Here is a 132,807-nt window from a genome sequence, read left to right on the forward strand (position 1 = left end):
GAGAAGGAGAGAGAGAGACTGTAGCCAATTCCTACATAAAGGAATTGGCAGTCTCTCTCCCTCTCTCTCTGTTTTCTCCTATGGAATTCAATTTACAACCTTTCGTGTTTGTCAAAGAACAATGCCGGGACTAGTTCATGTGGATGCAGATAGATTTCCAGCGTTGTGTTTCATTTGACAGTGTGATAGGCGGGACTTTCCAGCCTCCAGAGTCACTTCTTACAACAGCTCATAACCAAAACTCACTGGGTTGAAGAGACTGAGATTCAGAAGCGAATACAGATTGATAAAACAATTCAAATAAGAACAATTCTTATTTACAATGACGGCCTACCCCTGCCAAACCTTAACCCGGACCACGCTGGACCAATTGTGAGCCGCCCTATGGGACCCTCAGTCACGTCCGTTTGTGATACAGCCCAGGATCTGTAGTGACAGATGCAGTGCCTTAGACCGCTGCGCCACTCGGGAGCCCCGAGTGACAAGAGTGTGCAACACGATAAGAGTGTGTAAAGCTGTCATCAAGGCAAAGGGTGGCTACTTTGAAGAATCTCAAATATAAATATATTTTGATTTGTTTAACACTTTTTTACTACATGATTCCATAAGTGTTATTTCATAGTTTTGATGTCTTCACTACTATTCTACAATGTAGAAAATAGTAAAAATAAAGAAAAACCCCGAACGAGTAGGTGTTCAAACTTTTGACTGGTACTGTATATATTTAATTCAATTTCGTTTTTAATTTTTACTTAATCTTTACAATCATTTTTATGATCTTTTGATTGAAACTCTTCAGTTTTTGTTGGAAATAGAATGGTTAATACTTAAGAGAAAAAAATATCCAATCAGGATTTTCTTTGGAGGTCTCTGGGTAGAAAAATCGAGCTAGCTCAGTCAAAAGTGGGACAGAAGGCCCAGATAGCCTAGTTAGGTCATGTTCAGTTTGTACTGCCTCAGGGACTTTGATGAGAAGACCTATTCAGTTGATATACTGTTGAGAGATTTAGATGAACACATTTGTTCATCGGGGAGGAGGATGTTGTAACTTTAATGGGTTACAGAGTTAATGTTTACAGTTAACTCATTGAGCTACAGTTATTTACATATATAAGAGTAATTGTATTAGAATTCATGTGACGGAGATTGAGAGAACTATGTACATATTTCTGTTGTATTGGTTACTATTGGATTACGCTAAAGCTAAAGTTGTAGGATTTCTCCGACTATGTTCTCATCCTGGGAGATGATTTGAACTTTTTGACCACTCTATTGATTCTACCCTGACATCTCTGCAGGAAGGGCTTCATTAAACATTTTTTATGTCTGGTGTCGAAGAAACCCAACTACCAAGGACTACACCTTCTATTCCTCTCGCCACCATTAATTTTCTCAAATTGATTATATGTATATTTTTTAAATGTGTTACCCATGCAACTATTAGATACTCTTGTCAGATCATGTGCCTGCCTTGATTTATTTTGAACACCCCTGGACCTTCTGGGTTTAAGAGGTGGCATTTCAATGTTTCTCTCTCATAGAATAACGACTTCCTTAACCAAATTAAGAAAGGCGGTCAAGATTTTTTCGAGGTTCATTCTCAATCAGATGTCAATTCACACTCCTTATGGAAAGTAACAAAGTGTTTCATAAAGGGAGCTTGTACATATTTTTCCTCACATCGAAATAGAGAACCTAACTGTAAGTCATCTTCCCTTGAGAATAAAATATCTCGCCTTGAATCTTTACAAAGATCCAACTATACAGATGACAGACAGAACTTTCTACTGTCAAATCTGAATGCAAGTCTCTAATGTCCTCCAAGACAGAATTTCTCCATCTGAGAACCTGTCAAAACAACTATGAAATGCAGAATGCAAAATGCAGGCTGAGCAGACTTTTGGCATTGAGACTGAGGCAATCGGAACAATTAGCATCCATTGATATAATAAAAAATTTAAATGGTGACTTATGTACCTCTAATCAATCAAGCCTTCACTTCCTCCTACTCAAATCTGTATTCATTGGAGGCTTCGAAGGATAACAGCAATTCTTTGGAGCTCCCTACACTCAGAGAATCATGCAATCAAATGTCATGCTTCCATCACCTTGGGTGAATTGAAAGATTATTTAGACTCAAAGCCAAAATCAAAATTGCCAGGGCAGGATGTCATACCACCCAAATTATTCTGGCCACTCTTGCGTAAAGCCCAGCTCTGTGGAGTATGCGGCTTAAAGTGGTCCTATGGACAGATACTCCAATCTCCGCTGTGGAGCTTTGCAGCTCCTTCAGGGTTATCTTTGGTCTCTTTGTTACCTCTGATTAATGCTTTCCTTGCCTGGTCCGTGAGTTTTGGTGGGCGGCCCTCTCTTGGCAGGTTTGTTGTGGTGCCATATTCTTTCCATTTTTTAATAATGGATATAATGGTGCTCTGTGGGATGTTCAAAGTTTCTGATATTTTTTTTATAACCCAACCCTGATCTGTACTTCTCCACAACTTTGTCCCTGACCTGTTTGGAGAGCTCCTTGGTCTTCATAGTGTTGCTTGCTTGGTGGTGCCCCTTGCTTAGTGGTGTTGCAGACTCTGGGGCCTTATACTGAGATCATGTGACAGATCATGTGACACTTAGATTGCACACAGGTGGACTTTATTTAACTAATTATGTGACTTCTGAAGGTAATTGGTTGCGCCAGATCTTTTTTAGGGGCGTCATAGCAAAGTGGGTGAATACACATGCACGCACCACTTATTTTGTTTTATTTGTTTTATTTTTTGAAAGAAGTTATTTTTAAATTTCACTTCACTAATTTGGACTATTTTGTGTATGTCCATTACATGAAATCCAAATAAAAATCTATTTAAATTACAGGTTGTAATGAAACAAAATAGGAAAAACGCCAAGGGGGGTGAATACTTTTGCAAGGCATTGTACATGTGAATTGTGTCTATTTGTATTGTCTATGTATTTGTATGTATTCAATGAAAAATAAAATGATTTTTGGACTACAGTATGTTTATTGCCATGGTGCTTTTTTCCATGCAATCTCCCAAAATTTGCTGACTGACTGAAGTAAAGGTCAAACCCAAAAATGTGCCTTTCATTCTGCTATGTCCCCCTAGTCTCTTCCCACAGCCGCTATATCTCCGACACAACTCTATGGGTGGAATGTCATTAAAACTATTTCCCCCCCTACTAGGTGTGAGCTTCTAAAGACACACAGTTGCACACTGTGGTTTCCTTCGTTCTCAGGGTGTTTTCACACATGTAGTGGAAGACTGAGAGAACGTGATACTCGCGACTTGCGACTGGCTGGTGTGGCAGCACAGCGTGATGACAATCACGATTTATGACATTGTTTGAGTGAAAGACCATCTGTGGGTTATCACAGGGGTCAAACACACTTGATCTGTGGCAATCTCGATGAAGAGACATTCTCGCTGAAGTCCTGGGGTCACTGATGTCAGTGACGTCCTGGGGTCACTGACTAAATGAATGATATTCTGTGAGTTCATTTGTCATGTTTGGATTGTTTTAAGAGTTCATGAAGAAGTGTAACCACTGTCAAGTTCATAGGGAGAGCTATGGATGCAAGGGACTGACCATTCATACAGTGTCTGTCTGTGTGTGTGTGTGCTTATACATATGAATTGTGTCTATTTGTATTGTGTCTATGTATTCAATGAAAAATACAATTATTTTTGGACTATGTTTATTGCCATGGTGCTTTTTTTTCCATGCAACCTCCCAAAATTAGCAGACTGACTGAGTAAAGGTCAAACCAAAAAATGTGCCTTTCATTCTGTTATGCCCCTCCAGTCTCTTCCCACAGCCGCTCTATCTCCGACACAACTCTATGGGTGGAATGTCATGAGTCTTGCAATATAACTATTTCCCCCCCCTACTAGGTGTGAGCTTCTAAAGACACACAGTTGCACACTGTGGTTTCCTTCGTTCTCAGGGTGTTTTCACACATGTAGTGGAAGACTGAGAGAAGGTGATACTCACGACTTGCCGACTGGCTGGTGTGGCAGCACAGCGTGATGACCATCTGTGGGTTATCACAGGGGTCAAACACACTTGATCTGTGGCAATCTCGATGAAGAGACATTCTCACTGAAGTCCTGGGGTCACTGATGTCAGTGACGTCCTGGGGTCACTGACTAAATTAATGATATTCTGTGAGTTCAATTGTCATGTTTGGATTGTTTTAAGAGTTCATGAAGAGCTATGAATGTTGATATGTTTCATTGTACTGTAAGTGCTATGGATGTATTGTTACAGAGAAACTGTGTTATTCTGTACGGCAGAGAGTTCAAAGAGGAGCGACACTTATCATGCGGTGTTGAGGTGTGATGATTAGATCTGAGAATGCGTGTGAAGTTTCATGCCTTTGTTTTAATGTTTAGGTCCATGCAAAGTGATGTTTATTAGATGATGCGAGATATTGGGAGTTGGTGCTCTTGGAAGAATAAAAGCTGGGTTTAAACTTAGATCATGAAGTCATTGGTAAACCGATCTCCTGATGTACGTTTGTATATCATAGTAGTACATTTTCTATGCTGTTAAGACTTAGGATATTTTGTATTTGAGAGTTTAAAGTTCCTTGGTGTTCACATCGCCAACGAACTATCATGGTCCAAACACACCAAGACAGTTGTGAAGAGGGCACGACAAGATCCTCAAAAAGTTGTACAGCTGCACCATCGAGAACATCCTGACCGGTTGCATCACCGCCTGGTATGGCAACTACTCGGCATCTGACCGTAAGGCGCTACAGAGGGTAGTGTGTACGGCCCAGGACATGACTGTGGCCAAGCTTCCTGCCATCCAGGACCTATATACAAGGCGGTGTCAGAGGAAGGCCCAAAAAATTGTCAATGACTCCAGTCACCAAATGTAGTTTATTATTATTCAGCCTAATCTTTCCACATCTACATAATGGAGACCCCTCATCCTCAGTTGATGGGGATTTCCACCAACCTACATAATGGTTGGATAATTTCCACCAAACTATAAATGGTGACTCATCCAGTTGATGGGGATTTTCTATATTACACTGCATACATAGTTCTGAGCTATCGTTCAAATTAGAGTTTGATTATTTGTTACATTGTATTTTTTTCATTTGGTGCAGGGAGATTTCCTACTTTGACATATGAAAACACTTCATTTTTTCCCGATCTCGAGTATCATCCTATCCTATCATCAACTGTCAATTTATAGATATGTTTATGAATACGAGTATGGCCTTAACGGCGCACCTCTACTGTTAACACCGAACTAGGGCGTTTTTCAATGAGTTGAATTATTTGTCACATTTGTATATTTTTTAATTTGGTCTGGTTGGTTTCACATTGCCAAATGTCAAACAAACAAAAATTCCTAAACAAAACCACGTGTCCATGCTCAAGTTAAATCCATCTATGATTATCATGAAGCATTACCTGTCTGCATTACATTATTTGCATCGGATGTGCTCATAAATGCGCTGCTACTCACAGAATGTTTCAGACATATCAAGTTATGATGCTGCATGCATTTCATCAAATGTTCACAGTCAAACAACCAATAATACTGTGCGACTCTGGTTATTTTCCTGCGTTTAGTCTGGACTGTGTTGTCATCTGAAGCGTGTTCACACCAGAAAATGATTCACACCAGTCCAAACGAACTGAACTAACAGGGTAAATGCACCAGAGTAAAAAAAGCTCCAAACCAATTTGGTGTGAAAGCCCCCTTAGGGAACCGAATTTTAACCAGAATTCTCCTGCTGGAGTGGTTGCCTGAGGCCTGTCTGCATTCTCATTGTAATGCATGGCTGACAGGAGAAGTCTGTAAGAGAACATGACAGACATGTAGGTGAACATCCCAAGTATGTTTAACATTCAATTGATCAAATCAAATTTCATTGGTCACATACACATGGTTAGCAGATGTTATTGCGAGTGTAGCGAAATGCTTGTGCTTCTAGTTCCGACAGTGCAGCAATATCTAACATGTAATCTAACAATTCCACAACAACTACCTAATCCACACAAATCTAAGTAAAGGAATGGAATAAGAATATATACACTACCGTTCAAAAGTTTGGGGTCACTTAGAAATGTCCTTGTTTTTGAAAAGAAAAGTGAATTATTTGTCCATTGAAAATAATATCAAATTGATCAGAAACACAGTGTAGACATTGTTAATGTTGTAAATGACTATTGTAGCTGGAAATGGCTGATTTTTTATGGAATACCTACATACTGTAGGCGTACAGAGGCCCATTATCAGCAACCATCACTCCTGTGTTCCAATGGCACGTTGTGTTAGCTAATCCAAGTTTATCATTTTAAAAGGCTAATTGATCATTAGAAAACCCTTTTGCAATTATGTTATCACAGCTGAAAACTGTTGTCCTGATTAAAGAAGCAACACAACTGGCCTTCTTTAGACTAGTTGAGTATCTGGAGCATTAGCATTTGTGGGTTCGATTACAGGCTCAAAATGGCCAGAAACAAAGAACTTTCTTCTGAAACTCATTAGTCTATTTTTGTTCTGAGAAATAAAGGCTAGTCCATGCGAGGAATTGCCAAGAAACTGAAGATTACGTACAACGCTGTGTACTACTCCCTTCACAGAACAGCGCAAACTGGCTCTAACCAGAATAGAAAGAGGAGTGGGAGGCCCTGGTGCACAACTGAGCAAGAGGATATTGTACATTAGAGTGTCTAGTTTGAGAAACAGACACCTCACAAGTCCTCAACTGGCAGCTTCATTAAATAGTACCCGCAAAACACCAGTCTCAATGTCAACAGTGAAGAGGCGACTCCAGGATGCTGGCCTTCTAGGCAGTATATAGTATATATATATATATATATATATATATATATATATATATATATATATATATAGTATACTAATACAGTATATACATATGAAATGAGTAATGGAGATATGTAAACATTATTAAAGTGGCATTATTAAAGTGACTAGTGATCCATTTATTAAAGTGGCCAGAGATTTGTGTCTGTATGTAGGCAGCAGACTCTCTGTGTTAGTGATGGCTGTTTAACAGTCTGATGGCCTTGAGATAGAAGCTGTTTTTCAGTCTCTCGGTCCCAGCTTTGATGCACCTGTACTGACCTCGCCTTCTGGATGGTAGCGGGGTGAACAGGCAGTGGCTCAGGTGGTTGTTGTCCTTGATGATCTTTTTGGCCTTCCAAAAAATGTATTGCTGTGTCAAAGTACTATATCTAGGGGTCTAGATATAGTACTTTGGCACAGCAATACATTTCACGTATAAAATGTATCAGTAAAACACATTTGGTCATAAATGACCATTACACTGTAGTGACCTTGTATCTTACAGTTCGCCATTGCAGATTGTGGCATCATCTGGGTGATAACTTGAGTCATCGCTGGAATAGTCCGCCTTTTCACTGGAATGCGAGTATGCACTGAGGCTTCAGGCATGCATACCAGTTTTGCTGTATCGCAAGACACACGCACACATTTTCGCATATACTGGGTGGTTGTAAATGCAGAAAGACAACACAGATTGCGTAGTGTCTCAGTGGTACTACGACCACAGCCTGCGATCCACATGCAACTCTTTGGGATGATAAACAGGCAAATGACAGGTTTGATCATCTGGTGAACTGTAGGCTACAGAAATTAGGCAAGCCCATTCAAACTGTCTGCCCCCAAAGAGCTTCCCTACCCCGAGTGCAGCCCTTTCCCTAGGCTTTCACAATATCCTGACCCAGCTACAGCTCCACTGAACCCTACCTCAGAAAGAAGAGCACATAATGTGTGTTGATATTGTTCCTCTGTCTTTCAATTGAGCTGCACATTTTCACAGTATAGGCCTGTATTCTATTCGAGATAATCAGCATGTCAGTGGCAACAGTAACATGAGGTAAACATTACATTGGAGTAGGTGGGGCAACGCAAAAGGAATAGCCAAGTCAACTAGTTAGTTAGCTAATTATTCTGGTTGTCGATCTGTTGTTATGAGCACCATTGTAGTTTCTGGCTATTTAGGCATCATAAACTCACCCTTGCTCCTCCATTGCATTACACTGGGGATGCTTGTGCTGAGAAATCGCAAACCTGCAGTGGGCCGATCTCTCATGCTAGAAACCTGTAAATAGATGTAACTATGACCTCTCACTGTATTCCGAAGTTCTGATACCATAACATTACACATTTAGTACAGCTAACGTTAGCTAGATAGCTACTTGCATAAGCATTTCAGGAAACACATTCCCTACTTTGGCAGCTTAGAATTGACATTTGATCAGTTAACTAGGTAGCTAGCCGAGAGGCTCTTTTTACTTACAGTCTCGCAGTCCGGATAGATGGTCGGAACAGCGTCTTCATTGAGCCTCGTCTGAAAGCCCATCTCCATTGGCAAATAGACTCCCGGGTGAAATGCTCATTACAGACTGACGTGCTTACAGTTTCATCAGACTCCTTCAATCCGAGGAAACTCATCCACTGTCGGTAAACCTGAGGACGGAGACATCAGCAGGGCCACTCATGCAATTCCCAGGCTTTGGTGTTGCAACTATACATGCACCATAGCGGGGCATTGCACAAATGGAGGCAGACAAATGTATAAAACTACAAACAAGTAGGCTACAGACAAAGTGTGAGACAGATAAATGGACAAAGCACAAACAATAACATTAGACAAATGGATGGATAGATAGTGCAAAATACAGTTGAACTCGGAAGTTTACTTACAGTGAGGGAAGAAAGTGTTTGATCCCCTGCTGATTTTGTACGTTTGCACACTGACAAAGAAATGATCAGTCTATAATTTTAATGGTAGGTTTATTTGAACAGTGAGAGACAGAATAACAACAAAAAAATCCAGAAAAACCCATGTCAAAAACGTTATAAATTGATTTACATTTTAATGAGGGACAAAAGTATTTGACCCCTCTGCAAAACATGACTTAGTACTTGGTGACAAAACCCTTGTTGGCAATCACAGAGGTCAGACGTTTCTTGTAGTTGGCCACCAGGTTTGCACACATCTCAGGAGGGATTTTGTCCCACTCCTCTTTGCAGATCTTCTCCAAGTCAGGTTTCGAGGCTGACGTTTGGCAACTCGAACCTTCAGCTCCCTCCACAGATTTTCAATGGGAAATGTGGCTAGGCCACTCCAGAACCTTAATGTGCTTCTTCTTGAGCCACTCCTTTGTTGCCATGGCCATGTGTTTTGGGTCATTGTCATGCTGGAATACCCCCAAAGCAGAAAAACACCCCCAAAGCATAATGTTTCCACCTCCATGTTTGACGGTGGGGATGGTGTTCTTGGGGTCATAGGCAGCATTCCTCCTCCTCCAAACACAGCGAGTTGAGTTGATGCCAAAGAGCTCCATTTTGGTCTCATCTGACCACAACACTTTCACCCAGTTGTCCTCTGAATCATTCAGATATTCATTGGCAAACTTCAGACGGACATGTATATGTGCTTTCTTGAGGAGGGGGACCTTGCGGGCGCTGCAGGATATCAGTCCTTCACGGCGTAGTGTGTTACCAATTGTTTTCTTGGTGACTATGGTCCCAGCTGCCTTGAGATCATTGACAAGATCCTCTCGTGTAGTTCTGGGCTGATTCCTCACCGTTCTCATGATCATTGCAACTCCACGAGGTGAGATCTTGCATGGAGCCCCAGGCCGAGTGAGATTGACAGTTCTTTTGTGTTTCTTCCATTTGCGAATAATCGCACCAACTGTTGTCACCTTCTCACCAAGCTGCTTGGCGATGGTCTTGTAGCCCATTCCAGCCTTGTGTAGGTCTACAATCTTGTCCCTGACATCCTTAGAGAGCTCTTTGGTCTTGGCCATGGTGGAAAGTTTGGAATCTGATTAATTGATTGCTTCTGTGGACAGGTGTCTTTTATATAGGTAACAAACTGAGATTAGGAGCACTCCCTTTAAGAGTGTGCTCCTAATCTCAGCTCGTTACCTGTATAAAAGACACCTGGGAGCCAGAAATATTTCTGATTGAGAGAGGGTCAAATACTTACTTCCCTTATTAAAACGCAAATCAATTTATAACATTTTGACATGCGTTTTTCTGGATTTTTTTGTTGTTATTCTTTTTCTCACTGTTCAAATAAACCTACCATTAAAATCATAGGCTGATCATTTCTTTGTCAGTGGGCAAACGTACAAAATCAGGGGATCAAATACTTTTTTCCCTCACTGTACACTTAGGTTGGAGTCATTAAAACTCGTTTTTCAACCACTCCAGAAATTTCTTGTTAACAAACTATAGTTTTGGCAAGGACATCTACTTTGTGCATGACACAAGTAATTTTCCAACAATTGTTTACAGACAGATTATTTCACTTATAATTCACTGATTTAGAAGCTTCTGATAGGCTAATTGACATAATTTGAGTCAATTGGAGGTGTACCTGTGGATGTATTTCACGGCCTACCTTCCAACTCAGTGCCTCTTTGCTTGAAATCATGGGAAAATAAAAAGAAATCAGCAAAGACCTCAGAAAAGAAATTGTAGACCTCCACAAGTCTGGTCCAACATCTGAAGGTACCATGTTCATCTGTACAAACAATAGTACGCAAGTATAAACACCATGGGACCACACAGCCGTCATACCGCTCAGGAAGGAGATGCGTTCTGATGAATGTACTTTGGTGCGAAAAGTGCAAATCAATCCCAGAACAACAGCAAAGGACCTTGTGAAGATGCTGGAGGAAACAGGTACAAAAGTATCTATATCCACAGTAAAACGAGTCCTATATCGACATAACCTGAAAGGCCGCTCAGCAAGGAAGAAGCCACTGCTCCATAAAAAAGCCAGACTACGGTTTGCAACTGCACATGGGGACAAAGATCGTACTTTTTGGAGAAATGTCCTCTGGTCTGATGAAACAAAAATAGAACTGTTTGGCCATAATGTTATGTTTGGAGGAAAAAGGGGGAGGCTTGCAAGCCGAAGAACACCATCCCAAACGTGAAGCACGGGGGTGGCAGCATCATGTTGTGGGGGTGCTTTGCTGCAGGAGGGACTGGTGCACGTCACAAAATAGATGGCATCATGAAGAAAGGAAAATTATGTGGATATATTGAAGCAACTTCTCAAGACATCAGTCAGGAAGTTAAAGCTTGGTTGCAAATGGATCTTCCAAATGGACAATGACCCCAAGCCTCCTTCAAAGTTGTGGCAAAATTGCTTAATTAAGGACAACAAAGTCATGGTATTGGAGTGGCCATCACAAAGCCCTGACCTCAATCCTGTAGAACATTTGTGGGCAGAACTGAAAAAGCGTGTGCAAGCAAGGAGGCCTACAAAGCTGACTCCGTTACACCAGCTCTGTCAGGAGGAATGAGCCAAAATTCACCCAACTTATTGTGGGAAGCTTGTGGAAGGCTACCCGAAATGTTTGACCCAAGTTAAACATTTTAAAGGCAGTGCTACCAAATACTAATTGAGTGTATGTAAACTTCTGACCCACTGAATGTGATGAAAGAAATAAAAGCTGAAATAAATAATTCTCTCTGCTATTATTCTGACATTTCACCTTCTTAAAATAAAGTGGTGATCCTAACTGACCTAAGACAGGGAATTTTTATTAGGATTAAATGTCAGGAATTGTGAAAAACTGAGTTTAAATGCATTTGGCTAAGGTGTATGTAAACTTCCGACTTCAACTGTAGCTATATATAGCAATAGGAAGTGGACATCAAAAGACTGTTTGTCTCAGTAGGCTGCTTTGCAGGTGTTGCTGATATATTGTACAGACAGTGCCTTTCAAAAGTATTCATGCCCCTTGGATGATTTCTTCACATTTTATTGTGCTACAAAGTGTCAATCTACACAAAATGCTCTAATGTCAAAGTGGAAGAAAGATGATTCTTATTATTTTTTGATTAAGCTAGAGAGATCTTGTTTTTTTTGCATGGGCTGCGTCTCATTCTACCGCATCCGCCAATGGCGACCTTACTCATTGACTGTTTTTCCATGTATGAACCTGTTATTCAATGTGTTTCTATGGGCTAATAGCAGTAAGGCCAAATTCAATGTTTCATCAAAAAAATGTTTAATACTTAATGGGGTCCTAAAATTCAAAATGAAATAACTAAATGATCCTTGGTATGACCATCTTAAAACAATTGAATATGTTAGCTTAGTGGAATAGAATAGATTTTAGAGCCGATTTAAGTCAAAACTGTAACTTGGCCATTCAGGAACATTCAATGTCTTCTTGGTAAGCAACGCAAGTTTAGATTTGACCCTGTGTTGTAGGTTATTGCCCTACTGAAAGGGGAATTTCTCTCCCAGTGTCTGGTTTAAAGCAGACTGAACCAGGTTTTCCTCTAGGATTTTGCCTGTGCTTAGCTTCATCGCATTTATTTACTTTGAAAAACTCCCCCAGTTATTACTCATGTCAAGTCTACCCATACCATGATGCAGCCACCACCATGCTTCTCAGTGATGTGTTGTGTTGGATTTGCCCCAAACATAAGGCTTTGCATTTAGGCCAAAAAGTGCATTTCTTTTCCAAGTTTTTTTCTTCAGTATTACTTTAGTGCCTTGTTGCATGTTTTGGAATATTTTTATTCTGTATATTTGTATTCTTCTTTTCCCTCTATCATTTAAGTCATTATTATGGAGTCACTACTATGTTGTTGACCCATCCTGTAACGGCTGTCGTGAAAGAGAGTAGACCAAGGTGCCGCGGAGTTAGTGTTCATCTTGACATTTAATTCAAACAAAGAGAACACTATACAAAAAAACAGGAAAACCGACAGCCAAACAGTACTGACAGGAAACACACTGAACAGAAACAATTACCCACAAAACCCAAAGGAAAAACATGCTCCTTATGTGTGACTCCCAATCAGCAACAACGAGCTTAAGCTGTGCCTGATTGGGAGCCATACACGGCCCAAAACAAAGAAATACAAAAACATAGAAAAAGGAACATAGAACGCACACCCAATGTAACCCCTCTCTATGGCCAGGGCGTTACACATCCCCAGTTTCCTCCCATCACAGCCATTTTAAAATCACCCCTGAGCAGTTTTATTCCTGTCCTGCAGCTTAGTTCAGAAGGACGACTATATCTTTAATGTGTCTGGGTGGTTTAATACATAATCCACAGCATAATTATTAACTATTAACAGTGAATGTCTGATTTGTTATTGTTACCTATCTACCAATCACTACCCTTCTTTGTGAGGCTTTTGAAAAGCTCCCTGGTCTTTTTTAGTTGTGTCTGTGCTTGAAATTCAATACTTGTCTGAGGGACCTTACAGATGTTGAATGTAAGTGGGACAGAGGAAGGGTTAGTCATTCAAAAATCATGTCAACCGCTACTTTTTCACACAGAGTGAGTCAATGTAACTTATGTGATTTGTTAAGCCATTTTATTTATCCTGAACTAATTTAGGCTTGCCTGAACAAAGGGGCTAAACACTTATGTAACAACTATATTTTAGTTATCACATTTTGAGTAGATTGTTGAAAAACGTAATAACAATGTAATCCCATTTTGTAACACAATAAAATATGAAGAAATCCAAGGGGTATCTGTAATTGACAAATAAAATAAAATTAAAATGAAGATAACACAGTGGAGATGAAAAAGAGATTAAAGATTGTCGTGGGTGGGGGTTGTACAGGGGGATGTGGGTAGACAGACCTCGGTGTATAAAGGGGCTTGTCTGAATCATAAGTCACTTTACCAAACCACACCACAACTTTACTCTTCACATCTCTACCACCACAAATCATGAAGACATCTCTGGTCCTCCTTACTCTCAGTCTACTGGCTTGTTCAGGTGAGCTTTAATTTGTTAACTCAAGTAGTAACTGCTGTAAATGTAGCAGATACATTTGATTGGGTCAGGGTGTATGACAATCTGCAAAGGGGGACCTAAATCCACTCCAAGTTCACCTTTCGTTTCAGTACAATATAATGGAATGTTGTACCATTTTTACTTCACAGTTTGGGAAGTCTGTGGACAATGCCAAGAGGTTAACCTTGATGACCAGGAAGACCCGAAAGTAGTGGAAGCAAAGCCAGAAAAGCACATGGTAACAGTATACTATATGGTCAAAATTGTATCAACTAGCAGTAGACATTTATGCAACTTTCTATTGGAATACTCAACTAACCTGCTACTGTGTAACAGCACTTAACCAAAGACATGAATGCAACCAAAATATTGATGAAACTCTTGTCCAACCTGACTTTCACTCTTACATTACGTATTCAAATGTACTTAAACCATAATACTGAATACATCACACCATGTACATTCTTGTCTGTTTATGCTTTCCAAAGGTGCAACAGTTAAAGGGAACATGCTGGGCGTGTATGTGGGCACTGAAGAAAGTCAAGGAACACATCTCCTCTTCCTCCAGCGAGGTAACTACCCAATTGCATTACAATTCATGAGTGTCCCTTCAAGAAATTTCACTATTTACTGAAATATTTCTCCGAAAATTTCAACTGGTGTTGATGATTTCTCTTCAATAGGTGGAGATAAAGCAGAAGCTATTGTCTGTTTGCGATAAAATGGGCCTCCTTAAATCTCTGTGTAAAGGCATGGTGAAAAGGCACTTGTGGGTGTTGGTTGAGGAGCTTAGCACCAGCGATGACGTGAGGACCATCTGCATTAACATTAAGGCCTGCAAGTGAGTAGAAGAAACTGCTCTGGATACTCTTTAGTGACTGTTCAGACGACTAAATAGTATAGAGATTATCACCTGAGCTTGTTAATTGAAACACTATTGAATAGAATGTATTCATTAATACATAATATGGGGTTATGTCTTTTGATCTTCCACTCATGTCATCTTTTTGTGTATCTTTTAGACCAAAATACATTTTGGATCTGAGCTACTGATCAAGCAGCCAGTATCCAGATTCCAAAGTGAGAAGATGGATGTTCAGGTGTCAAGACAATGCTATGCTGCCAGCCTCTTGCCTTTTCTCAAATTAGTCACGACACAAGAATGATATGTTATTGGAATGATTATATGTTCTGAAATAATGTTTTTGGAACATTATTATAATAGTGTATAGTCATTCTTAAATTGCAGTACATTTTTTATCATGTAATTTTTGTTCACTTTTTGCTATTTTAGTATAAAATAGTCTATTATTCTCCGAATGTTTTATGTTTGTGTGAATTTTTTGGCCAGCAAAAAATAAACTTAATTTAATATAGAGTACAACTGCAACCCTTCTTTGACACCAACTTCTTTATACACTTATCCAAAAGAAAAACTTTAGCATCTGAACCCATTTTTACTCATCCGAAGTTGAAAATGCAATGATAACGCAATGATAAAGCATTTAATTACAATGTCTATACTCATGTTGACATTTCTATTTAGAATCTCAACTTTCTGTAAATAATCTTGATTGCTTGGTAGGAAATGACATCCAGCAAGGGCTGTCATCTGAAAAATGTATAGAAATATGAATTATTAAGATTATGTGATTAAAAGCTATTTTCACACCTTTCAACTTTTTCACAAAGATTTGAGGAAGCAATTGAGGGAATTGACCGCCAGCTTCTGTTTGATCGCTTCATGTAGAGTAGAAACACATGACACACAGTGCATTTGGAAAGTATTCAGACCCCTTCACTTTTTCCACATTTTGTTACGTTACATCCTTACTCTAAAATGGATTCAATAGTTTTTTCCCCTCGTGAATCTACACACAATACCCGATATTGACAAAGCAAAAACAGTTTATTTACATTTTTTGCAAATGCATTGAAAATAAAAAATGGAAATATTACATTTCCATAAGTATTCAGACCCTTTACTCAGTACCTTGTTGAAGCACCTTTGGCAGCAATTGCAGCCTAGAGTCTTCTGGGATATGATGCTACAAGCTTGGCACACCTGTCTTTGAGGAGTTTCTCCCTTTCTTCTCTGCAGATCTTCTCAAGCTCTGTCAGGTTGGATGGGGAGCGTCGCTGCACAGCAATTTTCGGTCCCTCCAGAGACTTGTCCCGAAGCCACGTTGTCTTGTCTGTGTGCTTAGGGTCGTTGTCCTGTTGGAAGGTGAACCTTTGCCCCAGTCTGAGGTCCTGAGCGATCTGGAGCAGGTTTTCATCAACGATCTCTCTGTACTTTGCTCAGTTGATCTTTCCATCAATCCTGACTAGTCTTCCAGTCCCTGCCGCTGAAAGACATCCCCACAGCATGCTGCTGCCACCACAATGGTTCACCGTAGGGATGGTGCCAGGTTTCCTCCAGACATGACGCTTATGGCATTCAGGCCAAGGAGTTCAATCTTGGTTTCATCAGACCAGAAAATCTTGTTTCTCATGGTCTGAGAGTCCTTTAGGTGCCTTTTGTCAAACTCCAAGTGGCCTGTCATGTGCCTTTTACTGAGGAGTGGCTTCCGTCTGGCCACTCTACCGTAGAGGCCTGATTGGTGGAGTACTGTAGAGATGGTTGTCCTTCTGGAAGGTTCTCCCATCTCCACAGAGGAACTCTGGAGCTCTGTCAGAGTGACCATCGGGCTCTTGGTTACCTCCCTGACCTTCCCTCCCTTCTTCCCCGATTGCTCAGTTTGGCCGGGTGGCCAGCTCAAGGAAGAGTCTTGGTGGTTCCAAACTTCAATGCTGTAGAATTTTTTTTGTACCCTTCCCCATATCTGTGCCTCGACACAATCCTATTTCGGCGCTCTACGGACAATTCCTTAGACCTCATGGCTTGGTTTTTGCTCTGACATGCACTATCAACTGTGGGACCTTATATAGACAGGTGTGTGCCTTTCCAAATCATGTCCAATCAATTGAATTTACCACAGGTGGACTCCAATCAAGTTGTAGAAACATCTCAAGGATGATCAATGGAAACAGGATGCACCTGAGCTCAATTTCGAGTCTCATAGCAAAGGGTCTGAATACTTACGTAAATAAGGTATTTCTGTTTTTTATTTGCAAAAATGTCTAAAACCCTGTTTTCGCTTTGGCATTATGGGGCATTGTGTGTAGATTGATTATGAACATTTAAATCATTTTAGAATAAGGCTGTAACGTAACAAAATGTGGAAAATGTGAAGGGGTCTGAATACTTTCAGAATGCACAGTATTATAAGCCAAAAAATACATTATGAAGGCTCACACATTCTTATAACAAGCGTTAAAGGGAAACTGCACTTCCAGATTTAGCCTTGTTTTTCATCAATGCTCATTAAGAAATGCTAGCCGCCATCGCTGAAGACAAATGAGAGTCATTTTGGGTGTGTGGTTTGATGTAGGTGTTTCTTGGGTGTGTCTTTGCCATTCAATCACAAACAAGGCCAGTAGCGAGTACAGTGAGGTAAGCTAAGCTAGCTTTGCTATGGAGAGAACAACGTTTTAAAGTTGAGGACTTCTCCCCTCCAGGCTGACTGGCCTTCTCAAAATGGTGAGCTAAATCAAATCAAATTTTATTGGTCACATACACGTGATTAGCAGATGTTATTGCGGGTGTAGCGAAATGCAGTGCAGTAATATCTAACAAGTAATATCTAACAAATTACACAACATATACCCAATACACACAAATCTAAGTAGGAATGAATTAAGACCAGATACATATGGACGAGCGACGTCAGAGAGGAGCGGACTAAGATACAGTAGAATAGTATAGAAAAAAACGTTCATCATAATAATGATCGGACCAAGGCACAGCGTGAGTAGCGTTCCACATAATTTATTACAAAGTGAAACTTTAGAAAAATACAAAACAAATAAAGAATAAACGAACCGTGACCAACAATGCAACTACACATAAACAATATCCCATAACCCCCAAGTGAAAAACAAGCTACTTAAGTATGATCCCCAATTAGAGACAACGATTACCAGCTGCCTCTAATTGGGAATCATACAAATCACCAACATAGAAAATAAAACCTAGAACTCCACATAGAAATAAATAAACTAGATCAACCCCCCAGTCACGCCCTGACCTACTCTATCATAGAAAATAAGAGCTTTCTATGGTCAGGACGTGACAACATGTGAGATGAGTAATGCAAGATATGTAAACATTATTAAGTGACTAAGATTCCGTAGAATTGTAATGAATACAGTATATAGATATGAGATGAGTAATGCCAGATATGTAAACATTATTAAAGTGACTAGTGTTCCATTCCTTAAAGTGGCCAGTGATTCCTAGTCTATGCCTATAGACAGCAGCCTCTAATGGCTATTTAACAGCAGCTAGTGATGTCTGTTTAACAGTCTGATGGCCTTGGAGATAGAAGCTATTTTTTAGTCTCTCGGTCCCAGCTTTGATGCACCTGTACTGACCTCGCCTGGATAATAGCGGGGTGAACAGGTGGTTGATGTCCTTGATGATATTTTGGGCTTCCTGTGACGTCGGGTGCTGTAGGTGTCCTGGAGGGTGGGTAGCCTCTGGAGAGCCTTGCGGTTGCGGGTGATACAGTTGCCGTACCAGGTCGGTGATACAGCCCGACAGGATGCTATCAATTGTGCATCTGTAAAAGTTTGAGAGGGTTTTAGGTGACAAGCCAAATTTCTTTAGCCTCCTGAGGTTGAAGAGGCTCTGTTGCACCTTTTTCACCACACTGTCTTTGTGGGTGGTCCATTTCAGTTTGTCAGTGATGTGTATGCCAAGGAACTTGAAGCTTTCCACCTTCTCCACTGCGGTCCCATCGATGTAGATAGGGGGGTGCACCCTCTGCTGTTTCCTGAAGTCCATGATCATCTCCTTTGTTTTGTTGACGTTGAGTGTTTTCCAGGCACCACACTCCCAGAGCCCTCACCTCCTCCCTGTAGGCCGTCTCGTCATTGTTGGTAATCAAGCCAACTACTGTTGTGTTGTCTGCAAACTTGATGATTGAGTTGGAGGCATACTTGGCCACGCTGTCATGGGTGAACAGGGAGTACAGTAGGGGCTGAGCACGCACCCTTGTGGGGCCCCAGTGTTGAGGATCAGCAGAGTGAAGGTGATGTTTCCTACCTTCACCACCTGGGGGCGGCCCGTCAGGAAGTCCAGGACCCATTTGCACAGGGCAGGGTTCAGATCCAGGGCCTCGAGCTTAATGATGAGCTTGGAGGGTACGATGGTGTTGAATGCTGAGCTATAGCCAATAAACAGCATTCTTACATAGGTTTTCCACTTGTCCAGATGGGATAGCGTGCAGAGTGATGGCGATTTCATCGTCTGTGAATCTATTGGGGCGGTAAGCAAATTGAAGTGGGTCTAGGGTGGTCGGTAAGGTGGAGGTGATATGATCCTTGACTAGTCTCTCAATGCACTTCATGATGACAGAGGTGAGTGTTACGAGGCGATATTCATTAAGTTCAGTTACTTTTGCCTTCTTGGATACAGGAACAATGGTGGCCATCTTGAAGCATGTGGGGACAGCAGACTGGGATAGGGAGAAATTGAATATGCCCGTAAGCACACCAGCCAGCTGGTCTGCGCATGCTCTGAGGACGTGGCTAGGTATGCCATCTGGACCGGCAACCTTGCGAGGGTTAAATGTTTTACACACTTCGGAGAAGGAGAGCCCACAGTCCTTGTTAGCGGGCTGCGTCGATGGCACTGTGTTATCCTCAAAGCGTGCCAAGAATGTGTTTAGCCTGTCTGGAAGCAAGACGTTGGTCTCGACGTGGCTGGTTTTCCTATTGTAGCCCGTGATGGTCTGTAGTCCCTGCCACGTATGTCACGTGCCTGAGCCGTTGAATTGCGACTCCACTTTATCTCTATACTGACGTTTAGCTTATTTGATTGCCTTGTGGAGTGAATAACTACACTGTTTATATTCTGCCATATTACCAGTCGCCTTGCCATTGTTAAATGTGGTGGTTCGTGCTTTCAGTTTTACGGGACCATACCATTCTGTAGACTACTGACCAATGCAAAGTTTCCTCCGGGAGGAAGCTTTGCATCGGTCAGTAGCCTACAGATTAATATGAGAAGAGTGCAATTGCTGATCTTGTGTAAATATTCTGAACAAAGTGTTGAAAACCATCGTAGTACAATAAAAAAATACCATATTTCTTTGGTCACTACCAAGGCAGGAAAATACCATGGTACTGGTGCAAATACCATGGTATTTTCTTGCCGTGGTAGTGACCAAAAAAACATGGTGTTTTTTTCATTGTACTACCATGGTACATTTTTGTTAGGGGAACTGCTACATGTCAGGGAATATCCCTGCTACGGGATAAAAAAAAATTTAATCCGTTTCAAAATGCTCATTTCTAGTGACTTTTACGCTGGATCCCTTCTTGAAATGCAGGTTTTAACTGTGTACTAATTAAACAACAAATAATATGATCTACATGATCAGTCTCTGTATGTAAAATAAAAGTGGTTAATGTGAACCTAACTCATAGCTAAACATTTTAAGGAAAACAATCCAATGTTATTTGTTGCCTAGACTTTACTGCAAATGTCACTGAAGTCCACAGAATAAACAATACATTAATATTGCAGTTAGCCATGACAGCATTTATAATAAAACGCTTGTGACCACACACATCTAAATCAAATCAAATCAAATTGTATTTGTCACATGCACCGAATACAACAATACCGTGAAATGTTTGTTTATAAGCCCTTAACCAACAATGCAGTTTAAGAAATAGAGTTAAGAAAATATTTACTAAATAAACTAAAGTAAAAAAGAAATAAAAATGTTATTATATAACAATAACAAGGCCGTATACAGGGGGTACCGGTACCGAGTCAATGAGCTGAGTCAGGTTAGTAGAGGTATTTTGTAAAGTAAGTAGCAGCAGTGTAAACACAAAGGGGGGAGGGGGCGTTAATGTATATAAACCGGGTGCCCATTTGATTAATTGTTCAGCATGGCTTGGGGGTAGAAGCTGTTAAGGAAACATTTTTTCCTAGACTTGGTGCTCCAGTACCGCTTGCCAGTCTTGGGTGACTGGAGTCTTTGACAATTTTTTGGGCCTTCCTCTGACGTGCCTAGTATATACTGTAGGTCCTGGATGTCAGGAAGCTTGGCCCCAGTGATGTACTAGGCTGTACACACTACCCTCTGTAGCGCCTTGCGGTCAGATGCCGAGCAGTTGCCATACCAGGCAGTGATGCAACCAGTCAGGATGCCCTTGATGGTGCACCTGTATAACTCTTTGAGGATCAGGGGACCCATGCCAAATCGTTTCAGTCTCCTGAGGGGGAAATGGTGTTGTCGTGCCCCCTTCACAACTGTCCACGATCATCTCCTTTGTCTTAATCACATTGAGGGAGAGGTTATTGTCCTGGCATCACACTGCCAGGTCTCTGACCTCCTCCCTATAGGCTGTCTCATCGTTGTCGGTGATCCGGCCTACCACTGTTGTGTCGTCAGCAAATGTAATGATGGTGTTGGAGTCGTGCTTGGCCACGCAGTCGTGGGTGAACAGGGAGTACAGGAGGGGACTAAGCACTCACCATTGAGGGGCCCCAGTGTTGAGGATCAGCGTGGCAGATGTGTTGTTGCCTACCCTTACCACCTGGGGGCAGCCCGTCAGGAAGTCCAGGATCCAGTTGCAGAGGGAGGTGGTTAGTCCCAGGGTCCTTATCTTAGGGATGAGCTTTGTGGTCACTATGGTGTTGAACGCTGAGCTGTAGTCAATGAACAGCATTCTCACATAGTTGTTCCTTTTGTCCAGGTGGGAAAGGGCAGTGTGGAGTGCGATTAAGATTGTGTTATCTGTGGATCTGTTGGGGCGGTATGCGAATTGGAGTGGGTCTAGGGTTTACCGGCATGATGTTGTTGATGTGAGCCATGACCAGCCTTTCGAAGCACTTCATGGCTACCGACGTGAGTGCTGTTTGAAACATGTAGGTGTCACGTTCGTCGTAGGAAGGAGACCAAGGCGCAGCGTGGGTATCGTTCCACATCTTTATTTATAATGTGAAACTTTGCAAGACACACAAACAAACTAATAAACAAAGCAACAAACCGTGACAACAGAGGTGCAACATGCACTAACTCAAAATAATCTCCCACAAAGACAGGTGGGAAAAACAACTACTTAAATATGATTAGAGACAACGATGACCAGCTGCCTCTAATTGGGAATCATACCAAAACCCCAACATAGAAAAAAGAAACTAGAACACAACATAGAAAAATAAACTAGTTAGAGACAACGATGACCAGCTGCCTCTAATTGGGAATCATACCAAAACCCGAACATAGAAAAAAGAAACTAGAACACAACATAGAAAAATAAACTAGATAAACCCTAGTCACGTTCTGACCTACTCAATCATAGAAAATAAGAGCACTCATTGGTCAGGACGTGACAGTAGGTATTACAGACTCGGTCAGGGAGAGATTGAAAATGTCAGATAATCCGCCTGGCCCCGCGGCTTTGTGAATGTTGACCTGTTTAAAGGTCTTGCTCACATCGGCTATGGAGAGTGTGATCACACAGTCATTCGGAACAGCTGGTGCTCTCATGCATGCTTCAGTGTTACTTGCCTCGAAGCGAGCATAAAAGGCATTTAGCTCATCTGGTAGGCTCGCGTCACTGGGGAGCTCGTGGCTGAGTTTCCCTTTGTAGTCCGTAATATTTTTCAAGCCCTGCCATATCCGACGAGCGTCAGAGCCGGTGTAGCAGAATTCAATCTTAGTCCTGTATTGACACGTTGCCTGTTTGATGGTTCGTCTGAGGGCATAGCGGGATTTCTTTTAAGCGTCCGGATTAGTGTCCCGCTCCTTGAAAGCGGCAGCTCTAGCGTTTAGAGTATTAGGCAAGACTGCCTTCTCTTCTTGTGCACCAGAGTCATGGAATGGTGTGCCAGTGAGTTAATTTAAAATGTTACAGAGGAGTGTAGATGCTTTTTTTAGGCTGGACCATGTTGTTATTTTTGTATGTTTTAATTCTGTAATGTATTGATTGTTGCTGTCTTCTTGGCCAGGTCTCCATTGAAAAAGAGACTCTGGGTCACAATGGGCTTTTCCTGGTTAAATAAAGGTGAAATCTAAAAAAACATTATCCACCTTACTGAAAAAGTGAGAAAGTGTGGTGTTCCTCATTTTCACCTAATTCTCTGATTCAGAAAATGAACCACATAGAGGGAAAACATTAGTTCATAGATAGTAGTTACTTCGTTAGCTAACTAATTAGTTAATATTTCAGCCAGTTAATATACCAGTTGATACCAGTGGTGACCCGTCATTCAGGGCACTGTTTTGAGCCCCACCTGTTAAGATGCCTGTTTTGCATGTTATTTTGGCATAAATACGTGTCACATATCAGTTTGCAAACAATGTAAAATAAATTAATAAAGAATTGAGTTAATAAAGCCGCATACAAACATGGTCTCTTTTCTGCTTTCTTGACAGATCCATAATGCAGGTGTTTCAGTCTAGCTCAGTGCTTTCTGGAAAATATTGACCGTAGGGGTTGGTAATATTCTCTAGTTGCACTGTGACTGGCTCAGTGTTCTGTCACTCATGGGGACATTACATCACGGCAAAGTCTATGGAGAGAGCTCGAAAATCCAAGCCCCTTGGGTGCTGCCATAGAGTTATGTTAGAAATGCCCATCCAATAAGGCTCAAGGCCACAGATAAAATGACGTCAAATTATGTTATATCTACAGTAGCTTTGAGTGGACTGATCATGTCAACATCATAGTTTGAAAATATTAGCTAGAAAGCTAGCAGTCATTATCATGAATCAAGTCAACAATCTACTGGCAAATCCTTTTCAATCCTTGTCATATGAAGAGAAATTATAGATAAAATGTATCGGAGCTCATCGGCCGTTGGACATAAACATTACACAACAAGTTGGAAATCGCAAATTCAACAATGAGGGGTTTGAAAGGAATAAGTGGCTAACTGCATGCATTGCAAAGCAATCCCTAGCCTGTTATTCGGTGGAGTGGATGTGTGGTCCCAAGTCTGTGTTTAAGGGTCTCTTTTCCAAGCTTAAAAGGATAAACATTCAACATTGGCCATGCTGTCAATGCAATGCTCCGACTGGGAAAATGTGTTTTGATCGGTCATCCAACTCAGAATTCCAAGTCGGGAACTCGGGCCTCTTTCTAGAGCTCCGACCTGAATATCACTAATGTCATGATTCAACCTTGCTTTTTTCAGAGTTCCCAGTTGTCTTGAAAGACAATATTCCAGAGAATGACACACTTTGACGACAAAGTTAGAAGATTTGCCCACGAAGGACCGCTGCGCCACCTTCCTGTTCAAGTGAACACGGCACAACAACGTGAGTTCAAAAATGTATTGCATGCTGCTGCATGAATGATGTAATATGCCACAGAAATATGTATACTGTAGCTAAGAAAGTAATACTAAGTGTATGTTGTGTAGTAAGCTGTTAGTAGCCCATGTGCCTCATCCCAATAATTTGGTCCCTTTTCCCCTCATAATTTAGCCTACTGTTCTGACTTGGTGGTGCACATGTAGCCTATTGTAGTAGAGTTAAAATGGTTATTCCAGCAAACTTCAAATTATTAGAATAGTACACAACGCAGAACAGAACAATCAGGTTGAGGGTCAGTGGTCAAAGCCCGCGAACAGGAATATTCCAAGTTCAGACAGAAGGTGGGAGTCAGATCGCTATGATCGCCAGGAACTTTACTTTTGGTTTCTAATTTTAATTGTTGCGCTACTGGTGATGCCTGTTGATGTTAGGTAGGCAGCTACAGTAGCTGAATGATGTTAACATCTTCGGGTTTTGTTTCATTAAATGTATTTTATTTTATGTGGGTGCTTACGTCCCCTACTAACACCCTGGTACTACCCATAGCTCCCGCTCTCCTCAGTCTGAGAAAACACTGAGAGAGAAAGGTATGGGTTGCAGATTACTCCTTTGTAGAAGTCCGTAACGTGAAATAAATAAAACGTCCCAAGGTTAATGCTGTAGATATTGTTATAAGGGGGTGTGAGACTATCGAAACACGTAACTTTCAGTTTTATTGTTGTTATTAATATAGTTACAGAGTGCTAAAAGTGTTGCTAGCTAGCATGCCTTTCTTTCTGTGATGCAGACGGCTAGCTGAGCTGCCAACTAGTGATGGTGTTGCATTATGGGGGATGTAGTTCTTGCCCTCTAAGGCGATTTTACGTTGTAACTTGTTTGTGTTGCAGTGGTTTTGTACATGAGTTGTTGTATTTTGCTACTATCAACACTGAAAGTACCTAGCAATGTATTGGGGATGTGAGACAGGATATGTGTTTTACCTTTCTTCATGCTCCTGTGTAGAACAACTTGTCAGGTGGTGCATTGGAGACTGATGTGTTCCTGTCCTGTCTTTTCACAATACTATTGCAGGTATGGTTCTATTGTCTAAGAATTAAGATTATACATTCTTTGTATTAAGGACTGGTTATTGTTTTATACTATACATTATGGCTTTATGTATGAGTGTGATTGTGAGAGTCTGAGAAAACTGAGAGAGAAAGAACAACTTGTCAGGTGGTGCATTGGAGACTGATGTGTTCCTGTCCTGTCTTTTCACAATACTATTGCAGATCAACATAAAAGCCTAAAAGACAGCCGTGGTGTCGCTCTTCATTTCTTGGTTCTCCTGTGGTGCGTAAGAAACCCGCTACACTATAGCCTGTTTTAGTGAAATGTCATCATCGAATATTGTAAGAGCTTTCATTGTCTGCTGATAAGCTCCCTAAATGTATCCTACGGTTCTGACTCGGTGTACAGGGAGAATAATGTAAGAATGGCCTTAGTTCTGATTTCATTAAATACAAAGAATGAGCACTATCCATGCTGCGCCTTGGTCTCCATTCAACGACCCCTATGACAATATCTGTATTCTCAGTCATGTGAAATCCATAGACTTGGGCCTAATTCATTTATTTCAATTGACGGATTTCCTCATATGAACTAACTCAGTAAAATCAATGAAATTGTTGCATGTTGCGTTTATATTTTTGTTCAGTATAGTTAGCTGGAACCAGCAATTTCTGGTGGATATACTTTGCCAAGGGAGAAGGAGAGCGATGAGCTGCAGCAGTATCAAACCACCGAGGCCGCCGCCAAGCCCTCAGCGTTGATTCTGCCGAGCTCTAGGTACAGCAGCTTTGTGTGCCGAGCTTACCCGGCAGGATAATGGCTCCATAGCCGCCTCCAACTGTTCCATGAATTCAACTTTGACCTACCAGCACCATCACCCACTGTCACAGTACACCATTACCCACTTACCCCAAGGCGGCTCAACTTACCCCATGTCAAGAGACCACTTTTTTTGGACAATATATGTTTTCAAAACTTATGTTTACATGAATTCTGATTATTACCAGAGATACACAACATCCAGAAATATATGTAGGTATCTTTGTTAGAAATAATACTATATTTCCCTTGACGTAGTGATGCTGAATGTAAAAAAATTGCTGAACATACCCCACTCACCCCTACCCGGTTTGTTCTGGGGATTTCCCCAAGGACGTTTATAGGACGCACTCTGTCATGGTCACCTGGAGGTTTTTGTCTCGTTCCCCGGCTTGTTCCGGAGATGTCACTTGAACAAAACAAAAACTCTACCCACGGCACATGAACCCTAGTTTTATTACACATGTGGTTAAATGATCTGCCCAGATACTAGAAGGTTGAGTCATACCATAGACTCTTATAATATTGGACAACTGAGGGAAATGGACCAAGTGGATCGAATGGAAGAGGGCATTGTAAGAGAAACAGGCATCATGTTGAGCTACAGGAGAGTTATGATTGTTTGAGGGCCCAGCTGTTGAAGCTACCAGCCAGGAGGCCAATGCCAGTTTTCACAACGGGCACTGTCACACAGCTCATTGGCATGACAACTGGGAGAGTGTGAGTCATTAACGTCAGCCTCATGTTCATTCAACCACTTAAATGACTCTATGGGGAACCTCAATTAAGCTACAACCTGCAACTCTTAATATAATCCTCAACACACTTTTGAGGCAACTTCTTCTACTTATTTCATAGGTGTAACGGGTCCTATGTGTGGCTGGTGTAGAGAGTCAGGCGCAGGACAGCAGATATGAGTAATCAACGTACTTTTACTCAAAATGTCAAATATACAAAGTAACAAATACACGGACACCATGACAGACCGAAAATACAATAAACAATCACTCACAAAAACCCATGGGGGAACAGAGGGTTAAATAATGAAACAGTAATTGTGGGATTGAAATCAGGTGTGTAAAACAAAGAAAAAACAAAATGGAAAATTAAAAGTGGATCGGCGATGGCTAGAAGGCCGGTGACGTCGACCTCCGAACGCCGCCCGAACGAGAGGGACCGACTTCGGCGGAAGTCGTGACAATAGGTCAGTGATTTATTAATAGTTGCTATAAATCCTGGGGAAGAATCAAATTATTGTTTTGACAAATTATGGCACCTGGCATGCTATATACCTGTGAGGAGTCTTTTGTTTATTAAAGTATTTCTGTAACTTCGGTAGAAGGTTGTGTTGAGGTGGGATACCTCAAGCATACCTGAAGCAGCCTCTTTTCTTCTTACTTTCCCAGGCAATCTCACTGAGTATCTGGAGATAGTCCAGGCATTCCTAGCTGAGGCGAAGCAATGAAGCGGCCAAGTGGGTTTTGCTGTGTCATCAGTCACAGCTCATTTTTGCTAGTTTCCCTTTTGTTTTTCTGTCAATGGCTTCCTTTTTTCGTTTTAATTTTGCCTTCCAAAATGAGCCAAGTGACAAACTACTACCATAGCCTATCTATTATGGCTTAGAGCTAGACAATTCTTTTAGCACCTTTCTTTCCCACGACACGCACGCACTTGCGCAAGCACACACACACCCACCGACTCACACACACCCACACCATAGCACGACAAAGTGTACATTGTGTGATATATGTCAAATAAACACCAGTTGGATTCACCAAGCTGGGTAGCACTTTTGTTCATGCTGCAACACTCTAAATGCTAAATGTTGCCAGTACAATACAGGCTAATGTCAGGCCAACACCAATGTAGGATGTCATGACAAAGACAGAGAACAGGGGAGCAAGACAAGGGCACGTCTTTAGAACGGTCTCTGCCTCCTGCCAAAAGAATAATCCAGCAGCCACCACACTTCTGAACAGCTGCCTCATGGGGCTACTGAACCTGAGAGTTGCAGTGAAACCATCTCCTAATAATGGACCTCAAGGTCGAGGGGACTGAACATAAACAGAGCGGTTTCCAAACATGTGCACCGGATTGGAAAGTGGACTGATCACGATGAGGTTCAGTCAGAAAAGAGTTAATACCACTTCACCCTGAAGTAACATTCTTCAGATTGACTGTCACAGTTATTTTTTTGAACTACTGGCACACAGCTCAGACACCTATGCATACCCCACAAGACATGCCATCAGAGGTCTCGTCACAGTCCCCAAGTCCAGAACAGACTATGTGAGGCGCACAGTGCTACATAGAGCCATGACTACAGTACATGGAACTCTATTTCACATCAAGTAAATAATACCAGGAGTAAAATTAGATTTAAAAAACAGATATAAATACACCTTATGGAACAGCGGGAACTGTGAAGCAACATAAACGTAAACATATGCATTCAAATACACGGTAACATACGCACTATACACACATGTACACATGGATTTTATGTTATAGATATGTGGTAGTAGAGTAGAGTCCTGAGGGCACACACTTAATATGTTTTGACATTTGTTATGAATGTATTGTAATGTTTTTAAAACGTATAACTGCCTTAATTTTGCTGTACCCCAGAAAGTGTCACGGATTCCCCTGCTGCTCATTCTGTTCACCAGCTCCGGAGGTCTACCTCACCCGCCTTCTAGGCGTCACTGAACTGGATTCATTACCACCAACCCCGGACTGCCTTGTCTCATTACGCACACCTGGTTCCCATTCCCCTGATTATTATGTCTATATATGTGCCCTCTGTTCCCCATTGTCCTTGTTGATTATTGTTCCATGTCCGTTGGTCTTGTGAGGACCTGTGCGCTGTTGTATCGGCTTGCGTGTTACCGTGTACTTGTTATTACGGGCCTCGTCCCTTGTATTTATTAGCGGTACACCTTGCTCTTTTTTTGGGTTTACAGCCCTGTGTTATATATATATATAGACGTGTTTGGTTTGGGCTTCGTCCCCGTCATGTTCATGACGTACGCTATTTTGGGTAGAGAGAAAAAAAAAACTGTTTTTGGATTCCTGCGCCTGACTCCTATTCATTATACAACGTGACAGGAAGAGTAGCTGCTGCCTTGGCATCAGCTAATGGGGATCCATAATAAATACCAATAGCATTTTTTAACTAGGTTAGTCAGTTAAGAACAAATCCTTATTTACCATGACGGCCAAACCAGGACGATGCTGGGCCAATTGTGTGCCGCCCTACGGGACTCCCAATCACAGCTGGATGTGATACAGCCTGGATTTGAACCAGGGTGTCTGTAGGGATGCCTCAAGCACTGCTCAGACCACTGCACCACTCAGGAGCCCTCCAAATACAGTCCCTGGGATGCTGTGATAGACATTCTGTTGCAAAACATTATGAAAATACTTAGACTCCTGCTGCATTATGTGTGGGAGCCACAATACAGCGGTTTTCATTAGCATACAAATCATAATAACAGCTTGATGGGGCGAAGATAATTTAAGTGGTCCAGTTGAGCAAATGATGAGCCAATTAGCATAAGCTGATTCACGTGTGGGTGCAAAAATCGGAGGCACGGCTATCGGTGTGGGACTTTTATGAATAATTTGTGACAGATGTATAAAGAGAAATGAAAACCGTATGAGTCAGTGACTTGGTGACTATATTGCTTATTGATGCTATGTTGCAGTATAATCATGAGAACACAATGTTCACTATGCTGTCTGTAGATGGTGCTCTTCTGCATAAAATGTGTGATCAATCAAGATTGCCACATTGCATGTCGTTGTTAACAGTTCCAATGTGTGAGCTAATGAAAATGTCAATTATTGCATTACCAGAGATTTCAAAGGGAAATATATTTCAAAGGGAAATAAAGAGATTCCAATTCCCTCATAAGAAACAGGAAGAATATGGGCATCACGTTGATCTTTTCTGGTAATATTCATGCTCTACCTTTACATACCATTGGATATACTGTCTTGTTTCTCATGTGGAAAATCTGTATGGAGCTCGAGAAGAAAAGGAGATGAGGACGAGGGGGATAGCAGCCTCTTCGTCACAGTGGATTTTCACCTCACTGAGTATACCAAATATTAAGAACACCTTTCTAATATTGCGTTGAGTGCCCTGTGTTCGAAGAGAAAGCTATCAAGACCGAGTTAAGGTCAATGTGCTTTATATATTCTGTAAATACTTTCACAAAATGCTGATAATAGATTGATCAGAATTAGATGTTTGATTCTGTGCATACAATACAGTGGCCTTTGACATCCAATAAAGCCATGTTCCAGTACAGTTTAGATTAGCTTAGCGAGAGACAGATTTACTAAAATACCTTTCGTTTAACAGTTCATTGATAGCAATATTTTAAAACAAAACAAATATGCATGTGGATGAACAAGAAATCTTAAAAGAACATCTCAGTGAAGAGAAAGGAATAGCCCCGGACTGTGATAACATTGACATTAAAAGGGATAAATAGATTTAAGTTACATCTCAACAAGCATGTCTTGATCTGACATAAAATGTTCTTCAGCATTTGCTAGAAAGTTTACATTGGAATAAGGCTATAGCCATATCTGAGTGACCATTTAGTGCAATTGGAGTAAGCATATATGAATGTAAATCAAAGCCAAATGTCATGTAGCTCATGCTCTGAAGATTCTGTATCATTTCTATACTCTAGATGTCCTATACTCCCATTAACTTGAGTTTCACTGAAAGGATTGTGACCAAATACCTTGAAATAACAGGTATGCAGATTTGATGACATACATTCAAATACAATGTATCTAACCACTTATGAAAGGTTGTCCACTTACTATAGTAAATTCAAATCCTCTCTTATCAAATCCATTATCCTTTACAAATAAAAACAAGAAACTATATATCATGACAAGCTACCTGAAGAGAACATTATCACCAGACTTCAACTAGCAAATTAGGTATTTGTTGTTTTCAAATATTCAAAGAATCTCTTTGACAGGTTTTAGAAAGGTGTTTTCATGAGTCCGAATTTTTTATGCAAAGCTCTGTTTGTCTTACGATGGGTAAGCAGCTAGACTAGATACATCACTAGCTAGATTTGTGCAAAAGTCGACATTATTTCTTTGAAAGAAAAAGGAATTCCTCATATTTGATTCCGACTGACTCCTTTGAATAATACTCCCTCAGAATCGACACATTTCTGCTTCGTCTGATTATTTTTGTTGTTCCTCTCCAGTGACAAAACCATTGAATTCTTTGTGTCAGAGGGTCTGATAAAATTACTCTGTCTCAGGAGAATGGGCTTTTAATTGTGAGCTAGAGCCTACCAAGGTTCAGTGGAGCCATTGTACGAGCATAGAAGAAAAGGGATTTATGCTGTTTGTAACCTCAACCGCTATCATCAAAGTAATGTGAATTATTATCTAGGCCTATAGGCAACTATTTGATATAGAGAACAGTGTTTGAACATTTGGGCATAGGATAAACAGGTAATTGAAACATACTGCAGCTGACACTAAATAAGCAAGCATGAATTCAGTAAATTCATGCATGATGTGTCACCTGTATTCTCCAATGGGAAGTCACACAAAGAACAAACAATGTACAGCAGTTCTTTAAATCAAACAAAATCAAAACAAAAAAACAAAATCAAACCAAATTCAGTGATACAAGGAGGGAGAGTAGGGTCATTGTGACCAGAAATTTAGGTTATTTGATCCGTCTCAACATTTTCCCATTCAGACTTAAAGGAAATGGGGAAGGTTGGCTTTGACTTCTGACAAAGCCATTCCCTTAATGCCAACAGCAACATTTTGGAGTCCTAGCTCAACAGAGGTCTCAGGTGGCCATTTTGGAACTACAATCGTCCTCCTCGTGCCTGAGAGGTTGGCAGCTGATCAGAACTACTGTCAGAGCCATCCCTGTACACCAATGGAGTGTGCCACTGTGCCTCTCCTCCCTCCACTCTCTCCTTCTCGTCCTCTTGTCATCTCTCTCTCCGGCTCTTTCTATTTCTCTCTCTCTCTCTCTCTCTCTCTCTCTCTCTCTCTCTCTCTCTCTCTCTCTCTCTCTCTCTCTCTCTCTCTCTCTCTCTCTCTCTCTCTCTCTCTCTCTCTCTCTCTCAGATGTTCTCCAGGACATCACAGGGCACGTAGCCTCTCTTCTTTCCACTGGCCACTCGGATGAAGCCGCTGTGTTCATCCTCACCGCTTACACAAATCTGGTGAAACAGAGATGGATACTCTCGTGATTTGGTTGCTTTTTTTTACAAGCAAAATACATTTTAATACATTCAATTAACAATGCACATTGGCCCTAAGGGGCAAAGTAGCTTTAGGGCCACTAATAAATATATAATTTCCCCACCATATAACAATGACACCTGACTGTAACTGGCCTGATAGTCTTCAATACAGCTGCAGATGGGTAGTGTAAATGGCTGTGTGACTGGAGAGAGCAGATGTTGCAACTCATTGGGGATCGAGGCAGAGCTAGGAGGTCACTGACTCATCTTCAAAGTGTTTGGAATGAATGCATCTCCATTTGGCGTTACTAGCCTGAACTCTCCTCTGAATCCCAAAATGCCCCTGCAAAGCATTGTGGGAAAAGGATTTGAGACAGCAAAGCCATTTGCCATGCCAAAATGGTAATGCCATGGAAACTGCTGAGAGACGGGTGACTCCCAATTGGCCAGCTCAGGTCAATCCTTTGAAGTGAATGTTCTGGGAGTGAATCTGTGGACTGAGTGCTCAGGATTCCCATTTCCCTATGAGAATTGGTGAGAGGAGGAACTATGTCTGATGCCCACTTTTAGCTGGGGCTTGATCATGAACTGCTCCAAATAAAGTAGTACATGGAAACAATTAAGGGACTAACAATAAACATTCTTTAACAATGTTTAATAGCAATCATGTTTGATTGTGTATCATTTCAATTGGGCATAAGTGGGTCCTTTTTTGTTGCAAAGTTGTTTGCCATATTGTATTTTTATATAACAGTGGGATCACGTACCTGTCCCTCCTTCAGAGTGATCTGGCCTTGCTCCTTGCAACCGATGAACGTCCGGTGACACCTGAACACTCTGTCCCCGGCCTTCACCTGGTGAGCAAAGGCTGCTGGGAAGAAACCAATCCTGTCCTCGATCACGCCCTGGAACCATCATCCAGAGGAAATGTTATACACCATGACAGCTACTACTTATACTATCATGGCAGCAGACTTGTGTGGTGTAGTGGTTTAAGTGTAAGTACTAAGTGCACTGTAAAAATAGGACTCAAAACACCATGTTTGTGTAATGAAACCATGAAAAGTAGTGCACCTAACCTGAGATCTGGTGTTTGGAGGGGGTAAACCCAATGTAAGTGCTTTGATACACAGAAAGTGTTTTAAAACATAAACACTACCATTCAAAAGTTTGGGGTCAGATAGAAATATCTAATATCAAGAAATATCTAATATTTTTGCCCATTAAAATAACATCAAATTGATCAGAAATACTGTGTAGACATTGTTATTGTTGTAAATTACTATTGTAGCTGGAAACAGCAGATTTTTTATGGAATATGTACATAGGCGTACAGAGGCCCATTATCAGCAATCATCATTCCTGTGTTCCAATGGCACGTTGTGTTAGCAATCCAAGTTTAGCATTTTAAAAGGCTAATTGATCATTAGAAAACCCTTTTGCAATTATGCTAGCACAGCTGAAAACTGTTGTACTGATTAAAGAAGCAATAAAATTGGCCTTCTTTAGACTAGTTGAGTATCTGGAGCATCAGCATTTGTGGGTTCGATTACAGGCTCAAAAGGGCCAGAAACAAAGAACTTTCTTCTGAAACTCGTCAGTCTATTCTTGTTCAGATAAATGAAGGCTATTCCATGTTAGAAATTGCCAAGAAACTGAATATCTCGTACAACGCTGTGCACTACTCCCTTCACAGAACAGCGCAAACTAACCAGAATAGAAAGAGGAGTGGGAGGCCCTGGTGCACAACTGAGCAAGAGGACATGTACATTAGAGTGTCTAGTTTGAGAAACAGATGCCTCACAAGTCCTCAACTGGCAACTTCATTAAATAGTACCCGCAAAACACCAGTCTCAGTGTCAACAGTGAAGAGGCGACTCCAGGATGCTGGCCTTCTAGGCAGAGTTCCTCTGTCCAGTGTTTGTGTTATTTTGCCCATCTTAAACTTTTATTTTTATTGTCCAGTCTGAGATATGACTTTTTCTTTGCAACTCTGCCTAGAAGGCCAGCACTCCACCTGCCATCCCAAATAGAAGTACTCAAAGTGGTTCTTCAATCTGAATACTGTTTTTTTAACAGAGTGTAGTGAAAACCCTTTTTGGAGTTTCAGTGCATTTAAAAGGCAGCATCAAAACACACACACACACACACTTCTTTTGCAGACTGTGTCTATCAAATGGTTAAGAAATTAAATTGGTTTATAGCCTAAATAATGTATTGATTATGAGGGCCTATGGATATAATTTGTTGTGGAATTCCACCTTTTTCAATGCTTTATTTAGACAGATTAGAGTGAAAGTGGGACAGGCAGAAACAGGAATTGAACCCAGACTTCTGGGGCCGCAAGATGGTACATTTCATTGGAATTTCAATGGAATTAACACACTCAACCACACAGCAAAAAAATATTCGGTGGTGAATTGCAATTTACCCCCAAAAATGTAATAAACAAATCCGCTTTAGCCAACATATCCACATAGCGATCCACATAGCGGTTGTTTTGGTGTGTCGGAGGTGGAACTGCGTTAGAACTGTCAAATTCACAAGTGGCTCCCGGCATTATACTTAAAGTGGACATTGCTATAAGCTGCACGGAGTTGCATTAACAGAAGGCCTTGTTTATATGTTTGAACACTGGAATGTGAGATGTAATCTACACTTCGATTAGGATGATAGATATCTATTTTTCAATTTGAGCGTAATTACATCTATGTAGCCCACTTTCTCGTTCGGAACTTCTAACACGAGTGGGGGGGGGGTCTTCATGACAATGATCACAAGAGCAGCTGCTCACCGATTTGATGGGTCCAACGCAGCTCCACCTTCGACACCAAAACATCCGCTATGGGGGTGTCTGCCATCGCCGGTTAACGCTTGATCTGATTGATCTGATTGAATCTAAGCCTTAATAAAAATGAAAGCAAGTAATTTCTATGATTTGTTCATTTCATTTTACCAAAACATTTCTGAATAAATCCCACTTAACATGTTGCTCAAAATGTAAGTATATTTTATGAGGATAACCAAAGACATACAAAATTGCGTGATTGAACTCATTGTAAATCTGGATTTAATCTCCTTGCACTTCCTATCTTGCCACATGGCTCTGTTTTTAGAGGATTGTGAGTAATTACATTTTTTTTAACTTTATGATTCTTATACACAAATGTTGTATGCATGTTTGAAGAAAGAAAAGTATACTTCTATATTAGTATCAATCAGCTTGTTGTGCTATGAGGTGTGATTGGTCATAATGAACAGATATTAAAACAAAATTACATTCAAAGATGAGATGACACATTCCCACATTTCCAACTTTTAATTGTAGAGACAAATACAGCATCCTGCAATGTCTGCTGTAAAACCTGTAGTTATTGCTGGTGGATTGAGTACTGTGCTCAACAATGCCTACCATAATGGGTTAAACTGGCAAATGATCTGCTCTACCAACTCTACCAAATGCTCTACCAACTGTGGCTCAGTTGGTAGAGCATGGTGTTTGCAACACCAGGGTTGTGAGTTTGATTCCCACGGGGGGCCAGTACAAATTATTATTATTTTTTAAATGCATGAAATGAAAATGAAATGTATGTATTCACTACTGTAAGTCGCTCTGGATAAGAGCGTCTGCTAAATGACTAAAATGTAAAATGTGATCAGATTCATAAATCAATGTTAAACATAAAAATACTCCAGAGGAAGAGATGTAATTCTGCATTAGGCAGGATTTTAAACACTATTATAGTGTTTAGAAGCTATAGAGAGAGGGAACGACACCAAAGGAGAAGGCATCTAATTCTGCACTAAATACAACTTAAAACAACAAAAAGTGTTTTTAACCTCTCTAGGGGAGGTGGGATGAAATCGTCCCACACTATTCAACAGCCAGTGACAAATCAGAGCGCCAAATTTAAAACCACAAAATGTCATAATTCAAAGTTCTCAAACAGGACTATTTTACACCATTTTATAGATACACTTCTCCTGAATCGAACCACGTTGTCCGATTTCCAAAAGGCTTTACAGCGAAAGCAAAACATTAGATTATGTTAAGAGAGTACATAGACACAAAAAAAACACACAGCCATTTCCAAGCAACTAGCATGCATCACAAATACCCAAAACAAAGCTAAATGCAGCACTAACCTTTGGTGATCTTCATCAGATGACACTCCTAGGACATTATGTTATACAATACATGCATGTTTTGTTCAATCAAGTTCATATTTATATCAAAAACCAGCTTTTTACATTAGCATGTGATGTTCAGAACTAGCATACCCACCGAAAACTTCCGGTGAATTTACTAAATTACTCACGATAAACGTTGACAAAATACATAACAATTATTTTAAGAATTATAGATACAGAACTCCTTTATGCAATCGCTATGTCCGGTTTTAAAATAGCTTTTCGGCGAAAGCACATTTTGCAATATTCTGAGTACATAGCTCGGCCATCACGGCTAGCTAATTTGACACCCACCAAGTTTGGGACAACCTAAACTCAGAATTACTATTAGAAAAATTGGATTACCTTTGCTGTTCTTCGTCAGAATGCACTCCCAGGACTTCTACTTCAACAACAAATGTTGTTTTGGTTCCAAATAATCCATAGTTATATCCAAATACCTCCGTTTTGTTCGTGCGTTCAGGTCACTATCGGAAGGGTGACGCGCGAGCGCATTTCGTGACAAAAAAATTCAAAATATTCCATTACCGTACTTAGAAGCATGTCAAACGCTGTTTAAAATCAATTTTTATGCGATTTTTCTCGTAAAATAGTGATAATATTCCAACCGGGCAACGTTGTATTCATTCAAAGGATGAAAGAAAAAAATGGAGTAGTCTCGTGAACGCGCATCTCAGTCTCACTGTCCCCAGGCTGACCACTAACAAATTCTGCTGCTGTTCTTTGCCCAGAGACAGCAGACACCCCATTCCACTTTCTGGTGGCTTTAGAGAGCCAATGGAAGCCTTAGAAAATGTCACGTTACAGCACAGATGCTGTATTTTCGATAGAGATGCAACAGAAGGACAACTCATTGTCAGACAGGGCACTTCCTGTATGGAATCTTCTCAGGTTTTGGCCTGCCATATGAGTTCTGTTATACTCACAGACACCATTCAAACAGTTTTAGAAACTTTAGAGTGTTTTCTATCCAAATCTACTAATTATATGCATATTCTAGTTTCTGGGCAGGAGTAGTAACCAGATTAAATCGGGTATGTTTTTTATCCGGCCGTGAAAATACTGGACCCTATCCCAAAGAAGTTAACCATTTCTGTCAAGGTGTTGCACAACACTTGTTTAAGGGGTGTTACAACACACCATCTAATGTTTCGAAACATCTCAGGAGGATGTTTCAATATTCCAGCAAAGTTAAGGTTTCGTCTCCTTCATGTTGGCGGCAGCTCAGTTGCCACTAGTGTTCTGGTGTTACAAAGCACTTAATTTAAACAGTGTGTCTTCCAAAAGTGACACACTTTCATACATACCTTCCACCAATCATCATTGGAGTCGTCCGCCAGTATGATTCTGTCTCCGGGTCTAAATTGGAAATAAATTGAGCGAAATAAATGTCACAGGAACAGCCAAATACATACATTGAATGTACAAAACATTAAGGACACCTGATCTTTCCATGACATAGACGGACCAGGTGAAAGCTATGATCCCTTATTTATGTCACTTCTTAAATCCAATTCAACCAGTGTCGATGAAGGGGAGTAGACAGGTTAAAGAAGGATTTTTAAGCCTTGAGACAATTGAGACATGGATTGTGTATGTGTGCCATTCAGAGGGTGTAAGTGCCTTTGAACAGGGTATGGTAGTAGGTGCCAGGAGCACCGGTTTGTGCCAAGAATTGCAATGCTGCTGGGTTTTTCATGCTCAACAGTTTCCCGTGTGTATGAAGAATGGTCCAGCACCCAAAGGATATCCAGCCAACTTGATACAACTGTGGGAAGCATTGGAGTCAACATGGGCCAGCATCCCTGTGGAATACTTTTGACACCTTGTAGAGTCCATGCCCTGATGAACTGAGACAGTTCTGAGGGCAAAATGTGTGTGTGGGGCGAGGGTGTGCAACTCAATATTAGGAAGCTGTTCCTAATGTTTGGTATACTCAGTGTATAATCTAAAACATATTGCTGGTATGTCAGTATAAATACTGGAGGACAAAGGACTGTTGGATATTCTGGAGGACAGAATATGGTGATTCAGACACATGCTACTGCTGTTCCCTACAGGGTAGCTGAAGTCAGTGAAAACAGCCTCCGCTGCCTCCTCACACTGTTCAATGGCACTCCATTATTGTCAGTTGTCAATGGCCATACAAACGATGCCTCAGTTTTCACCTAATGTTTTTCCTTCCTTATGTGTCCTCATTGTTATCCATTCAAAGCCTATGCGAAGCCTTGATAAATATTTTTCAACCAATGAGAAACAACAGTCAGTGTAGTTGTTTCCTGCTTGTCATTCATCTCTTGTGGTCTAATTAGAGGATTGGTACTGAAAATGCTCTCTGAGTTACTCAGAGAGAATAGAGCTCTGGTGCTCTAAATGAGATCATCATCATCTGACAATAAGAAAGACAAACCTGAAATAATGTTGTTTCAATTACCACTTGTTGCTTCCTGAAGTCATACGCCTCTTTTAAACATGCTGTCTATTGAATTATGACTAGGGCTGCTTTTCATATAAATTTTCCATATATCCTGGTTAAAAGATTCCTGGCATTATGAGGGAATAAGCAGGGAATCCGTGAATCCTCCTACCAGGATTTTGGGAAAACATCAGAATTTTTTGTGTTGAATAATTTATTTTCTAGCATGGAATGTGAAGGTCATTCTGTTTCTTTTTTTTGTTGATAATCAGTGAAGCTAATACCGGTAGAGGGGAGGGAGGGGGGTGTTCCTGTGTTGGGGAGGGAAGTGTTTTGTGTAGGTGGAAGGAATAACAAAGCATTATCTGTGTCATATTTTGATGATTGATTGTTAAATTGTAAAAAAAAGAGAGAAATGCCAATAAATATATTGTACAATTTTTTTTAAATTTTTTTTAAAGATGGTTGATTTTGAACAATTAAGTATATAGCCAATCCGAATATGTTTAGAAACATGCTTTTAGTATTCATAATCACCATCATACTCATGTAGCAATAGGCTAATCAAAAAATGCCAAAGAAAGTTATCACAAGCCAGGTGTAAAAAGTTCACAACATGTAATGTAAAAGAGATTGAAATGTTCCAGCTTTTGATGAGGGTGCCTACATTGTGATTTTTTTGTGTCTGTCTGAAGTATTGATTAAGATCTGTATTGGGATCCTGAGACCTTGAACATGTCTAGCTTGGCTTTCATTGGAAAACATTTAAAACAACACTTGACGCAGCGGGCAACTGTACAGCAGCTAATTGTGGGCTAGGAGTCATGCTGTGCTGTGGGTGTCAATACATTTCAAATTAAGTGTGGGATGATTGAAATCTGTCTGGGGATCTCATATTGGAGCGTCCGAGAGAAGACTATCAGGATTACTGAGGGAATGATGTAGTAAAATGGATACTTAGGGCCAAGGGCTGTTGAGAGAGAAACCCTTATTTCGTAACAGTGAATCGAAAAGTACATTAAAAAAAGGTTTACGTTATGGTAGTCCAGACAATTGTCAGCTTGCAAAAGGTTTTAGAAAATCTCAGAGACACAGAGACATTGTCTCATAACCATCATATTGTCATCGGGTCAAATTATATCTTGCCTACCCTTACCAGGTGGTAAGGGTAGGCAAGAACCCATCTGCCACGCTGATCCTCAACACTGGGGCCCCTCAAGGGTGAGTGCTTAGTCCCCTCCTGTACTCCCAGTTCACCCACGACTGCGTGGCCAAACACGACTCCAACACCATCATTCAAGTTTGCTGACGACACAACAGTGGTAGGTCTGATCACCGACAACGATGAGACAGCCTATAGGGAGGAGGTCAGAGACCTGGCATGGTGGTGCCAGGACAACAACCTCTCCCTCAATGTCAGCAAGACAAAGGATCTGATCGTGGACTACAGGAAAAGGCCCCTACTAATATCAACGGGGCTGTAGTGGAGCGGGTCGAGAGTTTCATGTTCCTTGGTGTCCACATTACCAACGAACTATCATGGTCCAAACACACCAAGACAGTAGTGAAGAGGGCACAACAACACCTTTTCCCCCTCAAGAGACTGAAAACATTTGGCTGGGGTCCCCAGATCCTCAAAAAGTTATACAGCTGCACCATCGAGAGCATCCTGACCGGTTGCATCACCGCCTGGTATGGCAACTGCTTGGTATCTGACCATAAGGAGCTACATAGGGTAGTGCGTACAGCCCAGTACATCATTAGGACCAAGCTTCCTGACATCCAGGACCTACAGTTGAAGTCAGAAGTTTACATACACTTAGGTTGAAGTCATTCAAACTCGTTTTTCAACCACTCCACAAATTTCTTGTTAACAAACTGTAGTTTTGGCAAGTTGGTTAGGACATCTACTTTGTGCATGCACAAGTAATTATTCCAACAATTGTTTAAAGACAGATTATTTCACTTATAATTCACTGTATCACAATTCCAGTGGGTCAGAAGTTTACATACACTAAGTTGACTGTGCCTTTAAACAGCTTGGAATATTCCAAAAAATGGTGTCATGGCTTTAGAAGCTTCTGAAAGGCTAATTGACATAATTTGAGTCAATTGGAGGTGTACCTGTGGATTTATTTCAAGGCCTACCTTCAAACTCAGTGCCTCTTTGCTTGACATTATGGGAAAATCAAAAGAAATCAGCCAGGACCTCAGAAAAAAAATGGTATAAGTCTGGTTCATCCTTGGGAGCAATTTCCAAATGCCTGAAGGTACCACGTTCATCTGTACAAACAATAGTGCGCAAGTATAAACACCAGCCGTCATACCGCTCAGGAAGGAGACGCGTTCTGTCTCCTAGAGATGAACGTACTTTGGTGCGAATAGTGCAAATCAATCCCAGAATAACAGCAAAGGACCTTGTGAAGATGCTGGAGGAAACAGATACAAAAGTATCTATATCCACAGTAAAACGAGTCCTATATCGACATAACCTGAAAGGCCGCTCAGCAAGGAAGAAGCCACTGCTTCAAAACCGCCATAAAAAGCCAGACTACGTTTTGCAACTTCTCATGTGGACAAAGATCGTACTTTTTGGAGAAATGTCCTCTGGTCTGATGAAACAAAAATAGAACTGTTTGGCCATAATGACCATCGTAATGTTTGGAGGAAAACGGGGGAGGCTTGCAAGCCGAAGAACACCATCCCAACCGTGAAGCACGGGGGTGGCAGCATCATGTTGTGGGGGTGCTTTGCTGCAGGAGGGACTGGTGCACTTCACAAAATAGATGGCATCATTAGCAAGGAAAATGATGTGGATATATCGAAGCAACATCTCAAGACATCAGTCAGGAAGTTAAAGTTTGGTCGCAAATGGGTCTTCCAAACGGACAATGACCCCAAGCATACTTCCAAAGTTGTGGCAAAATGGCTTAAGGACAACAAAGTCAAGGTATTGGAGTGGCCATCAAAAAGCCCTGACCTCAATCCTATAGAAAATGTGTGGGCAGAACTGAAAAAGCGTGTGCGAGCAAGGAGGCCTACAAACCTGACTCAGTTACACCAGCTCTGTCAGGAGGAATGGGCCAAAATTCACCCAACTTATTGTGGGAAGCTTGTGGAAGGCTACGCGAAACGTTTGACCCAAGTTAAACAATTTAAAGGCAATGCTACCAAATACTAATTGAGTGTATGTAAACTTCTGACCCACTGGGAATGTGATGAAAGAAATAAAAGCTGAAATAAATCATTCTCTCTACTATTATTCTGACATTTCACATTCTTAAAATAAAGTGGTGATCCTAACTGACCTAAAACAGGGAATTTTTACTAGGATTAAATGTCAGGAATTGTGAAAAACTGAGTTAAAATGTACTTGGCTAAGGTGTATGTAAACTTCCAACTTCAACTGTATATACTACGCAGTGTCAGAGGAAGCCCCAAAAGATTGTGAAAGACTCCAGCCACCATAGTCATAGACAGTTCGCTCTGCTACTGCACAGCAAGCGGTACCGGAGCGCCAAGTCTAGGACCAAAAGGCTCCTTAACAGCTTCTACCCCCAAGACATAAGACTGCTGAACAATTAATCAAATGGCCACCCAGACAATTTATATTGCCTAGTGTAACGACCCTGGGTTTATAAGCGCGGATGTCGACTCTGCTGCTTGAGCATGCTTTTGCGGCACAGTCGATAGCACACTGGACTTCGGGCTCGAAGGTCGAGGGTTCGAGACCTGCTCCCTGCCTGTTTCATTACATTGGTGTCAGAAGTGATCGGACTTTGCATCCACAACAGTGCGTGTGCTTGGCCGGTGAGCGCGTTCCTGTAAGACGTAGAGTCGCAAGCTAGTACGAGGACGGGCTCTTTGAAAGGAGGGAGTAGTGTAACGACCCTGGGTTTATAAGCGCGGATGTCGACTCTGCCGCACGAGCATGCTTTTGCGGCACAGTCGATAGCGCGCTGGACTTCGAGCTAGAAAGTCGAGGGTTCGAGACCTGCTCCCTGCTGTTTCATTACACTATCATAGTCACTTTACCCATACCTACATGTAGAAATTACCTTGACAAACCTGTACCCCGCACATTGACTCCGGGTACCCTCTGTAAATACCCTCGTTATTGTTATTTTATTGTGTTTTTTTTATTATTATTTTTTATAGCTGTGTGTTATTTTGAGGGGACAGAAAATTTACACTGTTATACAAACTGTACAGTCACTACTTTACATTGTAGCAAAGTGTCATTTCTTCAGTGTTGTCACATGAAAAGATGTACTCAAATATTTACAAAAATGTGAGGGGTGTACTCACTTTTGTGAGACACTGTATATTTTGTTGTTGTTATAAAAAGATGCTACTGCATAACGTTTATTGAACACTAGAAAAAAAATGTGTTATTAGTTTTCTTTTGTTTTAGCATTTAGCCTACAGTAACATAAACTAATGCAATTGCAATTGTGTTATTTTAAATATGTTTTTGTATCTAATGTTACCTAAGACCTTCATAAACACAACCAAATTATAATTTTTGTGATAACATATATGCATTAAATACACCTTTAGAGTGTTGCATTCAGAGTAACTGTTCATTAGCTTGAAGGGGGGTCTCTCAAGGCCCAGCGTTGTGTTAATGCTGAAACTGCCACGTCTGTTTGTGATATTACAACAACAAAGAAGTTACTGCAAACAACAAACACTGTTTTTTGCACGCGTGATAGAACAGAAGAATATGTACTGCAATTTCTTTACCACACTGCTCACCTCCGTTTGGACGCACCTCACCTCCATTTAGTCAACAAAAACAATAACAAATGTGCCTGGGGAGACCAGTGGCGCTGTTTCAACTTTCGCAGATCTCAGCTTTACAGTTTTTCTTATTTGAGTACAAGCAATTTTTGGGTCTGTGTTAAAAACGAATCTATAGCAGAATAGCAATGATCAAATGCTTAAATACATTTACAGAACTTCTGATACTTTTCTTGGCTTTGTACCTGACTTGCATATCTTAGACCACCTTTTGCTAAACTTTAAATTCAAATGTCATCAGTGAATACAAAATGCACTGTTAAAGGGGGAATCTTCACTTGCTACATCCATTTTTTTACTTATAAATTAATAATATGTACCCACTGATTCTTGCAGAATATAACTTATAAATGCCTCATGAGCTTAGTTCAACTGTCTAAGCCATCAGAACCCAAAATATAAGCTTGTTTTACTCCAATGTTAGTAAACAAAGTAAATGTAAACACATAGTTTTAACCATGTTTTTAGGCATTTAGGCATCATTTTGATATCATAGATGGTCAGCTTTTTACTGAAATAGGGGTGGGGAGATTGCTTTGTTTCAACAGCTGATTGCTGCTTTAAGTGTTTTGTTCACCGCATTATAACATTGTTTTCAACAGAGAGAAGAAATGTGTGCAATTGTGTTTACTGTTTCCAACAATCTGTAAACACTACTGCACAAAATTCTAAATCACCCAATCAGTGTCATACCATACAATATAGGGAAATACTGTATCTAGGCAATGGACTGTCTAATTTGTATACATTTTTACAATATTGCGGACATGCAGAGAATGAAGTTGGGTTACTTCTAAGTAACTTTGGGTTACTCCTAAGTCATTGTCTTTAACATTGTGACCTTTCATTTTAGAGCTTTGCTTTGGTGTGGATTGAGGACTATACATTCATACCAGTTGTGTTCCTCCATTGTATTCACCCTTCCTTATTTCTATTGTGGATTGTGTTTCTGTGTGACAATGGAAAGTCTACAAAACTATGAGCAAACCAGTCTATCTATTGAATACATGGATTTGGATTGTGATGATACCGAAGAATGAATCATTTACAAATTGTGCTTTTTGCTTCTTCCTTTTTTAAAATCAGTAATAATATTTGATGTGTATGTTGTTGGTGAAATATGCATAAAAGGAGTGTAATTGCCCATAATTCTGCACCTTTGGATAGTTGTACTTCCAATTTTGATCATCATGATTTAGTGACCGCAAAGAAAATGCAGACAAAACTTTTTGTTTTGTCTGCTTGGACTCAAGAGATAAGTACGGTTGCGTTAATCTTTTTGGTTGATCTTTTTGCAATCTTGACGGTATAATATTGTTTTGATGGATGTATTTATGTTTTGAGAAGGCAACTACATTTTGAAAACATATGTACTGTTTCGCAAAAGGCCACAGAGTTCTGTGTCAACAACATTGTTCCAGAAAATGCTTGTACGCGATTGAGAAAAAGTACAAGTACAATTCTATACCTTTTTCTGAGAGTGTATGATTAGGAGATGGTTTTATGGTCGTTTAACTGAGCAGGTATAAACAGAAGATCACACACAAATCACAGACAATTAAATGATCATGCGTAACAAAAAATACAATGTTTGTTCATGTTGTATTAGAGAAGAACACTGACAAATATCTATTGAGCAGTGATTAGAGCATGCATTCAGTGACGCCTGCCTGCTTATCTAGGTAAACACAGTATATGTTAGACATTCAAAAGGAGCATAGGTAATTGTTAACACAATGGGATTACAAAGAGAATGCAGGAAAAGTTCAGGCAAAGCCAAGGCCCTTTAGAAACCAATCAAACATCCATCCAGTTCGGACAGTGATCTGCTAGGAGCTTTGGCCTCTGCAGATAAGAGACTTTTAACTAAGCAATCCCACAAATTAGTCTGACCATTGATTAATCTGTTTTTGTTAGTGTGTGTGTGTGTGTGTGTGTGTGTGTGTGTGTGTGTGTGGATCCCACTGACCTCATCTCCAGGTCTTCACTTTCCTGGGGTGTGAATGTGAACAAAGCCACATAGGTGTTGAGCTGCAGTATGTCCTTCTGCAGCAGTCTCCTCTCCTACAAAACACACACACACACACACACACACACACACACACACACACACACACACACACACACACACACACACACACACACACACACACACACACACACACACACACACACACACACACACACACACACCCAGACAACACAGAAGCTGTCAGCACAATCCACCAAACAGGTTGTCTGAGTATGGACTGTTATTGTTATTCACTAATCGAATCAAAGAAGAAATGCATAATTTATTCACTAGGGGTTCACAGCGACATGGTCAAATAACTCAAGCATACATTGGTAACTTTTTTCTAATTTGGCACACAGAAACTTTGGACACATGGTGTAAAAAACAAAACGATCACTATCTATCACTGGTATTTTAGATACTAATGCTCTGTCATAAGTGACTATCCTTTTTTCTCTCTTTCCTTTCTTGTATGCTAAGCCATTTTGGAACACAAATCAGTCAACTATTTATGTTGAAATTGTACATTGTTCATATGTACAGTACCAGTCAAAAGTTTGGACACACATACTCATTCAAGGGTTTTTCTTTATTTTTACTATTTTCTAAATTGTAGAATAATAGTGAAGACATCAACACTATGAAATAATATAGTAACCAAAAAAGTGTTGAACAAATCTAAATATATTTGATATTTGAGATTCTTTAAAGTAGCCACCCTTTCCCTTGATGACAGCTTTGCACACTCTTGGCATTCTCTCAACCAGCTTCGCCTGGAATGCGTTTCCAACAGTCTTGAATGAGTTCCCATATATGCTGAGGACTTGTTGACTGCTTTTCCTTCCTTCTGCGGTCCAACTCACCCCTTCTAATCTGAGGGCCTGGCTACACCAGACCAGTAGGCAGCACTATAGATGTCATTGGCACCAGTGGCACCATAGGATAGTGGACTTTGTCTCATGCAAATTAATGTTAGATTTCAATTATGCAGATGAAAAATGTGAAATATTGTGATTAGTATATCATGATTAGTATAATCAAATATTGTTGCCATATTATGTTGTCTGAACGTAGTGAAAAGTGGATATTTTATTCTGTAAAATGAGAATGAGTCCTGCCGCTAGCGCAGTCAGTGTATTACTGCTATGAAAGTCCATTGAACTATTTGGGAATGCTAATGTTGAGTGTACCAACTGTGATTTAAATCAACATAGTAATGTTTTCAATGATTGCACATAAAGTAAGATAGTTCCTACATGATAGAGTGCTTGCTTTGTTATCTAACTAATCTTGTGTCCTTTCTGCCATCCTGTGAACCCCAATCATTGCTGTTCGGAGCTATGTTTCCTTTTGATTATTCCAAGATTATAATGAGCTGTTGTTCCAATCGAAGGAAGGAGAATTGCTCAAGTCGTTCTGCCACCTGCTACTGTAAAGTTTCCACAACATTATATCATCAACATGAGTGGGAGGAAGCATCCCCTTGTGTAGTTGTTCTGTTTTCATAAGCGCCCAGGAAATTAAAAGACAATAAAAGCGGGGGCGGAGAGGATGTTGTTAGAGAAGAGCTAACCCAATTATCGCAGACACATTTTGTTAATGTAATTGCACACACCCACACCGAAAGGCATTTTTCTACTTTTGTCACAATTAGTCGCGAGTTCACAATTACCTAAAATATTGCTGCAACCAGTCAACAAAATTGTTGTCATTATAGTTCTCATACAGGAGAAAATACTTTGGTGTCATGAATTGAGGGAGAATCATATCAAAGTAGAGACCACAATGTACTGTACATTTTCTAAATGGTCTTCCATTCCAACAGAAATAACAACATCTCAAAGTCCCTCTCCTCCCAGACTGCAGTTATGGTACTGCATAGCTATGATGTGTCGTGTCTTGGGATGACTGTTCCAAAATGGTCAGCATGCATCACCCAGGTGGGCACCTGATATTAGTGATGGATGAGCTGAGTTACTCTCTAGCAATGCTCTGCTGGCTCTGGGTTAAAATGCAGTAAGGCACAGAAACTTTAGGTGATCCATTATGGCAAACCAGCAGCTCTCTGGGGGCCTTTCGACTCTGATGGCTAGCGCTAGTTGATAATATATGTACTGTATGTGTCTGTATGGTGGCCATTACATTGGGAAAGCAGAGATCACTGAAGAAAGACCAATAAGAAATAGTGAAGCATTAGAGGTTATATGAGGAGCAGCAAATAAAGTCTACAAGCTCACATTTTAGTGTGAGAAGTACAAGCCATTTGATTAGTTCTCAATCGTTCAATACATGGGGACATTAAATGTCCAGGGAACAGGTGTGTTCGGAATATGGGAAAATAAATAGGCTGCAAATTTGAACAGGCCAGCCGGTTGTTTGTGGCTCTTATTTCAGATAGGACAGGAGGCACCATGGGGCAATCTGCTCCTGCAGTGTGTGGTTAATTCAAAGTCAGAGCCTGTGTCTCTGTGCCAGGCTTTTATAGACCTGCCTTCAGACAGACAAATGACCTCCACCCGGCTGTGCTAAGCTCAGCCAGATAAGAGTGGAAAATACCACTTTACATGTTTCAGCGAGCTGGCCAGGAGAGATTGCATAATGTATGTGTGTGCAGCGTGTGTGTTTCAAGTTTTATTTCAAGATTCAAGTTTTATTAGTCATTTGTAGAGGATACACATGGTATATACCGTCCAATAAAATGCTTACTTGCAGGTTCCTTCTCAACAATGCAACAACAATAAGAAATAATAAAAGATAAGAATACGAACATAAAGTTATAGGAGTATTGTTAGAGGGTAAAGAAAAATATTTTTATTCGGGTTCCAAGCAGTTATTAACCCTGCCTAAAGGAAAAGAGTAGGATAGATAGAGACCCACTACCAGATGCACACATATCAGAAGAGACTGCCTAGAGGGTAGCCTGTTTGCCAGATAGCCAGTGGAGAGAAAGGATAAGACACACCATATAAAGCACATGTCACAGCACGGGGGTAACCCAAACCAATAATACCTCATAAAATAATAATGCCAACTTCATAGAAACAATTGACAAGAATGAACCCAGTCATAACCCTTAGAGAATTTACAATATTCTGTATTACCTCCCAGTGGAGGAGTAAGGGGGAAGTAATGGGTGTGTAGGGGTGTGTTCATAGACAAGAAAGGCCTTAAAATGTCCAAAATCTTTTCCGGCAAATGTCAATAGCACCACACCGAATCAATACATTTCAAAGAACAATAAACAAACTTGCACGCAACCTCCATTTAACTAAAATGTCAACCCAAATGTCAAATAAAATAAAATTGTATTTGTCACATGCACCGAATACAACAGTTGTAGACCTTACCGTGAAATGCATACTTACAAGCCCTTAACCAACAATGCAGTTTTAAGAAAATAAAGTTAAGAAAATATTTACTAAATAAACTAAATAAAAAAAAGTAACACAATGAAATAACAATAATGAGGCTATTTACTGCATCCGCCATTGCTCTAATTCTGCGAAGGGAGGTCTTTACCAGATACAGGATTCCAGACCAAATTCTCTCTGACCAAGGTCCGCAGTTCATCTCAGGAATTTACAAAGAGCTCTGTACCTACTTAGGTGTAGTTGCCAAGCTGACCACGGCCTACCTGACCGAGAGGGTAAACCTGAAGGGGATGATTGCTTCATTTGTGGGGGATCAGCACACAAGGTGGGATCATCATCTTCCTGAATTTCGCTTTGCACTGAACTCTGCGGTCCAGGAGTCTTCTGGGGTCACTCCCGCCGAACTCCATCTGGGAAGACCACTAAAAGGTCTGATGGACAGAGTCTTGCAAAGTTCCAACGTTTCACCTGACTGCTCAGCATTTGATGCAGTCCAACACCACCACACCTTGCTAGCCAGAGCGGAGGCCAGCAGAATCAAAGCCAAACAACGACAGCTCAGAAACTATGACAAACATGGACGAGACATGTGTTTCCCACACCAGTCTTATGTCTGGATCCGTTCTAATCATCTGTCAAAGGCGTCAAAGCAGTTCACTGCCAAGCTAGATTCGAGATTGAAAAGGTCCCTACTGTGTGGTGCAGCAGTTGGGGTCGGTGAACTACCTGGTCTGTTTGGAAGACACTGAGAAGATGTCAGGACGGTGCATGTTGTTGACCTAAAGCCCTGCTACCCTACGGCAGAAGAGCTGGATCGCAGGCAAAAGCAACATCTGCAGGAACTCTTCTTGGAGGACTCCGATGATGAGGACTTCCCTGATTTTGTGTAGTAGGAACATGAACCTGCCAAAGCCTGAATTCGCTCTGTTTCTGGGGGGAGGAGTGTGGCGAAATCCTGCACCGCGCCTTCACCTGACACTTTAAGAGCACATCAGCAGTCAGGAAGGAAAAAATAAAGATAGCTCTTCCGGCTCTGTGTGGGAGCTCTCGGTTGGCGTGGCAGTTTGATACTGTGTGCAACTCTGCAGAAGTCTATTTTCAGCGTGCTTAGTTTGTAAAGTGTTTAAGTCGATTGGCGGTGTTACCGCTCTAGGTCGTAGTTGTAATCTTTCGGGACTGCTCCTGTTATTGATCGCATGGATTAGTAGCAACATTTTTGCGAAACTTTAACATACAAACCAACAAACCATCAAACGGACAGACAGTGCAACAGCTAAGACCCCCCCTCTCTCGCTTAGTCTAATTTTCTCCCTATCATTCCAGTGCTTTATACTGCAGCAGACTTTCTTTTTTTCAACGTGCTCCCTTTGATGTTCAGTGTCGCTGGAGTATTATTGCCATTCCAGATGTATTTGGGTTGACATTTTAGTTAAGGGGAGCTTGTGTGCGAGTTGATTGTTTATTGTTGTTTGAACTGTATTGATTTGGTGTGTTACTACTGACATTTTCCTGAGAAGATTTTGGACATTTTAAGGCCTTTGTTATGTCTGTGAACACACCCCCACACACCCATTCATTCCCCCTCCTCCACTGGGAGGTAATACAGAATATTGCAAATACCGGTACCGAGTCAATGTCAATGTACGGGGGTACAGGTTAGTCAAGGTCATTTGTACATGTAGGTAGGGGTAAAGTGACTATGCATAGATAATAAACAGTAAGTAGGAGCAGTGTAAAAACAAAGGGGGGGGGGGGTGTCAATGCAAATAGACCAGGTGGCCATTTGATTAATTGTGGCTTGGGGTCAGAAGCTACTAAGGAGCCTTTTCAACCTAGACGTGGCGCTCCGGTCCGCTTGCCTTGTGGTAGCATAGAGAAGAGTCTATGACTCGGGTGACTGGAGTCTTTGACAATTTTTTGGGCCTTCCTCTGACACCGCCTAGTATATGGTTCCTGGATGGCAGGAAGCTTGGTCCCAGTGATGTACTGGGCCGTACGCACTACTCCCTGTAGTGCCTTACGGTCGGATGCCGAGCAGTTACCATACCAGGCGGTGATGCAACCGGTCAGGATGCTCTTGATGGTGCAGCTGTATAACTTTTTGAGGATCTGGGGACCCATAACAAATCTTTTCAGTCTCCTGAGGGGGGAAAGGTATTGTCGTGCCCTCTTCACGACTGTCTTGGTGTGTTTGGACCATGATAGTTCATTGGTGATGTGGACGCGCTCCGACGCGCTCCGCTACAGTCCCGTCGATGCGAATGGGGGCGTTTTCGGCCCTACTTTTCCTGTAGTCCACGATCATCATCTCCTTTGTCTTGCTCACGTCGAGGGAGAGGTTGTTGTCCTGGTACCACACTGCCAGGTCTCTGACCTCCCTATAGGCTGTCTCATCGTTGCCGGTAATCAGGCCTACTACAATTGAGTCGTCAGCAAACTTAATGATGGTGTTGGAATCGTGCTTGGCCACGCAGTCGTGGGGGAACCGGGAGTACAGGAGGGGACTCAGCACACACCCCTGAGGAACCCCCGTGTTGAGTATCAGCGTGGCAGATAAGTTGTTGCCTACCCTTACCACCTTGGGTGGCCCGTCAGGAAGTCCAGGATCCAGTTGCAGGGGAGGTTTTTAGTCCCAGGGTCCTTAACTTAGTGATGAGCATTGTGGACACTATGGTGTTGAACGCTGAACTTTAGTCAATAAACAGCATTCTCACACAGGTGTTCCTTTTGTCCAGGTGGGAAACGGCAGTGTGAAGTGCGATTGAGATTGCGTCACCTGTGGATCTGTTGGGGCAGTATGCAAATTGGAGTGGGATGATGGTGTAGATGTGCGCCATGACCAGCATTTCAAAGCACTTCATGGCTACCGACGTGAGTGCTACGGGGCGGTAGTCATTTAGGCAGGTTAACTTCGCTATCTTGAGCACTTTTTTTTTTCTTGAAACATGTAGGTATTACAGACTCGGTTAGGGAGAGGTTGAAAATGTCAGTGAACTTGCCAATTGGTCCATGCATGCTCTGAGTACACGTCCTGGTAATCCATCTGGTCCTACGGCCTTGTGAATTTTGACCTGTTTAAAGGTCTTGCTCACATCGGTTATGGAGAGCGTGATCACACAGTCATCCGGAACAGCTGGTGCTCTTATACATGCTTCAGTGTTACTTGCCTCGAAGCAAGCATAAAAGGCATTTAGCCGTCTGGTAGGCTCGCGTCACTGGGCAGCTCGCGGCTGGGCTTCCCTTTGTAGTCCGTAATAGTTTGCAAGCCCTGCCACATCCGACAAGCATCAGAGCCGGTGTAGTAGGATGCAATCTTAGTCCTGTATTGATGCTTTGCCTGTTTGATGGTTCATCTGAGGGCATAGCGAGATTTCTTATAAGCATCCGGATTTGTGTCCCGCTCCTTGAAAGCTGCAGCTCTAGCCTTTAGCTCCCGGGCTCCTGAGTGGCACAGTGGTCTAAGACACTGCATCTCAGTGCAGGAGGTGTCACTGCAGTACCTGGTTTGTATCCAGGCGGAATCACATCCGGCCTGGATTTGGAGTCCCATAGGGCGGCGCACAATTGGCCCAGCGTCGTCCGGGTTTGGCCGGGGTAGGCCATCATTGTAAATGTGTTTTCCCTGTGGCTCAGTTGGTAGAGCATGGTGTGTGCAACGCCAGGGTTGTGGGTTCGATTCCCACAGGGGGCCAGTACAACAAAAAAAATAATGTATGAAATGTATGTGTTCACTACTGTAAGTCGCTCTGGATAAGAGCGTCTGCTAAATGACGTAAATGTAAATAAGAATTTGTTCTTAAGTGACTTGCCTAGTTAAATAAAGGTTAAGTTAAAAAAATAACAATTAAAAGCTCAGTGCGGATGTTGTCTGTAATCGATGGCTTCTGGTTGGGATATGTACGTACGGTCACTGTGGGGATGATGTTGTCGATGCACTTATTGATGAAGTCGGTGACTGAGGTGGAATACTCCTCAATGCCGTTGGAAGAATCCCGGAACATATTCCAGTCTGTGCTTTTAAAACAGTCCTGTAGCGTAACATCCACATCATCTGACCACCTCCGTATTGAGCGAGTCACTGGTACTTCCTGCTTTAGTTTTTGCTTATAAGCAGGAATCAGGAGGATAGAATTATGGTCCGATTTTCCAAATGGAGGGCGAGGGAGAGCTTTGTACGCATCTCAGTGTGTGGAGCAAGGTGGTCTAGAGTTGTTTTTCCTCTGGTTGCACATGTGACATGCTGGTAGAAATTAGGTGAAACGGATTTAAGTTTGCCTGCAATAAAGTCCCCGGCCACCAGGAGGGCCGCTTTTGAATGAGCACTTTCTTGTTTGCTTATGGCCTTATACAGCTCGCGGAGTGCGGTCTTAGTACCAGCGTCGGTTTGTGGTGGTAAATAGACGGCTACGAAAATATAGATGAAAACTCTCTTGGTAGATAGTGTGGTCTACAGCTTATCATGAGGTACTCTACCTCAGGCGAGCAATACCTCGAGACTACCTTAATATTAGACACCGTGCACCAGCTGTTATTGACAAATAGATACACACCCCCACTCCTCGTCTTACCGGACATAGCTGTTCTGTCATGCCGAATCACGGAAAACCCAGCCAACTGCATATTATCCGTGTCGTCGTTCAGCCACGACTCGGTGAAACATAAGATATTACAGGTTTTAATGTCCCATTGGTAGGATAGTCTCAAACGGAGCTCATCCAGTTTATTCTCCAGTGATTGCACATTGGCTAATAGAACGGATGGTACAGGCGGGTTACCCGACAAATTCTCACAAGGCACCCTGATATCTGCCCCTTGTATTTCCTTCTTTTCTTCATGCGAATGACAGGGATTTGGGCCTTGTCTGGGAGCAACATTATATCCGTTGTGTCTGACTCATTAAAGAAAAAATCTTCATCAAATTTGAGGTGAGTATTCGCTCTTCTGATATCCAGAAGCTCTTTTCAGTCATAAAAGACGGTAGCATCAACATTATGTATAAAATAAGTCACAAACGATGCGGAAAAAACACACAAAATAGCACAATTGGTTAGGTGCCAGTAAAACGGCAGCCATCCCCTCTGGCACCAATCTTCATTCAAATGCATCTGGCAGGGCAATAATAGTCCAGCGACACTGAACATCAAAGAGAGCACATTGAAAAAAGAAAGTCTGCTGCAGTGTAAAGCACTGGAACGATAGAGGGAAAATGAGAGTAAGAGAGAGAGGGGGTCTTAGCCATCTGATGGTTTGTATGTCAAAGCTTCGCAATAATGTTGCTACTAATTCATGCGATCAATAACAGGAGCAGTCCCGAAATATTACAACCACGACCTAGAGCAGTAACACTTAAACACTTTACAAACTAAGCACGCTGAAAATAGACTTCTGCAGAGGTGCACACAGTATCAAACTGCCGCGACAACTGAGAGCTCCCACACAGAGCTATCTTTATTTTCTCCTTCCTGACTGCTGATGCGCTCTTAAAGTGTCAGCGCACGGTGAAGGCGTCGTGCAGGATTTCGCCACAAAGTAAATGGGTCAGTAGAATAGAATAAACACTGTGTTGCAGTGTGTGTGTGTGTGTGTGTGTGTGTGTGTGTGTGTGTGTGTGAGAGAAAAATCTGTGTGTTTGTAGTGCATGTTTGATTGTATATCTTTGTGTTTATCTGATCTTTTCCAAAGTTGACATTAAGGATAAACATGTAAAATATATTATCAATAGAGACTGGATATAAATATTACAAATATGAACGTTCTGATACTAGAACTTTGTCATTCTACCATCGTAGAAGCCAGAGAGGGTCAAATAAATATGTCTAAGATTTGCCCATAAAATGTTCAATATTATAGTAGGCAATATGGAGTTTGCACTGGTTTGCCAACTTTCACTGAGACAAAACAATAAATTCTGTAACATGTCAGCTGCACGCAGAAAATAAATATTGCACAGACCAGAGCTGGAGATATAAACATTAGGGTCAGAGCCTATTCACATCTGTGTGTGCCAGTGGCCAAGGCAGGAATATAATTTGTCTGTAAGGGAGATAGGTTTTTCTCCCAACTCCTGGGAAATTCAGAAGTAATGGGAGTCTGGCCAAGAGTAGCACACTGATGGACACACACACAGCAAGAACTGGCTCAGGATCAGTTCTCAGGCTAAAGGGGCAGAGTAGAGTACAGCCCGCCAGCAAGCACAGTACAGACACATTTCTCAGAGGCTTTCAATAGCATACTGTTATTAGCTCCACAGCAGTTGGTGCTATACTTAGAATTCTATGATGTCAATGTGTTAGTCCGTAGGAGAAATGGGCACTGGACTAAGGATAGCTGTGGGCAAAGAATCCTGCAGCATGCACAAACAATAGGTACTGAGAAAAAAATCTGTCACAGGGCTCCACAATAGAACATTAGCTTTGCATTTTGTATTTCCAGACCAGAAATTATTATGATTTGTCATGAACAGCTCTCGCCTAATTTATTTATACCTGTGTTCAATGTGCCAGCAATCTTTTTCAATGCGTTTGTGCTTGGTCATAAAATAGCGCAGCACCCAAGACAAAAGGGCTGTCGATGAGGCAGGCGTCTCGCGAGAGACGTTATTTGTGACCTCATAAAACATTATGAAAATCAAAAGAATCCTTATTTCTGTTTGTGTGTTCTACTCTGTTCCACTAGAGTAAGACAGACAGGCCGCTTCACACACCCACATGTGCCACACCGTACCATTTCCTCAACCATTTTCTAGTGTTACATCCATTTTCTCTTTCTACTGGCCCTGATTAAAGTATCTGGGTGTTAAGGGGCCTCCTGGATGAGTAAAAAGCACAATCAAACAATAAAAAATTCCAATGATATACAGTGGATTCGGAAAGTATTCAGACCCCTTGACTTTTTCCACATTTTCTTACGTTACAGCCTTATTCTAAAATGGATTTAAAATATATATATCCTCATCAATGTACAAACAATACCCCATTAAGACTAAACGAAAACAGGTTTTTAGACATTTGCAAATTTATTAAAAGTAAAAAACAGAAATACCTTATTTACATAAGCATTCAGACCCTTTGCTATGAGACTCGAAATTGAGCTCCTGTTTCCATTGATCATCCTTGAGATGTTTCTACAACTTGATTGGACTCCACCTGTGGTAAATGCAATTGATAGGACAGGATTTGGAAAGGCACACACCTGTCTATATAAGATCCCACAGTTGACAGTGCATGTCAGAGCAAAAGCCAACCCATGAAGTCAAAGGAATTGTCCATAGAGCTCCGAGACTGGATTGTGTCGAGGCACAGATCTGGGGAAGGGGTTGGCCTCCATCATTCTTAAACAGAGAAGTTTGGAACCACCAAGACTCTTCCTAGAGCTGGCCGTCGGCCAAACTGAGCAATCGGGGGAGAAGGGCCTTGGTCAGGGAGGTGACCAAGAACCCGATGGTCACTCTGACAGAGCTCCAGAGATCCTCTGTTGAGATGGGAGAACCTTCCAGAAAGACAACCATCTCTGCAGCATTCCACCAATCAGGCCTTTATGGTAGAGTGGCAAGATGGAAGCCACTTCTCAGTAAAAGGCCCATGACAGCCCGCTTGGAGTTTGCCAAAAGGCACCTAAAGGACTCTCAGACTGTTAAAAAACAAGATTCTCTGGTCTGATGAAACCAAGATTGAACTCTTTGGCCTGAATACCAAGCGTCACGTCTGCAGGAAACCTGGCACCTTCCCTACGGTGAAGCATGGTCGTGGCAACATCATTCTGTGGGGATGTTTTTCAGCGGCAGGGACTGGGAGACTAGTCAGGATGAGGGAAAGATGAACGGAGCAAAGTACAGAGAGATCCTTGAGCTCCAGAACGCTCAGGACCTCAGACTGGGGCGAAAGTTCACCTTCCAACAGGACAACAACCCTAAGCACACTACCAAGTCAATGCAGGAGTGGCTTAGGGACAACTCTCTGAATGTCCTTGAGTGGGCCAACCAGAGCCCAGACTTGAACCTGATCAAATATCTCTGGAGAGACCTGAAAATATCTCTGCAGCAACATTCCCCATCCAACCTGATAGAGCTTTAGAAGATCTGCAGAGAAGAATGGGAAAAACTCCCCAAATACAGGTGTGCCAAGCTTGTAGCGTCATACCCAAGAAGACTCGAGGCTGTAATTTCTGCCAAAGGTGCTTCAACAAAGTACTGAGTAAACGGTCTGAATACTTATGTGATATGTGATAAATGTGATATTTCCTTTCAAATTTTTTATACATTTGCAAAAAATTCTAAAAACCTGTTTTTGCTTTGTCATTAATGGGGATAGGCGTCCCACTAGCGGGACACCTGTCGACAACATCCGGTGAAATTGGAGGGCGCACAATTCAAATAAATAATCGTAATATTAAACATTCATGAACATACAAGTATCTTAAATCATTTAAAAGCTGACATTTTTGTTAATCTAACTGCATTGTCCGATTTTCAATAGGCTTTACAGCGAAAGCATACCATGCGATCGTCTGAGGCGCCCCACATCAACATATTTTTCAACCAGCACAGGCTTCACAAAATCACAAATAGCGATTAAATAAATCACTTACTTTTGAAAATCTTCCTCTGTTTGCAATCCCAAGGGTCCCAGCTACACCATGAATGGTCGTTTTGTTAGATAAAATCCTTCTTTATATCCCAAAAAGTCTGTTTAGTTGGCGCCATCGATTTCAGTAATCCACTCGTTCAACAAGCAGACAAAGGAATCCAAAAAGCTACCGCTAAACTTCGTCCAAACAAGTCAAAGACGTTTCTATTTAATCCTCGGGTACCCTAAAATGTAAATAAACTCTAATATTTCATATGGATGTAAAATTAGTAAACAAGTGCCCTCTTTCTCGCGCGCTGAAAGACTGATATTGTTCTGGTGGTCTCTTCACAAAAACTCAAAGTTCTTGCTCGTTTTTGAAGAAACAAGCCTGAAACCTTGAATAAAGACTGTTGACATCTATTGGAAGCCATAGGAATTGCAATCTGGGAGCTGGAATTACATAGGAACAATAGCTTTCCATTATAAGAGCCTGGGACCTCAACAAAAAATAATTCTGGTTGGTCTTTCTTCGGACTTTCGCCTGCCATATCAATTCTGTTATAGTCCAAGACATTATTTTAACATTGTTAGAAACTTCAAAGTGTTTTCTATCCAATACTACCAATTATATGCATATCCTGGCTTCTGGGCCTGAGTAACAGGCAGTTTACTTTGGGCACATCAGTCAAGTGGAAATTCAGGAAAATAGACCCTAGCTCTAACTAATGGGTATTGTGTCCAGACTGATGAGGGGAAAGCCTTTTTAATCAATTTTTAGAACAAGTCTGTAAAGTAACAACATGTGGAAAAAGTCAACGGGTCTGAATACTTTCGAATGCATTGTACTTTGGCAGGAATTAAAGGGCAATTCCGCCAATTTTCAACATCATATTCATCACCTCCAGCATCCTACATACAGTGCTTTGAAAAAGTATTTGCCCCCTTTCCAATTCTCTCTACTTTTGCATATTTATGATACTGAATGTTATCAGAACTTCAACCAAAACTTAATATTAGATAAAGGGAACCTGAGTGAACAAGTAACACAACAATTACATACTTATTTCATTTATTTCATAAACAAAGTTATGCAACATCCAATGCCCCTGTGTGAACAAGTAATTGCCCCCTTACACTCAATAACTGGTTGTGCTAACTTTAGCTGAAATGACTCCAACCAAACACTTCCTGTAGTTGTTGTTCAGTCTCTCACGTCGCTGTGAAGGAATTTTGGACCACTCTTCCATGCAGTACTGCTTTAACTCAGTGACATTTGTGGGTTTTCAAGCATGAACTGCTCATTTCAAGTCCTGCCATCTCAATTGGGATTAGATCTGGACTTTGACTAGGCCATTCCAAAACGTCAAATTTGTAGCTTTTTAGCCATTTCCATGTAGACTTGACAGATGGCCTGACATTCTCCAGTAGAATTCTCTGATACAGAGCAGAATTCATGGTTCATTCTATTAAGGTAAGTCGTCCAGGTCCTCAGGCAGCAAAGCATCCCCAAACCATCAGACTACCAGCACCATGCTTGACCGGTTGTATAATGTTCTAACTGTGGAATGCAGTGTTTGGGTTTTCACCAGGCATTGGACCCACACTGTACAAAAAGTTGTACTTTTGACTCATCTGTCCATAGAACATTCTTTCAAAAGTCTTGATGATCATCCAGGTTCTCTTTGGCAAACTTGAGTCAACTTTTTGGACAAGATGGGTCCTATTGGGTGTTGCATAACTTTGGAATTGGGTGTTGCATAACTTTATTAATTAAATAAATGAAATAAGTATCTATTGTTTTTGTTGTTATTTGTAAACTCAGATTCCCTTTATCTAATATTAGGTTTTGGTTGAAGATCTGATAACATTCAGTATCAAAAATGGCCCAAAATAGAGAAAATCAGAAAGGGGGCAAATACTTTTTCACGGCACTGTATGTGAAAATGTCAAGTTTATATCTTTATTCTTATTAATTATTTGTTATTTTTTTATTTTTTACTTCAGTTTATTTTAGTAAATACTTTCTTAACACTTATTTTTCTTTAAACTGCATTGTTGTTAAGGGCTTGTAAGTAAGCATTTCACTGTAAGGCCTGTTGTATTCGGCGCATGTGACGAATATAATTTCATTTGATTTGATGTTAGGCCCTGTTCTGGCTATTCCATATGGCTGTGGGCTACACTAGTTTATTTAGCAGACAAAATTTGCTGAATAAAATAGAAAGGATATTTTCTCCAAACGATTTGAGGGAGTGCGTACATGCGGCTATTCTGTGTTGAGCGGTTAACAAAGAAACAAGTACTCCTATATGCTTAATTTAGAGTTATTTATGTAACTTTGGTTGTGACACAAATGTTGGGCTATATATTTAGATTTTTTATACATTCTAAGGCTGCATGATGCGACTCTAATGATGATTTGAAAAAAGCCGCATGAAAGGCAAGGCTCTGCTTTGTTTTTGTGCAGGCTGTACACACTTCATCAGTATCTCATTCACAATTTGACATGCACTCAATAATGCCTCGAATTTCCCGGCTGCATCCCCTTTGTGTGGCTGTAATGCCCCCTAAACAAATCCATGCCTTTTGCGGCCAGTCGCCGTTGTGCCCTTGGGCTGTGTGCCTCTCAATCACATGGCTCTCAGTCACGTGATCGGGCCTATCTCAAAGGCTTCACACGTCCTTATCCAATTCCGAGGCGCATATTGAATATATTGGAAGAACTGTCCACATTTACTTTCATCAGCCAACAAGATTAGTAGGCCTAACGAACAGCAAAAGCACTAGCCTATGTCAATCTACTATCCCCCAAAGTACAAAAGTTGACCTATTCTGTGTGAGAAATAAATATTCAAAGCATAGTCCGGGACAGTTGTGGGAGGCGATAGATCCCAAATGAATACAACCACTAGCATCAAAAAACATGTTTTAAGCAATGAGCCTAATGCAACAGATGAGAATGTTTAGCTTAAAATGTTGATTAAGTATTAGGCTATTTCTCCACATTATAAGCGCAGCAATGCGCACACGGCAGCAGGCTATAAGCGTGAATGTTCCATTAGCCGGAAAACATGGTGAATGGTGAAAATGGTGAAAATGATATTTTCCAAACTTGAAACTCACGAGCAGCCAGTTAGGCTCTGTACCCCTTGTAAAGCGGATGAATGCTTACTTTTAAGAAGTTATTTGCCAACTTTAGTTGTTATCAAAACATATAGGCCTATGGGCTAGGCTACAGGAGGTGTGTGACTATGATTTGAAAAAGTCGCAAAAAAAACATGCACTGTTTGCCTTAAGCTGGGCATCATTCACAAGTGATAATATATCATTCACAAGTGGTAGGCTAATATTGTCACCCATCACACTATTATTGATTCAATCTTGTCTTTACATATACAAAATTAAATATGGGTGAAATTTTTGTTTTCATTTAGAATGGACCATTATCATGCACCTGTCTCGAAAGAGGGGCAGTGGAAAAAAATACATGTCATCTATGCACTTAAATAGCGAATGGAGAGCGCTTTCCTGTGGTTCATTTTCATACCAGCGAGGTTGGCTATATTCCTGTTTTAAAGAGAAGCAATGTGCTTAATATTAGGAAAGTTGAGAAATAAATATAGTAGGTCTAGCCTATAGAAAGGTAATGGGATCCTCCTCTTTTTAAAAGAGGCCATCACTCTGTTTTCTCACGCAATTGCATAGCCTATAGAAATGTTGCGTAACATGAGCTCATGGTTCTGCTATGAAGTGTTTGATTTACATTTGCATTGATGTCAGAGTGATTAAAGGGACAATAGAGTGCGGAGTACCAGGCAGTTAGCAAGTTTGGTAGGCTACTAATGACCATCAGCAGCATCAGAACTTGGAGAATCCTAATTACCGTGACTAAACGGTCACCTGGAATTTGAATGCCGTCATGACTCGTGACCGCCGGTGAGGCAGTAATACGGTCACCGTAACAGCCCTACCCCACACTCTTGTCATTGTAATGTTGAAAATTGGGTCGGAATTACAGAAAGAGCCCAGGGCAGATGAGTTGAAGTCAAAGCCGGAATTTTGGTAATTAACTGCCAATCTGATGTTCAAAAGTTCTTGTCGGTTGTAAGAAATGATAGTGGATACATTTCATGAAAATAAACTAAAAATAAACTACAAAAGAATCACAAAAGAGCAAAGTTGGGTCGAAAGCTTGCAAAACGGCGGCCATCTAGTACGGCGCCATCGCCATCGCCATCTTCATACTATACTGTATGTTAAGTGCTTGGGCTCCTTACCGGTGAATCATCAGGTTTCCTCTCGGCCACATGGCAATAGGGAATGGGCTCCGTCCCGTTCTCAAGTGATGTGAACACTGGAACACAAAACATTCAATAAATCACCACATATCAATGACAAATACTTAAATTATCAAAGACATTAAAGCTATAGAACACAGAGAAGCTTGGTTGAATCTCTACAGCAGTGGGATTTTATCTACTGAATGTCCTGGAATAAACCTAAGCATTCATTTTACAAGCTTTGGTAGAGAAGCTATTTCATGAATAAATACATATTTCAGAAAGCCACAGGGTATTCGGATGGGATTACGAACGGGGAAGATTCTCATACTTTAATTTTGGGTCATTTTTTCCCTACTGAGCCCTGTCCAGATATTCAAGTATGGTTGAGTAGAAATTCCAGTCTCTACATGTGGCAAGCAGAGAGGAACACAGCACAATGTTTCTATTTCTCTATCCTTATGGGACAGATGATATTCTTTGTGTGGAGCTTCAAATGACATTTTGAATAGTGTGCTTTCTTTGACTTCATTGTTCTTGGTAAATGCTGCTGCAAGCAAAAAGTCAGGCTCATTGGCTTATTTCTCCTATAATTAAATGTGTCTTTGAGATCTTACTCTGAGTACTGTACAGTACATAGAACTGAGAAGCAAGTAGGGGAGAGTGGGGTAAGTTGAGCAGTTATTTAATTCCACATCACTCTGTCAAGGGAAATATAGTATTATTTCTAACAAATATATTTACATATACTGTATTTCATGATGTTTTGTATCCCTGGAAAGAATCAGAATTCATGTCAACATTACAGTTTTGAAAACAGCTTGTCCAGATAAAGAGGTCTTTTGGCTCAACTTACCCTGGGTATCGGGTACTGCAGGACAGGGTAAGGGAAGCTGCATACACATTTCTGTACTGATTACATTTTTACCACTACCTTTTAAAGACCATGTCTATCTTTATTTCCCAAACACAATTCAACACAATCGCAAATGCTCTTTTATCTTTTAATAATTTAAAGCATATTTTAACTCAGGCTTAACACCTAACAAACACTTCGTACTTAAAAAATAATTGTATTAATTAATAAGGATCGGACCCTTTTTTAAATGTATAGGCCCTGTTGTTACCTCATATCCCAACGATAATGCCTTGCAATTTGCTCGACTTGCCATTGGATCAACCACTGGCTCAACTTACCCCAAGGCATATATTATGACTATATTAGTCGACACAGCTACAAGGATGCACTTTCATGCTAGGTTTAGGACCTCATACTTAAGCTTATAGAGAATCCAACTGATATATAGAACAATCTTAAAATGATCTACTTTGGTTTAGATACAAGCATCCCGAAACCTCTAATAAGGAAGAAACCATGTGGTTTTATTTTTTTTGCATTGTAATTTCAGAAAATGTCAGTAATACACTGAGTATACCAAACATTAGGAACCCCTTTCTGATATGTATTTGCCTTCCGAACAGCCTCAATTCGTCAGGGCATGGACTCTACAATGTGTCGAAAGCGTACCACAGGGATGCTGGCCCATGTTGACTCCAATGCTTCCCACAGTTGTGTCAAGTTGGATGGATGTCCTTTGGGTGGTGGACCATTCTTGATACACACGGGAAACTGTTGAGCGTGAAAAACTCAGCAGCGTTGCACCGGTTTGTCTCAAGAACTGCGCCTGGCACCTACTACCACACCTCGTTCAAAGGCACTGAAATATTTTGTCTTGCCCTTTCACCCTCTGAATGGCACACATACACAATCCATGTCTCAATTGTCTCATGGCTTAAAAATCCTTCTTTAACTCTCGCTCGTCTACACTGATTGAGGTGGATTTAACAAGTGACATCAATAAGGGGTCATAGCTTTCACCTGAATTCACCTGGTCAGTCTATGTAATGGAAAGAGCAGGTGTTCCTAATGTTTTGTACACTTAATGTATATAATATACATGTTTGGTGTATTGGTCAATTGTTTTGCAGGGCCTTCTACGGATTCTACAGAAAAGCTCAGTCAATGTCACCTCCCGGGTTCCGTAAGATTCATTAATACACTGATATAATTGATTTTCTGAAATACTGTATGTTATACAGTGAGGGAAAAAAGTATTTGATCCCCTGTTGATGTTGTACGTTTGCCCAATGACAAAGAAATGATCAGTCTATAATGTTAATGGTAGGTTTATTTGAACAGTGAGAGACAGAATAACAACAAAAATATCCAGAAAAACGCATGTCAAAAATGTTATAAAAAGATTTGCAGTTTAATGAGGGAAATAAGTATTTGACCCCTCTGCAAAACATGACTTAGTACTTGGTGGCAAAACCCTTGTTGGCAATCACAGAGGTCAGACGTTTCTTGTAGTTGGCCACCAGGTTTGCACACATCTCAGGAGGGATTTTGTCCCACACCTCTTTGCAGATCTTCTCCAAGTCATTAAGGTTTCGAGGCTGACGTTTGGCAACTCGAACCTTCAGCTCCCTCCACAGATTTGCTATGGGATTAAGGTCTGGAGACTGGCTAGGACACTTCAGGACCTTAATGTGCTTCTTCTTGAGCCACTCCTTTGTTGCCTTGGCCGTGTGTTTTAGGTCATTGTCATGCTGGAATACCCATCCACAACCCATTTTCAATGCCCTGGCTGAGGGAAGGAGGTTCTCACCCAAGATTTGACGGTACATGGCCCCGTCCATCATCCCTTTGATGCGGTGAAGTTGTCCTGTCCTCTTAGCAGAAAAACACCCCAAAAGCATAATGTTTCCACCTCCATGTTTGACGGTTGGGGATGGTGCTCTTGGGGTCACAGGCAGCATTCCTCCTCCTCCAAACACGGCGAGTTGAGTTGATGCCAAAGAGCTCCATTTTGGTCTCATCTGACCACAACACTTTCACCAGTTGTCCTCTGAGTCATTCAGATGTTCATTGGCAAACTTCAGACGAGCATGTATATGTGCTTTCTTGAGCAGGGGGACCTTGCGGGCGCGGCAGGATTTCAGTCCTTCACGGCGTAGTGTGTTACCAATTGTTTTGTTGGTGACTATGGTCCCAGCTGCCTTGAGATCATTGACAAGATCCTCCCGTGTAGTTCTGGGCTGATTCCTCACCGTTCTCATGATCATTGCAACTCCACAAGGTGAGATCTTGCATGGAGCCCCAGGCCGAGGGAGATTGACAGTTCTTTTGTGTTTCTTCCATTTGCGAATAATCGCACCAACTGTTGTCACCTTCTCACCAAGCTGCTTGGCGATGGTCTTGTAGCCCATTCCAGCCTTGTGTAGGTCTACAATCTTGTCCCTGACATCCTTGGAGAGCTCTTTGGTCTTGGCCATGGTGGAGAGTCTGATTGATTGCTTGCTTCTGTAGACAGGTGTCTTTTATACAGGTAACAAGCTGAGATTAGGAGCACTCCCTTTAAGAGTGTGCTCCTAATCTCAGCTCGTTACCTGTATAAAAGACACCTGGGAGCCAGAAATCTTTCTGATTGAGAGGGGGTCAAATACTTATTTCCCTCATTAAAATGCAAATCAATTTATAACATTTTTGACATGTGTTTTTCTGGATGTTTTTGTTGTTATTCTGTCTCTCACTGTTCAAATAAACCTACCATTAAAATTATAGACTGATCTGTCACGGTTGTCGTGGGTTAAGGAGGACCAAAACGCAGCAGGAATGTTGATGCTCATCTTGTGTATTTATTTACAAACTAAGTGAACACCAAAACAACAAAACGAAACGAACTTACGAACAACGAAACAGTCTTGAAAGGCTCACTCGGCAAAACAAGAAACAATCTCCCACAAATACACAGACAAACACACCCAACTCATATAGGACTTCCAATCAAAGGCAACACCAAACAGCTGCCTTCAATTGGAAGTCCACCCCAATTAACTCAACATAGAAACAGATTACCTAGACTAAACATAGAATTACATAAACAAGGAACAGTGCCCAAAAACCCCGGAATACATAAATCAAATGCCCTTTTTAGAAAAACCACCACCCCGAACCACATAAACCAAATACCCTCTGCCACGTCCTGACCAAACTACAATAACAATTAACCCTTATACTGGCCAGGACGTGACATGATCATTTCTTTGTCAGTGGGCAAATGTACAAAATCTGCAGGGGATCAAATACTTTTTTCCCTCACTGTACAATCATGATCAACTTTTCACTACAGTCTAATTCCTATTCTGGCAATACTTTCACCTTGAAGTTCTATAATTGTCTTAATATTTTGTATACTCAGTGTATATCTGCAGTAATAGCAGAATGATAGCGTTTCACAGCATTACTTACTCGCCAGTGTTGTAATTGGCTGTGATATTCGGCTATTGATTTCTCCCGCCGGAGCGGCATCTGTTGTTAAAATGGGAAAGCTGTTTTGACTTTGTGGCTATGTTATCTAGTGGAAATCGGGTCAAGTGGCCAATGTAGAAATCACTCTGTTATTTCCTGGATGCTAAAATCGCTCAATTTCAGTTTATGTGAGAAAACAAGCACTGAAAAGTGTAGAGAATCATTATACCATCTAAATCCCTATGAAATATATTTTCAATAACAAAAAATATTATTTTTACAGCCCTTTGAAGCTGGTGGACTAAAGCCTAAAGTAAAAGGCTCATGTGCGACCCTCCGCCATGTTAGAAGAAATGGGATGCGTGGGAGAGGGAGATTTGTTTTGAATGCAGCCTAGTACTGTTGCAATTCACCTAGCTTCCACTTTAGGGGAGACATCCTGAGAAATTCTAGGTATAGCTTTTTTAAGGTTATAGACATATCATTAAGTAGTCAGTAATGTTTCATTCATAATGTCTATGCATAACAGAAGTGCATTTCCCAGTGTCACTAATGGCTGCCTCTTGGTACACCCAGTGGTGGAAAAAGTAAAAGTGAAAGTCACCCAGTAAAATACTACTTGAGTAAAAGTCTAAAAGTATTTGGTTTTAAATATACTTAAGTATCAAAAGAAAATGTTATTGCTAAAATATACTTAAGTATCAAAAGTAACAGTATAAATAATTTCAAATTCCTTATATTAAGCAAACCAGATGGCACCATTTTCTCTTTTTTTACGGATAGCCAGGAGCACACTCCAACACTCAGGAGCACACTCCAATTTACAAACGAAGCATTTGTGTTTAGTGAGTCCACCATCAGCGGCAATAGGGATGAGCAGGGATGTTCTCTTGATAAGTGTGTGAATTGGACAATTTCCCTGTCAAATCAAATCAAATTTTATTGGTCACATACACATGGTTAGCAGATGTTAATGCGAGTGTAGCGAAATGCTTGTGCTTCTAGTTCCGAGCCTGGTAAGCATTCAAAATGTAACGAGTACTTTTGGATGCCAGGGAAAATGAATGGAGTAAAATGTACAATATTTTCTTTAGGAATGTAGTGAAGTAAAAGTAAAAAATAATATATAAATAGTAAAGTAAAGTACAGATACCCCAAAAACCTACATAAGTAGTACTTTACAGTATTTTTACTTAAGTACTTTACTCCACTGAGTACACTGTGTACAGTACTCACCATTATCACTGTGCTTCCTGGTGAGTTCATGTTGACTGCTGTGAGCGACGACCTCTTCTGGAACCTGGGCCAAATCACTGGTCTGTGGGAGCAGATAGAAGCTATTATATCTAACTGACAGATTGATACCAGTCATTCAGATCACCCGCCATAGTAGATAGGTACCCAGAACATGCACACACACTGAGAAACAGTGCTTTCTACAACATCCTAATGTTTGCCACACTTCTGAGAATCGTAGAGGGTGGTCTAGATGTAGGACCACTTTCAGGACCACCAAAAAAGCTTTGATGTTATCTTGAATTTACAAAAGCTGCTCAATGGAGCTCCAAAACATTGACTAATATTATGACTGGGCTACAGTTGAAGGAATCATAACAACACTGATGATCCAATCAACTGAATGTGGAAGTAAAGTAATATGGGATCAAAATTTGCAGTTGGTCATTATTATCGTATGTAGTGGTAAACAAAAGGGGTGGGTGAGCTGAGTTTACTTGAGTTTGCCCTCTGCTATCATTGATGGTAACCCTTGCTGTGATCACATTGTCCCAGTGTTTAAACACGTAGTATTTTAGACCCACTCCATAGCAGTTGCCGTTGACAGGACTGCCCCGGTTGCTTTGAGACATCCTTGGAGAAAGGGCTGATTCAAGTCGCAGTACAGTTAATGTGAGATTTACACAGATAAACTGCAGAGAAGCGAGGAGATGAAAGGTGTAATTTTTATGCTTTGAGTCTTCGACTCCTCCTCTCTGTCTAAAAGCTCTGTAATCTGAGCGTTTTTCATGAGCAGATATCTCTCCTGGAGTCGTCATTCCAATCCCCCCTAGACTTCCTTTATTGGTCATATTTACTCCACATTGGCTGTACACGATCAACAGTGGTGTTGAGTATTAAGTAAAAATACTTTAAAGTACTACTGTACTTAAATGTTTTTTTTGGTATCTGTACTTTACTATTTCTATTTTTGACAACTTTTACTCCACTACATTCCTAAAGAAAAGAATGTACTTTTTATTGCATACATTTTCTCTGAGAGCCAAAAGTACTCATTACATTTTGAATGCTTAACAGGACAGGAAAATGGTCCAATTCACGCACATATCAAGAGAACATCCCTGCTCATCCCTACTGCCTCTGATTTGGTGGACTCACTAAACACAAATGCTTCATTTGTAAATTATGTCTGATTGTTGGAGTGTGCCCCTGACTATCCGTAAATTAAAAAAAGAGGAAAATCGTGCCGTCTGGTTTGCCATATTTAAGGAATTTGAAATGATTTATACTTTTACTTTTGATACATAAGTATATTTTTGAAATTACATTTACTTTTCATACTTAAGTATATTTAAAACCAAATACTTTTAGACTTTTACTCAAGTAGTATTTTACTAGGTGACTTTCACTTTTACTTGAGCCATTTTCTGTTAAGGTATCTTTACTTTTACTCAAGTATGACAATTAGGTACTTTTTCAACTACTGACGATCAGATATTAAAGAGCTGGAGTAAAGATACAACAAGAACACCTGTATTGAAGCTGTTGTACTATAGCTTTTCATACTGTTCTTTGTTTCAATTGTACAATCATTGCATTCCAATCATTGCTGTAAGAAACAGAGCACGCTAGTTTTGGCACGTACTTCAATGTGTGTCTCTCGTCTATACTATTAGTCCAGCTGAAGATGGCAGAATATATAAAGTGCATAATGTATTCACTTGACCCGTCAACCATGCTCCCAGGCTAAAATGCGTGATCGAACTCTAATCAATTAAGCCAGCGTAACAGCAGCCACCCAACTGTGCCGGAGCACAGATACACCACCGTTTCCTAGGTGCCAGTATTTGTCCTAATGTACTGAGTCCCTACACTTATTCTCCGACTCAGAGGAGTTAAATGCGGAAGACACATTTCGGTTGAACGCATTCAGTTCTGCAAATGACTAGGTATCCCCTCTCCCTTTCCCTTCCCTTATTCACTCACAGCAGCTAAAGATTAATGCTGAGCGATTATTCCAAAATGTCCAGTTATTTTTCGTTTTTTAAACAACTACTTGGTTAAATTATTTGAATACCATTTCGTTATGTTTTTTTCTTCTTCTGTGAGCTGTTTCTGTCGAGATAAATCAGATCAAGCCTGAACTGTGCCATGTAGTAGGGAGTTGTAGTTTCAAACCACCCAATATTCTACATAGTTTAGCGCAGAAATGTGGTAATTAACTACAATGACCATAATCCATTGCGCGCCCGCTTAACACTGGACCCGCCTGGCCTTTCAGCATGTAAGTATCCGCTAGGGAAAGTTAGGAGGCGTCCTCTTTAGCATATGCATCAGATGCATATCAACCCGCAAGGTGCGCAAACATGCTTGATAAATAATGCATAAACTATTGTAAAGGATTAATTAAATAAAGAAATATGCGTGGAAATATATACAATGTATAAATGTTTAGATAGAGTCAAGGAAGTGTTTTGTATAATTCTACAAAGTCCTAGAAAAAACTTAGGCCTATAGCCTATTTTCATTTCCCTTGCAATAAAAACATTAAAGCTTAATCCATTTCATCAACTTTATTTGTATATTTGATTAGTAATAGAGTTATAGTAATTAATCAAGTCCAGTTACAGCTTGTTTAGACAAAGTAGAAATGAAAATTATAATAATTGTCCAGGTGTCGCCTATCTTCCCCATTATCCCCAGTGTATTTATACCTGTGTTCTCTGTTTGTCTGTTGCCAGTTCGTTTTGTTCGTCAAGCCTACCAGCTGTTTCCCCTTGCAGCTGTCTTTTTTCTAGTTCCTGTTTTCTAGTTTTCCTGTTTTTTACCATTTCTGCCTGCCCTGAGCCTGCCTGCTGTTCTGTACCTTGTCACAACACCCTCTATTATTGACCTCTGCCTGCTCTGACCCCGAGACTGCCTGCTGTTCTGTACCTTATGGACTCGGATCTGGATTACTGACCTCTGCCTGCCCTTGACCTGTCGTTTTGCCTGCCCCCTGTCCTAGTAATTAACTTTTGTCACTGTCTGCATCTGGGTCTTCTCCTGAAACGTGATAAATAATAATAATACAAAAACAGCCAGCTGCGCAGGTGAAATAATTTGCTGTATTCCTAAACAAAAGCACAAGTGAATGAACAATTGCAAAGGATTAATTGCATGAAGAAATATTTGTGGAAATATATTCATGACAAGATATAAAAACAGTAATTTGTTGATTGTATCAGACACTGTATTATGCCCTTATACCCGTGCCTTTACACATGAATCAATCACGTCTTCTCTTTATGCTTCGGGTCCACAGTCAGCACACAGCTTCGGGGCTTTGTGTGAGCAAATGTGGCTTATTCCGCGTGCACCTGCCGACTTGACATTGTCTTCTTTTTCCCGAGTGGGAGCTGTGGTGCTTGGGGAAGAGGGAGAGCAGGACCTGCTGCCTTGGCAGCCTGCTTGACTGCTGTAGCTTCTTTCTTGGCGTTCATGTGGTTCTCACAATGCTCACATGCCAGATCCATGATGAAATCTCTCCTGCTGACTGTCTTATCAAGGCATTGCTTGTACAACACGTACGCGTTGATAGCACCCATGTCGAGCACGTTGTAGAACACCGCAACAGGACAGCTGCGAGTACCTCCTTTTACAGAGTACAGTCTTGCCATCTGGTCGAGTGCATCCACACTAACCTATTACATAAAATAGAATAGAATAGGTTAGAATTATATAGAATAATAATACTAATAGTTATAATATTAATGTAATATAATAAAAGGGGACCATATTTGGTGTTTGGCAGATGGAAAGGCTATCTGTATATGGCAGAGATATATACCATTGCGCGATTGTAGTCTGTCACCGTCTCCGGTTTCTTCTTCTGGTCACTGCCGATGGCAACAGTGGGATGCATGGTGCTGAGGATGCAAACACTTATTTATTTTACATCTGTACACCATGAGTGTTGCTTTACCACAGCTCCACTGGTATGTTGTTTTGCGCAGAGGGGGGCATCTCTCGCCTTTGTTTGTTCACTGTTCCAAGCAGGCTAGTCTTATTTGCAATCAACTTGTCTGCCAGGGAAATTGATGTGAATAAGTTGTCCATGGTCACATTTCTGTCTTTGCCCATGTAAGGCTCCACGAGTCTCAAAACCACAGTCTCGGAAAATCGCTCACCCGCTGGCCTGGTTTCATCTTTCTCCAGATATGGAAAGCCATTGAGCAAGTACTTGGCTTTGACATCTAACCAAAACTGAACTAAAGTGACATGCACCATTATCAGTTTCTATCTGGTTTCTATCGCCCATTCATCCACTGACTTCAGGAAACAGTAGAGGGAGCACCCCCTATCCCCTATCCACATCGACATCTGCAGCTAACCAAAACTTAACAAAAGTGACATGCACCATTATCAATTTCTATCTGGTTTCTATCGCCCATTCATCCATTGACTTCAGGAAACAGCAGAGGGAGCATCCCCCTATCCCCTATCCCCCTCGACGGGACAGCAGTGGAGAAGGTGGAACGCTTTAAGTTCCTCGGCATGCGCCTCTTCAATCTCAGGAGGTTAAAGAAATTTGGCTTGGCACCTAAAACCCTCACAAACATTTACAGATGTACAATTGAGAGCATCCTGTCGGGCTGTATCACCGCCTGGTATGCCAATTGCACCGCCCCACAACAGCAGGGCTCTCCAGAGGGTTGTGCCATCTGCCCAACGCATCACCGGGGGCAACCTACCTGCCCTCCAGGACACCTACAGCACTCGATGACACAGGAATGCTAAAAAGATCATCAAGGACAACAACCACCCGAGCCACTGCCTGTTCACCCTGTTATCATCCAGAAGGCGAGGTCAGTACAGGTGCATCAAAGCTGGGACAAAGAGACTGAAAAACAGCTTCTATCTCAAGGCCATCAGATTGTTAAATTGCCATCACTAGCACATTAGAGGCTGCTGCCCTATACACATAGACTTTAAATCACTGGCCACTTTAATAATGGAACACTAGTCACTTTAATAGTGTTTATATATTTTGTACATATGTACACTACCGTTCAAAAGTTTAGGGTCACTTAGAAATGTCCTTGTTTTTGAAAGAAAAACAAATTTCTTGTCCATTAAAATAACATCAAATTGATCTGAAATACAGTGTAGACATTGTTAATGTTGGAAATGGCTATTGTAGCTGGAAACGGCAGATTTTAAAAAAATGGAATATCTACAAACAGTAGGCGTACAGAGGCCCATTATCAGCAACCATCACTCCTGTGTTCCAATGGCACGTTGTGCTAGCTAATCCAAGTTTATCATTTTAAAAGGCTAATTGATAATTAGAAAACCCTTTTGCAATTATGTTAGCACAGCTGAAAACTGTTAAGAAAAGCCAAGAAACTGAAGATCTCGTACAATGCTGTGTACTACTCCCTTCACAGAACAGCGCAAACTGGCTCTAACCAGAATAGAAAGAGGAGTGGGAGGCCCCTGTGCACAATTGAGCAAGAGGACAAGTACATTAGAGTGTCTAGTTTGTGAAACAGATGCCTCACAAGTCCTCCACTGGCAGCTTCATTAAATAGTGCCCGCAAAACACCAGTCTCAATGTCAACAGTGAAGAGGCGACTCCGGGATGCTGGCCTTCTAGGCAGAGTTTGAGAAACAGACGCCTCACAAGTCCTCAACTGGCAGCTTCATTAAATAGTACCAGCAAAACGTTAACAGTGAAGAGGTGACTCCAAGGTGCTGGGCTTCTAGGCAGAGTTCCTCTGTCCAGTGTCTGTGTTCTTTTGCCCATCTTAATCTTTTCTTTTTATTGGCCAGTCTGAGATATGGCTTTTTCTTTGCAACTCTGCCTAGAAGGCCAGCATCCCGGAGTCGCATCTACACTGTTGACATTGAGATTGGTGTTTTGCGGGTACTATTTAATGAAGCTGCCAGTTGAGGACTTGTTAGGTGTTGTGTGAAGGAAGTAGTACACAGCATTGTACGAGATCTGCCTTAATCGACAGCCACATCTTTGGCGCCCCAGGAACAGTGGGTTAACTGCCTTGCTCAGGGGCAGAACAACAGATTTTTACCTTGTCAGCTCAGGGATTTGATCCAGCAACCTTTCGTTTACTGGCCCAACACTCTAACCACTAGGCTACCTGCCGCACAGCCAGAGCAATGCTGCCACGCGAGTTGCCATGTGCTGAATGTATGGACGGCACAGACATTCTTGGAAAAAGTTACATTTGGAAATAGAGCTGCACCTCCTTAATTTTGAGAGTAATTTGAAAAAGGTAAGTGTCATAGAAACTTCAGTGTCACGGTTGTCGAAAGGAGGAGCGGACCAAAGTGCAGCGTGTGTGTCGTTCAACATTTTATTTACACTGTGAAACTATGCAATACATATAAATAAACTGAATAACAAAAACAACAAACCGTGACGCAGAGGTGACACATACACAGAATCAAAGATAATCTCCCACAAACCCAGGTGGAAAAAAACCCTACTTAAGTATGATCTCCAATTAGAGACAACGAGGACCAGCTGCCTCTAACTGGAGATCATCCCAAACAAAACCCCAACGTAGAAATACAAAACTAGAACCTGACAAAATAGAAATAGAAAACATAGAGAAAAAACCCTGTCATGCCCTGACCTACTCTACCATAGAAAATAACATCTTTCTATGGTCAGGACGTGACAGTACCCCCCCCCCCCCAAAGGTGCGGACTCTGACCGCACCTAATCAAAACAACAACCCCCCCCCCAAAAAAAGCGAGGGTAGGGTGGGTAACTACTGTCTATGGCGGCTCTGGTGCAGTACACATAACCTTCTCATCCCGCGGATCCTCCAACAGAGGAGGCGGCTCCGGTTCGGGGCGTAACCCCCGCTCCGCCCGCTGATCCCTCTGCTTCTGTGCCACCGGACCGTGGATCGTCGTCGGAGGAACCCGACTGTAGATCATCGCCTGAGGCTCTGTATTGCAGACCGCCGCCGGAGACTCCGGGCTGCAGGCCGCCGCCGGAGACTCCGGGCTGCAGGCCGCCGCCGGAGACTCCGGGCTGCAGGCCGCCGCCGGAGACTCCGGGCTGCAGGCCGCCGCCGGAGACTCCGGGCTGCAGGCCGTCGCCGGAGACTCCGGGCTGCAGGCCGTCGCCGGAGACTCCGGACCGCCGCCAGAGGGTCCGGACTGGGGAACGTTTCAGGAGGTTCCGGACTGTAGGCCGTCTCACGAGGTTCCGGACTGTAGGCTGTCTCAGGAGGTTCCGGACTGTAGGCCGTCTCAGGAGGTTCCGGACTGGGAACTGTCGCCGGAAGCTCTGGACTGGGAACTGTCGCCGGAAGCTCTGGACTGGGAACTGTCGCCGGAAGCTCTGGACTGGGAACTGTCACCGGAAGCTCTGGACTGGGAATGCGCACTGGAGGCCTGATGCGTGGGGCTGGCACAGGTGGCGCTAAACTAGTAACACGCACCTCAGGGCGTGTGCGGGGAGTAGGAACAGGACACCCCGGACTCGGCAGGCACACTGGAGGCCTGATGCGTGGGGCTGGCACAGGTGGCGCCAGACTGGTAACACGCACCTCAGGGCAAGTGCGAGGAGCAGGCACAGGGCGTACCAGGCTGAATAGACTCACTGGAGGCCGGGTATGTGGGGTAGGCACAGGATAAACTGGGCCGTGGAGGCGCACTGGAGATCTCGAGCGTAGAGCTGGCACAACCCGTTCTGGCTGGATGCTCAACCTAGCTCGACAAATGCGGGGCGCGGGCACAAATCGCACCGGCCTGTGAATGCGCACTGGCGACACGGTGCGCATCACCACATAACACGGTGCTTGCTTCGTCACTCGCTCCCCACGGTAAGCACGGGGAGTTGGCTCAGGTCTCCAACCTGACTCTGCCAATCTCCCCGTGTGCCCCCCCCACTGACTCAAAGATAATCTCCCACAAACCCAGGTGGAAAAAAACCCTACTTAAGTATGATCTCCAATTAGAGACAACGAGGACCAGCTGCCTCTAATTGGAGATCATCCCAAACAAAACCCAACACAGAAATACAAAACTAGAACATGACAACATAGAAATAGAAAACATAGAGAGAAAAAAAACCTGTCACGCCCTGACCTACTCTACCATAGAAAATAACTTCTTTCCATGGTCAGGACGTGACATTCAGAATATGCTCTTTCAGATACTATGTAGAAATGAAAATATTTTACCTGCATGTGACTCTAAAGGATAAAGCAATGCTCCTTTTCCTGCATCTGTCAATTACAAAATGCGCCCATCTCTTCATGTACAATTTGACAATTTATAGGCTTAATATTTTCACTCATCAGATTATTGTCAATTTAATCTTGTCTATTGGCTAACTCTTATTATGTGTGAAATTAGTTTTGGTATAGTTTAGGTGTAGTTTCGACTGGCATCGTTTGTTTCCCGCTCATCAACTTGGATAGAGTCAAGGATATGTTTTGCATTATTCTAAAGGCCTACTGCAACATATAGCATGTTTTCATTTCCCTTACAATACATTTTATTAGGAATAGAGTTACAGTAAATAAAACAGTCCTTCAACAGCTTATTTTTACAAAGTAAAACATAAAAGAGAATGCTATCAATCTGCAAGGCACGCAGTCAAATTATGCTGATAAATAGGCATAACACAAACTCATCATATCACTATTGTTGTTCAAAATTAAATCAACCTCTTCACCCTCATCATTCAGTTTGACCTAATTTAAATTTGATTGTAAAGTAACTTGCACAATTATTGCTCATTCCATCCATTTGTCATTCATTCAGTGGGCTGGCATCGTTTGCTTCACTGCATTATTCTTAAGGCCTACTGCCACATGTAGCATGTGTTCATTTCTCTTACAATAAATCTGATTAGGAATAGAGTTATAGTAAATAAAATAGTCCCATAACAGTTTATTTTTACAAAGTAAAACGTAAAAGAGAATGGTATCAACCTGCAAGGTGCGCGGTCAAATTATTAACTGAGCGCCAACGCTGATAAATAGGCATAACCCAAACTCATCATTACACTATTGTCTTTCTAAATTAAATCAACTTCTTCACCTTCCTAATGATTCACCTTCCTTATCATTCAGTTAGGCCTAATTTAAATTCAATTGTGAAGGTGCATAATTATTGCCCATTCATCCATTTGTCATTCATTCAGTGAGGAAAGAGAGACGCATTAGCACCTGGCTGGGTACCAACGACCTACAGCACATTGTCTTGGCGGATTAAGTTGAGAATAGGTGTGACAAAAATGGGTAAAAAGGCTCTAAATACTTTTCTGTTTGTGATGACAAAATTCTGACAAACGAGCAGTGTAAAATAAAAACATTTTGGAAAATTCAGGAAAGGAGCAACGTCAGTGGCCGTTCGGCTATGGCGGTTCTAGTGTTAAACTTGTCCGGTCTGTGAGGAGCAGATATGGAGACTGAGAGAAGAGAGAACCCACGATCTAGAGGGACGGAAAGCAGTTGCTTCGCAAGCCTGAAAATACATGATCTAAGTGATTGATAGTTGGCATTCAACAGTCATAAAAGTATGCCTTAATTACTTTGAAAAACTACTAAAAAAGTGATTTTGTCAGACAACATAGGCAGCAGCTCATAGTCATAAAATAAAACAAATATTTGATTTAAAGTAAAGGAAATGTAATAAATGATGGTTAATAAGTGATAAGCAATAATGGGCAGTCACTAACATCATTGGACTTGTATTCATTATATTTTATTCAGTGTTGTTACAGCATTCAACCCACATAATGCATTGAAATCCGTGATATTTTTGTAAATAATCAAACCGAACCGACCTCAAAAAGCACTAATCGCTCGGCACTAAAGATGAAAGAGAAGCACCAAAGCACAGAACTTCATGACATAAACACATTAAAATCCCCTGCTTAATGATTGTTATGTTAGTAGCCTAACCACTGGTTTGACATACTGTAGCTATTAGTTAATTAGTTATTAATCACTATGCGTTGCTGATGGGCAGTGGCATGTATTCATGGATTCCAAGGGAAGCCAGGCTTCCCCAAATATTTAACCAATAAAAATGATAAAATAATTTATCTTTCGTCTCTCTGTGTTTTCATACATTTCCATGAATTAGCAAGTGGCTGAATCTCAGTATGTGTAGCCCATATATCTGATGCTGTCTGGACCAAAAGAGTATAACATGTTGCCGCCATAGCATTTGATTGATTGATACCTGCAAGCATTTGGCCATTTGGTATTTGACCTAAAATAATTCGCCAATCATCGTTGAGCTGAGCTGAACTGTGGGTTGTCTTGGTGCAGTAAAACGCCCTCCAAGGGAGGCCAGTTTGGATTTGGCTTCAGACCAATCAAAACACTTCCTAAGCAAAACATCATTTTCAAACTTGTCTGTTTCTGATCTGCTGTGTTGATGTCCTGCAGTAGCTAGCTTGCTAAATCGGCCCTTTCCTAAGCCCTGGAGATGGGGATTTGGTCTTGTGTTTTTGACTTAATTTTCTGTACAGGCCAATGATTATGATGGCGATTCTGATCTAACAATAAATGAATATGTTGTGCCACTGGCCTGAGACGATTGAAGTTCAATATGTAGCCTAGATGTATCCTAGTAGGCTCACGTTAACTAGCTAGCTAGCTAACTAAGCTGGTTCATTGTTGCCAAAGTGAGGAACTGAGGCTAGCAAACATTTTTGCTATGTAGCCTATGACAACAAAAATAAAAGTGTACTGTATGACTGAGCCATAAACCGTTTTGCCAACATGAAAGAGAGGAGGATGGCATTGGCGGTCAACTAGTCTACAAGTAGGGTGAGTCAACATTTTTTGTTTTACTTGCATGAGCACGGACGCACACACGCACGCACACGCACACACACACAGATAAATCAGTACCATGGACAGCCACATGATATTTAGCCACATTGATTGGACTAAATTGTTTTTGGTATCTTTAAATTTGTTTTCGTTGTATTAGACTAAGCATATATAGCCTTGTTGATTTGATGATGATTAAACGTTTACGTTGAAATAGTACTGGAATAGCGGAGGCAGTGCTCCTGTTGTCTTTGTGGTGACTTGCGGAAAACTCTGTGGTTCTAAATCAGTAGTTGTTTAGTAAACTGTCGAAAAGATGAACTTGCTTGACCATGCTACAGGTGATATAACGTGTTACATGCAAAATTTGCTTTGTGAACTTCACCGGTTTTGTGATGAAACAAACGTATGTGTAGTTGAATATATTCCGCCACTGTGTGACTGTTGTCTTTTTATGGTCACGGCCTTATTGTACACTGCTCAAAAAAATAAAGGGAACACTTAAACAACACAATGTAACTCCAAGTCAATCACACTTCTGTGAAATCAAACTGTCCACTTAGGAAGCAACACTGATTGACAATACATTTCACATGCTGTTGTGCAAATGGAATAGACAACAGATGGAAATTATAGGCAATTAGCAAGACACCCCCAATAAAGGAGTGGTTCTGCAGGTGGGGACCACAGACCACTTCTCAGTTCCTATGCTTCCTGGCTGATGTTTTGGTCACTTTTGAATGCTGGCGGTGTTTCACTCTAGTGGTAGCATGAGACGGAGTCTACAACCCACACAAGTGGCTCAGGTAGTGCAGCTCATCCAGGATGGCACATCAATGCGAGCTGTGGCAAGAAGGTTTGCTGTGTCTGTCAGCGTAGTGTCCAGAGCATGGAGGCGCTACCAGGAGACAGGTCAGTACATCAGGAGACGTGGAGGAGGCCGTAGGAGGGCAACAACCCAGCAGCAGGACCGCTACCTCCACCTTTGTGCAAGGAGGAGCAGGAGGAGCTCTGCCAGAGCCCTGCAAAATGACCTCCAGCAGGCCACAAATGTGCATGTGTCTGCGCAAACAGTCAGAAACAGACTCCATGAGGGTGGTATGAGGGCCCGACGTCCACAGGTGGGGGTTGTGCTTACAGCCCAACACCGTGCAGGATGTTTGGCATTTGCCAGAGAACACCAAGATTGGCAAATTCGCCACTGGCGCCCTGTGCTCTTCACAGATGAAAGCAGGTTCACACTGAGCACGTGACAGACATGACAGAGTCTGGAAACGCCGTGGAGAACGTTCTGCTGCCTGCAACATCCTCCAGCATGACCGGTTTGGCAGTGGGTCAGTCATGGTGTGGGTTGGCATTTCTTTGGGGGGCCGCACAGCCCCCCATGTGCTTGCCAGAGGTAGCCTGACTGCCATTAGGTACCGAGATGAGATCCTCAGACCCCTTGTGAGACCATATGCTGGTGCGGTTGGCCCTGGGTTCCTCCTAATGCAAGACAATGCTAGACCTCATGTGGCTGGAGTGTGTCAGCAGTTCCTGCAAGAGGAAGGCATTGATGCTATGGACTGGCCCGCCCGTTCCCCAGACCTGAATCCAATTGAGCACATCTGGGACATCATGTCTCGCTCCATCCACCAACGCCACGTTGCACCACAGACTGTCCAGGAGTTGGCGGATGCTTTAGTCCAGGTCTGGGAGGAGATCCCTCAGGAGACCATCCGCCACCTCATCAGGAGCATGCCCAGGTGTTGTAGGGAGGTCATACAGGCACGTGGAGGCCACACACACTACTGATCTTCATTTTGACTTGTTTTAAGGACATTACATCAAAGTTGGATCAGCCTGTAGTGTGGTTTTCCACTTTAATTTTGAGTGTGACTCCAAATCCAGACCTCCATGGGTTGATAAATTGGATTTCCATTGATTATTTTTGTGTGACTTTGTTGTCAGCACATTCAACTATGTAAAGAAAAAAGTATTTAATAAGATTATTTCTTTCATTCAGATCTAGGATGTGTTGTTTAAGTGTTCCCTTTATCTTTTTGAGCAGTATATATCTCGGTTGCGTATGAACGAATGGGTTATTGAGCAAACAACGCAATTATCACAACAGGTTGTAATATGGCTTTTTTACTGGCTTGGCTTGGCTTCCTCAGTGATTTTACCCACGCACTGCTACTGTTGATGGGGTAGTTTCCTAAATGACTGTCAGCTGTTGAGTTGCTGATGAGGTTGTTTCATTAATACATTGTGTTGTTGTTGTTGTTCTTACAGAGTTTCTGTGGGGGGACTCAAAGCCACTGGCCCTCTTGTTCTTCTGTGCCAGAGACGTCCCGAACCGGAGAGCTTCATACACAGGGTCCACTTTACTGCCACAAGCTGGGAGGAGACATTGAGAAAACCTATTTTCAGTCAAAGCAATCACACAACAAGAACCCCTACATGACAGTCTAGCTGTGTATCAATGTATCCTACTGTTCATGTTGTCCTTTTGAAAGGAATATAAAGTCCTTTGTCTTGTCTCAATAAATGATGAAGGCATTTGCCGAAACGTGTTGGTTTCAACAACAAAATATACTTTTTTTAAGGAAACTTACCAATAATAGCTGAGTATCTTCTGTTCATGCACATTGGTTTGTAGTGACATCTCTAGAGTATTGTCAAGGCAAAGGGAAAGACAGTGTGCTTACCAATGGGCATGACTTCTTTGATGTAGCCAAACTGCTCCGTTATCAGCAGTGGGGAGCTGTAGTACCGTCGAAAGCCCTTTGGCTGTGGAGGGGGAGGGAGAGGTTAAGAGAGGGCAGGAACATCATAGTGAGTGACGGATCGATACGTCAACAGACAGCACAGCACACCACCAGCAAAATACATGACCTAATTTCTTTGTTAAGTTTCCACAGGCACTATATTAATCAAATCAAATTGTATTTGTCTATACTGTATTTTAGTCTGGGTTTCAGAGTGTTTCTGCATTCAACCACGCAACATCATTGTTTGTCTCGACAATGAGTTGGCCAAAACAGAGGAGCCATTTTAGACATATCCCAAGCGAGAAAAACTGGTTAAAACCCATTCACCACTTTAGACCACTCTGTGACATGTCCTTCCTATTTTCCCCCTGAACCACCTGCTGATCACTCTCCCTACATCAGCCATGCTAAACAATATTACCTAATGCTTAGTTTAAATTTCTTAATGAGGGTTGATTGAAGAAGTGCATCTGGACCAGGAGCAGATTAGTCCAGCATCAATTCTGTTACTTTAAGTAGTTTGTGTACAGCTTGTACAACTCAGCTGGCAGAGTGCCAGAGAGCAGATTTCATAGCCCGTATTCACATAGTTTCAGAGTAGGAATGCTGATCACGGATCAGTTTAGCCTTTTAGAGCATAATAAATAAGATTCTATGGACAGGAGGGGGATCTGATCCTAAATCAGCACTCCTATTCTGAAACCCTTTTTGAATACAGCCCCAAAGTCATTAAGAAGATGTATACCAGTCTCTTTGCTGTTAAGGCTCGTCCCATTCCCCACATACCAAGTTCTTACAAGGACACTCCTCCCGACATCTATCATTTATCTAACCATGACATTTCTGTGTTTACTGCTTCACATACAATCAATATTTCCTATCAGAGATGTGTCACTCGTATATCCAGAAAAATGACAGTGGACAGCCTCAATTTTCTGAATCAGTATCTCACCCAAGGAAGAGTAATCTGAGGTAAGGATGGTAATGTCAGTGAAATACATGCTTGTATAAGACAAGTAGGTGGAATAACTAACCTTTTACTGCAGTTGGCTAAATCAGGCTCACACAGTGTTTCTTGTTTAGTCTTTTTTGAAATATATATATATTTTTTACCCCATTTTCTCCCCAATTTTGTGGTATCCAATTTGTAGTTACAGTCTTGTCCCATTGCTGCAACTCTCGTACGGACTCGGGAGAGGCGAAGGTCGAGAGCCATGCGTCCTCCAAAACACAACCCCGCCAAGCCGCACTGCTTCTTGACACAATGCCCGCTTAACCCGGAAGACAGGCACACCAATGTGTTGGAGGAAACACCGTACACCTTGTCAGCATGCATGTGCCCAGCCCGCCACAGGAGTCGCCAGAGCACAATGGGACAAGGACATCCCGACCGGCCAAACCCTTCCCTAACACAGATGACGCTGGGCCAATTGTGCACCGCCTCAAGGGTCTCCCGGTTGCAGCCGGCTGCAACACAGCCTGGAATCAAACCAGGATCTGTAGTGACACAGCTAGCGATGCGGTGCCTTAGACCGCTGTGCCACTCGGGAGGCCTTGTTTCTTGGTAGTCTTAAACAAATCTACTTTGAAACAAAAGTATACTCCTCACACATGATTATGGGCTTAAAATAAGAAGACACCTGTACCATGTCAGATATAGAGTTGAAATGTAACTACGTTTATCAAAACAAGGAGAGATTCAACTCAGCATAATATACAGTGAAAGGTAATTTCCTTACTGGGATAATGATCTGACAATGAAATCTACTTGTATTGTGTTTCGGGTTTTTGGCAGCTACACAGACAATGCATTAGTCCTACAATTAGCACAATCATTCTGCCTCCACTGCACAAAGGAGGAGAGGCCTCCTTTTGTTTGTTTACATTTTGTATGATCAACTGTGTGTTCAAGCAATCTGCATAAGTAATCTGCCTTGATTGATTCTCAATGTGCCGTGGCTGATAATGAGAAGTTGAAATAAGCAACTCTCAAACTCTATAAGCACCTCTCAAGTGCAGCCCAATAGTCACAGTTTCACTGTTATATTTTTATCTTCAACTCAAACATCGCATCATGATATTTATTTGGTTTCAAGATAGCCCCAACCAGCAACGTACTCTTTTTACTCCGACCAAATTATGTTGCCAAGAGAAACAAGCAGGGTTGTAGAAATACAACCTGCCAAGTTTAGAGAAACCTTAATTTAGAGGCGAGCCCCACTGGGAGTATATTCTCTTTTTATGCTTGACCCGTCAACCTCATTTTCCACTCCTGAAAGCTGATCCCTATCTCCACAAGGCTCATCCTCAAGGCATTGGCGCAGCTCATGGAAGAAGAAAAAAAGGGGGCAAAAGGAACACGTGTCTCCCTGTATCCAATATAGTCTCATGGTTCACAAGGTTCACTGAACCCCAGGTCAATACTGATCATTTTCATTTAATCCTACCCATTACTGATCAGTTCTCCATTTAAACTCAGTAATGTCCAGTTATTCAATCAATCCCAGTAAACTCCCTCCCATGCAGGCCAGGGACAACCTGGACTCTGGAGGAGTTAGTCACTGGAGAGCCAAGGCAATCACACATGACAGAACCGCACAAGCTGTATATTTTCTGCGTGGGACGTGTGATTCGATATGAATGACTTAAAAGCCCCTGTGTTGTCGTGACTGCCAGTTCCCTTGAGTACAGTGGATGACGGCGAAATGACGGATGGGTGTTCGTATTCTCTGCAACTACCCCCCCCCCCCTTTTCACAAACCGTATCCTTGATCATCCTGTTGCTGAATTCTTTTTACGAGCTGCCTATTGACTCATATGGCAGCTGCAGTGGACTTTGAGGTCCACCACGATTATTCAAAACTGTATTTGCAGTACCGCATTACTAATCTATCTTTCCTGTCTTTGTGATGAGTACATTAACCTCTGTGGAGTTGTGCCTCGCTGCACAATATGTTCCACACCACATCTTTAATCTGGTATTCTGTTGGGACTTTTGAGACGAATATATGAACATGTGAATAATACTAAGCAACAGGCTTCAATCCCGATGGTGTACTTCTAACAGAATGGCATGTACTGTAACGCGTCAACAAATTACATGTAATGAAAAGATGCCTCGAGTCCAGACGTATTGACTTTGGATTAATGCTTTATGCATGGAGACATACTGTACTGTAGGCATGAAGAGAGGTTGATGGTGCTGATGATGACCTTAATACAATATTTTCAATATGTTCTTTGGCTAGCTGGAGAGAATGCTGATGATTACACTGATGATGTGTGATAGAACATAGTGTATGTATCTCTAATTGATGATGACATTGATGATGACAATAATGAAGACACTGGTGATGATGTCCATAGAGATACAGTACATAGAGTATTATACTAGTATAGTACTACATTTAGTTCTACACTGAACAAAAATATAAATGCAACATGCAACAATTTAAAACATGGAAAAAGTAAAGGGTTTTGAATACTTTCTGAATACACTTAATAGAAACAACTACACTGAACAAAAATATAAACGTAACTTGCAACAATTTCGAAAATTTACTGAGTTACAGTTCATATAAGGAAATCAGTCAATTTAAATTAATTCATTAGGCCCTAATCTATGGATTTCACATTACTGGGAATACAGATATGCATCTGTTAGTCACAGACACCTTAAAAAAAAGGTAGGTGCGTGGATCAGAAAACCAGTCAGTATCTGGTATTTGCCTCATGCAAACGCGACACATCTCCTTCGCATAGAGCTGATCAAGCTGTTGATTGTGGCTTGTGGAATGTTGTACCACTCCTCTTCAATGGCTGTGCGAAGTTGCTGGATATTGTTGGGAACTGGAACACGCTGTCGTACACGTCAATCCAGAGCTTTCCCAACATGCTCAATGGGTGACATCTCTGGTGAGTATGCAGGCCATGGAAGAACTGGGACATTTTCAGCTTCCAGGAATTGTGTACAGATACTTGCGACATGGGGCCGTACATTATCATGCTGAAACACAAGGTGATGCGGGTGGCGGATGAATGGCACGACAATGGGCCTCAGGATCTCGTCACGGTATGTATGTGCATTAAAATTGCCATCGATAAAATGCAATTGTGTTCATTGTCCGTAGCTTATGCCTGCCCATACCATAACCCCACCGCCACCATGGGGTACTCTGTTCACAACGTTGATATCAGCAAACCGCTCGCCCACACTGTGCCATGCAGGTGGTTTGTGGTTGTCAGGCTGATTGGACGTACTGACAAATTCTCTAAAACGACCTTCGAGGCAGCTTATGGTAGCGAAATTCACATTCAATTGTCTGGCAACAGTTCTGGTGGACATTGCTGCAGTCAGCATGGCAATTGCACGCTCCCTCAAAACTTGAGACATCTGTGGCATTGTGTTGTGCGACAACTGCACATTTTAGAGTGGCCTTATTGTCCCCAGCACAAGAGGCACCTGTGGTTTAATCAGCTTCTTGATATGCCACACCTGTCGGGTAAATTGATTATTTTGACAAAGGAGAAATGCTCACTAAAAGGGATGTAAAAAAAATGTGTGCACAAAATTTGAGAGAAATAAGCTTGGGATATGTTATATCAGCTCATGAAACATGGGACCAACATTTATTTACATGTTGCGTTTATATTTTTGTTCAGTGTATATTTAATTTTGTGACGATGTTGAGGCTCTTACCAGCTTGCCTTGGCAGCGTTGCGATCCCACTCCTTTCTCACACTTGTGGTGGATGCTCATCTTGCAGGCTTTGCAGCGAAGGCCATGCTTGGCTGTGTTGCCTGCCAGCATCACCACATGCTTGGAGGTGGTGCCTGTTGAAAACGTTAATCTTTAATCTTTATGTGATGTGTTCAGAAATTATTTGGCTGAATTATCTACATTTTCCATTACACAGTTCATTCGGCAATTCCCATGGCAGAATAAAATTCCTCATTTTCCATGACACAGTACAATTTCATGACTCAATTCACTCAGCATTTTTCATGACAGAAGTAAGGGGATTCAATCACAAATACAGTACCATGCCATGTCAAATCAAATCAAACTTTATTTATCACATGCGCTGAATACAACAAATGTAGACCTTACCGTGAAATGCTTACTTACAAGCTCTTAACCAACAGTGCAGTTCAAGAAGAGTTAAGAAAATATTTCCCAAATAAACTAAAGTAAAACATTTAAAATAATATAAAGTAACACAATAACATAACAATAACGAGGCTATATACAGAGGGTACCGGTTCCGAGTCAGTGTGCGGGGGTACAGGTTAATTTGTACATGTAGGAAGGGGTGAAGTGACTATGCATAGATAATAAACAGCAAGTAGCAGCAGTGCACAAAACAAATGGAGGGGGGTGGGGGGTCAATTTAAATAGTCCGGTGGCCATCTGATTAATTGTTCAGCAGTCTTATGGCTTGGGGGTAGAAGCTGTTAAGGAACCTTTTGGTCCTAGACTTAGCGCTCCGGTACCGCTTGCCGTGCAGTAGCAGAGAAAACAGTCTATGACTTGGGTCACTGGAGTCTCTGACAATTTTATGGTCATGATTGCTTTTACCAGCCTACATGCAGAGGAATTCAGGACAGGTTAGTTAACTATCATTCTGTTCTAATCACAGTCATTGCTACTAAGTACTACTAAGACATTGCCAATTTGTAGTGCAGTCAATCTTAGCCACAGCAGCGTTCACCTTGAGAGTGCAGTGGACCAGACTTATCTAGACTTGTCCGTCTAGCTAAGGTAAATACATCAAGTCTTCAATAAACAAAGGGAACAAATATGACCTCCCTCAACCCCAAACCATTTACCCCAAACTTCCTTTCTTAAACTTTGATTAAATTGGACCCAACTTAATCTAATACTCTTCTCCTCAGTGTCTAGATGCGCTTCCATTCACATTCAAAATCTTTCCCCTAGTCTGGCTACAAAAAAATTATATCCCCATGTGGAATTATACCTCCTGTCTCTGTGTCTAAACTGCCGCGTTTCATTAATGTATGAGTCACAGACGTTGGCATAAATGAAGATCAATTAGGCTTAATTGCGTTCGGAAGTTATGAAACAGACAGTGTGACTTTCTGTATGCGAGAGAGAGAGAATTGTTTGGGTGAAGGAGCCCTGGTGATGATAGCAGATGCTTGGCACCATCTTTCTGACTGGCTTCCATATTTTTATGAATGGTATTTTTGGGGTCGGGAATCAGCAGCACGCTTTGGCTGTTTGTAAATAAAGTTTTTTCCTAAAGACATTTGCCACTGAGAACCTTATCACAGGGCTCTCATTTTCAACCTTTGACCCTTGGAATGTCAGAGCAAAGGGTTGTTTCAGCCTCACTGAGGTCAATTAAACGTTCACGCTTTATCTTTAGATTTAACATAGAAGGTTAGTACTTTTGAATGAAGATATAGATTAAATCCTTGCCACATATACCATTCTAATGACATGTAGCATGTGGCTGGCCTGAAAAACTGCAGTTAACTACCACTGATTAAACTAAATGTCCTTAATACTGGATTTTATTATCTGTTATCTGTGTCTATATTTCCGTATCAACCCCTTTCCTCTCTTTTCTGCCCATGTTATTGATTGGCTTTGTAGTGTAGACTTCACAATAGCGTGTTCCTATGAAACCTAACTGATATTTAATTCCATCGACAATGGTGATCACGTAATAATATGTAACATATGAGTCTGTGATAGAAAAATTACGTAATTACCTGGGTTATTTGATATTAATGGTTAACAATTAATATTGAACTAATAGTAAGACATTTCTGTCCTGTTAGTGTCTGTATTTTTATGGTCTCCACTCTAGTTCCCTGGAGCTTATGTGGGCGTATGGTCACCAGAGATGGCTTGAGCTGACAAATTAGTTAAAGACTGCATTACATAAACAAGATGTGTTGGGTGTAACCGAGATAGAGATAGCCAGGAGGAGTTTAGAACAATTCCTAATTTTCTCTAAATCATCCTTGCATCTGGGAAACTAAGCCAGGGTGGGGTTAACACAACAACCGACGTGCAGATAACGACAGGATGAACCCAGAGTAGCTTATGATCCTCCTTGGTCTGCATGAGGGGGGTTGAACCAACTATGAATGAGCATTGTTAGTGTCAGCTATATATAGTACTCTGCATTTGTGTAAATGTTCGGTTACTCGGTCCAACACTCAAGGGTGGGGGGTCGACCAGCTTCATTATTGCAATAAAGAATCGATATTAAATAAAGATGATTGTTTGAAGAAATGACCAAATCTCTTTCAGTACTGAATTTCCACGACAAGCCCCAATGTCATTTGCCATTTGTCTGGCAAAACGATTTGCTTCCAGTAATTGATTAATCAATGAGCACATGCCCATGCAGCGCAGACACTGTGTGTGTGTGAATATGTGAACACACAAAAGCCTGATCGATTCCTTCACATCGCGCCGAGGCAGAGTGAGCCCTGGTTTGTTTGAGTTCTGTTAGTGTCCATGTTGACTTACTGCACAGCCATCATTCATAATTTACAGTGGAATCTGAATTAGCGGTGAGATGTGATACAGGCCCAAACTACAGCAGTAAAACCTGATCCATAGGATGAGATCTGAATATACAGCTGACGTTTGGAGAGGCCCTGTCCAGGCTAGACTGATGAGACTGTCTGTGTCTCTGCCCCCCGCCAAACTGAAATGATCCTTAATTAATTAATTGTTGACGTGACTCTCAACGCATTAGTGCTTGAATTGAGCTGGTGCACACCGGTATGGACTACATTGGCGTACCAGCACCTAAAATGTAGAACTCCAAGAGCAGGAATGAACAAAACTGCAAAGAGCAACAGCCATAGTTCCCATTAAAAAACAGTCATATAGGTACACAATAAAAGCAGTAAAAACAGTACTCAATGCCTTCCAAGCCATACTAGTATGAGTTCACATAGTTGTAACACTTATTGAATATCTGCATACAAAACAATTTGTATATTGTCATTTCATACAAAGTTGTAAAGTACTGTCTATGTGCACCGACCTATAAAAAAGTTTCATGATGACGCAATTATCATCATAAATTACTTTTTTTCTTAACAGGTCATGAATGACTGAGCACACCTTCACATCCCTCATCCGTCCAAAACAACTTTAACCAGAGGGAAAAGATAGGTTCTTATCCTGCAGTCTGTCCTGTGTTGTTTGACTAAGCCTCATTAATAGACAACAACAGGAGTTGTTAGTGATACTGAGATGGAAACCAGAGGAATAGGATCCTTGTCAGATCACAATCAACAACAAGGCAACAAACAAACCAACAGCAACTGTAAACCAGAGGGGAACATGAGCCCTATAAACCTACACCTGTAGAGATTTTGGTCAAGCAAAGTCAGGTATTGATAGTCTCGTGCACTACAGTAGACTTCATAGGCCTGGGGACAAGGTTAGGTTACTGCTAATGTCAAATGTCAAGGTTACAACAAAGTGAACTCATACTAGTATGACTTGGAAGGCATGGATGAATGTTTTTACTGCATTTACTGTGCACCCTTTATGACTGTTTTTAATAGGAACTATGACTGGCCTTGATCACAATATATTGTGATCACTGCAATGTCTATCCGGATAGCTTAGAGTGCCTGATTGACAGCATAGCAAACCTGTGTAGCCACTTGGAGACAATGAAACAGTGATCATTCACGTCTCTTCCTGTTGAACGCGGAACGAGGGAGAGCTTGGTTTGTTGTTTTTTAAAGTTTGTTGTTTTAAAAGTGTATTGAAAAGTTTCTTAGTAGCTAGCTATCTTTTGAGTTTGGATCCCGCAACCCGGTTGGCATTAGTTGCTGGGACTGCTACTCTCTGTCCAGCACAGGAGGTTAGTGGCACCTTAATTGGGGAGAACGGGCTCCATTCATTCCGTTCCAGCCATTATTATGAGCCGACCTCCCCTCAGCAGCCTCCACTGCTGTCCAGTGATCTTGCCGACCAAGGCTGAGGAGCTATTTGGTGTAGCTGCTAGCTAGCTGTTAGCTAGCTGCCTATAAAGCTAGCAGGGTTTTCTTGAGGGCTTGAACGCAGCCCATGACGCAGTTAGCCATTGTGGCTGGGACCACGGATTGTCCCGAGCTTGTGCCTATCTAGATCCCTGCTGTTTATTGTTTTCAATCTTCCCTGCGACCTGACCTGTCTGGAACTGAGAGGAGTAACAGCGCAACCTACTTTGACAAAGACCAAAGCCGGCAGGAGTACCATTGAGGGCAGTGGTGTCTCTCTATCCCAGGTGAAGGATCGTTTAAACAATCAAAAATAGTTCTACAAGCAGTTGTTACAACAACAAGAAAATAGCTTCAAGTGTTTTGTCCAAATACTGGTGGAATCAACTAATAAAAGAATGCACGACCTGACCAGAGAGGTCCAGGACCTGAAGAAATGTTTGCAGTTCTCCCAAGATGACAGCAATCTGTAAGTCATTGAGAGAGGGCATCAGTTCTGTATGTGAATCCCTTATAACAATGACAGAGAAATAAGATTATCTCGAGGTACAATCAAGGCGACACAACATGGTTGTGGACGGAATTGCAGAATCTCCACATGAGACCTGGACGGAGTCTGAGGACAAAGTGATGGAAATTATCTCTGAGAAACTGAAGATGGACCACAGGAAGATTGAGGTAGAGCGCACCCAGAGAACTGGAAAACCCACCACCGGCCCAGGTGACAGGCCCAGGCCGATAAGTGGTCAAGTTCCTGAGGTTCAAGGACAAGGTAGCTGTTCTGGAAAGAGCCAAGAACATGAGAGGAACATACATCTTCCTCAATGAGGACTATCCTAAATCTGTGCGCCAGAAGAGGAAATAACTTATCCCAGCCATGAAAGCTGCCATAGTGTATGGGGTCATTGCTTGAATCCGCTATGACAGGCTCATTGCACACCCTCCTTCCCAAATGACTGGAAGGGATGATAGAGTCAAGCTTATGGGTCCGTAGCTTCAACCCGCAGCACACACACACACTTACACACACCAACTGATTAATGGAATGTATATTTTTTTCTCTTGCTTTGTTTGCTCTTTTCCATGTTATGTCTTTCTCTGATAAGCTACCCAGGAAAAGGCTGAAAATAGCCCATATTAATATATGTAGCCTTAGAAATAAGGCTACATATATAACATTCATATAATAGCCATTTCTGAGACTCATATAATACTTATATAATTCATTTGATGATACAGCAGTAGCAATACAAGGATATAACATCTATAGAAGAGACAGACATGCTTATGGGGGAGGTGTTGCTGTATATATTCACAGCCATATCCCTGCAATGCTTAGAGAAGATCTTATGTCAAGGGTTATTGAAGTGTTGTGGTTGCAGGTTCACTTTGCACATCTAAAGCCTTTTCTTTTGGGATATTGCTATAGGCCACCAAGTGCTTACAGTCAGTATCCAAATAATGTGTGAGAAATGCTTGATAGTGTGTATGTGATGTAAACAGAGAGGTCTACTTTCTTGGGGACCTGAATATTGACTGGTTTTCATCAATCTGTCTGCTCAAGAGGAAGCTTCTCAATGTAACCAGTGCCTATAATCTGGTTAATCAACTACCAAGGTGTTTACAAACACTACAGGAACAAGATCATTCACATGTATCAACAACAGTTTTCCTAATACTGTAGAACTTTGTACTAAAGCTGTATCCATACTCATTGGATGCAGTGGCTATATCCAGGAAAGCCAAAGTTCTAATAGCTGGGCCTAAAATAGTGCTGTGACTCTTATGTGGATGATGTTAAAGATATTTGTTGGTCTGATGTGATTAATAAGGAGCATCCAAGCGCTGCACTTGATAAATTTATGAAATTGCTTCTTCCAATTATTGATAAACATGCACCTGCTCAGAAACTGACTGTTAGAACTGTTAAGGCTCCATGGATTGATGAGGAATTGAAAAACTGTATGGTTGAAAGAGATGGGGCAAAAGGAGTGGCTAATAAGTCTAGCTGCACAAATAACTGGCTGATTTACTGCAAATTGAAAAATGATATGAGTAAACTCAACAAAAAGAAGAAGAAACTGCATTATGAAGCCAAGATAAATTATATAAAGAATGATGGAAAAAACATTGGAGTACTTTAAATGAAATGATGGGCAGAAAGACAGCTAATGAAGCCACTGACACCCTTAACAAAGAGCTGCAGTCTGTTTTGGAATGGGTGGCCAGTAAAAAAATGGTCCTGAACATCTGTAAAACTAAGAGCATTGTATTTGGTACAAATCATTCCCTAAATTCTAGACCTCAGCTCAATCAGGTAATGAATGGTGTCGCTGTTGAACAAGTTGACTATCTTGATTATTGTCCGGTCGTGTGGTCGAGTGCTGCAAGGAAAGAACTAGTTAAGTTGCAGCTGACCCAGAACAGAGAAGCATGTCTTGCTCTTCATTGTAATCAGAGGGCTAATATAAATACTATGCATGCCAGTCTCTCTTGGCTAAGAGTTGAGGAGAGACTGACCGCATCACTTATTCTTTTTATAAGAAACATTAACGTGTTGAAAATACCAAATTGTTTGCATAGTCAACTTACCCACAGCTCTGACACACACACTTATCCCATCAGACATGCCACCATGGGGTCTTTTCACAGTCCCCAAATCCAGAGCAAATGGAAGAAAGCGTACAGTATTGTATAGAGCCATTATTGCATGGAAGTCCGTTCCATCTCATATTGCACAAATGAACAGCAAACCTGGTTTCAAAAGACAGATAAAGCGACACCTCACGGCACAACGCCTATCCCCTATTTAACCTAGATAGTTTATGTGTATGTACTGATATGTAGGCTACGTGTCTTTTTTAAATTGATGTAGTTCTGTCTTTGAGCTGTTCTTGTCTATTAATGTTCTGTATTATGTAATGTTTCATGTTTTGTGTGGACCCCAGCAAGAGAAGCTGCTGCTTTTGCAACAGCTAATGGGGATCCTTAAAAAATACCAAATAATACCAAAGGTCAAATTAAACCCTTGTCACACAGTTGTTGAATGGGGGTGCTTTCACTGACTCATTGTGATAACATGGAAGAATGATGAGAACCCCTCATGCTGAATGAGATGAGTGCAGCTATAGAATGAGCCATGGTGCCCAAGTGCCTAGACACTTCCATCTGACAAAAGCCATCCCCACTGCCCTTTCAGCTGGGTAATGACATACAGTGGTGAATGGTGGCTGGTGGGGTGAGTTGGCAAGAAGCTTCAGATTATAACAGGAGAAGTGATGGCACAATGGCAACCGCAGTAATAGTTTGGACAAGTGCCAGACCTGAACCCTTTATTGTCACTTTTTGAACTTTTTTCGCATTTTGATGAGTTACAAAGTGGAATTGAAATAGATTTGAGCCCTAGGACCATGCCTCAGGACTGCCTGGCATGATGACTCCCTGCTGTCCCCAGTCCACCTGGCCGTGCTGCTGCTCCAGTTTCAACTGTTCTGCCTGCGGCTATGGAACCCTGACCTGTTCACCGGACATGCTACCTGTCCCAGACCTGCTGTTTTCAACTCTCTAGAGACAGCAGGAGCAGTAGAGATACTCTCAATGATCGGCTATAAAAAGCCAACTGACATTTACTCCTGAGGTGCTGACCTGTTGCACTCTCGACAACTACTGTGATTATTATTATTATTTGACCATGCTGGTCATTTATGAACATTTGAACATCTTGACCATGTTTTGTTATAATCTCCACCCGGCACAGCCAGAAGAGGACTGGCCACCCCTCATAGCCTGGTTCCTCTTTAGGTTTCTTCCTAGATTTTGGCCTTTCTAGGGAGTTTTTCCTAGCCACCGTGCTTCTACACCTGCATTGCTTGCTGTTTGGGGTTTTAGGCTGGGTTTCTGTACAGCACTTTGAGATATCAGCTGATGTAAGAAGGGCTATATAAATACATTTGATTTGATTTGATTAAATTTAATTGTACTTTCTTGTCATTGATCTACACAAAATAATATACACTGCTCAAAAAAATAAAGGGAACACTACAATAACACATCCTAGATCTGAATGAATGAAATAATCTTATTAAATACTTTTTTCTTTACATAGTTGAATGTGCTGACAACAAAATCACACAAAAATAATCAATGGAAATCCAATTTATCAACCCTTGGAGGTCTGGATTTGGAGTCACACTCAAAATTAAAGTGGAAAACCACACTACAGGCTGATCCAACTTTGATGTAATGTCCTTAAAACAAGTCAAAATGAGGCTCAGTAGTGTGTGTGGCCTCCACGTGCCTGTATGACCTCCCTACAACGCCTGGGCATGCTCCTGATGAGGTGGCGGATGGTCTCCTGAGGGATCTCCTCCCAGACCTGGACTAAAGCATCAACCAACTCCTGGACAGTCTGTGGTGCAACGTGGTGTTGGTGGATGGAGCGAGACATGATGTCCCAGATGTGCTCAATTGGATTCAGGTCTGGGGAACGGGCGGGCCAGTCCATAGCATCAATGCCTTCCTCTTGCAGGAACTGCTGACACACTCCAGCCACATGAGGTCTAGCATTGTCTTGCATTAGGAGGAACCCAGGGCCAACCGCACCAGCATATGGTCTCACAAGGGGTCTGAGGATCTCATCTCGGTACCTAATGGCAGTCAGGCTACCTCTGGCGAGCACATGGAGGGCTGTGCGGCCCCCCAAAGAAATGCCACCTCACACCATGACTGACCCACTGCCAAACCGGTCATGCTGGAGGAAGTTGCAGGCAGCAGAACGTTCTCCACGGCGTCTCCAGACTCTGTCACATGTGCTCAGTGTGAACCTGCTTTCATCTGTGAAGAGCACAGGGCGCCAGTGGCGAATTTGCCAATCTTGGTGTTCTCTGGCAAATGCCAAACGTCCTGCACGGTGTTGGGCTGTAAACACAACCCCCACCTGTGGACGTTGGGCCCTCATACCACCCTCATGGAGTCTGTTTCTGACCGTTTGAGCAGACACATGCACATTTGTGGCCTGCTGGAGGTCATTTTGCAGGGCTCTGGCAGTGCTCCTCCTGCTCCTCCTTGCACAAAGGCGGAGGTAGCGGTCCTGCTGCTGGGTTGTTGCCCTCCTACGGCCTCCTCCACATCTCCTGATGTACTAGCCTGTCTCCTGGTAGCGCCTCCATGCTCTGGACACTACGCTGACAGACACAGCAAACCATCTTGCCACAGCTCGCATTGATGTGCCATCCTGGATAAGCTGCACTACCTGAGCCACTTGTGTGGGTTGTAGACTCTGTCTCATGCTACCACTAGAGTGAAAGCACCGCCAGCATTCAAAAGTGACCAAAACATCAGCCAGGAAGCATAGGAACTGAGAAGTGGTCTGTGGTTACCACCTGCAGAACCACTCCTTTATTGGGGGTGTCTTGCTAATTGCCTATAATTTCCACCTGTTGTCTATTCCATTTGCACAACAGCATGTGAAATTTATTGTCAATCAGTGTTGCTTCCTAAGTGGACAGTTTGATTTCACAGAAGTGTGATTGACTTGGAGTTACATTGTGTTGTTTAAGTGTTCCCTTTATTTTTTTTGAGCAGTATATAATGTCAAAGTGAAAAGAACATTCTATTAAAAAAAAAATACATAAAGTACCAGTCAAAAGTTTGGACACACCTACTCATTCAAGGGGTTTTCTTTATTTACTATTTTCTACATTGTAGAATAATAGTGAAGACATCAAAACTATGAAATAACACATATGGAATCATGTAGTAACCAAATCTAAATATATTTGATATTCTTCAAAGTAGCCACCCTTTGCCTTGATGACAGCTTTGCACACTCCTGGCGTAGAACATTCGGGAGCAGCTTAGTAATGTCATTTACTCAAGCTCCGGGATAGGACAATGTTTTTGCACCAGGAACAGTGACATTTCTTACCATGGAGCTGGCCAAAATCACGGCTGGCGAGAAGGTCGAGGAAATCTGCCCACTTCCATGCTTCACAGGATTCGGAGAACCCTTTAAGGATGGGCGAGAAGCAGGATAACTTGAGCCCGTAGCTCCCAACGCCTGGTGCAGGCCTCTGACAGATGGAGAATCCCCGCTCGATCCAGAGCAAGGACGAAAGGTTGCCAACGTCAACTTCGAAATTGTAGGGGAAGGAGTAGGCACAGCGTTCACAGACACAGGTACCCCCAGCGACGAAGCAGTAGGAAGATCAGGCTCCAGGGCAGCGAAACTATTCATTGTTTGTATCCGCTTCGGGCTTCTCGTTGGGAGTGTAGCCTACTTTGCCTGAGGACGCTGTCTTCGGATTCCACAGCTCGTGACATGCAACCATAGTTAATTGGCATGCTCCTCTTGCTGTGCTCCTTCAACTCCACTATCCCATGGGGGAGAAGAGGCAGGAGATGGCTCCCCTGGCGATTGAACTCCGGGCAACACCGGCCAGTCAGACAATGACAAACGGCAAGGCAGAGATGCAGCCAACAAGCGTGAACTCCGTCCAGCTACTGGTGTAGAAAAGGTAAACATTCCACTCTGCGTTTTCCCCAGTTTCTTACGCAGACTGGCGACCTGCTTGATCAAGGAAGCCACTTCAATCCTCGGCAAGCAAACAATTGCTGCATTGGAACTCCGAGTGATCCAGCTTGTCCCAAAACAAAGCGTAGTAGATACAGCACCTACAGCGCTGGAACCGTTAATTTACTTCTCCAGACAAAGAGGGCTCCATTGCACAACTCATCTGGGACTAACTTCTTTAGCTTGATGGCTAGCTAAGGCTAGTGGCTCTGTCAAGCAGGCTTCAACCTGTCTGTTAAGTGGGATTCCGGGATAAAAAAATAGCGTTTCTAGCTGTTAAAAGCTAACCGCATTGCAGAATCCATGCAAAAACATGTTCAGTATTTATATCTAACGAAGATTGGTTACCTTTAGTCAAAAACAACAAAAACAACAAACCGAGTGTTTCCAGCATACAGTGTTCAGCTGCGCACTGGGGTGTTTTTCAGGATGAAAATAAACGGGACGGAGCTAAGCACAGGCAAAATCCTATATGAAAACCTGCTTCAGTCTGCTTTACACGAGACACTGGGAGAGGAATTCACCTTTCAGCAGGGCAATAACCTACAACACAAAGCCAAATCTACACTGGAGTTGCTAACCAAGAAGTGAATGTTTCTTAGTGGCAAAGTTTTGACTTAAATCTGCTTGAAAATCTATGGCAAGATTTGAAAATGATCTTCTAGCCATGATCCTCAACACCATGACAGAGCTTGAAGAATTTTGAAAAGAATAATAGGCAAATATTGCAAAATACAGGTGTGCAAAGCTCTTATGATATATACCCAAGAAATCTCACACCTGTAATCGCTGCCAAAGGTGTTTCTACCATGTACTAAATCAGGGGGGTGAATACTTATCTAATCAAGGTATATTAGTGTTTTATTTTTCATTAACCTTTAAAAACATTTTTCTTACAATTTGACATTACAGAGTAATTTATGTAGATCGTTGACAAAAAAAATGACAATTCAATCCATTTTAATCCCACTTTGTAACACAATAAAATATGAAGAAATCCAAGGAGTGTAGACTCCAATAACCCAATGACCACTCTGACAGAACTAGTGTTCCTTGGCAGAGATGGGAGAACCTGATGTGGAGTCCAGACGGAAGCCCCCCTTGAGAAAAAACCACATGACAGCAGGCCTGGAGTTTGCAAAAAGGCATGAGAAGGACTGAGCGCCAAAGGCAAAAGATTCTGTGTTCTGTTGAGACAAAAAATGTTACTCTTTGGCCTGAATTCAAAGCGCTATGTCTGGAAAAAAAAAGTTAAGACTCATCACTCGTCTAACACTATCTCTACCATGAAGCATGGTGGTGGAAGCATCAGGAACTGGCAGACTGGTAAGGATAGAGGGAACAATGAATGAAGCCAAATACAGGCAAATCCTTGATGAGATCCTAGACTGGAGCGAAGATTTATGTTCCAGCGGGACAATGACCCCAAGCATACAGCCAAAGCAATGCTGGAATAGCTTCAGAACAAGAATGTAAAAGTCCTTGAATAAACCAGCCAAAGCCCAGACTTGAAAATCTGTGGAAAGATTTGAAGATGACTGTTCACCGCCGCTGCCCATCTAACTTAACAGAGCTTGAGAAAGTCTCCAAGGACAAATGGTAGAAAATCCCCAAATCCATATGTGCAAATCCATATGTGCAAAACAACCTACCCAAGATGACTCTAAGCTGTAATCGCTGCCAAAGGTGCTTCTAGAAAGTATTGACTCAGGGGTGTGAAACTTATGTAAATTCTGTATTTCATTTTCAATACATTTGCTAAAATATCAAAAAATATTTTTTCATTTTGTCATTATGGGGAATTGTGTGTAGACCTATTTAATCCATTTTGAAATCAGGCTGTAACACAACAAAATGTGACTCACCACCTGGATTTGGTTTTATGTAGCAAAATTTGAAATTGTGTTTCTTACATTGGATAAAATTAGACTCAGAGCTACAAAATGGCATATCATACACTGCATGAGGAACAATGGGAAACTAATTCTGTTCTGAAAATCGATACATTTGCAAACTCACTTTTGAGAAAATGGCCTTTGAATGTTTTGGTATCTAGTGAAGAGCTCTAATTTGTCAACACCCATTCACCCCCTCTTAAGCTTTAGCCCCACCCATCTCGTTTCGCTCTCGCAACGTTTAGAGTGCAAACTTGACGCTCTGGATGATGATTTGTTTACCTCTGGATAACATGAAAACAGCCTAACCAGCTCTGCTGTCAACAATTTCATTACGCTTTTTTGCTGACGTTTACTGACACCAACCATATTCAACGGGTGTTGTACACTTTAGCTTAAGACATGTAGCTAGCTAGCGAGGTAAACAATGAACCTAGCTAGGTAAACAACGTGTAAGATCACACACGTCGCATAACGTCGACGTTAGCTAACGAGCCAGCCATTTAACGTTAGCTAGTTAAACAACAATGAACATAGTGCCAATCATGTTGTTACTACCTTGCATGACTATGCTGGAGGATAACCAACCAGGTTCAATGTTAGCTAGCTAACAGTAGGCTCAAACTAGCAAAGAAAACGGCTCTGGGATACGAATGATAATGTCATACACGTAACGTTAGCTAGGGAGCTAGCCAGCTAATGTTAGCTAGCTAACAGTAGACTTTAGCTTAAAATATGTAGCTATTTAGCTAGGTTAGCAATGAACCTAGTAAACAGCGTGTAAGATCACACACGTCATGTAACGTTAGCTAACGAGCCAGCCAGCTAACATTAGCTTGTTAAACAACAATGAACATAGTGCCAAATCACGTCGTTACTACCCTGCATGAATCTGCAGGCCCTAACCTACCAGGTTCAATGTTAGCTAGCTAACATTAGGCTCTAACTAGCAAAGCAAATGGTTCTGGGATACGAATAATAACATCATACACGTAACATTAGCTAGAGAGCCAGCCAGCTAACGTTAGCTAGCTAGCTAACAGTACACTTTAGCTTGAAATGAAACCACTTACTGTCAAAATTAGAAACATGTAACATCTGAAAATATAGCTAGCTAGACTATCTTACCCGTATACATCATCATGCATGATGGATGCGTCTCCCTGTCACGGATGCCATGCCACGGTTGCCCTTAGTTTGAAGATGTAAGATGTAAGACAGGTGTTTTCTCCATCTCTTTAGCTATCAAACTCTAATTCCACTGATTTCAAAACTCGATCCTCCAGAAAGTGGAGAGCAACACTTATGCAGCTCCACTACCCAATACATTTTATAAAATGCAGCATTCAACAGGATTACCAACACAGACAGACCAGCTCAAATAGACAGAAGACAGACCAATCCGAACTCCGAAATGCCAATCCGAATATGGCAGACCAATCCGAAGTCCTCTCTCGGCATGTCCAGCCCACTCATTATCTCAGCCAATCATGGCTAGTGGGAAGGTTACTCACTTTTTCTGTGGCTAAACCGCTAAACCGACAACGCTCGTAATTTAACAATTTTATTCGTATTCACAGATGGCATACAAGTTTGTTATTAAGGCACATGAAAGTTCACATGTTCCAGAAGGCAATTTTGCCAAAAAACACATTTTGATACAAAAAATACAAAACATTTTCAAATGGCTCTCCTGTGAAGTTGTGACTTGCGACATATGCCTAGTTTCCTGAAACGGGTCACAAAAGTGTTCAACAAATCTAAATATATTTTAGATTTTAGATTCTTCAAAGTAGCCACCCTTTGCCTTGATGACAGCTTTGCACACACTTGGCATTCTCTCAACCAGCTTCACCTGGAATGCTTTTCCAACAGTCTTGAAGGAGTTCCCACATATGCTGAGCACTTGTTGGCTGCTTTTCCTTCACTCTGCGGTCCAACTCATCCCAAACCATCTCAATTGGGTTGAGGTCAGGTGATTGTGGAGGCCAGGTCATCGGATGCAGCACTCCATCACTCTCCTTCTTGGTCAAATAGCCCTTACACAGCCTGAAGGTGTGTTGGGTCATCGTCCTGTTGAAAAACAAATGATAGTCCCACCAGCAAAGTACCACTCACACCATCACACCTCATCCTCCATGCTTCACAGTGGGAACTACACATGGGGAGATCATCCGTTCATATACTCTGTGTCTCACAAAGACAAGACGGTTGGAACCAAAAATCTCAAATTTCGACTCCAGATCAAAGGACAGATTTCCACCGGTCTAATGTCCATTGCTCGTGTTTCTGGGCCCAAGCAAGTCTCTTCTTATTATTGGTGTCCTTTAGTAGTGCTTTCTTTGTAGCAATTAGACCATGGAGGCCTGATTCACACAGTCTCCTCTGAACAGTTGATGTTGAGATGTGTGTGTTACTTGAATTCTGTGAAGAATTTATTTGGGCTGCAATTTCTGAGGCTGGTAACTCTAATGAACTTATCCTCTGCAGTAGAGGTAACTCTAAGTCTTCATTTCCTGTGGCGGTCCTCATTAGAGCCAGTTTGATCATAGCGCTTGATGGTTTTTGCGACTGCACTTGAAGAAACTTTCAAAGTTCTTGAAATTTTCCAGATTGACTGACATAATTTTTTTAAAGTAATGATGGACTGTTGTTTCTCTTTGCTCATTTGAGCTGTTCTTGCCATAATATGGACTTGGTTTTTACCAAATAGGGCTATCTTCTGTATACCATCCCTACCTGGACTGATTGGCTCAAACGCATTAAGAAGGAAAGAAATTCCACAAATTAACTTTTAACAAAGCACGCCTGTTAATTGAAATGCATTCCAGGTGACTACCTCATTTAGCTGGTTGAGAGAATGCCAAGAGTGTGCAAAGCTGTCATCAAGGCAAAGGGTGGCTACTTTGAAGAATATCACATATAAAATAGATTTGTTGAACACTTTTTTTGTGTTATTTCATAGTTTTGATGTCTTCACTATTATTCTATAATGTAGAAAATAGTAAAAATAAAGAAAAACCTTTGAATGAGTAGGTGTGTCCAAACTTTTGACTGGTACTGTATTTATCACCCCAGAATGGCCGTTATTCCAGAGGCACAATATTTTGTTATGATGCATTTAATTTGCACAAAACTTATAAACAAAAGCATTCACTGTGAAAGTCGATACATGTAGGCCCTTCATATATATGCTATGCGCAGCACATTAAATGTATTGAATTCAATAAAACAAGCCTTGTGACTGTCGAATTTGTATAGAGCCTCACAATCATCACACATAACATAACACTGCTATCATCCTCTTTTACCACTACACCAAATATTTTCCAAATGTTTCTTTTATAGCTCTCCTTTGTCTTTATTTTAACTCTCCTTTTGCAGCTTTTGTTTTATTGAATTAAACTTCGACAATATCCCTTTTGCATCCAACTTTTTCTGCCCTTCCCAAAAGCATTATTTGCCGATTGGCTGTGTAGGCTATTTGGTGCACATACAGTTAATGTCACGACTTCTACCGAAGGTGGCTCCTCTCCCTGTTCGGGCGGTGCTCGGCGGTCGTCGTCGCCGGTCTACTAGCTGCTTCCGATCCCTTTTTCCCTTTTAGTTTGGTTTTGTCTGTCCTGTGTTTCACCTGTTTTGAGTTAGGTTCATTAGGGGGTTATTTAGTCTCGCCCTACCAGGTTGGGTTCGTGCGGGATTGTTTTGTGTTACCTGTCGTGGTTTTGGGGTTGCGTTATATTTTCTTTGTCTTATGTGGACTGGCGTTTCTTTCTGGACTGCGTTCTGGCCCTTTTGGGTGGATTATTTTGTCACCTTTTTTATGCCTGTTCATGATGTTTTGGACTCAGGAATAAACGCTCTGCTAGTGCATATTTGGTCTCCTGCACCTGACTTCACCCCCCCCCCCCCACCACCACTCCTAGAGAGTATTGACAGTTAAACCCCTATGTAAATTGCACAATAATTATACTTTTTAAAATGATTTAAGGTATTGTTTCTCTTTATTCAACCCGTCCGCTACCCACCCGCCCTTTAGCCCCACAATATTTATTGACCCTAAACCCGTCTGCCCAGCGACTGCAGGTTATGAGTCAACCCGCGTATAACTGGCCTCCATACATGCCTTATAAGCTGTATTAAGTCTGTTTGTTCAATAATCATACACACACGCATACACGCATAGCTTACAGCTAGAATATTATTCATATCGAGGCATTCAGTAAAAGCTGGACGATTATTTATCACCTCTTTTCAACTGTAAATTACTTTCCACCCTCTGTCACCCCCCTATAACTCTCCTATTCACTCCCCAGTAACAAGGTAGACGTTTATTTAATAGGTAATTTGCAGCAAGGCCCTATAATCAATAACCGAGTAACGTGCGGTGCTCAATCAGAGGCAACTAATCTGCTGTGGAGTTCCCATCACGTTCAATAAGAGAGACTTTAATGGCCAAGGCCTACATCCACGGAACGCAAGGAGCCTTCTAGTCAATTAAATGGCTTTTTGAAAAGCCGACTGAAGTTTATTTCCACCAAGATTTGAGGGAGCAACGCACGAGACATCTTTCAAGTGCTTGGGGCCAGTCAGAAAAATAATATCACCTTTAGAGAGAGAGAGAGAGAGAGAGAGAGAGGTGGAGAGAGAGGGCTAGATAGTATAGCATGTACTTTTCTGAAATATTTTATGCGACAAAAGCAAAAAGTGCAAACAGGGTGTTGTAGACTCCTGGCAGAGAATTCTTAACAGGTGTTCTAATACGGCTTACTTCCACCTATCTACAGTCTAGACAGGCATTAGAGATGCATTGATCGCTGAGGAATGTTCATCAGGCCCCTTAATTGATGCATAGCATCAATAGTGAAGAGGTGACTCCGGGATGCTGGCCTTCTATGCAGAATTCCTCTGTCCAGTGTCTGTGTTCTTAATATTTTATTTTTATTGGCCAGTCTGAGATATGGCTTTTTCTTTGCAACTCTACCTAGAAGCCCAGCATCCCGGAGTAGCCTCTTCACTGTTGATGTTGAGACTGGTATTTTGCGGGTACTATTTAATGAAGCTGCCAGTTGAGGACTTGTGAGGCGTCTGTTTCTCAAACTAGACACTCAAATGTACTTGTCCTCTTGCTCAGTTGTGCACCGGGGCCTCCCACTGTTCTTTCTATTCTGGTTAGAGCCAGTTTGCGCTGTTCTGTGAAGGGAGTAGTGCACAGCGTTGTACGAGATCTTCAGTTTCTTGGCAATTTCTCGCATGGAATAGCCTTCATTTCTCAGAACAAGAATAGACTGACGAGTTTCAGAAGAAAGTTTTTTTGTTTTCTGGTTTCTGTTTTTGAGCCTGTAATCGAACCGACAAATGCTGATGCTCCAGATACTCAACTAGTCTAAAGAAGGCCAATTTTATTGCTTCTTTAATCAGTACAACAGTTTCAGCTGTGCTAACATAATTGCAAAATTGTTTTCTAATGATCAATTAGCCTTTAAAAATGATCAACTTGGATTAGTTAACACAACGTGCCATTGGAACACAGGAGTGATGGTTGCTGATAATGGGCCTCTGTATGCCTATGTAGATATTCTATTAAAAATGTGCCGTTTCCAGCTACAATAGTAATTTACAACAATAACAATGTCTACACTGTCACGTCCTGACCAGTAAAAGGGCTTATTTGTTATTGTAGTTTGGTCAGGGCGTGGCAGGGGGTGTTTGTTTTGTGTGTTTCGGGGTTTTGATGTATGTTCTATATTTTCTATTTCTAGGTTTATTCTAGGTTTTTTTCAATGACCTCCAATTAGAGGCAGCTAGCTGGTGGTTGTTGTCTCTAATTGGAGGCCATATTTAGTGTGTTCGTTTTAACATGTGTTTGTGGGTGGTTGTTCCTAGTATAGTCTGTGCACCTTACTGGACTGTTTTCATCGTTTGTTTTGTTTAAGTGTTTTTTCTTTAATAAAAATAAGAAGATGAGCACTTTACCCGCTGCATTTTGGTCCACTCCTTACGACGCCTATGACATACACTGTATTTCTGATCAATTTATGTTATTTTAATGGACAAACAATTTGCTTTTCTTTCAAAAACAAGGACATTTCTAAGTGACCCCAAACTGTTGAACGGTAGTGTACGTAATAACAAAGCACTTTTTACATAATAATAAAGCACTATTGTTCCTCAAAAACTCAGAGAGGAAACAAATGATCCATTCCCCTGGTACTCCCATCTCCCCAACACATCAAACAACACCAAAAGCACGTGGTCCCTACCTACCGTCTGTTTTGTTTTATTGGCTAGCAGAGAGGCTGTCAAACACTGGCTTAGCAGATGGTCTGAAGCGACCCTCATTACTACCTTGTTACATAAGCTCCCGGTGGTCCCTGCCTGCATGGTGCCTAACAAGGGGGCAAGGAAGGTGGAGCATCAGTTTGGGGACCGCCATATGGATCTCTGCTGCCTGTCAGACACTGAGAGAGACCGACTGACCTCTTTCACTAAGCACCCTGTTCATACTGCAGCTCCTGGACAGCTCTGACACATTTCCGCTGTCGGGCTGTTCCTACGGGAATGAAGCTAGTGGTTAAGTATGACTCTATGACACTTGTGACCGCCTTACACATTTTGATGGATAGAACTACAGCTCACCGAGAAAGGGGTGGTTTCATAACAATGCTTTCTCTTAATCACTGGAATACCATATGCAGTAATTACAGAGGAGCATTTCAAAACATCAACGAGAGTCACTGGATAAGTAACACCTTCCAGATCATCTGCATTGAGGTTTTTTCTGCAATACAATACGGTGCAAATGTTTATTTGGGTTGGAAGGGTGACCATTACCTACGATCATGTGGTTGCAGACGTCGCAGAAAGTGGGCTTCTTAAAGATGTGCTCCATGAAGCCGTGTCCAGTGGGGTCGATGGCGAGGGGGTGGCGTCCTGGGGAGTAGACCAAGGAGGGGGGGGCACATGGGATGGCCGGGGGCGCATTAGAGATCACCAGGTTGGAGGTTGAGCGAGGGGGGGCATGGTGGACAGGGTGGATGGGATTGGCCACCGTAACCCCGATGATGCTCATTTGGCCTGTGATGCTGCTGTTGTCCGAGAGCAGCTCTGTCGACAGCTTGGCGTCACTGTTGTTGCGCTGGAAGAAATTGTCTGCGCTCTTGCTGCGCATTCTCTTGGTTTTGAAGGAAAAGGAGCGCTTCAGCTTCTGCATCTGGAGAGAGACAGAGAGAGAGAGAGAGAGAGAGAGAAGCTTGAGAAGAAATTGACTATAGTCCCATCATAATATATTAAACCATGTTTATTACATACTGTACAGTATGTATCAAATTCAGTCAATCTTGCTCATGACTGTAGTATGTATGGGTATCTTTGCTCCTGAAATTGCCATCACTATACGCATTACATCTGTACAAGGTTCCGTAAAGTCCTGTTCTGCACTATTACTCCTTATGACTTCTCATTGGGCTGTTCCAAGAAAACTCACATTTAGTCTTGCCTCAACTGAAAGAGACAACCATTCATGAATTTTCAGTCATTTGTAGCTTTCTGATGCTCAAAATTGCCCACTTACATTGCCAGGGCAACCTGATTTTGTTGTTGTTGTGAAAACTCTGTATACAGTAGGTCCGGTCCCCCACCACGAAAGGAAATGCAATTTCCTGGGTTAGGCTATGCATCATAGAGGTAGCTTATCATTTCTACCATGCTGGGCGGCAATTCCGTGCCACAATTTCATTACTGCTTCTCTTTTTAAACTATAATTTATAGAGCAACCCTGGAGACAGGAAACAGCTCCTCTACAACCTCTAGAAAATGTATTTCCTCATCTTGAAGGACTTATCGTTTACTACGCTCCCACTTGGGTCGTGACAAAGTCTCAACCGAATGATTCTCCAACAAACGATAATTTCATTGCTTCCGTATCTGTCCAGTCAGTGGCTGCAGCGTCACATTGTAAATAAGAATTTGTTCTTAACCGACTTGCCTATTTAAATAAAGGTTAAATAAAATTAAAAAAATAAACACTGAAGAACACTTCTTTATAAATGATGGTGAATGACGGTCATAGAATGGTCTCATAAAAACATGATGTTCAATTACACAGGACAGGGTTGGCTCTGTAATGGGGACCCAACACCAGGGTGAATTGAGTGTCTATTTTCTGTTTGCTATTTAGGTGCATTTGTCCCTGCTGTTCAATCGAGTACAGGCTTAACTGAACGAACAAAGACGGAATGCAATATGACATTTTATTAAATAGTTTGGGGAATGACCTCGTTTCCGAGGGAAAATCCTCAGAGCCAGATGATGTGATGGCAGGTAGCCCTATGCAGGGCTGCTGGCATCGAAGCCCCCCGCCCGCTGGGGTAAAGGAGTTCCAGTGACGGGCCTTAAGATTATTTTAGCTGCTGGTCCAGGTGGGGAAGTGGATGGTTGTTGAAAATTGTTGCCAAAAAACAGCAAGTTAGAGAACATGGGTAAGTTGACATACAGTATAAATACATCCCAAGAATTACACCCATTGGTTGAGAAAGAGGAAGGTGATAATTGCAAGAGTGAGCCCATAGGTTAAACAGCAAGTGTGAGGAATGTGCATTATTGTGCCGTGTTATAGGCTATAAGGTAAGTATGTGAATGACATTCCGCACATGGCTAATAGGAAAGAGGAGAAGAAACAAGACGCTATGTTGATGATAATACATTTGTATTCATTTGTATTCATTTGTATTCATTCCCAATATGCCCGTGGAATAGGAAACTCTGGCACCCCAATGGTGGAACAAGCTCCCTCACGACGCCAGGACAGCGGAGTCAATCACCACCTTCCAGAGACAACTGAAACCCCACCTCTTTAAGGAATACCTGGGATAGGACAAAGTAATCCTTCTAACCCCCCCCCCTAAAAGATTTAGATGCACTATTGTAAAGTGGTTGTTCCACTGGATATCATAAGGTGAATGCACCAATTTGTAAGTCGCTCTGCATAAGAGCGTCTGCTAAATGACTTAAATGTAAATGTATGTAAATGTAAATGTAAATGAAACAAACGTGAATTATGTTATGCTTCAGACCAGCCTTCATGATTGAACTTTCGTAAACTACATTTGATCTGGTTTTATTAGATTGGCCTCAACAATGATTTCTAGGTTACATGACTGGAAAGTGTTGAGGTTAACACACATAAGCCTATACAGTCAGAGGATCATTAATGTTTTGTTAAGTTGAAATCACCTGTGGTGATCAATGATTGTATAACAGTTGAAATCAACTGAGTGGAGTTGTGGCAGCAAGTGTATGATCATGACCTATTGATTACTCAGGTCAATCTGGAAACAATCGATCCAGCCCTCTACCACCCACACATCACGGTACTCTGGGAATTCACTGCAGCTTTGATGTAGCCTAGCCTTCACTCTAGGAGATGGTGATTAGGAAAGAAAATACCTATCGATAATGTTCAGAAACACACAACGTCCTCACTGAGAAACGCTACCTATTCTGTTTGTTTACCTTCTTAGTAATGAGATGGAAATGAAACTACGGTCGAGATAAAAATGTTGGCATACATTGTGGCATCTTGAAAGTCAAATTGTAACGTTATCTCTCTTTCCACTTCAATTCAAGTCTAATTGAATTAAACAGATAAGGTGGGGTAAGACATGAGCTGATAACTTATCTAAGGAATCCTGTATGCCTATGTAGATATTCCATAAAAAATGTACTGTTTCCAGCTACAATAGTCATTTACAACATTAACAATGTCTACACTGTATATCTGATCCATTTGTAGTTATTTTAATGGACAAAAATGTGCTTTTCTTTCAAAAACAAGGACATTTCTAAGTGACCTCAAACTTTTGAACGGTAGTGTATAAAATATATATTGTCCACTCTCGCCCTCTCTCCCTCCCTCAGTAAGGGGATGATCTGTCTGTGTTATGATTAAGTCACAGAGCTACTACGGAATTAAACAGAAAATGTACTGTACCTCAATTCTAAAACGATTTGACATGCATTATATTGTATAGAAAACATTTGTACCTATATATTGCTTCCCAACTATGAAAAATAAAACTAACTACTTTCTGGACGAAGAGCTTTCAGCTATTTCTATTTCTAAACAATGAAGGCTCAAGAATGCAATGTTCTCTTTCTCAAGACTGGAAATTAACATAAAGGTTGTCAGCATAATAAGAAAATAAATGCATCAAGCAACACCAGACTGTGGGTGCACGATCGGGAAATAGCTGGGTGTTGATACGGGATCTATCACAAGAGCAATAGCCACATGGACAAGCTTAAAAGGAGCCATGAGAAGGGGGGGGGGGGGGGGGATTTCAAGCTAAAACCTAATTTACCAAAAACACCTTAGGGAATATGATGAATTATGATTTTCCCAAGGAAGCTTAAATAGTGTTTGTCATTAAGATTATACAAAATGAGTTTTAGCAAAGAGACTGATGCAAGTTTTGATAGGGCACTTAACTTTTCTTACTTTATGAACCCCAACTTTTCCTTAAAAGGAAAAACCATAAAAGTCACATTCAAATGAATGAAAGAGTCCTTATATGGTGTCTTCAAAGAAGTAGCCTAGCTTCTTTCTCTGCGACTTCATGAACATGGATTACAAATGGTTTATTATGCATTTTGAGCGAAATCAACAGTCTATGCCATGTGCATTGTTGAATCACACATGTGAGGTATGGTTCCATGTACTACTCTGACCTTCTAGAATGCCCTAGAACCCTCAAACTCAACTCTGGACCTCGAAGCCAGTTCCACTGCGTTTTTTTTATTGTTCCCCTCTAATCAGGGAGTGATTTAGACCTGGGACACCAGGTGGGTACAATTAATTATCAGGTAGAAAAGAAAACCAGCAGGCTCCAGACCTCATAGGGTAAGAGTTGAATACCCCTGCCCTAGAGTATCAAGGGAATTCTGGGAGCAGGCCAGTAACCGAAAGGTTGCTGGATCGAATCCCAGAGCTGACAAGGTACAAATCTGTTGTTCTGAGCAAGGCAGTTAATCCACTGTTCCCAGGGCGCCAATGTCGATTAAGGCAGCCCTCTCTGATTCAGAGGGGTTGGGTTAAATGCTTTTCCCTTTCTACGATATTATTTCTGATTATTAAAGAGTATAATGACACCTGGCTAAATAGCTCATTATCCATTTAGAAAGCAATCAACATACTCAAAGTCATGCACCTCTCTCAAAGGAACCCAACCATAGTATCCCAACTGAGACACCTGGAAGCAAGTAGTACAGTTGCTTGCCCACAGCTGCTAACTATGCCAGGATACCTACCACGAATTCCTTCAAATCGCACAGTCTAGTGACCACATTTACTGATGTGTAGGGATAGGGAGTGCTACAGTAATGTAACGATGAAAGGGAAAGAGTTCTCATTTTGCCATCGCCGGAGCAACTGGCTGCCATGGAGAGGAAATGGAAAAACTGAAATGAAAACAGGTCAGTGATGAAAGAAAAACTCAGAAGCGTGTCTAAAGTGTCCTGCTTAAGCTCGAGAGCTTTGGGACAGGAAGGGAGCGTAACTGGTTTAAAATCTACAACTGTAGTGATAGTGATTGGTCCAGTATTTTACATCTAATTGAAGTACTTACACAGGGTTACAGGTGACCCAGAAAATTTGGGTGTGGACTACAAAACTACAGATATGGGATATTAATTTGATCACTATTGTTGCTGAGAATATTCCTGCAGAGCAGGAAATGCAAATGTATAGTTATGAGTATAGTGTAAAAGGCTTCTAAAGTTTGTAAATTCCAATGAAAAATGTAAAATTTCCTGCAACCGCAGTTTCGTGTTTTTGTTGAAAGAAGTGTAACTATGTAAGGTCGTCGGCTGCCATACCTCCTATCAAGGTATTGATGAGCTGTGCATTCTTTTATGGGTCATTTCCTGTTGCTGCAGAGTTATTTCCTTTCTGTTCATGATTATTTTTCTGCTGTAGGAAACTGGCTCAAATTAAGAGCTTACATCTGTAGACAAAATGCCAATGGCAGAGCTGGAACAATCCTATAGTTCCCACATTGCAACCCCCATAACTTGTAGGGTCCATCTGTCTGTCCTATTCATACATATTAAGCTGTTTATGATACTGTACTTTCATTGGCAAGGTTGACTGTCATAAATAAATATTATTGGCTGAAAACAATAAGTGCAAAAACTAAATTCAGACTAAATGAACTCAGGAACAAACAATGTTGTTATGAAAGGATATTAAGCTATAATGCAAAATAGTTGCCTAGAATAGCATTTCAGAGTACAGGCTTAATTTTTCAATCATATAACTCTACTTCAATAATGCCTATTATGGGACAGATAGGTTTTAATGAACATTTTTTGGAATACATAACTGAATACGTTAAATATGTATGAATGGGTGGAATATACAGTGTGAATATCTTTTTGTTTCCACCATAGTGCATAAGTGAAGTATGACGATGTCCAATATATGAGCCATTAAAAATATACAACATAGCAAATTCATTGAATAAGCTACATTTGTCAAATACATGTCAAAGCTTTGGCTGTTCCAGACTGAGAGGCTGCATATTTAAAATATCCAAAATATATAATTCATTGAACAGGCTAAATGTGTAAAACACATGTCTAAGCTTTGGCTGTTCCAGATTGAGAGGCAGTCATGCAGCCTCTTTATCTATTTAATACCCTTTCACGATCTATTGACTAATGGAATGGTCGCATCACCTAAAAACGACCTTCTTGGGTACACTACCTTTGTCTCCTGTTGACTAGCACTGGGCGCTGGTGACTGAGGTGTCTCGTGCTGATCGCGCTCGTTCTTGCCCAAACTCTCGTCCTGCATGATATTAGCCGGTGGAATCATTTTCTCTCCTCTTGGACAAAAAAAAAAAAAACTGAAAGAGCAGCTTCGTGTTGCGTTGAGGAAGTTTTCACACTCTTAAATATCCCAGTTGGCTACATATTTCAGTGTTTTCCTGTCTTCGTCGTTGACTTCTTCAACTGTCCTTGTGAAAGAGAAGTCTGTCTGATGCCGGCGGTTCTGGAATACGGTAGATGATGTCTTGAATTCCGTCGAAAGGGAAAGGTAGGCTACAGAATCGACTCTGATGAAAATAAAACAATTTGGTGTGTAGAATAAGGTTTTAAAATTACCTTTAGGTATGTGGACACACACTTGTAAGCCACAAGTGTTAGAATTCACCCACTATCGACTCTGTTCAGTACTTTCCACCACTCTTGTGCTGCGTAATGTTGCCAACAACACATCCGTGTCCATGCGCGCGCTGCCTCTGGTCTCGAGCGGTTCTTGCCCTTGCTGTCCTGTCAGTGATCAGCTGGATTCTGCTGTCAGCTTGTTTATCCGTGGATAGCTGAGCTAGAGATCTGTATATAATGACGAGATGATAATGCCTCCGCCCTAACAACGGGAGTCCTTGTCCCAAGGACGGGAAGGCAGGCAACAAGTTGAGGTGCAAAATAAATGGAAACTCATTGGGCTTATTTTGGACAGATTTTGGCTAGACTAAAACCTCTCGTTTACTCTCTGTTTGAGCGCTTGCCTCGTGGTGGATGTGGAGGGATGGGGTCTTTCTTGTCAATGTAGTTTGGTAAGGCAGTCCCAGACATCCTTCTATTTTTGTCATCATACATTTCAGAAAGAATACTACATGAATTTGGTTATTATTCTTGGGTCAGATTGAAGCAGGCAGCAGGCAGGCTATCATATTTAAAATACAATGAGTTTGCAAAACATTAAGTTTGAGTTGCACCCCCTTTTGCCATCAGAACAGCCTCAATTTGGTGTTGAAAGTTTTCCACGGAGATGCTGGCCCATGTTGACTTCAATGCTTCCCACAGTTGTCAAGTTGTCTGGATGTCCTTTGGATGGTGGACCATTCTTGATGTTTTTCCAAATCTCTAGTGTTCAGTGTTTTCATTCCTTAGCCCACTGCAACGCAGTTTTGTGTTTTTGTTGATAGAAGTGTAACTCTGTAAGGTCGTCGGCTGCCATACCCCCTTCGTGTCAAGATATGATGAGTTGAGCATTCTTTTATGGGTCTTTGGGCAACAATGCTGTACTGGACTGTCAGTTGACTAACTGTAGCACGTCTGTTGCTCTGTACAATTCGTGTCAGCCTCCTTTGTCCTCTAACATCAATGCCTGTCGTTGGCTGGATGTCCTTTGGGTGATGGACCATTCTTGATACACACAGGAAACTGCTGAGAATAAATAAAAAACAGCAGCATTACAGTTGTTGACACACTCAAACCTGGTGCACCTGGCACCTACTGTACTACCATACCCCGTTCAAAGGCACTGAAATATTTTGTCTTACCCATTCACCCTCTGAATGGCACACATACACAATCCATGTCTCAATTGTCTCAAGGCTTAAAGATCCTTCTTTAACCTGTCTCCTTCCCTTCATCTACACGGATTGAAGTGGATTTAACAGGTGACATCAATAAGGGATCGTAGCTTTCACCTGGATTCACCTGGTCACTCTATGTCATGGAAAGAGCAGGTGTTCCTAATGTTTTGTACACTCAATGTATACTGTATATTATAAACTGGGTGGTTCAAGCCCTGAATGCTGATTGGCTGAAAGCCGTGGTATGTCAGACTGCATACCACAGGTATGAAAAAACATGTATTTTTACCCTTCTAATTACATTGGTAACCAGTGTATAATAGCAATAAGACACCTCGAGGGTTTGTGGTACATTGGCCATTGCTTAAATATATGTGTTTGGTATGTTGGGCAAGTTGTTTGCAGGGCCTTTGGATTCTATGGAAAATCTCAGTCAATGTCACCTCCCGGGTTCTGTAAGATTCATTCATACAGTTATATCATTTATTTTCTGAAATACTGTATGTTATACAATCATGATAAACTTTTCACTACAGTCTAATTCATATTCTGGCAATACTTTCACCTTGAAGTTCTATAACGCCATGACGTTTGGTATAATTAATTTGTCTTTCTCCATACCTTCAACATTACTTCTACAGTAGAGCAGAAACAGAATTCTGCGCGAGACAGTCAATACAATTAGACAGACATGCGTCTTTATTGCCAATGAGTTTGGTATTATTCCCCAATATGTTGTAGCCACAAACAAATTATGCATATATTTTAGATTTTTTTCTCATGTGTTGTCATTATGTTTTAATTTACGTGGTTTGTAGTGCAGGACTATAATGAAAAGCAAATTTACAAATGAATCCCTGTCTTGTGATCCTAGTAGTGACAGATCACTCTGCCTCCCCCAAGGCTCCCCTGTGAGGTGATGTCCTTGAAATAATAGCAGAGCGAGCTAGACTGCAGCCTCTCTGTGACTTGAATACAAACACCACAACAGAGCAGGTTATGAAATACAGATATTATGCTACTGATCTTATATCAGGATGCATTAATCCCAAAATAGTAAGGGTCAGAAATAACAATAATCTTAACATCATAGCATTGTCTATATTTTTTTATTTTTTATTTAACTAGGCAAGTCAGTCAAGAACAAATTCTTATTTACAATGTCTGCCTACCCAGGCCAAACCGGATGACACTAGGCCAATTGTGCCCCGCCCTATGAGATTCCCAATCACGACCGGATGTGATACAGTCTGGATCCGAACCAGGGACTGTAGTGACGCCTCTTCCACTGAGATGCAGTGCCTTAGACCGCTGCGCCACTCGGGAGCCCATATGTCTGAAATCAATTCTGATATGTAGTTTACTCTACCATTTTTGGTATTATCCTGCAGGCCTAGTGCTGCTTGAAATGAATGAAGACAGCAAGCCCTAAATAACATGGCAGTTGTGTGTATTCAAGGATGCCAAGGAAAGCCAGGCTTCCCAAAAACATTTATCAACAAAAAAAATTTAAAGCATAAAATAATGTATCTTTCGTCTCTCTGTGTTTCATAATTTTCCTTGAATTCGCAAGAGGCTGAATGTATCTCACAGGAGAATGCATCCGAGAGAGCAAAACAGCGCCCCTCTGTCTCTCTATGTGTAGGCCATCTATCTGATGCTGTCTGGTCCAAACGAGTATAACATTGTTGCCGCCCGTTGCATTGAAGGGAAGCCAGCGAGCATCTGTCCTCCCTTGACAAAAAAACATATAAACAATTTGCCAATCAGCATTGAGCTAAATTGAGCAAGCTCAACTGTGAATGGTCCTGGTGCAGCAAAAACAGTGTTAAGGGAAGCCAGCTTGGATTTGCCGTGACTTCTATCAAATCCAATTGAAAGCATAAGTAATTTACAGAAAAACTTGAATTATTGCATCTCGTTATGTTGTTGTCCTCCAGTGCCTAGCTAGCCAGCTAGCTAAAATTGGCCCTTTCCTAAATTAGCCATGGATGGAGATAGGGATTTGGACTTGTTGTTTTACTTAATTCTCCGTATTGGCCAATGATAATGACGGTGATTCTGATCCAACCATAAATTCATACATTGTTGTGCCCCTGGCCTGAGAGGATGGAAGTTCATTTTGGCCACAAAGTCTTTCTTTCATCAGCATAAAGACTCAACAGTGTCAGATCAACAGGTTCATGATACTTCATTATCTCTAATGAAATCAGTCACAAGTGAGTGAGAAGAACTCACACAAGTGAGTGAGGGTGACTCAACCAAGATGGTGGGTTACCGAGAACCAACTCATCTGCGATTAAGACGAAAATGCATCACCACTTGCAGACAGGAAGTGGGAAAGTGAAGGAGAAGAAACACTATAATCTCTACTCTCAGCTGCTGGTCATGACTAAGAGCCAAAGGGCTAGGAGAGATGCAGGGTTAATTATATCAAATTAAGGGTCTAGGCTGAGGCACTGTGACGAGCTGACTTGTGTAATTTCATGGCTGACAGACTGATTATCACAGATTATTTCTTTTCTATCAGTTCTTTCTTTTTTTTCTTTCTTTCCTTAAACACCAAGACTCTGCTTAAAGAAAACAAAGGCTACAGCTTCACCTCTGCCATTGGGAAAATTTTAGTCCAATTTACCCCATTGTTCTCTCAGGCAAGAGTTCAGATATGACAGTTTGAAGACTTCCAGGGTTGGAAACGAGATTTATTTCGCATTATAACTCCAACATGCAGTTGCGGTTCTATGCCAGTCTCTGGAAGAAATCCAGTGAGATTGTTTGCGTGTTATGGAACTCCACAGTATAATGTACATCCTATCAGGACAGGATCTGCAAAGACATTTTGTAAGACTTCTCCTTGATTTAGCAAACAACACTATTGAAGTGCTAATCTTCAATGACCTTGTCAGTGAATGTTCACACTCTGTTCTTGGTACCAGAATCATAGTGCCAGGCAGCCACTTTATGGAATTATATTTGCTAGGTGGAATGAGGGATGATAAATACATGAATTAACTTGAAATTACCTTTTAAGCACTGCATGACTGAAAGTCTTGAATAATGAGCGGTCGTCATCATTAACTTCTCAACTGGATATAAATGGGTGCCAGCTTTATTTTTCACATTGGGGGAATTCCAAAGCACAGAAGAAACACTTAAAAATGACAAATATTCACTTGAAATAGTGTTGACATTCACAAGTTGACTGTTTGAGAGCCCAGTGCATGTGGTTCCCTTGGCAACATTTCAGCAACTTGCATTTTCCCCCAAATTCAATTGCATTCCACACTGCCCTTTCCCACCTGGACAAAAGGAACAGCTATGTGAGAATGCTGTTCAGTGACTACAGCTCAGCGTTCAACACCATAGAGCCCACAAAGCTCATTACTAAGATAAGGACCCTGGGACTAAACACCTCCCTCTGCAACTAGATCCTGGACTTCCTGACGGGCCGCCCCCAGGTGGTAAGGGTAGGCAACAACACATCTGCCACGCTAATTCTCAACACGGGGGCCCCTCAGGGGTGCGTGCTTAGTCCCCTCTTGTACTGCCTGTTCACCCACGACTGTGTGGCCAAGCACGACTCCAACACCATTATTAAGTTTGCTGACGACACAACATTGTTAGGCCTGATCACCGACAACGATGAGACGACCTTTTGGGAGGAGGTCAGAGACCTGGCAGTGTGGGTCCAGGACAACAACATTTCCCTCAATGTGAGCAAGACAAAGGAGTGAATCGTGGACTACAGGAAAAGGAAGGCTGAACACGCCCCCATTCACATCGATGGTGCTGTAGTGGAGCGGGTCGAGAGTTTCAATTTCCTTGGTGTCCACATCACCAACAAACTATCATGGTCCAAACACACCAAGACAATTGTGAAGAGGGCACGACAACACCTTTTCCCCCTCAGGAGACTAAAAAGATTTGGAATGGGTCCCCAGATCCTCAAAAAGTTATACAGCTGCACCCTCGAGAACATCCTGACTGGTTGCATCACTGCCTGGATAAGGAAACTGCTCGGCATCCGATTGTAAGGCGCTACAGAGGGAAGTGCATATGGCCCGGTACATCACTGGCTTCCTGCCATCCCGGACCTATATACTAGGCGGTGTCAATGGAAGGTCCAAAAAATTGACAAAAATTCCAGTCACCCAAGTCATAGACTGTGGTCTCTAATACCGCATGGCAAGTGGTACCGGAGCGTCAAGTCTAAGTCAAAAAGGCTGCTGAACAATTAATAAAATGGTCACTGTTTACATTGACCCCCCCCCCCCCCTTTGATTTTACACTGCTGCTACTCGCTGTTCATTATCTATGCATAGTCACTTTACCCCTACCTACATATACAAATTACCTTGACTAACCTGTACCCCCTCACATATATAGCCTCTATAGTTATTTTATTGTGTTACTTTTTAGCGTATTTTCTTAACTCGATTTCTTGAACTGCATTAAAGGCTTGTAAGTAAGCATTTCACGGTAAGGTCTACACATGTTGTGTTCGGCGAATGTGACAAATAACATTCGATTTGATTTGATTTGAAAATTCCATAATTCCATAGTCCATTAGCTTGTGTATCAAATTAAATAACATTTTATTTGGCACATTCTTCGTAAACAACAGGTCTAGACTAACGATGAAATGCTTACGGGTCCTTTTCCAACAATGCAGAGTTAAAGATAAAAAATAAAATAGAAATAGTGACACGAGGAATAAACACATATTGAATAACGAATAACAAGTAAAAATAACATAGCTATATACAGGTAGTACCAGTACGAAGTCGATGTGCATGGGTACGAAGTAATTGAGGTAGCTTGTACATATAGGTACTGTATGGGTAAAGTGACTAGGCAACAGGGTAGCAGCAGCGTATGTGGTGAGTGTGAAAGTGTGTGTGTGTGTGAGTGTGTGTGGCGTCATTATGCATGTGTGCACATGTTATGTGTGTGTGTGTGTGTGTGTGTGTGTGTGTGTGTGTGTGTGTGTGTGTGTGTGTGTGTGTGTGTGTGTGTGTGTGTGTGTGTGTGTGTGTGTGTGTGTGTGTGTGTGTGTGTGTGTGTGTGTTGGGATGTAATCTTAAGTATGTTTGAGTGTGTGGGTAGAGTCAGTGCAAGAGAGTTAGTGAAAAATAAATAAATACATGTAAATGAAATGTTTACGTTGACAGCTTCTGTACAGCCGGTGGATAAGAATGATTGGAAAGTGTAAAAGGTAAGAGTTCTTTGTGTAATCTATTCTGGGAGAGGACTGTATGGCACAAGCCCATCTATTAGCAATCAACTGAATTCTAAATTGGAGAAAATGGAAATCAAATAAAGAATACCCCAATCACAGCCCTTTAACAACCTAATGTACAGTACCAACACCAATATCAACCATCCTTTGATTTAATTTCAGATGAAGAAATGAAGAAATATAGAAACTCAGGCTTTTGGTGGCCATTCAAAGGATTGTATTTACGATATGGATGTTGTGTGATACACAGAGAATAGAGAAACAATGGGTTTGGCTGTGATAGATGCGCCTTTTGCGATAACGGTCAATTCCTTGGGAGTACCTTTCATGATTTAGTCCTTGTACGTTGCAGTCATATCTACAGAATCAGTGCTGTGCTGTCAGACCCACTGCCTCCAGAGAACACACACCACACACACATAACATCCATTAGAGCCCACAGATGCTACTCATTAAGGGGAGGTCATTTCAAGTCTCTCAGCGGTCTCGTCACATACTGTGTGTGGCTACAGTCTAGTATAAAAACACGCTCAATATTCTCGAATGCATTCAAAAGTCTGCTTTTTACCATTATGACATTACATTTATAGTCATCACAAAGGAACAAGAGAGCTGGTGTGTTAATAATAATAATAATAATACAAGTAATAATCATATGTGTTCAATTGAGAGCGCTTCTGCGTTTTCTCAGCTCTCAATATACGAACATCTACACAGTCTGGTCCAAGACCACAGCCTTTCCACCAGTCCCTACGATCCCAGAACCATTCTGTGGCTCACACCATTCTGTAGGCCTATGAAAAGCCTGAGCACCTCCCATTAGATATGACTAATCTCTTAAAGGATGTGGTCCTGATGGGAGCCTCTTTCCTGGGTTAAGCCACCCAGTCCTGAATGCTGTCCTATACTGCGTCCATTATACATGCATTAGCCTTTGGGAAAGGCTAGCTACCAAGAGACCTGTTTTTATTATTATTTTTTAGTTTTTTGTGAGTATTGTTCTGCCACAAGCATTTGGCATTTAGCAGCTTATTGGTAATGTTGACTCTCCCAAACCACATGTTACACATTACACATGTACACATTGTAATGATGTCATTGTCCGGTGCCAAACCACGCCCAATTCAAACACGGTATGATAATTATGGAGGCAAATGGAGATCTTGGCTACAAAATCAAGGTTTTGTCTATGAGCCATCGGCATCTGTGATTACCATGCTAAACCTTACATAGCAGAACATGATATAGGCTACTAGGTTTCAGAAGCACTAAATATACAGAAGCCTCAACATTCTCAGTACCTTCACCAGGTTGTCAGATCTTCTGGGTTTATTTTGGGACCTGTCGAGTTAAGCATGTGTGAATAATGTACTGGGGTGCTCACTAGCTGTTTGCATGGTTGGCATCAAGGAGCTGAGAATACTACACTGAACAAAATTAGAAAGGCAACATGTAGAGTGTTGGTCCCATGTTTCATGAGCTGAAATAAAAGATCCCAGAAATGTTCCATACGCAACATTTGGCCACAAATTTGTTTACATCCCTGTTAGTGCACATTTCTTCTTTGCCAAGATAATCCATCCACCTGACAGGTGTGACATATAAAGAAGCTGATTAAACAGCATGATTTTTACACAGGTGCACCTTGTGCTGGGGACAATAAAAGGCCACTCTAAAATGTGCAGTTTTGTGTCACAACACAATGCCACAGATGTCTCAAGTTTTGAGGGAGCGTGCAATTGGAATGCTGACTGCAGGAATGTCCACCAGAGCTGTTGCCAGAGAATTTAATGTTCATTTCTTTACCATAAGCTGCCTCCAACTTCGTTTTAGAGAATTTGGCAGTATGTCCAACCGGACCACGTGTATGGCGTTGTGTTGGCGAGCGATTTTCTGATGTCAACGTTGTGAACAGAGTGCCCCATGGTGGCGGTGGGGTTATGGTATGGGCATGCATAAGCTAAGGACAACGAACATAATTGCATTTTATCGATGGCAATATAAATGCACAAAAATACTGTGACGAGATCCTGAGGCCCATTGTGAGGCCCATTTTTTTTTAAAGGTGTCTGTTACCAACAGAGGCATATCTGTATTCCCAGTCATGTGAAATCCATAGATTATGGGTAATTAATGATTTCGTCGTATGAACAGTAACTCAGTAAAATCAATGAAATTGTTGCATGTTGCGTTTATATTTTTGTTCAGTATAGATATACACGGTTCCAATTCCACACTGAATATTTAATGATTTCACAAAATTGTGCTATATTGAAATAATATGATACAGCTGCTTGGTTCCCTCCCTATAATGCTCTACAATTAACCTAGAATTTGTCACTAGTACTGACATAACATATGCAGAAAGGCTTTTTATGGCTATTTGTTTTGACTTTTGTTCGAGATTGTTTTGCGTTACAGTAGAACACATTTCCCTATGCCGGCTGCTAAATTGTCATTCCACACCAAAAACAGTGCCAGAATGAGGTAAGATAAATATAACTGTAGATTGGAAAGGGACTCTCTATCTCTCTCTGCTTCATGAATTACATTTGCCTTGGTGCTGATCAGAATGTCAGGGTACCATTTCTTTCTTAATGCGTCAGAAGCTTTGTCACCCTTGTCTGCCAAAATCTCAACTTCCCTCTTTTTGGTTCTCAGCTCCCCTGAGAGACTAAACATGTCGGCCAGTTATTCTTAGAATGTAGTTTCCTTCATCCACACATGGTGTTAACTGCTTTGATGCCAACAAGAAATGGTAAAGGTAGCACTTTCCATTACAGTGCTAATTATCACTGTTTATCAGGTGAGAATGTACTGTACTGTACTTACATATTTATGTGGTAATACATCTATTTTTAAATAACCACTATATCAACAAATTCTGACGTAAGATGTTCTTTGGATGTTACCCTGATGTGATACCACTGTAATGTAATGTGTCAGGCCATCGGCAAAAATGTAACAACAAATCATTGTTTTGAGTGAGGAGGAAAATAATTGAACAATGTCTAAATCATGCTGACACCACCCTGTAAAAAGCTTCCTCGTAAAAATCCAGCAAAATTGACCTTTAAAGGTGAAGCGCTGCAAATGTATCTGTATTTCAGTGAAATTTCAAAGTTATGGATGAAAGATTGCTAATTCTTTGGCATAATCGCCTTTCTTTGGCATGAATTCTCGCTGATGGCCATATTAACTATTACAGGCTGTGGGAATGTCAGCACTGCGGTTATTCTAATTGGATTTTGATCAGGAAGCTAACAAGCTTTGAATCTCATACTGACAGAGAAGACCTCAACCTAAGGATGTTGAAAACAAAAATGTGACCTGAAATATACTGTGACCCCCCCACCCCACATGACCTGACACACACCTCCCATACTGTCTGTACCGACTGGGGATGGCGGAAAGAGGCACAGCGTGTGTTTGGAGTAATGGGTAAATGGATTCCCTAAGAAGCTGTGCACTGGCACCGGGCTAATTAACCCAACTCATAATGAGGAATCCAAGGAATGGTCTCAGCAGGGAGGTAGACTGATAAGAGATAAAAGACTGAAACTATTATTATAAGTGAAATGTTGCTTTTAAGATAAAAATGATAATCGATGGCGGTGCACAGTATCACTTTTTTAAACAGAATAATATTGATACCATGGTCAGGGTGTAGTAGTGCCTGTGGAGCACCAAATTGCACTTCGATATCACCATTTGAGATCAATTATGATTATGTCTGATGTGAGAGCGGGTGTGTGTTATATCACAAAAACGCAATAGGTGTAACTCAATATCACAAAAACGAAATGTATTGAAAAGGTAAAATGCACTGCCTAAATTCTTAGAATGGAGAAAATACAGTACTCCCTTTTCATTCTCTTTGCCAAGTGTCATGTTTTGAACTTTTCGTCCTGTGCATTTCATCCGGTGACGCAAACAACGGAACCCCTAAGACCATGATGCTGGTCTCCAGCTGGTCACTCTGTCTCTGTGTTCACCAGCCAGCGTTAATGAGGCTGCAGACTTGGGCTGAAAACAGCACGCAACAGTAACAGCAGCCCCCTGCCTCACTGAAAGCATCTCTCTCCTAGAGTGGCACTGTGGTAAAGGCTGCCTAACCCCAGGGAGAGACGCAACACACATTGAGGGCTCACACAGTGAAGATGGTCTGGTTGTCTTTTTTCCCCTTTATAAATGTTCTAGCGCGTATCCCTCTCATTCCCTCAATCCACACATTGCTCATTCTTAGCTGAGGTGATACCTCTATATAAGTAATCATTGTCAGAAGGTATTATGATTGTAGCAAAAATAACACCTGTCACCTGTCAGTAGGCACATGCAAGGATGATGCAGTTTCTTCAACATATGCTGCTGTGCTGGACAACATTTCCACCTAAAAGCAACATGCTCACCTAACATTACCTAAGAGGAAATGCCACAACACGTTAGAGGAAGCTGTCAGTTGTTCAACTTTCATGAAAGGTTTTACTGTACTGTACAGGATGTCTAAAATTGAGTGGCTTAATCGTGTATGTCTGAACCTGACATATTGGAATGTGGCTCTAAATAGCACAATGTGTGGCCCCTGGTTTTTGGCGAACTCTGGGGCTGTGTGCTTTAAACTGAATTCCAGGGGGAGCGCGCTCATATCTCTCCCATAACCTCTACCTATCTAACGTGGTTATTAGTTAGCACGATGTTGGCACAAGGTCTTATAGCCAGCACTAAAGACGTATGTCATACATGCTGAATGTATATGAAAAGGCTGAAAAGCGTTGCTATATTATACTACTATCTGTCATACCTTTCCTCAGTTGTTAACTGTGATGGTAAACCATTCTCTTTTTGATATTCCCATAAATGTTAAGATATTGCGTTATGGCAGCCAATAACTCAGTTTCAACTCAATTTTCTTTGCTTCATATATCTTTCAAGATAACCATCACATGCAAAAGCTTTGCTTTTATATTTGAAAAATTTGAATTTCACTTTGATCTATATGGGGAGAGCTTAGAAAAGATGTTTCATATATAAACAGAGATGTATCATTTAACATGAAAAAGGGCAGTAACACTTTATAATAAAGTTGTTTATAAATATGTGAATAACTAGCTTACTAACATTTACAAATGTGGGACTAATGATTAATAAATGGTAAGCAAACTCTTTGCAAGTGACTTATAAATGGTTTATTACTGAACATTGTTATAAAGTGTAACCAAAAGGGCATTGGCATACAGCATCAGTATTAAGAGGATGTTTTATGAAACCATGCTATATCACATGTACATTTTCATTCATTTTTAACATTATTTACAGTACTGTATATTCTGATTATGTCATTTTGGTCATGGTCAATTTCAGTGTGAGACACCCCGTATTTATTTGTGGATAAGTAGGTTAGCCACCATTGCTAAATCAAGCACATTGTTTTTGTGAAGGCAGACAGAAACACTAATGGAGTGGGCAACGTCACAAAAGCATGAATCATCTCTGACTGAAAATGAATTATTTGTGTTCTGATGCAAGACATTTCCAATTGCTCACCAGTAGTTATTACACTATATATACAAAGTACGTGGACACCCCTTCAAATTAGTGGATTTGGCTATTTCAGCCACACCCGTTGCTGACAGGTGTATAAAATCGAGCACACAGCCATGCAATCTCCATAGACAAACATTGTCAGTAGAATGGCATGTACAGAAGAGCTTAGTGACTTTCAATGTGGCACTGTCATAGGATGCCACCTTTCCAACAAGTCAGTTTGTCAAATTTCTGCCCTGCTAGAGCTGCCCTGGTCAACTGTAGGTGCAGTTATTGTGAAGTGGAAACGTCTAGGAGCAACAACGGCTCAGCCGTGAAGTGGTAGGCCGCACAAGCCCACAGAACGGGATCGACGAGTGCTGAAGCGCATAGCACTCACTACCGAGTTCCAAACTACCTCTGGAAGCAATGTCAGCACAAGAACTGTTCGTCTGGAGCTTCATGAAATAGCTTTCCATGGCCGAGCAGCCGCGCACAAGCCTTAGATCACTGTGCACAATGCCAAGCATCAGCTGGAGTGGTGTAAAGCTCACCACTATTGGACTCTAGAGCATTGGAAACACGTTCTCTGGAGTGATGAATCACGCTTCACCATCTGGCAGTCTGACGGACTAATCTGGGTTTGGCGGATGCCGGGAGAACACTACCTGCCCGAATGCATAGTGCCAACTGTAAAGTTTGGTGGATGGGGAACAATGGTCTGTGGCTATTTTTCATGGTTCGGGCTAGGCCCCTTAGTTCCAGTGAAGGGAAATCTTAACGCTACAGCATACAATGACATTCTAGACGATTCTGTGCTTCCAACTTTGTGGCAACAGTTTGGGGAAGGCCATTTCCTGTTTCAGCATGACAATACACTCGTCCACAAAGCGAGGTCCATACAGAAAGGGTTTGTCGAGATCGGTGTGGAAGAACTTGACTGGCCTGCACAGAGCCCTGACCTCAACCTCATCAAACACCTTTGAGATGAATTGGAAGGTCGATTGTGAGCCAGGCCTAATCGCCCAACATCAGTGCCCGTCCTCACCAATGCTCCTGTGGCTGAATGGAAACAAGTCCCTGCAGCAATGTTCCAACATCTAGTGGAAAGCCTTCCCAGGAGAGTGGAGGCTGTTATAGAGGCAAATGGGGGATCAACTCCATATTAATGCTCATGATTTTGGAATGAGATGTTCGACGAGCAGGTGTCCACATACTTTTGGTCATTTAGTGCATTTATATTAGACTAAATGGGTTTATTTGTGCGTATGACTCCAGAAGCTATGACGGAATCAACAGGCACTCTGCTACATGAACTGAATAATCAACATTTGTTGGGTTGCTGAAGAAAGCAGCACAAATAATTCAATTTTTCTCCAGTAATTGTTACTTCATTAGCTCACTTTACTCTCATTTCTTGTTTCTAGGCAGCATCAATTCTCCTCCCAAGTCATCTTCTTACCATATGAATGTCATTATTGTTTTGAAAGAACGGGTTAATCCTATCTAGCAAACAAGAAACTCAGTGACATGAAACACATTATTTTGGTAATGAACCCCAATAACACTTCAATTATACCCTATAAAGTAAATCTTTAATAGAGACAGAGAGATACTTCAAGAATATATGATAATTCTCATATTCCCCCCCATAAATGTGATTGCAACATAACATGTCTCCGCTAATACAGAAGCCTTGTTACCAGAGTGCCATCTGTGGAAGACAACTGCCTCGCCTCAGTTTCTAATCAAAACGTGACCCTGAGCTGAGGATGAGGGGAAAAAGACTGCACAATTACTCTCCTTCTCCCTCCCTCCCCTTCTCTCTCCCCCTCTCTCTCTCTCTCTTTCGCTGTGTTTCTCTCTCTTTCTCCATCTCTTCTCCCTTTTATCAGCTGTTGGAGGCAGCTGGCGGCCGAGGCAGGCTGGGAGTAGGCCTGCCAGGAGGAAAGAACTGTGCCCCAAATCATACCCTTTGTTACAAAGGTGTCATATTAACTCCAAACCCCCCACACAAGAAGACGGCTGCCTCGAACAGAACCATGGTGATGGCAGTCTCCAATTAACAGTGTAACTGATGATTTTGAACATCCCAAAAATATCTGGGTTTGTATTGTTTTCAAACAGGACTGATCCTCAGCTCCTCTCACTCTGTTCGACAATCCCTAATCCATAAAAAAAACAAATTAAGCGTCATGAACACATTTGTGAATCTAACTTTATGCCGTTGGGGTCAATTTCATCTCAATCTCATTCATTTTAGGAATTTAATCACACTCCAATATGATGGGATGCCATGTCCAGAATAACATGGAATGATTTCTCACCTGTACAGAAAAGACAATAAATATGGAATACATGCTCAAAATACTTTCAAATGAGCAAAGCCATAAATCTATGTAGTGAAGAAAACACTGTTAATTTCTGATAATTCAGCACAATTAATATGTCATGAGATTAGTGGAGCTCTTAAGAAAAAACAGTCGGTGAGTTAGCGAGGCAGCTTTCAGCCAAGACTGATTCACAATAGGTAGTTTGAAGGTCAACAACATTAGTGTTGAACTACAAAGCCATATTGCGTGATAGTTCCCTAGTGTGAGTCCTCCTTCATTTCCCGAGTGCTATCTGAGTACCATTAAGGACACACTTTATTTTCCATTACAAAGCATCAAGAGGAGAGGCCAAACATATTTTCAAAAGCAGGAGAAATCAGAATGCTGAAAATAGATCCAAATGAATATACAGTACATCCGATAAGGAGTCCCTCTTTGTTGTTGAGACTTTCTTGTCTTGGCTGTGAATCATAAGCATTTGGTGTATTTGATTCGACTGAGGTGGGTGGTGAGGGTGGTGGGGGTGTTCCCCAAGACTCTTGTCCTCCATTTAGTTTAACAACACCTAATTGGCTGTTGCTACGATACCTCCCGATGCGTGATGTCAGGAGGCAAGAAATGACTCCCCAAGTTGACGCAAAAAAAGGATTTCCAACTTTTTATACTCATCCTGGGAACCATTTATTGCACTGCAACAGACCTCATCACGCCCAGCTTTGACTAAGTCATACACTCTTAGAAAAAAGGTTTCCAAATGGGTTCTTCGGCTGTCCCCGTAGGTGAACCCTTTGAAGAACCATTTCGGATTCCAGGCAGAACCCTCTGTGGAAAGGATTCTACATTGAACCCAAAAGGGTTCTACATGGAACCAAAAAAGGTTCTGCAAAGGGTTCTCCCATGGGGACAGCCGAATAACCCTTTTTTCTAAGAGTGTATTCGTTTGAAGAAAATACGAGGGTGATCAAGATTCAACCCAGTGTCCATAGTGCATATTCTTGTCATTATAACAATCTAAAAGTTGTCAGAATCCCTTTGAAAGATTGCACAGTTTTAGTTGTAGTTCTGGTAGTTTAGATATTGTTAAGTGATTGATTACTTCATAAAACCTATGAATGATAGCACTGTATATTCCTGCGCCTCCATCTAACCATTTAGTAGACAGTTGGGCCTCATAAAGCAATCATAATAAGACAGAGGGCAGGAGCAAGGTGCTGTCAGAGAATTTAATTAATATGAAATACTGGCGTGGGGTGTGTTCCTAAAAGTAATGTTCTCCTGCTAACATGTTGCTATGGGTATGGTTGAGACAGAGTTCAGGCACTGTAATGCTCATTAAGCTGTCAGCTGTGTGCTCTCGGCTTCTGCTATTTTCAAATTGGCAAGTCATTCATACTCATCTGGACAATGGCGTCATTACAGGAGCTTTGGATCCTATGGCAACAGATACACTACATGACCAAAAGTATGTGGACACGTGCTCGTTGAACATCTCAATCCAAAATCACGGGCATTAATATGGACTTGTTCCCTCCTTTTCTGTTATAACAGCCTCCACTCTTCTGGGAAAGCTTTCCACTAGATGCTGTGGGGACTTGCTGTGGGGACTTGCTTCCATTCAGCCACAAGAGCGTTAGTGAGGACGGGAACTGATGTTGGGCAATTAGGCCTGGCTCGTAGTCAGCGTTCCAATTCATCCCAAAGGTGTTCGATAGGGTTAAGGTCAGGCCTTTGTGCAAGTCAAGTTCTTCCACACCAATCTCGACAAACCATTTCTATCTGGACCTCGCTTTGGACACAGGGGCATTGTCATGCTGAAACAGGAAAGGGCCTTCCCCAAACTTTTGCCACAAAGTTGGAAGCACAGAATCGTCTAGAATGTCATTGTATGCTGTAGCTTTAAGATTTCCCTTCACTGGAACTGAGGGGCCTAGCCCGAACCATGAAAAATAGCCCCAGACCATTATTTCTCATCCACCAAACTTTACAGTTGGCACTATGCATTTTGGCAGGTAGCATTCTCCTGTCATCTGCCAAACCAAGATTCGTCCGTCAGACTGCCAGATGGTGAAGCGTGATTCATGTCTCCAGAGAACGCGTTTCCACTGCTCCAGAGTCCAATGGCGGCGAGCTTTACACCACTCTAGCCGACGCTCGTCATTGCGCATGGTGATCTTAGGCTAGTGTGCAGCTGCTCGGCCATGGAAACCCATTTCATGAAGCTCTCAATGAACAGTTATTGTGCTGACGATGCTTCCAGAGCAGTTTGGAACTCAGTAGTGAGTGTGCGAGTGTTGCAACTGAGGACAGACGATTTTTACGGGCTTCAAGACTCGGCGGTCCCGTTGTGTGAGCTTGTGCGGCCTACCACTTTGCGGCTGAGCCGTTGTTGCTCCTAGACTGTAAGTACAATAACAGTACTTACAGTTGACCTGGGCAGCTCTAGCAGGGCGGAAATTTGACGAACTGACTTGTTGGAAAGGTGGCATCCTATGACAGTGCCACGTTGAAAGTCACTGAGGTCTTCAGTAAGGCATTCTACAGCCAATGTTTGTCTATGTATATTTCATGGCCGAATCCACTAATTTGAAGGGGTCCACATACATTTACATTTAAGTCATTTAGCAGACCTTTGTATATATAGTGTCTTGAGATTAGGGGGGATTTTTCAAAGGAGAATTCTGTCATACGCAAGTGAATCTTAGCCAATTTAAGTATAAGTCACACTTTTTAGTTTGATATGACATTGTGATAAAATACAATACAATGATCTTTTTTAAATTTTGTATAATAATATTTCATTTTTCATTTTTTTCAGCAAAAATAATTCTCCACTCCATATAGAAACGTAGAGATGCACATAAACAATGACTACATCTTATACAATACAACTTTCATTTACACAAATACAGAGTGTACATTAATACAAACATTGTGCACAGTTATTTTACGCTTATTTCCATCGAATGGGTATGAACCATGGATGAGGATATTCCACTGTGCTGAAGTGACATCCCCGACAGTCAAAAGAGGTTGTAAATCTGCCTAAATGACACCCACTTTTACACATTCCCTGCGACACCTGCCCTGCAGCTTTCAGTTTTATGAGACTGATGTCTGTTAGGTCATCAATCTCTCTTCCCCTGGTTGGAGCTGTGACGTTGGGCAAATCGCTCTTCACCTCAACCAAGCCTAGCCAGGCCTCAGAATTACCTCTCTGCTCAGTCTCATACACACTCTTAGAAAAAAGGTGCGATCTAGAACCTAAAAGGATTCTTCAGCTGTCCCCATAGGAGAAGCATGTGAATAATCCTATTTGATTCCAGGTAGAACCCTCTGGTTCCAGGTAGAACCCTTTTGAGTGCCATATAGAACCCTATACACAGAGGGTTCTACATGGAACCCAAAAGAGTTCTACCTGGAACCAAAAAGGGTACTACCTTAACCAAAAAGGGTTCTCTTATGGGGACAGCTGAAGAACCCTTTTGGATCTTGTTTTTCTAAGAGTGCAGTTCCATGCCTCAACTCGCGACACATTTGTCAGAAATATTAATTGTGGCTAGTTGCCACATTTCGCCCAAAGCAAAACTTAATCACTTTGCTGACGAAGTGTCTTGTTCCTGGGTCACTTTGAAGACTGACAACTAAACAGCAACACAAACAATCCTAGTCTGTGACTGGAACAAATGGAAAAGTTATAAATGGTGATGGCAATGTCTGGGAAGTGAAGAGAACTTTAAGAGTATTGGGAAAGTTTCTGTGCTTAATGGCTTGTCTGTTTATAAAGAGTTTCCGGCAAACAAAAGAGGAATTGATGAAAAGTTGAAAAACCCTGTTGGTCAAGCCCATATGACAGATAGGAGCACTCTATTCATGAAACCACTACCCTTTGCGGTAGCTAGCAGCCTAGTTGAAATGGCAAAGGGAGTGTAGGAACTCTAATTATTTATCAAAGCCTGCGGTTGCCTAAACATTTTTGCCAAAATGACTTTGGATCCCATGTATAACATGCTGTCAGAAGTGGGATCTACAGTCATTTTAACAAAATTGTTATATATGGATGAGGCTGAGAGACATGAGTCAAATTAAGATGTTTAGGACCTGAACACGGATTATCTGAGAGGATAATATGGCAACAATACAGATTATGCATCCAAGTATTTGATCTTGAGCAATATCGAATTAACCCTTTAGTTGTGGCAGGCATTTGTAAGGGAGAATTCAAAAGGGCCAAAACTCCATGTCACATTATTGTATCCACTTACTGTGGAAATGTTACTTAGACCAAGGGAAAGAAAATAAGTTTACTATTGCAGCCACAATCTCTCATGGGGCTTCTCATGTCATGGTCCGTTTATTTGCTCTTAGAAGCACAGTAACCTGTTTTGAGGAGCTTTACGTATATCTTGGATTACAAAACAGTCTCAATGTCACCCTAAGGTCTATATTAACAGTTAACAATGCCACGTCGTTACACTGAGCTCTATTTGATGAACTCTCCACAGACATCTCCCAGCATCTAAAATAGGCAGGAAGCTCTTGGTGGAAGTGAGAGACAAAGTATGCCAAGGACTCACATTGAAAAACAGACTGGCCTGGATCATCTTGGGCCTTCGAGAAAGAGAGTAGAAAGAAAGAAAATTAGGTTAACTAGAATCTTCAAAGTTATTAGCCTCCCAAGAGAATGAAGGAGAGAGAAGAGCTTTTAAAGATTTTGAAATAACTGAAGGTATCATGGTGGATAGGGCCAGGGCAGGTGACCCCATCTTAACAAAAGGGCAACAAGATCTGAGCAAATGACACTGGCTTATTATGATTTACATATATTTTTTGTGCTTCTCTAGTGTGCCACTGTAGCGTGAACAGAAACCACAGGATACATTTTTGCTTGGGGCCCTGTCATTTCAGAATAAGTCTTGAGGATGTTTTTATAGAATGGTACTACTGTCACTATTTTGAAATGAAGCATTATGTATAACAATATAAAATGCCTACACACCCAAGAGGAGAAAGGGGTTGTACATTATAATACAAAGAATGTGCTCTACCACTTAGTTACATATGCAAAAAATGTAAATCAATTTAATGATTTAATTCTTGATACAGTATAACAATTCAGTCAATAGTGAATCTACACTGCAACCCAGTGGTGATCTAGTGTCACTAAATGGTAATGCACAACTACCTAATAGTGGTAATTTTGGCCTGTTCTGAGTTTACAATCAAAATATAGCCAATCATACCATCAACTGTTGACACTATTTACAGTGATGACAACTTGTAAGGATTTATATTACAACATTGTGAAAGTCAGTAAGACTTTTTAAAGAATGGTCTATTATCAAGCAGGAATTATAAAGAATGAGTCGAGTTTAAAAACGTCAGCCCATCTTTATTTAACTTTAAACACAAAACAAACAAACACAGCTCTTTCTTCCATTTGGCAGAATACAGACACATCGCAGGTATTTAATCAGAGACCATTAGATGGCATGGTCACTAGTTAGCCAAAACAAAAATGGTGACAACGTAGAATACAAACACAAAGCTGGTGACTTAAATGTCAATAAAGATCCCTTTTTATCAATGAGAATGTGGTGCACCAAGAATAGTGATAACTGCACTGATTCCGTTGCCATAAACTCAGATTAAAAAAAAAAACATTCTTAAACATACTTCTTTGTGAAATGCTCTGCTCAAAGCTTTGCTTTGTTGTCTCGATTTTGCACTCAAAAAAATGCCTATTTGGTGAGCCAGACACTGAAAATAACTCCGACAGTAACAGAGCTGGGCAAATCCTTATTCACCTGATATATACAATATATACAAAAGTATGTGGACACCCCTTCAAATGAGTGGATTCGGCTATTTCAGCCCCCCCAGTTGCTGACAGGTGTATAAAATCGAGCACACAGCCATGCAAACTCCATAGACAAACATTGGCCTTACTGAAGAGCCCAGTGACATTCAACGTGCCACCGTCATAGGATGCCACCTTTTGAGAAAGTCAGTTCATAAAATTCTGGCCCTGCTAGAGCTGCCCCAGTCAACTGTAAGTCCTGTTATTGTGAAGTGGAAACGTCTAGGAGCAACAACGGCTCTGCCTCGAAGTGGTAGGCCACACAAGTTCACAGAACGTGACCGCTAAGTACTGAAGCGCGTAGCGTCTAAAAATCATCTGTCCTCAGTTGCAACACTCACTACCAAGTTCCAAACTTCCTCTGGAAGCAACGTCAGCACAATAACGTTGAGCTTCATTAAAATGGGTTTCCATGGCCAAGCAGCCAAGCACAAGCCTAAGATCACCATGCGCAATGCCAAGCGTCAGCTAGAGTGGTGGACTCTGGAGCAGTAGAAACACGTTCTCTGGAGTGATGAATCACGTTTCACCATCTGGCAGTTCGACGAACGAATCTGGGTTTGGCGGATGCCAGGAGAACGCTAGCTGCCTGAATGCATAGTGCCAACTGTAAAGTTTGGTGGAGAAGGAATATGATTTTCATGGTTCGGACTAGTACCCTTAGCATGACATTGCCCCTGTGCACAAAGCAAGGTCCATACAGAAATGGTTTGTCGAGATCAGTGTGGAAGAACTTGACTGTCCTGCACAGAGCCCTGACTCAACTCCATCGAACACCTTTGGGATGAATTGGAATGCCGACTGCGAGCCAGGCCTAATCGCACACATCAGTGCCCGACCTCACTAATGCTCGTGGCTGAATGGAAGTCCCCGCAGCAATATTCCAACATCTAGTGGAAAGCCTTCCCAGAAGAGTGGAGGCTGT

At 41.6% G+C, this 132,807-nt stretch overlaps 2 protein-coding genes across 3 annotated transcripts; one reads left to right on the forward strand and one right to left on the reverse strand.

Annotated features, from left to right (window-relative positions):
* The first annotated feature begins 13,693 nt into the window (after nucleotides 1–13,693).
* Nucleotides 13,694–15,509, forward strand: LOC115162738 (antimicrobial peptide NK-lysin-like). The gene is made up of 5 exons (XM_029714195.1): nucleotides 13,694–13,815; nucleotides 13,983–14,071; nucleotides 14,322–14,405; nucleotides 14,517–14,674; nucleotides 14,856–15,509. Exons 1-5 carry the CDS (start codon nucleotides 13,767–13,769, stop codon nucleotides 14,884–14,886), a joined length of 411 nt encoding a protein of 136 aa, XP_029570055.1. The 5' UTR covers nucleotides 13,694–13,766; the 3' UTR covers nucleotides 14,887–15,509.
* A 14,439-nt stretch (nucleotides 15,510–29,948) lies between these two features.
* LOC115162564 (SH3 and cysteine-rich domain-containing protein) lies at nucleotides 29,949–112,040 on the reverse strand. 2 transcript variants are annotated; one of them, XM_029713994.1, is made up of 11 exons: nucleotides 111,711–112,040; nucleotides 105,381–105,759; nucleotides 85,795–85,928; nucleotides 81,033–81,114; nucleotides 80,615–80,721; nucleotides 67,529–67,610; nucleotides 61,978–62,054; nucleotides 45,718–45,812; nucleotides 37,837–37,888; nucleotides 33,106–33,243; nucleotides 29,949–32,314 (listed from the first exon to the last, which is right to left on the reverse strand). In XM_029713994.1, exons 2-11 carry the CDS (start codon nucleotides 105,757–105,759, stop codon nucleotides 32,216–32,218), a joined length of 1,245 nt encoding a protein of 414 aa, XP_029569854.1. In that variant the 5' UTR covers nucleotides 111,711–112,040; the 3' UTR covers nucleotides 29,949–32,215. The 2 variants fall into 2 exon arrangements, with proteins under 2 accessions (XP_029569854.1, XP_029569853.1); XM_029713993.1 differs by having other exon boundaries at nucleotides 111,310–111,776.
* Nucleotides 112,041–132,807: the final 20,767 nt, after the last annotated feature.

The sequence above is a fragment of the Salmo trutta genome, chromosome 25 (assembly GCF_901001165.1).
Source record: "Salmo trutta chromosome 25, fSalTru1.1, whole genome shotgun sequence".
NCBI lineage: Eukaryota > Metazoa > Chordata > Actinopteri > Salmoniformes > Salmonidae > Salmo > Salmo trutta.

Excerpts from the sequence above, each read along its gene's own strand:
- LOC115162738 (XM_029714195.1), top strand. The coding sequence starts at position 13,767 with ATGAAGACATCTCTGGTCCTCCTTACTCTCAGTCTACTGGCTTGTTCA. Across the intron at positions 14,072-14,321 it reads CAAAGCCAGAAAAGCACATG|GTGCAACAGTTAAAGGGAAC; the intron begins GTAACAGTATAC and ends TGCTTTCCAAAG. Across the intron at positions 14,406-14,516 it reads TCTCCTCTTCCTCCAGCGAG|GTGGAGATAAAGCAGAAGCT; the intron begins GTAACTACCCAA and ends TCTCTTCAATAG.
- LOC115162564 (XM_029713993.1), bottom strand. The coding sequence starts at position 111,420 with ATGATTCCACCGGCTAATATCATGCAGGACGAGAGTTTGGGCAAGAAC. Across the intron at positions 37,889-45,717 it reads AGTGAAGACCTGGAGATGAG|ACCCGGAGACAGAATCATAC; the intron begins GTCAGTGGGATC and ends TTTCCAATTTAG. Across the intron at positions 32,315-33,105 it reads TCACTCTGAAGGAGGGACAG|ATTTGTGTAAGCGGTGAGGA; the intron begins GTACGTGATCCC and ends CTGTTTCACCAG.